The sequence below is a fragment of the Miniopterus natalensis genome, chromosome 4 (genome assembly GCF_054644295.1).
Source record: "Miniopterus natalensis isolate mMinNat1 chromosome 4, mMinNat1.hap1, whole genome shotgun sequence".
In the NCBI taxonomy this organism is placed as follows: Eukaryota; Metazoa; Chordata; class Mammalia; order Chiroptera; family Miniopteridae; genus Miniopterus; species Miniopterus natalensis.
In genome coordinates, this window is record NC_142084.1 from 22,627,641 (window position 1) to 22,762,878 (window position 135,238).

The 135,238-nt window shown below is 42.6% G+C and overlaps 3 protein-coding genes and 1 long non-coding RNA gene across 4 annotated transcripts; 3 read left to right on the forward strand and 1 right to left on the reverse strand.

The window, feature by feature from the left end:
• Positions 1-3,545: 3,545 nt before the first annotated feature.
• LOC107525026 (uncharacterized) lies at positions 3,546-7,888 on the forward strand. Its single transcript, XR_001602023.2, has 3 exons — positions 3,546-4,288; positions 4,923-5,107; positions 6,980-7,888. It is a non-coding gene; the product is annotated as an uncharacterized LOC107525026 (long non-coding RNA).
• Positions 6,737-73,058, reverse strand: RAD50 (RAD50 double strand break repair protein). Its single transcript, XM_016197114.2, has 25 exons — positions 72,672-73,058; positions 70,521-70,604; positions 68,511-68,662; positions 61,027-61,212; positions 60,490-60,694; positions 50,800-50,928; positions 50,401-50,566; positions 48,029-48,222; positions 47,414-47,620; positions 46,178-46,360; positions 45,547-45,704; positions 43,453-43,628; positions 42,662-42,899; positions 36,914-37,103; positions 36,465-36,591; positions 35,861-36,054; positions 34,110-34,220; positions 33,586-33,678; positions 33,401-33,514; positions 26,108-26,235; positions 23,685-23,909; positions 11,512-11,597; positions 10,842-10,984; positions 8,491-8,624; positions 6,737-7,084 (listed from the first exon to the last, which is right to left on the reverse strand). The coding sequence occupies exons 1-25, from the start codon at positions 72,798-72,800 to the stop codon at positions 6,898-6,900; spliced, it is 3,939 nt and encodes a 1,312-aa protein (XP_016052600.1). The 5' UTR covers positions 72,801-73,058; the 3' UTR covers positions 6,737-6,897.
• A 9,268-nt stretch (positions 73,059-82,326) lies between these two features.
• IL5 (interleukin 5) lies at positions 82,327-84,429 on the forward strand. The gene is made up of 4 exons (XM_016197115.2): positions 82,327-82,684; positions 82,876-82,908; positions 83,685-83,813; positions 83,921-84,429. The coding sequence occupies exons 1-4, from the start codon at positions 82,391-82,393 to the stop codon at positions 84,017-84,019; spliced, it is 555 nt and encodes a 184-aa protein (XP_016052601.2). The 5' UTR covers positions 82,327-82,390; the 3' UTR covers positions 84,020-84,429.
• Positions 84,430-118,317: 33,888 nt separating this feature from the next.
• Positions 118,318-124,799, forward strand: IRF1 (interferon regulatory factor 1). Its single transcript, XM_016197142.2, has 10 exons — positions 118,318-118,536; positions 119,568-119,659; positions 120,829-120,928; positions 121,688-121,864; positions 121,978-122,027; positions 122,131-122,263; positions 122,441-122,563; positions 122,982-123,031; positions 123,873-124,008; positions 124,307-124,799. Exons 2-10 carry the CDS (start codon positions 119,573-119,575, stop codon positions 124,429-124,431), a joined length of 981 nt encoding a protein of 326 aa, XP_016052628.2. The 5' UTR covers positions 118,318-118,536; positions 119,568-119,572; the 3' UTR covers positions 124,432-124,799.
• Positions 124,800-135,238: the final 10,439 nt, after the last annotated feature.

Consider the following 135,238-nt stretch of genomic DNA (forward strand, 5'->3'; position numbering starts at 1 on the left):
AAAGGGTGATGCCATGATTTTGTCTGAGCAATTGGAAGAAGGGAGTTGCCATTAATTGAGAGCCTATCAGAGGTGCAGGTTTTGAGGGAAAGATTGGTTTTGGTCATTTTAAGTTTCAAATGTCTATTATTCAAGTGCACTAGATGTCCAGTGGGCAGCTTAATGAGTTAGGAGCTTAGAAGAGATCTGGACTAGAGACTTATCTGAGGAGTAGCATCTACATGATTATTGAAGTTGCCATCAGGGTCATACTTCTAAGAGTTTCCAGTGTGCTCCATCCCACCTGTATCTTCTGCTATGTGTCTCTCTGTCAAAAGGCATTTTCTTTTTTCTTTTTTTTTTAACTGTAAAAGGCAGCTCTGCTGGTGTCCGTGGCAAGCCAACAGCTAGCTTGCCCGGAAAAGCCCTGTTAGTGCCTCTCGGGAGTGGGTATTTACATACACACCCAGCTCTCGTGCCCCTCGGGTGGGATAATTCTGAAACACATATTCTGCCAAATTTCCCAGTCTCCCTGTGGGATTAAGCCCCAGTTACCTGCTAGGGACGTTGGTTTAAAGACACAGTCTTCATTGGCTGTCTTCACTGTATAATTCCCACAGGCTCCTGCTGTTTACTTTTGCTGGAATCATTGTTTTAGGTTCTGCTTCTGGGAGAACCCAAACTAAGAAAATAACTTTAAGGCCATGAGACTGGATGAGATCAACAAACAAGGGGAGGCAGAGAGGAAGGGGGTGCAGATTCAGGCTGAGCACAGAAGCACCACAACCCCAAAGGGTGAGGGGAGTGGGGACCAGTGGAGGAAACTGCATGCGCAGGGAGAGGGCTGGGGCTGTCGGGAAAGTCTGAGGACAGAAGACGACAAGGCTGCTGAGGGTCTATGCAGACGGTGATGCTCTGATGGACCGTGGAATTTCCAGATGTACCCGGGAGAGAGGCACAGGAACGGGAACCCCCAGAGAAGCGGTGGAATGAATGGGCAGGTTCCTGTGGGCTCAAAGAATTGCTGGGGGGAGGCCGCAGGAGTGAACTGGAAAGTGTCAGGTGCAGGAGACGCTTCCAGTCGAGCCTGTGGAGGCTGCAGTTACTGTTATTACAAGGACTGGACTTGGGAGTAAGACTGTGGAGTGTCTCTCTCTGGGGGAAACAAGAAGCCGAGAGGCCGGGGGTTTGTATTGGAGGGTGACAGTGACCTGGGCGAGGACACCGGCAGGGAATAAGGGAGGGGGCATCCCAGGCTGGGGACTAAGGGTAACTGCATAAGAAAGAATAAGCTGGAGGTGGCAGCTTTTCTTGAACGCTCGGTGCTTGCTCTGCGCTGGGCATGCTAAGCAGCAGCGAAAAGCGAGAAGGGCGCCCAGCCCCTGCTCGCCCCCAGGTGCCAGGGGAGCGGGGAGAGCGAGCAGCCGCTGGCGGGGCTGCAGGGGAAGCGGAGCCGGGAACCCGGGCTCCAGCTTGGGAGGCCTGTTTCCCTTTGTTCCATGGCCCGTGTTGGTCCTGAGTTGCCACTTTTGGTCATTCCTGTTGCAATGGCTAGAGCTTTCAAAAACGTGTTGATAGGAGGCAAGTGGTTTTATTTAATGGGAATGCTTCATCTTTTGCTGAGTTTAATTTTGATTTGATGACAACATTAAGAAAATGTTCTCTCATTCTTTGCAATGTTACGAGTTTGCTAAAGCTAGGAGATCGTCAGTTTTATCCAATAATGTCCAGTGTTAGGTGTCTGTCAGAAATTTTCCCCTTGGGTTTTATGTTGATGATTTAGGAACAGGCTTCTCATTTTGTGAAGTAGTCTTGTACTCTTGGGATAAAAACACCTTGGTTGATTATGTGTATTTCAGTATGACCAGAATTGGTTTGCTCTTAATTTATGAATTCCTGGATCTGTGCTCAGAGCGAGAAGTGGTCTATTTTTTCTCATGGTACCTTTGTCAAGGTCATGCTAGTTTGGTAAATATGGGTAATTTTAGTGTTTCAAAGCTCACTGGGATGACTGAACATGGTCATGAGAAGGGGCCTTGGATGGGAGGCAGGTGGCTGGAGTGGTGGCTTTGCCACTTGGCCCTTTCATCCAGGGACTGGGTGAGGGTCTAGACCAGCCTTTTCAACCAGGGTTCATGGGAACCACAGAACACAGAAAGGAATTTGAGTACAGTGGTGCCCTGGTTTTCAAACATCTCCGTTGACGAACATTGCGGATGCCGTAAACCCCGAAGGAAATGCTTCGGTTTTCGAACACGCCTCGGAAGTTGAACATGCCACACGGCTTCTGCCGAGGGCAAGATCCTGAGGCCCAGCTGGCGGCTGCTGAGTCCTGAGCACCCGCACAACTCGGAGGTGATAGTTGGGCTTCTTTGGTGACTGTGTGCGATCAGTCTGTGCTCATATCAGCTCAGGGGTGCTCTTGCAACCGATTTGTTTTTGTGACTGTGTGCAATCAATCTGTGTTCATGCCATCTCAGGAGCCCTCTGCCAGTCACCCGTTGCTGTGAGAAATGGATAAAAGCTGCAAAGCCAAGGGAATCATCAACAGAACAACAACAGAGGTGAAGAAGGAAATTATTTCCAAACCTGAAAGTGGTGTCCGTGTATGTCACCTGGCAACGCAGTTTGGTATGGCCAACTCTACAATTTGTACCATCTTAAAAAATAAAAAGCCATTAAAGGAGCCAACGTTGCAAGAGGTGTTAAAACACAAGACAAAGAACACAGACGATTGAAGAAGTGGAGAAATTGCTTTTCATATGGATAAATGAAAAACGGCCAGTGACAGCATTTCTGGGAGCATGGTTTGTGAAAAAGCTGTACATTTGCATGCTGACCTCATCAAAAACACCCCTGGAACAAGTGCTGAGAGAGATTTTCAAGGCAAGTAGAGGGTGGTTTGAAAAGTTTAAGGGAAGTGGCACACGCAGTACGGTGAGACATGGTGAAGCTGCCAGTGCCAACAAAGACGCCGCCGACCCATTTGTCTTGGAATTTAAAGATTATGTAGAGGCAGAGAGTTTCCTTCCCCAACAAGTTTTCAACTGTGACGAGACAGGCCTCTTTTGGAAGAAAATGCCAAAGGGGACCTACATTAACAAAGGAGGAGAGATCATTGCCAGGACACAAGCCCATGAAAGACAGGCTAACTCTTTTAATATTTTTTTTGTGGGAATGCAAGTGGGGATTTTAAGTTGACGCCTTTGCTAGTCTACCATTCTGAGAACCCCAGGGTATTTAAGAAAAACAATGTCATAAAAAGCAAACTGCATGGGATGTGGAGGGCAAACAGCTTGGGTAACCAGGCAATTTTTTATTGAGTGGGTTCATGAAGTGTTCGGGCCAAGTGTAAAAAAATGCGTACCTCCAAGACAAAAATCTTCCAGCGAAGTGCCTGCTTGTTATGGATAAGGCTCCAGCTCACGCTCCAGGCTTGGAGGACGAGTTGATGGGACAGTTCAGTTTTACCGATGTAAAGTTTTTGCCCCGCAACATGACTCCACTCATCCAGCCCATGGACCAGCAGGTCATATCTAACTTTGAGAAGCTTTACACCAAAGCACTGTTCCAAAGGTGCTTTGAGGTGACCTCGGACACAGCTAACCCTCCGAGAGTCCTGGGAGAATCATTCCAATATCCTACATTGCTGGCGTCTCATAGACAAAGCACGGAGGGATGTGTCTCACAGAACAACGAAGTCAGCACGGGAGAAACGGCCAGAAGCTGTCCCTGCGCGTGTATTTGAGGGCGCTGAAGAGGATGCTCCTGTTGCTGAGGATACTGTGTCTCTGGGACAGTCCACGGGCTTGGAAGCGAGTAGCGATGACGGGGAGGGGCTCGAGGACCACAGGACTGAACCCGCCGCAGACCTTCCAGATGTTCTGACGGAGCAGCAACAGGCAACTGAGGAACTGTCTTCGGAGGAGGGAAGAGAAAGTGTTTCTATTGCACTTATCAAAGAAATGTGTGCGAAATGGGTTGAACTGCAAATTTTTGTGGAAAAACATCACCCTGATGAAGCTGCTGCAAGTCATGTCCCTGACACTGTCAGTGATAATGCTGTGTCTCACTTTAGACAAATTTCAAAACATCAGAAAAAGCAAATGTCAATTGAAAAGTTTTTAGTGAGGCAAAGATCCAGTGAGTCTGAACCAGGTGTCAGTGGCGTAAAGAAATCAAGGGCAGGAATGGCAGGAGAGGAGCCACCTACAGTGATTCTGGAAGAGGCCACAGACACCTGAGGAAAGGTCAGCTATTGTGACTATTGAAGGGACCACCATCCAAACCATGACTATCATCATTGCAGGTAAGAAAAAATTACATTTTCATTTTTATCATCTATAGTACTGTTTTTACATCCTGTTAATTTATTATTGTTTTTACAGTACAGTATATTGTGTTTATTGCTTTCACTGTGTATCATTTTATGGATCTGTGGTATCACTAGATAGTAAAATTCATGTTAAATTGCTGCTTTAGGGGTTGACTTTAAAGGTCTGGGACAGATTAATCCATTACTTTCTATGGGAAACTACGCCTCGGTTTTCGAACATTTCAGAACTTGAACGGTCTTCCAGAATGGATTACATTAAAAAACCGAGGTACCACTGTAATTCTTTTTTCAATTCTCCTAAGGATAGTACATAACTAGTATAATTTTATTTGCACAGAAATTGGTTACATACAGTGGAGACTATATTAATTTCCTATCGCTGCTGTAACAAATTACTGCAAACCCAGCAGCTTTAAACAATACAAATGTATTCTCTTACAGTTCTGGAAGTCAGGAGTCCCAAGTCAGTTTTACTGGGCTCAGAGTCAGGGTGCCACAAGGGCTGTTCCTTCAGGAGGCTGACGGGAAAATTGGTTTCTCTGACATCTTTAGCTTCTAGCGGTCAGTTGTATTCCCTGGCATGTCACCACTGCCTTCTCTTCTGCAGATCGGCCTCTGCCTCCTTCTCACGAGGATACTGGTGATTACACTTGGGGTTTGCCAGGGGAGTCCCCCCGCCTGAAGGTCCTTAGCTTTAAGCACATCTGCAAAGCCCCTTTTGCTATATAATATTTACAGGTTTCATGGACTAAGACCTGGGATTTTCGGAGGCCATTCCTCAGCCTACCACAGGTACGTTAGGACCTCCGAGCTTTTTTTTTATACTGAATTTGTTGGGGTGACATTGGTTAATAAAATTATATAGGCTTCAAGCGTACAGTTCTATAACACATCATCTGCATATATTTTGTGTTCACCACCCCAAGTCTAATCTCCTTCTGTCACCATTTATGCCCCTTTAAGGATCTTAGAGCTTAATTCTCTTCTAGACCCTGGCTGAGAACGGCTGTCTAGACCATATCCTCATTAGGAGTGCAGATGACACAAACCTGCCGCATGACTGCCAGGCTCTGAATGATCAACACCCAATAGTCTAACTCAAAAGTGTGTAGCACTCCGTATGCAATACTTGTGCGAGGCTTCAAGAAGCCAGCTGGCAATCCCAAGGAAATTTGTGATTGGGCTTTTATTAGAAATGACATCTGGAGTGAAATGAGACCGGCTCTTCCACGTCTGGCTGGAGCCCACTGGGAGCAGGTCCAGATGTTGTGAGCCTTGCTTGCCTTCCACCCTGCCATGCACCCCTGGAGAACCATCGGGGTTGATGTCGAGGCTGAGATGATACACAGTGTAGACCTACAAGAGTTAGATTTCGTGATGGCAGATGAGGCCCCAAGTGAAAGGAGGCCTTGCTCTTGGTCAGAGTCTTCCAAAGGTGGGTGTGCACAGGGGGGAACTTCCTCTCTACAGAGCCCTGAGTCTGGATAACAGCCTACAGGGATATGTGGGGAGGGAAGATGGTGGATATTGAACTAGAAGACTATTTAAGGTTCCCGTGAAACTCTGAAGCCCCATTCACTTCTTAAAATTTTAGTTGGGGAAACTGAGGCCCAGACAGGGAGGTCACTTGGCTGGATTTATAGTTAAGAGTGTAGCATACATTAAAATCTCATAATTTATGGTCATCCTCAGATATTAATACTGAGAACTCAGGTTTTTAAAAAGATTTTTTAAAATTGATTTTGAGTCCAGCTGGGCGTGGCTCAGTGGTTGAGCATCGACCTAGGATCTAGCAACAGGGGTTCGATTTCTGGTCAGGGCACATGCCCGGGTTGCGGGCTCGATCCCCAGTTGGGGGTGTGCAGGAGGCAGCCGATCAATGACTCTCTCATCACTGATGTTCCTATCTCTCTCTCCCCCTCTCCCTTCCTCTCTCTGAAATCAATAAAGATATATTTTTTTTAAAAATTGATTTTGAGGGGGGAGAGAGAGAAACATCGATGTGAGAGCAAGACATCGATCAGCTGCCTCCTGCATGCCTCCCACCAGGAGCCCACAACCCAGGCACGTGCCCCAGCTGGGAACTGAACAAGCAACACTTCAGTGCAGGGGACAACATCCCACCAACTTGGCCACACCAGCCAGAGGGATAACTCAGTTTTTTAAAACCACATCCAAGGAAATAAATTTAGTGGTAACATTTAACACTGATTTTTAAAAAATGCCAAAACCATAAATCTTGAAGGCAAGAACCTACTTCTCAACAGTGCTTTGAGAACTGAAGGGTTGTAGCTTCAGGCCCAGGGAATCACACACTAATGCTGGGAAGGGAGGAGAAGCTGAGCCGGACTGTGCTGCTGCGGAGCCCTGCAGGCCTGTCAGGCTGCCCAGAGGGGGGTGAAGTTCAGGAATCAGTCCAAATTTCATGTGAAACTATTTTAATCATTTTAGAACTTCTCATTCAAAATCCTAGACACAAAGCTCCTTTTAAAGAATATATTTGCTTACTGACTCCGCTGAGACCAGAAATCAGCAGTTGCCTGAGGATCTGTGTTTCTAAGGCAGTTACATCTTGAGTCTTTTTAATGAACATAAGATCCCAGGGAGCTAACGTTGCATTTCACAATCTCTGAGCACTGATCCATGTTCTTCTTAATCCTGTAGAACTTCTCCATGTACTCAGAACGCCCCAGGAGCTCCACAAAATCTTCATCATGAGTGATTATCAGAAGCTGGAAGTTACGTTGCTGTGAGCGACTTTTTATTATCCTGAAACAATATATTCAGAACATTTTGTTTAACATTAAAGGGCATAAATAACCCTTTCCTTTATTTGAAAAAGCTACTGAGAACTTTGTCTAACACATGATAACAGGGCTTTTCCTGTGCCTGAGTGGCAGAGCCTCTGACAGCCCTGCAGGAAGTGGGGGAGGGGTGGGGTGGACCGGGCCTCCAGCCCCCCATTAGGAGCCCATCTCCTCTTCAGGCGGTAGAGGTGCGGGGCTTGACTCTTCACGTAGGTCTGGCTTGCAGAACGGGAAGAATACGTGATCTAGTTTCTTCCAGAAAAGCAAAGTTCCACTAGAGCAGGCGGAAATGTTCTACCGGGTTTCCCTCAATATCTGCGCTGCTCAGCTTTAGGAGTTGGACTTACTCCTTTCCTGGGGTTTTCTTGACCTGTGACTAGTCTTCTCTGGAAGAAAATACTTTTCTTCTTTTTGAGAAGACTACAGGCAAGGGGAATAACACATGCAAGCCCACTGCCTTCTTATGAGCTGTGTCTACTCAGAATTCTGCCACCACCAGGCCCTAGATGCATCATGAGCATGACACACAGGCCTGAGTGGGTGGACCGAGATAACTTGTGCTCATGATCTATAGGCTGAGGTAACCAGCTCCGAGGCTGAGACCTGAGAGGCTTTTCTTTCAGTCAACCACATATACCCCTTGTCTGGAGCTGGATGCACTTAGGTTTCAAAAGCACTAGCTCTTACTTGCTGGTAACACAGGACTACTGGGAGGTGGCTGGAGAAAGGTGGCTCTGTGGCTGCTCAATGCTCCCTCTGGCCCAATCCCAGCCATCAGCCAGAACATTATGTCTGCCAGGAAGACACCTGGCGCCAGGAGTACCTGAAACAGCGCTCGCCTTGTGAAATGCCTTTCCCCTGCAGCACAGTCCTCGAGCAAGGGCGCCCATGCTGCAGCCTCCCCCACAGGTGGATGTGCTGCAAGGTGTGTGCAACTTTACCCTTTCTGGAGTCTATTCAACCATGAATACACCTTTCGAGTAAGAACTGTCATTCCTCATAGATGTCTGACGCATGTGGAAAGCTGAGGAGATAGTCCCAAACCACTGCGATCACCTAGAATGTTTTAGCAAGTCATGGTAACTTGTGTACATGACGCTGGGCCCCTGGTGGGTTTACAGGAAAGTCAAACCAAACCAGAAAACTCACCGCAGTTTCCCTATGAATACACTCAGGGAGGTGCAGGATGTGTCTGCTGCTGCTGGTCACCATCTAGTCCTTTTTAAAAAATCTGATAAATTACTATCAAAAAGTAAAGCCAACCAGCTTCTCCATGGAAGACACATCTAGAGAGGGGTTTCACCACCGAACTCTCTCAATCTTAGTTTAAAAACTATCATAACCTGTCCCCAAATTTGAGAAACTTACTCAACCAGAGCATGTGCAAGAGATTCAATGTTTTCTCGGTCAAGATTTGTTGTAGGCTCATCCAAGGCAAGGATGCCACAGTTCAAGCAGAATGTTTCAGCCAGGGCCAGGCGAATGATGAGTGAGGCTAAAACCTGGAAAAAAGCGCCAGAGCTGAGCTGTGCTGCACAGACCTTTTCTCATTCCCGGTAGGAAAGTGCGCAGACCTGGCTAGATCTCTTTGGTGGGAAAGGTCACAGGGCCAAAGACCTTAGGTAAATCACTGCTCTTTTGTTCCGGAGAGCCTGGCACTATGACCCAGACCCATGTTCTTCCAGAAGGTGAACCATCAAGTGCATTATCTCAGCTTATTATTTGCAATAAAATAAAATGCTAAAAGCAACGCTGATCCCCGCCCCCTTCTCTAGTAAAATCAGCTATAACAAAACTCAAAATCCCAGGTGTGAATCAGAAATGCATTGCCATTTACTTGTAACTAATAATTTTAATAATGGTATAAGATTAACTACCTTAAAAATTCACAACCTATTTTATTTTCCTGATAATGAGGTTTGTCAGGATCTTGGACACATTACATTTTCCAGGGTCTCAGAGACCTTTTATCTCTTAGAGTCTTTCTATGCTCTGTGGTCCAAAAGAGGCACCTAACCTACACCATGCTCTAAACCACACATATATGTTTGTGTATATAATTTTGAGATGGAAAGAGAGAATGAATTATTGGGCCAAAGTATCAGGAGTAGAGAAGTATGGTGTTATTTAAACTTACCAGCAGGAAACCTAAGCAACCAAAATGGAGGCACTTTCGTGGTTAATAGAAGCCTAATAGTAAACCCCTCAGGCCCAGCTGAAACCACCTGAGGGTACAAGGCACACAGAATTAAGAGTGAGGGATGTTCTAGGAAGTCTAAAGTACCTTTGTGTGAGCTATAAACTCCCTCTCCCCCTGAATTTGTGAGTGAAGGAGAATCAGTGAGTTAGTGATTTTAGAGCAGTGATGCCTAGGGCAGGCTGGCCAATTGTAGGAGCCAGGGCACAGCTTGGACCTTGGCACTTCTATATTGAATGCTACCGGTGCCACCTCCACCACCACCTACTCAAGGCGGAGTCTAACTGAGGTCCTGGCCCACCTCTACCAAACCATCTGTCTGTCTTCTCCCCCAACACCAAGCAAGCAATTACTGCTAATTAATTTTTATAATTTAGAGGAGCTATAGGAAATCTACTTATGTTCAGAAAATATTTTTTGAAAGTATTTTTAATACAAAGAGACATGTTTCAAACTATGTTTTCCCATTCATAATTACCACTAAAAATCACCAAAGCAAGTAGGGGATACTGATTATAGATCACAAATTTGTCATTTTTTGCAGACTATGATTACGATAATAATCTGCAGATGCCTCGAATTGGTATAGCTGTCTAGGCTGACAACAAAAGACATACATGCATCGAGTATCTTTAGGTCAAAATTGAAAACTATGAAAATAGCTTGGTTAACATGAGCATCATTTTCTAGAATTTTAAAAATTTGTTAAGAAAATCAAGGGTCCAGAGATGTTATCATCTTCCACTTCCAATCTGAAAGGAGGAAGCTCAAGAATCTGTGGCATCTTGGGCGCAAACCTGTGCACAGGGAAAGGACCCAGCCTTGCTCCCAGGATGCAGGTCCCACTTTTCTGTTAGATGTCTCTCCTCTTCCTGATTTGCTCTGTGCTCCACACCCAGAGCCTCATGTAGAGGTGCCCTGCAAGCAGCTGAGTCTGTGTGTGTGTGGTGGTCTGCAGGCCCCAAGGCTAGGCTGGGTGGTGTTGGGGAACTCAGTCATTTAATGGGGCTGCTTTCTCAATGAGATGCTCATATATTGTAACGGCTCATCTGGCTCAACCTAGGATATCTGGTTTGCTAATAATGCATGACCGACTCTAAAACACACCTCCTCCTACCCCCCGACTTCTCTGAAATCAGGATGCATCTTATAATTACAATTGACTTTCTTCTTTCTTAGCGCACATAAAATAGTGGTGTGTCTTACAGTAACCTTATTCTCATAAGGAATGCTATAGAACAATGAGTGGTCTTCAGCTCCTTATTTTATATTTAGCCTATCCTATGAGAAAGTCTTAGGCCCTTCTCCTAAAGGCCTAATTTAGGTAAAGCTGCAGGAAATGCCGGTTAGAGGTGGGGGAGTGTAATGAGGGGAGTGATCCCGACCTTGCACGTGGCAGCCAGGAGAGCTGTAAAGAGCCTCCCACCACTCCTGGGCGGCATGGCTGCTTCCACAGCACTGACATTGCTGCTCTCTGTCAATTCTTAGTAAAGGTGGCTCCCTAGGTCCTTAAGATACCTGCCTTCTGTCCAGCACTGCATCGTCCTCGCATATCCAAGGCCGTGTCTCCCTTCAGCATCACCACTCGGTAGTTGTAATTCCGCCGTTTATCAGAAGCTGATACGTTTTCATCAGCATCAGACCGAATTTCTATATATTCAATATCTGACACAGAAGGAAGAAGATTCAGTGGAACCTACACTCTGTAGCCTTTTGTCATTCGCCAACATTGTCAAATAAGCCCAGAAACATCTTGTGAGGCTGACATCATAGGGGAAAACCCTGGCTCATTTGGAAACTTCTCTGGCTGAGAGGATTCACGAGGATTCCTGGCTAGAATCCAGATACCCCAACCCTCAGTCTCAGCGCTGCCTTTCTTAGTTCTATTGAGTTTCCTCCTGATGGTTTTCTCATCACATTTTGGCTTATCCCTATTGACACTCAACAGAGCCTATTATGTCATCAGCTAAATATAATGTGCATTGTAGCCAAATATGTGAGGTCTGTCAGGCTCTGGAATAGAAACCTTTGCATATCTTCTTGCTACAGGATGTTGCCAAAATAAGAATTCTTAGAACACATCAGAGATGTTCAGTAAGGCGTCCAGGAAGTAATACGGCCCAATAAGAAGTTGCACGGGTGAGAGCTGGGACAGGGCTTTGGAAAGAGCACGCGTGACACATGTCGGTTACCTTGTCCACGATAGGTGCTCCGCCAGAGGTCACGGATGATTTTATTGATTTCTTCCATTTTCATACTGTGAAATTTCATTATTGCTCTACAAAAAAAGCCATTGGTAGGTACTTTAACAGAATAATACTACGATCATATATTATTATATGTAATAGTAATATATTAAAATGTGAACTATATAATAATGTATGTAATAATAATGTAAATAACATCGTAACATTATCATGAAGTAACTTCCCTGATATTATCAGTGATAAAAGTAGGATAAGAGCTAGAAAAAATAAACAGAGCCAAAATCTTGCTGCTTGGCTAATAATGAAAACTGCCTCATATTTCCAGAGCTCCAGGGTCCCTACCCATCTCCATTTTTATGCTATGATATGATAAACGCTCCCTTAAATACACATATAAATACTGTGAACATTTCATAAAACCGTTTTTTAGTAGACTTGTTCTTAGTCTTATTGGAAGGACTGATGCCCACCAGTTGCAGGAAGACCTGCTGAATGGAAGAGTAAGAGGGGAAGGGGTGTACAGGGTCCCCTTACTCTATGGGGAAATAGGCGAACCTTTGGAAATGCAGTCTTTTCCCTCTTTTATTACTATTAAGGTTAACCAAGAGTCAGCCTCTTAGGCTGCTTGTATTCCTCAGATCTCTCAGCTTTTTAATCTATTAGAAGCTTTGGTACAGAAAGGATAATTTAGAAGCTTAAGCTGAGCTGAACCTCAAAACTTTTATTTTCCCTTCCTAGTCAAAGATTCAAAAATCCTAACTCTAAATATGTACACCCCTCACAACACTCTTAAAATTAACTAGTGGTTTCTAAACCCTAAAAAGAAGGAAAGAAATGTTTGTGAAAACAAAAGAGCCTTCAGAGTCTAACATTCTTCTTACTACTGTCACCTTTCACCAGAAAGCCTAGGTTCCTCGGAAGGAGGCTATGAACTACTGAATGCTGCCCAGTGACAAACAGGCAAGCATCGGTGCCCCTGCCACACAAAGGATGTGAGGCAGCCTTACTTCCACTTGCAAGCCTCTTATCTGATACATACAAAAAAAGAAACTGAGTGTAATGCCTCTGCACAATCACTTCATGATCTTCTGGTTCACCAGCCAAAGAGAAAGAAATGACTCAACATAAATACATTTTAAATATCAGATGAAGAATTTTGAAGTAATAGACTAGAAAAACCACATTCTGCTTGTTGATGAGAATACAAGTCTCCATTTTCTACTTTATACATCTGTCTCAGCCTAACATTTTATACTGCTTTCAAAGGACGGAGACAGCCCTGGACGGTGTTGCTCAATGGTTAGAGCATTACCCTGTGCACCAAAGGGTTGCGAGTTCAATTCCCAGTCAAGGGCACCTACCTGGGGTTGCAGGTTCAGTCTCCAGACCCTGTCAGGTCTTGTACGGGAGGCAGCCAATCAATTTTCTGTCTCTTCCACCCACCCCTGCCCCTCCCTCCCTCCTACTCTCTAAAAATCAATGGAAAAAATATTCTCGGATGAGTATTAACAAAAAAACATAAATATTTGCTAAAACACACACACCCACACTCAGAAAATGTTCTTGGGACCAATCACGTAATCCATAGTGCTGTGTTTTTTTAAATTAATCTTCACCCAAGGATAGGTTTTTTAAATTGATTTTAGAGAGAGAGGAAGGCAAAGAGGGGGAGAAAGGGAGAGAAACATTGATGTGAGAAAGAGACATTGATTAGCCAATTCCCGTATGCACCTCAACTGGGGATCGAACCTGAAGCCTAGGTATGTGCGCTGACTGGGAATCAAACCTGCAACCTTTTGGTGTACTGGACAATGCCTAACCACTGAGCCACCTGGATGGGGCTGTAATCCATAAGTTTATATATTACAACCCTGATTTTTCAAATGACTTCTTAAAACAGTCATCTTTCCATTCAAGTTAAAAACCTTCCGTAAATAAGCATTCCCATTGTGGAGAACAAGCTCTGGGTGAGGCGGCGGGGTCCAAGGTTTGAACAGAGCCTCTGCCGTGACTCCCTGTACAACTGACATAGTACATCCTGGCCTGTGGGTAGGTGTACTTAGAGACAGCACTGCAGGAAAAAGCTCTGGTCCTGAGAAAGATCTAGATTCACCAAGGGGTGTGTCAGACAGACTTGATGCTACGTTGGCTATATCCTGTCTAGTCTGGAGTTTAGCCCCACTATGCAACAGCTGGGAATGGTTAAGGTAACTAACTACATTAACCCACTTGAGGGAATAGCAATGGTAATAGTGGTTACTATTGATGAGCATTACCTTATGGGAGCCACAGTTATGCTTAAACAACCTTATTACCTCATTTCATTTTATCCTTACAATACTAGGAGAGTTAGGTTTCATTATCCCCACTTTCCCATTAAGAAAACTGAGATTTGATAAAGTCAGTAACTTGCTCAAGATCAAAGTGGGCAGAATATTAACAGTCCTCAAATATGATAATTAAAAATTTAAAAGGCATGCCATCTTTAAAGCCACCACACTCAGTTTTATGAGTAAATGTTATCAAATCTTGAAGGTACAATGGCACACCTAACTCTCAAGTATTTAAAATATTACATAGCAAAAAGAAATATGAGTAGAAAGAGAATAAGAAGTATAGGCCTATTTTGCTTATGACTATAGATATGAACATTCTAAATAAGATCAAATTCAGTAGGGAGGTATTAAAAAGAATATATCAGGACCAAGTAGTATTAATCCCAAGAAAGCAAAAATAGTACAACAAAAAACCAAAATTAAGATGATGCATTGTATTAATGGATTAAAAGAAAAAAATTATCTCAATAAATGTCCAAAAAGTACTTGTTATAACACTGAGTTTTGATAAAAATCCTCAGTGAAAAATAGAAGAAAATTTTCTTAATTTGACAAAATGACTATCAGATATCCACAGCAGCATCAAACTTAATGTTAAAATATAGAGAAGCATTCCCCCTAAGGAACAAGAGAGATGCCTCTTATTATGGCTATCCTAAAATAATATCCTAGAGACCCCTAACAAAATAAATAATAAATAAGGGGAGGGGGAGCCCAAAACATGTCATTGTTTCTGCAAGTGATGTAACTGTGCACTCAGAAAATCTAAGAAATCAACTGAAAAACTATTAAAACCAATAAGATAGAAATACAATAAACATAGAAATTGATAGTTTTATTATCTAGTAGCAAAATCCAATAGAAAACAATAGAAAAAAGGATCCTAATCACAGTGGCAATAAAAACTATGAAATACCTAGGAAGAAATCTAACAGAAAGGTTCAGGATCTAAATGGAAAGCTATAAAACTTTACAATAGGACAAAAAGAACTGATTAAATAGGAGAGACGTATTATAGAGTCCAAAATGGAAGATTCAATACTGCAAAGATGTCTACTCTCCTCAGTAACCCATAAAGCAAATGCAACCCAAACAAAACTCCCAACAAGATTAAAAACACTTCTTAAATGAAATCCATAAAGAGACTCTAAAGTTCTTTTTCCAAAAGAATAAAATCAAAAGAACCATGCAAAAGAATAAAATCACAGTAGTGGGACAGGAATAGAAATGAAATAAAACTAAATACATACAGAACTTTAGTTTTATAAATGACATTTTAAATCAACAGAAAAGCTTTTAATAGTGTTGGAGAGAGGAAAAACTTGAAACTTTTATCACTATCCTTTAACAAACCTCAAATAAAATCCAAATGATTAAAATCCAAATGATTAATCCAAAGGATTAAAAGTTAAATAAAACTATCAGAAGAAAACATTTTTATAATTTTAAGATTGGGGAGGTTCTTCTAATCAAGAAGCCTACCTAGAAGTTAAAAGTCACAAACGACACTGTAAAGAAAGTTAAAGGGGAATGACAAACTAAGACTAACTACTTGCAATGTATGTGAAAAGGATTACTATCCAGAATATATATTTAAAAAGTGGTACAAATCACTGAGAAAAAGAAAACCTAATAGAAAAACTGGCAAAAAGATATGAATAGACAATTCGTGAAGAAATACAAATAGCCAACAGATGTAAAAATGTTTAACCTCAACATTGTTGTATAAAACAGGGAAATGTAAATTAAAGTGAATCTTTTTTTGGTGTGCAACAGATTGGCAAAAATTAAGAAGGGTGATAATATAAAATACAGACACAGAGAAATGAGTACTTTCATACACTACTGGTGAATACAAATTTTATAAGTGTGTTTGGAAGGCAATTTGGCAATAACACCTTAAAAATGTACATACCCAGACGCATTAACTATTTCTAAGAAGCTATCTTTCTCGTGTATCTCCACAAGTGTGCAAAGACATCATTGTAGCACTATCCGTAGTAACAATCATTTAAAATCTTCCTAATATGTCCATCTGTGTTTAAATAAAATAGGAAACATCCATTTTATAGATTATGCAGCCATTAAAAATGAGGTACTTACATATATGAACATAAAAGATCGTCATAACATGTTAAGTGAAAGAAAAAGCAAATAGAAAAATACCTACAGTGTGATACATAAAACCAAAAAAGATGTATCTGTGTATACATACTTGCAAAAGCACTGTGAGGGAAATGAAAACATGTCACCAATGTACTATTACTTAAGTGCTGAGTGTTAGTGTCATGGAAATAAACTAAGTCCAATGTGAACCATGTTCTGAGATTTGTATAGTAATGGAGTGAGTACAGGGAAGCATAAATATATTAACATAGGCTGAATGGGTTAACTGGTATAAGTTGTACAAAATACTATGGAGTACACAGGAAGGAAAAATTACATCTGCTTGGGAAGGGCTTCATCAAGGTAACATTCCAAGGAAGAGAAATAGCATGGGAAAATGTAAGGCGTCCTAAGGGAACAAAATGTTCACTTTACTTAGAACATGGTGAGTATTGAGAGATGAAATGGGGAAGGTCAGGTGTGGAAGTCTGTCCTAAAGTTAGCAGGGAAGAGACCACCACCTTTAGGAAAATGAATCTGGTGGAAGTATAACGGAGGGTAAGAGGGACAAAAAGGTGGGGGAAACTGCAATACAGGGAAGAGCAAGGAGTGCCTGATGTAGGAGGGGGCTGTGCAAGAACAGCAGCTCTGAGACAGTACTGTGCAGAAACCCTGTGGGTGGATTGCTGATGAACAAATATAGGCCCAAAGATGAACTTCACACACGTTTTAGCATCTGGACTTCATAATTAACATTTAAGATTGACCTTGTAAGCCCATGACCTCTAATAAACAATCATTCTGCTGAGGCAAAGATATGAATTTCATGGGCTGGAAACTTTTGGGTAAGTGGTCATCTGGTTAGCCGCACCAGCCCCATATGTGCCTGCAGTGTGCATGTCACTTGGTTAAATAATACTAACTCGCATGAAGTGGTACATTTTGTCCAAACTGGTTCCCACAAGAGAGATCTTAGGTCTAAGATCTAAGAATATAGAATATAAGATCTAAGAATATAGTGTTCTATAAATTGTTTGGTCCTATGCTTAATCTAAAGATTTCCTTTATAATTTCAGTAATAATCTATGGTGTATTATGAGGACAACAATGGCTTTAGTGGTGCTGATAATACTGGTGATCCATGAAAATCCTGTTTCTTAAATGAAATCCATAAGGAGAATACCAATTTCCTGTATGAAAGAGGGCAACATGAGGCCAGAAAGACAAAAAGAAATGTGCCAGTGGAACTATTCTATATGATACTCTAATGGTAGACACATGTCATTATACATTTGTGCAAACTCATAAGATGTACAACACCAAGAGTGAATCCTAATGTAAACTATGGACTTTGGGTAATTATGATATGTCATTGTAGGTTCATCAATTGTTTCACCTATGGTGAAGGATGTTGATGGTATATGGGAAATCTCTGAACTTTCTGTTCAATTTTGCTGGGAACCTAAAACTGCTCTATAAAATAGTCTATTAAAAAAAAAAAAAAAATGAAATGGAAAGAGATCTATGTGCCAATGTCACTTGTGCAGCTATTTCCACCCATGTCCCTTTTCCTTCTTTACAGATCCCTCCTATAAATGTTAGGCACCTCTCTGCACCAGGGCTTCTGCCCCAGCAATGAGATAATTTTCCTTTTTGTTCTAAGCTGTCCAGCTGCCTCCCACACTTGGACATCTAATGAAAAGCTTCTGAATCATCATCATAAGTATACATATGTTCTAGTTTGACGAGACAAATAAAGCATATTAGGTCTCCACAGGGCTGCAGTTCAGGGGTTTTGCTGTTGTTCTGAGGCCACTTTTTAAATCAGGACTTAGCCATTAGCAGAATGTCTGAGACGTAGGTATCTAAGGGGTTGAAAAAATGTCATCTAAATAGACCAAAACCTCACCTGCCAGGAAAAGACCTTTCCAGGTCCTGTTCCTTTCATTATTCAAACCATCTCCAGGACTCAAGGTACTAAGGAAGATTAGCTACCATTTGCAAAATTTGAACTAATGCACATAAAATGGCAAATCTTAAACTGGATTTCCTCATAGTCTCAAACTATTTTATTGAATATTGATTAAAAGGGAAAAATACAAACATTCCTTACTAATAAAAAATATTAGTTCAGAAGTATGAAAAAACTAAGTTAATAAAGTTGGAAAAAAGCAGAAAAGATTATACTTAACAAAAGAAATTTTTTCCAATAATATTATCCACATCTTTGTATTTAAAATTGTACCAAAATTTGAGATATATGGGTTGCTAAGAAACTGGCTATAACCACTATTATTCACTATTATATTGGCTACTCTTCCCTACTGCCCTGGCACCACCATGAGAACTTCCTGTCTCCCAACACTGAGGTCAGTGGAAGCCCTCTCGTATAGAGGAAATGGTATCAATGAGTATCATGTTCTACTGAGTTTCATGTTCCAAACGAAATGATTTTCACTACCTAGCCAAACTCAAAATCCCTAATCTGCCAAACTGAAGTTGCACATTTAAAAGAAAAATGACTTTTTTCTAGATAAAACCCTTAAGACTATTAAAGAGTTCTTAAAAATATTAAACTAATTTCCTTTAGTCAGAGTCCCCAAAAAACAGCTTTTAAAATTCAGGCAATGGTTCAACCACTATTGCAAGATAAACATTTGGTTAAAAAAAAACTGCAGTGAGTGTGAAAAGTCTCTGGCTATCTTTTGGTTTTGTAATCTACCTGCTTGATGCTGTGGGACCCAATGCTGTGAAACTGCTGTATCCATGGTGAAGACAAGAGTGGTGGCTGAGAAGTGAGCTCTGGCTAAGCCCTCCATTCGATCAGGGAGCCAGGCTCTGAAAAGATTCACAGACAGTTGGCTGCCTTAGGTGCAAAACTGTAAAAGTTACGTTTCCACAGTCTCAGCAGAAGTGTGGCTTAATATGCAACATTTCAAATTTAAGGAAAATGACTGTAAGACTGGCATAGGGTAGAACAGTGTACTTTGATATATTCTAAAATCATTTAACTTAAATAATGTATTCTACTAAGGGACAAGGAGTAATACATTCTAAATGTTTTCCCTCTTCTAAGCCAGTGTAAATGTCTCTGACCACTGGCAGTACTTAAAATCCGTGATGTTTTTAGATGATTAATAACAGATGGTAATCAGCCTTTCTTGAAAATGCATTGCTAATTTCCTGTGTTACCTTAAATAGACAGCTAAATGCAACAATTACACTGACTGCATGCTTCATTCTAAGAGGTGAAACAATGAGGGAAATTTTGGACCTCACTTTCTTCTAGGTGAGAAGGCAAACTTAAGGCTGAGTTTAAACCTTAAGAAGGCCTCTGTTTGCAAGCACAAGCCCACACAGACTCAATTTTGGGGAAATCTGTACCACTTCTATTCTTCTCATTTAAGTAGAATCCATCTGATCACCAGATAAAGACCTCAGTAAACAGCTTGGCTTTGTTCCTTCAGTAAGCCCAAATTGCTGGAAAGCACCTGCACCTCCCCAACCCCGGAAGCCCCTGACTGGCTACATCAAGCCCTCTCACCCCCATCGGTTGGCTGTGTGATGCCTCTGTGATTGAAGCATTTTTCCCTACTGAAATGTCTGTCCTTCCTTCATTGTTCAAGGCCCAGGTCAAACACAGATATGGGGCACCTACCATGTCTCCCTGTTAGACTGTTAGCAGTTTGCAGGAGGGACAGGGTATGATGTCTCTGTCTTCCCTGACAAGAGTGGCGAGAACAGGGATTTGGGAATGAATGTGTGCCTTGAGGAAATTCCTCTTCTGACTGTCACTGGCTCTCGGGGGCTGTAGGAACAGCTGGAGGGCTCCTAGCTGTAGTTTCCTATTCAGTCAATGCACATGAAATTAGGTCTGCAGGTCAGTGTACTAAGTGGAGGGACTACCTTATAGCAGAATATGTGCACGTAAAATTTAAAACAAAACCGAACTCACTATCTCCATTTCTTACCACCCATCCTTTCCTCACCCAACTTCAAGGCTTTAGTTCCAGCCAAGACACTGAGATGGCTCCTCAGAGTCATTAGCAACCTCCATTTTGTCAAATTCAAAGGTAGGGTCAAATTTTTGTTTTCGTAAATTTCAGTGAGTTTCTGATTTTTTAAAAATTCACTTAAAATTATAGTTGACAAATATTAGTTTCAGGTATACAGCACAGTAATTGGACATTCATATGCCGTATGATTTGTATACTCCACAATTACTTCTATAGCTGGCAGTTTGTTATCTTCATTTGTGGTCCCTGATTTCTAATGCTGCTGAACATCTTCTCATGTTTGATTATTTTGTTTCCTCTTTGAAACATTTGTCTTTTATCTGTTTTTATGTATTATTGGTCATTAATCCAATTGGTCATTACATTATTTTTTTATTGCTGTTGTTCATCCTCACCCAAGGATATTTTTTCCATTAATTTTTTTAAGAGAATGGGAGGGAGGGAGTGGAGAGAGGGGCAGGGGGAGGAGAGAGAGGAACATCGACGTGAGACACATTGATTGGTTGCCTTTTACATGGCCACAAATGGGGCCAGGGCAACCCAGGTACCTGCTCTTGACTGGGAATCAAAACTGTGACCCTTTGGTGTGCAGGCCAAGGCTCCAACCACTGAGCAACACTGGCCAGGGCTTGGTCATTACATTCTTAATCTCCATTCATCTTTTTCATCCATCTCTCCATCCCTTCCCATCTGACAACTATCAGTTCTCTATATTTATGAGTTTGTTCTTATTTTGTTTTGTGTTTTTTAGATTCCACACATAAGTGAAATCATGTGGTATTTGTCTTTCTCTGTCTGGCTTATTTCACTTAGCATAATACCCTCAAGGTCCATTCCTGTTGTTGCAAATAGCAAGTTTTCATTCTTTTTTATGTCAGGGTAATATTCCACTGTATATATGTACCACATCCTCTTTATCCATTCCTCTATTCACGGTCACTTAGGTGGCTTCCACATCTTGGCTATTGTAAATAATGCTGCAGTGCACATAGGGGTGCATATATTTTTTCTAATTAGTGTTTTGGATTTCATCAGATAAATACCCAGAAGTGGGATTGCTGGATCATAAGGCAGGTCCATTTTTCATTTGAAAAACCTCCATACTGTTTTCCACAGTGGTTGCACCAGTTTGCAATCCCACCAAAAGGGCATGAGGGTTCCTTTTTCTCTACATCTTCACATCCCACTCCTCAGGAAAGACCTCAAAAGCTAAGCTATACTTGCCAATCTCTACACTGTAGGTGTGGGACTGTCTCCATCCCTCCTACTCATCTAATAAGTTCCAAGATGATACTGATAATGTTGTTCCAGAACCACTTTGAGAATCAATGTATCTGATTTTAAAATATGCATGTTAAAATTTAAAGGTAAACACCTAAATAACTAAAGTGGAATATATCATTTACAACCCAAAGAAGGGAAAAAGGAGGAATAAAGAAAAATTCCACAGAAGGCAGGAAAGAAGGAAAAAAGACAGAAATAAATACAACTCTTTTAATTAATCAATCACCATAAACAGAAAGAACTAAATTCACTAGTGAAAAGAACAAGATGGTCAGACTGAATAAAAAGCAAAATTCTATTATATGCTAAATATATCACAAAGGTCTAGGAAATAAGGCAGCCTAGGCAATGGCACAGAGAAAAACAGAATGACAGTGGAACGGAATGGAAAATCAATACACATATGGAATTCTAATAGATAGTATAAGTGACACTGCAGATCATTAAGAAAAGGACAGGCTCCTCACTAAACAGAGACAGGACTGGTTAGCCATAAGGAAAAAAATAAAATTGGGTTCCTACCTCACACTGCACATAAAATCCTATTTATGATTAAATACTTAAATGTACTTAACTGTGAAAAGCAAAACTTTAAAACTTTTAGAAGAGCCTGGCCGGGCGTGGCTCAGCGGTTGAGCGTCGACCTAGGATCCAGGCGATCAGGGTTTGATTCCTGGTCAGGGCACATGCCCGGGTTGTGGGCTGCAGCCGATCAATGACTCTCTCATCATTGATGTTTCTATCTCTCTCTCCCTCTCCTTGAAGTCAATAAAGATATATTAAAAAAAAAAAAAAAAAAAGTTGTAAAACTTTTAGAAGAAAACACAGGAGTAGGGAAGGGTTTCTTTCTTAAACAAGACACAAAAAGAGCTAACCAAAAAAGAAAAGATTGGTAAATTCAATAACCTTAAAATCAAATCTGTCCACTAGAACACACTATAAGAAAGTGAAAAGATAACATAAAAAATTTGAAAACAATATTTGTAATATATATAACTTAAAAGGAATTAAAATGTAGAAGAGATAAAGAACACTTGCAAGTCCTAGCTGGTTTGGCTCAGTGGTCAGTCCTCAGACTGAAGGGTCTCGGGTTTGATTCTAGTCAAGGGCACATAACCTGAGTTGCAGGCTCGATCTCCAGCCCTGGTCAGGGCACGTGCAGGAGCAACCAATCCATATGTCTCTCTCACATCGATGCTTCTCTCTCCCCGCTTCCACTCTCTCTGAAAAGCAATGGAAAAAATATCCTGGGGCGGGGGGAGTAAAAAAATAAAAACAAATCAATTAGATGACTGTAAGCACTGGATAGGTGGCTTAGTTGGTTGGAGTTCCAGCCTATACACCAATCAGGGCACATACCTAGGCTGCAGGTTTGATCCCAGGTTGGGGTGTGTACAGGAGGCAACCAATCGATGTTTCTCTCTCTAAAATCAATAAACATATCCTTGGGTGAGGAGTAAAGGGAAAAAAAGACTGATAATATATTAAACATAGGTAAAAGACACAAACATTTCAAAGAGGAAACAAAGTGGTCAAACATGAAAAAAATGTTCAGCAATATTAGAAATCAGGGGACTGCAGATGAAGACCATGATTTATCATTTTAAACCCCTCACACTGGCAAAAACTAAGAAATTGACAAAATCAATGTCAAATGATGTGCCAAAAAAAATCCTTATATTCTACTAGTGGTGCAAATTAGTAAAAATGCTTTGGCAAAAACTTTAACGTTATTTTGTAAAATTGAGCATACCCTGCAACCTGGAAATCTTACCCCCACATATATTCTAGAGAATCTCTTATACCTCTGCTCCAGAAGACATGACAAGAATGTTCCTAGCAACAAGGGTTAGATTAGTAAAGACCTGGAAACGGAATGTCCATCTACAGGAGAATGGATACACAGTGGTATAGCACCACAATAGAATTCTATATCAGTGAAGATAAATGAATGAACTACAGCTATCAACAACATAAACAAAAATAAAACAAAATTTAAAAAGCAAATCCCAGAAGAGTGCACAGAATATATTTTTTAGCTCAAAAAAACCAAGCATGTGATAAAATTATTTTTTAAAGCATAGAAAACAAAAATCTGTGCCAGTGGTTACAGAGAGAGGGGACAGAGATTGAGATAAGGAGGAGCATTTAAGAGGATGCCAGCCAGTGATAATGGAAGAGTTCTTGGATTGGGTATGTGTGAGGAGGTGGTATCATGACTACTCCTTGGTATTAATATGTTTTATAACTTACCTTCATAACTTCAGCATGTGTGTGTATACACATACATATATATATTTTTCCACTTTGGTATGTATGAAATATAATTTAAAAGTGAAAAAGGAAGGAAATATGACTAAAATATGCTGGTTGATATTCACTGCAATGGGAACCAAATTCCCAGGCCAATACTTACTGGTCAAGGGTCTTATAATAAATGTCCAGATCCTTGTTCACAAGCTCTGTTGTTCTCATAACAATCATCATTTCTCTATACTTTTCCTCGGCATCTCGAAACTGAGGTTCTCGAAGTTCTTTCTTAAAGTGAATAATTTCTTCTTCATAACCCTTCTGTCGCCCTATTGCCAAACTGTGATTTCTTTTTATATTTTCTATTTTTTCTTCCAAATTCTGATGTTCACTATAAAGGGAATGACAAATGAGGACCCTTTTTAGCTTTTGGCAGCCTGAAGTGGAAAAGCCAGATCTCTTCAGAGAGATAAATATCATTTAGCTTTCTCCTTAGCAATCAGCATATAACGGTCTCTCCTTGCTTTTTATTTTGGCCAATTTTAAATAGCTTTATTTAAGACATTGCATTTTCCACTTTATAATACAGTGTTATAAAGTGCATTATTTCCTTTCCCTGTGTACACAGTCCATATTCAAGTATCAAGAATGACCAGTTATTTACCTATACAGCAGCTAACTTTCAAAACTCCCATGGAATTTGCTACAAATTTGGGTCCTTCAACATTTTTTGTGGAACAATGCTAAATCTATGCTCAAAGTTGGCTTAATCAACCTCTTCAATGGTGGGCCCAGAAGAGTCTCCTTGCTTTTAAGGCTTCAGTATGAAAGAAAACTTTCTTCCTTCCAGATCTCCAAAGCATCCAGGTTTCTAAACATGGTTGATTTTTGTATGCGAGAACTCTCACAACACATGAGTAGTGAGAAAGTGCCTGACTTTCAGACACTAAGTAAAGCACTCTTAGTGATTAGTATTAGAAATGCACAAACTTCTGACTGGGAACTGAGAATATACAATCTTCAACACTTTGGAGTTATTGAATAATAGGTGTTATAATTTTGTTCACAATATCCAAGACAAATTATAACTTTATTTCAAACTATTAATTTCTATAGCAATACCTACTAAAAGTCTGTATTCTTCTATGAAAAAAATTCTCACACAAGTATAAAAAAAGCATAACACTGACCAAAAAAAGTAAAATACCCAAACTTTTCTGATAACTTGGTAGATAATACAGATTTTAATGTATGCTTTAAAAATCTTCATGTCAACAATTACTTATTAAGCACCCTCTTATGTGCCAGGCACTGCTGTCAAATTTATGAACATCCTTATAGAACTGGCCTGACTGTCTGTTTTGTTGACATTTCTGTTGTGTTCTGGTTGAAGAAAGGTTTGAAAAAGAGCAATCATACTTAGTAGTCTGAATGGATATAAAAAGCATTGTTATGTACCGACCACAGAAGGAATTATAAAAATATCTGATTTTGGTCTTCGATAGCAAAGAATAAATCGTTTCATTTAAAAGTTTCTTCTAAAAAGCTTAATTTTTTCCAACTTGCCACCAGTAACACTAACATTATAGCATTAAAGAGCTGAGGCTTGGGAGCTAGGATATCTGGGTCACATTCCTGGCTTTCACCAAAATTTCCTGTGATTTTTTTTCTGGGTCTCTGTGTTCTAATGTATAAAAAAATGAGGAAGCTAAAGATGAAGAGCTCTTCCAGTTATAAAGTCTGATTTCCTCCTTATATGAAAGAGATTCTAAATAGCTAAACCCAGTAACAGGATTAATCACTTGTAATGTTTTATAAATTAAATTAAAATTTCAATTTACTATATCCTTTAGAAAAACTTAAAGCATTCTTTGATTCAGATTTCTGTGTAAAGTCAAGAAGACAAATGAAAAATCTACAAGGAATGACTGAATGAATGAGAGATCTATATTTAATCAACTGAGGTAGTTAAAAAATCTATTTGGTGAATAGTCTTTTATACCAGTCTAGTGCCTTAGCATCAACCAGGTTCTTACGGAATTCTTAAGGCAACTAACTTTGAGGCAGACAAGACAAGAACAAAATATTTTCTGCTGCACCAGGAAGGTAGAAACTATAGTAAGTACCAATAAAACCAGATGAAAGAAGAATCAGGGTAATCTTAAGAAAAACCCCCCACCTGGTTGTCATATAATTATAACTGGGACCATCTAAATTGGGTCTCCAATGTTAAATCACTTTGGCAATATTATAGACTGCACAAGCTCTGACCCAGGCAGGGTCCACAGGCCATATATTTTTTGCTCAGTATCATTAGCTTATAAAGCATGCTAGTAGAAATCTGGGGACTTGGCATTTTTAATCCTGTCCACCACTGCAATATAACTATAAATTCTGTGTCACTTCTTCAGTAATTTAATTCATAAGGCCATGAAATATATTTGTATAAAAATTCCACTCACTGTCCTGTAGTCTCAAGGGACACTTAGGCTAAAGGCTTAAGTCATTTTAAAAAAACATGTATTGAATATTCTTCACAGTTCAATAATAGACCTTTATTTAAACTAAAGACTATTTTTAAAAACATACTTTTTCAGTTGTAAGACCTGCATTTGACCCATTTCCTTCAAATGTCGTTTTCTTTCTTCTTCAACTTCTTTTAGTTCTTCATTTCTTTTTCTTAACGTAAGGTTATCCTGCAGCCATCTTTCTTGTATCTAAATGTAAATATTATATCAGTTAACAAAAATTAAACCAAGTTACCAGCATATGATTCACAACAGGCAACTGCTGACAGGTAGTGCTAATTCTGCCTTACTTAGAATCATGTTAAATTCAACTGGGAAAATAAGCCAGGGTGAAGGAATCTGCATACTGGACTAATCTGGATGGCACATATAGACACAGAACAAATTTACATGATGAAATAAAAACTGTAACTAAATATTTAAATATTTTGTACCTGTACCCCATTGAATCATCTTGCATAGGAACCACATAATAAAATCTAGTTAACAGAAAAAAATCACAAGATAGCAATACTATCAATGTCTCCCCTTAATTTTTTTTGTCTAGTTGTATTTGTCTCCTAATATATGCCAATACTGTTAAATACTATTAAGTACGTCAGATAACATCTTTACCTTCAAGCTAACAAATAATAATCATACAAGGCAGTAAGAAGTGCCACAAAAACAGTAAATATCTGTGTACTTGATGATACTTCCATGGACACTGAATTGAACTGAAAATTTGAAAAGTTGGCTATTCTTACTGAGTAGTTTTGTCCTTAAGGAGATCTAATCACTTAGCAGCAGCAATGCCAGCACATTTCAGTAGTTTCTCGGTGATTACAATGGACTGTTTGTCAAGAGACAAACATTAAGAAAAAATTGTAAGTTGATTTTTTGAAATTTAGAGAAAAAAATTATCTGCAGAAACAATGTTGGTTTGGACCATAAAAGCCTGAATATAGAAAACTAATCACAAGCTCAAAGTCAAGACTTCTCAAAGAGGAAGCTAGGACCCTCCTTCAGTGACCCTTGCAGCTGAGATAAACTCAAGAGTCATGTGGGAAGTGGAAGGGAGAGGCAGATCTTTGGCAATGTCTTGTTGTCAGCAGTAACGGCACAGCGTCACCAAGGAAAATGGATTTGGAGATGAGAGAGAAGCATGGAAACTTTTCTCACATGTTTAGTGTTCATATCCAACCCTACCCATCTATAAATCACTATTTAGGGGTCCCCCCCGCAACTGTCATCAGTTTTCCTGGTAATAATAATATAAATATATACTAATCTATTACAGATATCATTATAAGCAGTTTAAGGTGACTAAAATGATATGGTGGTAAATGACCTTTTGTTGCCAAGACAACTTAATGCACAACTGCAGCTGCTGTGACACTCTAAGATTCTTCCATGGAGACTATCCTTGTACTTTTTTCCTTATTAAGAACAAGAGAACACTGTACTGCTTTTTTTCATCTAATATTACATAACACTGGAATTTGCTCCCATAACTGCATGAAATAACTTCATTTTTAAAAAATTTATTTTTCAATTACAGTTGATGCACAATACTATATTAGTTTCAGGTGTACAACATAGTGATTACACATTTATATAACCTACAAAGTGATCCCCCTGATAAGTCTAGTAACCACCTGGCACCATACATAGTTATTAGAATATTATTGACTATATTCCCTATGCTGTACTATACATCCCCATGACTGTTTTTATAACTAGCAATTTGCACATTTTAATCCCTTCCCCCCTTTCACCCATACTATCCCCTACCCCATCTGGCAACCATCAAAATGTTCTCTGTATCTATGAGTTTTCCAGGTTTGTTTATTTTTTTTAGATTTCACATATAAGTGAAATCACATGGTACTTGTCTTTCTCTGACTTATTTCACTTAGTATAATACCCTCTAGGTCCATCCATTTTGTTGCAAATGGCAAAATTTCACTCTTTTTTATGGCTAATATTCCATTACACACACACACACACACACACACACACACACACACACACACACACACACTACATCTTTATCCACTCGTCTATTGATGGACACTTAGGTTGCTTCTATATCTTTATTATTGTAAATAAAGCTGCAATGAATACAGGGATGCATATATCTTTTCGAATTAATGTTTTGGGTTTCTTCAGATAAATATTTGGAAGTGAAATTGCTGGGTCCTTCATTGTCTCTTGTTATACAGCCTTTGTTTTAAAGTCTATTCTATCTAATATAGGTATGAGCACCCTAGCTTTTTTCCCCAATTCGTTTGTATAAAATATCTTTCTCCATCCCTTTACTTTTATTCTGCGTGGGTCTATTGATCTAAAGTGGGTCTCTTGTAGGCAGCATATGTATAGGTCTTTTTTTTTTTTTAATCCACTCAGCTATCCTATTTATGTCTTGATCAGGGCATTCAGTCCACTGTTTACATTTAAAATAATTATTGATAGGTATGTAAGAATTGACATTTTATTAATTATTTTCTGATTGTTTTTGTAGTTCTCTGTTCCTTTCTCATTCTCTTGCTCTCTTGTATGTTGATGAATTTCTATGTTCTGTGTTTGGATTCCTTTCTATTTCTTGTATCTCTCTTGTAGATTTTTGGTTTGTAGTTACCATGTGCTTCATATATACCAAGCTATATTTATAGTAGTCTATTTTAACTGACGGTCATTTATGTTCAAATACCTAAAATCACTACAATTTTTACTCACCCCCTCCATGTTTATTATTTTTTACTTCTTTTGTGTGTGCTTGTGTGTATGCCTTGACTTACTATTGTAATTATACAGAATTTTCCTACTTTTGCCTTTTAAACTTTGTACTAGCTTTTTAGCTGGTTGATCCACTGGTTTTACTGCTTGCCTTTGTCAGTGACAATTTTTTTTCCTTTCCTATATTTTCTTACTCATATTTTTGACCTTTTCTTCTAAAAGAAGTCTCTTTAACATTTCTTGTAATGCTGGTTTAGTGATGATGAACTCCTTTAGCTTTTTCTTGTCTAGGAAGCCCTTTATCCTCCAATTCTAAATGATAGCTTCACTGGGTAATCTTTGTTGTAGGTCCTTGCTTCTCATCACTTTGAATATTTCTTGCCACATCTTTATCTGTTCGCCCACTGATGGACACTTAGGTTGCTTCCTGGCCTGCAAAATTTCTATTGAGAAATGAGCTGACAGTCTTATGGGAGCTCCCTTGTAGGTAACTAATTGCTTTTCTCTTGCTACTTTTAAGATTCTCGCTTTGTTTTTAATCTCTGCCATTTAAATTATGTGTCTTGGTGTGGGCTTCTTGGGTTCATCTTGTTTGGGACTCTGTGCTTCCTGTACTTGTATGTCTATTTCCTTTGCCTTGTTAGGGAAGATGTGAGTCACTATTTGTATAAATAGGTTTTCAATCCTTTGCTCTCTTCCCTTCTGATAATCCAATGATGCAAATGTTGGGACACTTTATGTTGTCCCAGAACTCCCTTTAACCATCCTCATTTTTAAATTCTTTTTACTGTTCTGATTGGGTGTTTTATGCTACCTTGTCTTCCAGATTGCTGATTTGATTCTCTGCTTCATGTGATCTGCTGTTGATTCCCTATCGTGTATTTTTTGTTATTGCATTCTTCATTTCTACCCAGCTCTTTTTGTTTTCTGTCTCTTGAATTTCTCACTGAGCTCATCTATTCTTCCCCTAAGTTCATTGAGAATTTGTATACCCAGTGTTTGGAACTCTGTATCTGGTAGGTTGCTTGTCTCTATTTCTCTTAGTTTTCTATTGGGAATTTTGTTCTGTTCTTTCATTTGGGACATGTTTGTCTGTCTCATTTTGCCAGACTCCCTGTGTTTGGTTCTATAAATTAGGTAAGGTAGGTCTATCTCCCAATCTTGGCAGGGCAGTCTTACGTAGCTCTATGGGGTCCACTGATGCAGTCTCCCTGACCACCTGAGCCGGGTGCTCCAGGGGTGACCCTTGAGTGGGTTGTGTCCTCCTGTTGTAGTTGAGCCTTGATTGCTGTTGGCAAATGAGTTGGTGGAATTGATCCTTAGGCTGACTGGCCATGACCACACTGGACAAGATATGGTATAGGGGCTGACCTAACAGAGCAAGATTCATGTTACCAGGGCTCTGATGCCTGCCAAATCTGCCCTTTGGGTATACCATTTGTAGAGCTGGTTGGGTGGTGCTCGGGTGTGTGGTCTGAAGCTGGCCAACAGGCATGCTGGTTCTGGGGCCTCTTGTCTCTGGTGAAAGCCAAGGTCAGCCATTGCTTGTGCATGGTCTAGGGCCACCTGATAGGAGCCACACAGTGCTCTGCAGTTGGTTACCACCCGTGCTATGCTTGGAGGTGCCTGGGAATGGCGACACTGTGAACCGAGGCCAGCTGCCACTAGTGCTGAACTTGAGGCTGCTTAATAAGAGGTACAGGGCACACCAAGGCCAGCTGCTGCTTGGTTGGAGTTTGTAGATCTTTAAGACTTTAGGACCATTTGCAGCATGAGCCGAGGCACACTGCTTGGGTGGAAAAGCCACTGAAAGAGGTTCAGGCAGGCTATGCAAATTGAGTGGGGCAGGGTTTCAGAATCACCATGGTGGGGTAAAGAGGGTTAGCCAGATTAATGGAGAGCTTAGATTTGGTGCCTGTTTGCTGGTTGAGTGGGGGGAGGGCTCAACAGAGGAACAATGGTATCTGCCAGCATTTCAGTCCCTGGAGAGAACTGCCCTGACCCCTGCACCTCTAGCCCTCACCCTGAAGCTAGTCCAGTTAGTTCCTTCCCATGTCCCTGGAATTTTTTGAGCTGTTGCCCCTGTGCTAGAGCTCAGAGTAAGTGTAAGTCTGTGCTCGAGCCCTTTAAGACCTGCAGCACCTAGGTCTCTAGTAGCTCATTTTCCTTCTCAGACACAACACCAACTGGTTTTCACAGTCAGATGTTGTGGGGACTCCTCTTCCTGGCATTGGTGTCCTGGGCTGGGGAGCCTGGTGTGGGGCTGGGACCCCTTGTTCCTCAGCAGGGACGTCTGCAGCTGAGAAGATATCCCTCCCAATTTTTAATCGCAACTTCGTGGGTGCGAGATCTGCCCATTCCATGTCATTGCCCCTCCTACCATTCTCAACATGGCTTCTTTTTTATATCCTTAGTTTTAGGAATTCTGTTCAGCTAGTCTGCAGGTGGTTCTCAGTGATGGTTATTCTATAATTTAGTTGTAATTTCGATGTGGTCATGTGAAAAGGCGAAAACAATGTTTCCCTACTCTACCATCATGAGATAGATAGGCAGTCACCATAAAAGAACTCTTTAAAGGGCTATCACATTTTTAGTGGAGATAGGTGCAAAAATTGTTTCTGGTTTGTTTTCCTTCATGGTCACGAGAAAGCTAGGCATTTCTTTCTTTTAGGTCAGTTTCTGTTGGTCTTACTTTGATTTGGAGTATCTCATCAACATTAAAACAAAACAATGCTATTCAAGGACAGGCTGGACTTACTACTACCCTAATTTCAATAACTTCTTGTCCTTATTTCCACATTGTCTCATTTTTCCATGAATATAAAATGTTATTTGGCACTATTCTATGTATGTGACTTAATAAATAATTTCTAGAACAAGGTAGGTTACAGAAGTAAACTAATACAGTCAGATCCACTAAGTTTAGGCTATCAACTTGAAAAGGGTCACAGATTGATAAATCTTACTCATCTTAGTATATGGATATGGAGGGATATTACTGATTTGTAGATTGTGATTTTAAATAGGCAATACTCATAAGCTAGTGATAACTAATATTTTGTTATATATGCATCTTAAATTTATATAGCTATTCAGCATATAGATGATAGAGATCTGATTTACCTTTGACTGACATTCATATACTTGAAATTCCTGGCACTATAGTCAGAGACCCTGCAGAAAGCTGATACAGCTAATCTTCAAAGAGATTTTCAACCACTACTTATACCCAAGTGATTAAAGCATTCAAATAGCAAATTTTGTTTAAAACAGCAGGAACCGAGAAATGGTGTACAGCTGACTCTTGAACAATACAGACTTGAACTGTGAGGGTCCACTTATACGCAGATTTTTCCAAAAAATACCTGAATACTTGTACTGTTTTCGATCCTTGGTTGGGAGTCTGTGGGTGCAGAGGGTCACCCATATGCACTAATCTACACTATTTTATATAGAGGATTTCAGCATCCTCAGATTTTGGTATCCAAATTGGGTCCTGGAATCAATCCTCAGAAGATAACGTGGGACAACTAAGTTTTGGAGGAGTCAAAAGTTATACATGAATTTTCAACTGTGTGAGGTGGGGGGAGGGGTGTCATTCCTAACCCCTGCATTGTTTAAGCATCAACTCTAGTTTTTAAAGGTAAATTAACTATCATGCTTGCATAAGGCATGTTTAAAGATAGTTGTTCTATGTGATTTTAGTTATATTGTGGAAATCAATTTCTTGAATAGAGAAAATATATTATATAGGCATTAACGAAAAGATCATTTGATATACAGATATTTTACTTACAGACTTTTAAAAATATATCATTATACCTCTATCCCTGTTTTGTATAATTTATCCTACATAAAAAAATGTTACAATAAGAAAAAAATACAGATATATGTATGTTTACTGCCACAGTTTATAAGGAAAAAAGTAATCAAGCTATGGTACATATACAAAATGGAATATTTTATGATCATTAAAAAGGAAGTTATTGATCTGTGAAATGATGTTAGCTCGATCTGCATTAAGTGCCCAGCCAGCATGGCTCAGTGGTTGAGAGAAGACCCCTGAACCAGGAGGTCACAGTTCGATTCCCGGTCAGGGCACATGCCAGGTTGCAGGCTCAATCCCCAATAGGGGGCATGTAGGAGGCAGCCGATCAATGACTCTCTCTCATCATTTATGTTTCTCTCTCTCTTTCCTTCTCCCCTCCTCTCTCTGAAATCAACAAACATAAAAAAACGGCATTAAGTAAAAAAAAGGAAGGTGCAGAATATGATCTCATCTGTAAAAGTAAATGTGTGTACACACACACACACACTCTCTCTCTCCGTCCCCCCACCTGCTGGTAGATGAGTAATAATCTTCTTTAAGAACTAACAAAAAGCTATTAATGGTAATGACATCTAGGAGTGAGATTGAGAATTAGCAGAAAGGGAGGGAGATTTTAAATTTTAGGCTTTTATGTTTAAATTTTTACCAAGTGGATGTTTCATTGAAAATAATATGTTATTGGAATTGATAGTCTCTCTACTGTTTGCATTTCTACTTAATGGATCTACTGAACATAAAATTTAAAAATTTAAAAAAGGATGTTATTGGTATAAGTGATACCATAAGCCACAAGCAAAAAAGACCTACCTTCTGTGTATCAATATCTTGTCTCATGATTCCCATTTCCTTATTTATCTTTTCTTTGTGTTTCTCGCTTTCACTTAGTTGAGCTATTACTTGATTAAGTTCAGTTTCTTTTTGCTACAAAAAAGAAAATTCTTTAAGTACAAGAAATAAAAATAAAAATAAATAAGATTTAAGTTTTAAATTACCTTCTTATAGTCGTCTTTCCCATCTTGAATATAATTCTCAATGTTTTTCACATAACCATGAATATTTTTAACCTTCTCTTTGATATCATTCATCTGTAGAAAAATATTTAATATACATTGGTTGAGGATCAGGGCAATTAAGATGACTTATTTCTAAGGAAATATATTAACATAACGGAAACTTAATAGGAAAGCACAGAGAAACATTGGCTTGGAAGTTAGGAGCCTTGGGTTCTAGTTTTCATCACCAGCACACTGTATTATCTCAGATAACTCCCTTTATCACTTATGGAGCTGGATTAAATAGTCTCAATTCTCAACTTCTATTATAGATCAAGAAGCAAACTAATTTAAGTTTAATCCTTATTCTAACAAGAATTTTTAATGTCAACAGTTACATATCTGAAAATACTATTGATTCTTACCATGTTTTTAATTTCATGTGAAATAATAGTGTCCAACATGGTGCTCTGAACATGTTTAATATATATATTTGGTAAGTAAACATATAAATGAAATCTTACTTTATCCTGTGTTATTTTGTTGCTTGTATTTTTTTTGTAGACTAATTCTTCTTTCTCCTGTTGAAACTTTTCCAATGTTGTTTCCAAAGGGCTTATCTGCTCTTTAGCATCCTAAAAATATAAGAAACATTCCATTATCTTATTTCAGATGCCAGATTTTATAGTCATAAAAGCACTGTCCTATGTGCCATGCTTTAAAAATCAACTCATTTGCCTCTTCCAACAACCCTATGAAGAAGGTACCACTGTTTTCATCCCGTATTTCAGATGAGTAAACAGGCACAGAAATGACTTGTTCAGGGTCACAAGAGCCAGTAAATAAAGGAGCCAGGATTCAAATCCCATCCAGCTCCAGTCTCTCTCTGAACCACTCTGCTACACTGCCTCAGCCATTGTCTTGATTCTTAAACTACACCATGTGCTCCCAATTATATGAACAATTTGCTTCAGGTATACATTTTTAAGTTTGCAGGGGCCCATGTCAGCTCTGTGAGCAAAGGATAGGAAAGTTTGTTCACGCCAGGCCTCTCTTTTACAGATAGGAATATGACTGTAAAGGACACATTTGTGCTTAAGCTTACTTTGCTAAGACTAAGTATTTTATGGTAACAAAAGTGTACTGTACACATTAATATTACTGATGTATCCACACCTATTTTGGAAGGAAAAGGGCTTTCGAGTAACAAACTAGTTTACTAATCAGAAGTCTGCATTATTTGGCCTTGTAACATCTCTACAGCATAATTACAGGATAACCATTGTTCAAAACAATGATCCTTAAGCAGTTTAAGATCCTGAAGTATCTAATGAATCCAAAAAGGTAGAAATTATTATTTAGCATTACTTCAGTACAGGTGTATTTTATCATATTGGGAAGTGGTATGGTATAAGGGGAAGTCAAACGTCTTAGATGTGAGTAGACTTAACATCTGAAATTAACCCTGCCTCTTATTAGCTACATGAACTTGGGCAAGTCATGGGACATCTAAAAGTCTCAATTTCTTTTTCTGTAATAGGGGATTTAGTAATATTATCTCAACAAGGTTACTGAGACATTAAATGGCTTACTATCAAAGTGCTCTATAAAAACTAAAAAATTACATAAATGTCAGGTAGTACTATTTCATATCATACTCCCAGCCTCTGATAATCTGTAATCCAAATCCAATCATAGTATCTATAGATTCAGTAATATATTCAGTGCTTACTGAATGTGTATAATTGTGAAAACCTAGGTAAGACTGTTTCTAAAACTGTTCAAAAACTTAATTGGTTGGGTCTTAGATTTGATTAATCCAGATGAGGGATTCCAAATGGGTTCCATTTTATGTGGCAACTCAATGCCTATTCACTGTTTAGGGAAGGATTCCAAGACTACATCTCGAATCAAATAGAAAAAGTGCTATGACTAAGGCGGTGTTGGCTGTGGATATAGAATCTATAGATAAGACAAACCTCATATGTAGGAATCCTTATATGGAGTTAGCTAGCCACCACCTCACCACCTCCAATAACAGGACACTCACTACTAAATTAACCAGGTAGCCAATTCTTCCTTATTATGACCAAAATCCTTTTCCCAGACATCTTTACCTATTAGTACAAGTTCTGTCATCCGGGAGCCACACAAGGAATTATTATACCATTTTCATTTTATCCTCACAATATCCATAAGTCTACCATTACACCAATAAAGAGCATTCCATACATTTGAACTAATTAAAAAAACAAACATGTACAAATGTTCTTACCTTTATCTCTCTGTATAAGGACTGAACTTCAGTGGATAATTCCACAGTCTGCTCCTTCAGTTGCTGACGACGCTGTAAATTAGTGGATATCTGAAGTTTCTCTGATTTAAGTTCATTAGTTATACTTCTTAGGTGTTGCATCTGTTCCTGCTGGTCCTGTATAAGCTTACGATTCAATTCAATCTTACTGGAAACTGCACAAAAACATATGGACACAGTGATTAATGTAAGAGTACAGAAAATGCTGTGAGCAGCATCCTTCCAGTTTTATAGTCTATGGAATTCACAAAGGCAAGTTTCTATGGGTGCCACTGGAACCCCTCCAGCCCCGAAACCATCGTTTTGTCCTCTCCTGGCCACTCACAAGCAGGTATGATTGAGAAAGAATACAGCTCATTTGATAGTCATCATTCAAAATCTGTCGTGCAAAGCAAGGAAACAGAGGAGAAGTGATGCTACTGAGAAAAGAAAGTGAATATACTGTGGACTGGAAGGAGGAAAGGCAGATTCTTATTCACGTAACAGGTGTAAAATTTATGGTGAAAAGCAAAAGCTGGGAATGTTGACATCTTTAATGGGAACATGAGGAAACAGACCACATTACCTGTATCTAATTTGTGTTGTTTTTCTTGTTTTTCCTGGTTTACTTGTTGAAGAGTTCTCTCCAAGTCTAGTCCTTGTAGCTTAGCTGCTTGTTGTGCAATTTTTCTTTCAACATCTTTAAGTTCCATCTTAAGAATAAAACAAAGTTGTTTCCTTTAAGAAACTGACTGCAATTTACAACTGCTTTCAGATATAATTTGAACAAAGTTTGATAGGATGAAAATAAAGTTAATTTTTAATAATTTCAATGATGTAAGCAAAAGGAAGCAGACTAAAATGAAAACAAACAGGGCTGCTACCTATTTTTCATAATTTATAAATAATTCAGGATGGGGAACTCTAAACACGATCTGTATCTGAATACCAGCTATTGTTTTTAACACCCTCACACTTCACATTCAAATCACCATGAAACAAGTTTTATTCTGCCTCAAACTACAATAAACATACCTGAAATCTCTCCATAATTGTAACATCTGTCAGACACACTTTAGCACTTTCTTCTTCAGGCATTATTGTACCCAAGAGTGTTTCCTGTTCTTCTATGTCATTCTTTAGGCGTTGTATGTCTCTATTGACATTCTGAAGTTTGTTTCTTAATTCTGGTATTTCCTTCTCTTTCAAATCAATTATGCTTTGCCTTAACAGAAAACACAATTAAAAATAAGCTACCTAATATTTTCTCATAATGAGACTGAGGTTATGTATTTTTGGCAATACTATCATAGAAGTGATACTGGACCCTTCTCAGGGCATCATATCAATGGGTACATGTCAGTATGTCTTATTACTGGAGATGTTAAACTTATTCACTTGGTTAAGATGGTGTCAGCCAGATCCATCCATTGTAAAGTTACTATTTTCCTTTTTGTAGTTAATAAATATCTCAGGAGAGATACACTGATTGAGACTGTGTCAATATCCTGTTTCTCCTAAAACTTCTGCCCGATTTCAGTCTCTACTGGTACATGTTGCTTGCAACAATTATTACTATGTTTGTCAAAAAGAGATATTTTACAAATTAACTGATCACACTCATTAAAAGTGTCAAAATCGCGGGCGTGGCTCAGCAGTTGAGCATCAACCTAGGATCCAGGAGATCTCGGTTCGATTCCCAGTCAGGGGTGTGCAGGAGGCAGCTGATCAACGACTCTCTCATCATTGATGCTTCTATCTCTCTCTCCCTCTCCTTTCCTCTCTCTGAAATCAAAAAAGAAAAAAAAAGGGTCAAGATCATTAAAGACAAAGACTGAACAACTGTTATAGACTACAGGAAAAATAACAACTAGATGCAGTGTGGGATCCGGGTTTGGATCCTGAAACAGAAAAAGGACATTAATGGAAACACTGCTGAAATTCAAATATGGTTTATAATTTAGTTAACAGCATAATACCAATGTTAATTTCTTAACTGCATTATGGTTACATAAATTCTGATCATCACAAGAAGCTAGGTGAAGGTTATACGTAAATTCTCTGAACTATTTTTGTAACTTTTCTGTAAGTCTAAAATTTTTTCAAAATAAAAAATAAAAAAATGATGGAGCCCGGCTGGGCGTGGCTCAGTGGTTGAGCGTCAACCTGGGATCCAGGCGATCGGGGTTCGATTCCCAGTCAGGGCACATGCCCGGGTTGCGGGCTCGATCAATGACTCTCTCATCATTGATGTTTCTATCTCTCTCTCTCCCTTTCCTTTCCTCTCTCTGAAATCAATAAAGATATATTTAAAAAAAGAAAAAAAAGATGGAATGAAGGAAGGCAACAGACCACTCAGCCAAATACTACATGGGTTTTGGTACAAAAGCTGTTAAGTCAGCTTACTGTTGCTATCCTAGCTAATGTGGAAGGTATTAGCCCCACATGTATATTATTATCTTCACTCTCATTATTTTATTAAATCCTTTTATGGTAAAATAGAGAAATAATAAGCATAGGCACAATTCACACTGAAAACTATGGGTATGTTTGTTTTAAATCTTGGCAGCCCAGAGGGCTATCGAGAGAGAATGTTTTCCATTTTGCCTTCTAAATCCAAGATGTCTGTGATGATACTAGAACACTGTCCCAACCCGGAAGCTTATTAAATTTCACCCAATCTTCAAGGCAGTCTAGTCCCTCCTCCTAGGAGGTTTTCTCTCAGAACCAGCTTTTACTTGTCTCCCCCTTCTCTAAATGTTTCATCTACTACATTACCTAACCCAATTTAGCATCTAAGTATTGCCTTTCTCATATTATTTCTTCTTTTCCTGGTTTAGTGTCTTTTTAAAAAAAAAATGTTTTTCAATTACAGTTGACATATAATATTATATTCTGTGTGTACAACAAAATGATTAAACATTTATATAATTTACAAAGTTGCTGACAGCTCTAAAAGAATAAAACTTGTATTTTAGCTTTTAAAAAAGCTATCAAGTTTATTTTGGAAAAATTCCAAATTCTTGATTTAAATAAATTAGTGCAGTAAATTATATTGGTTTCTCATGGGAGTTTTATAATAAACTAAAGGAAAAACTAGAAACTCAAGGGTTAGCTCTTACATACTGCTATTACTTAATGATTTCTTAAAAGTCTACACTACGACTAAGAAATGCCAACCTGAACTGATTTGTGGCAATAGAAGACGTGTAATTTATTTTTTTTTACCACAGAAATGAATAAAATCCCCCGAGTAAATATGAAGGCAAGCAGATTATGAGTAAGTCCATGCTCACATTACTTCCTAAATGTTGTGATCATAGACCACAAGTTGGTCTTAAATTATGTGTCCAGTACCTAAAAAGTGACACAACTACGATAGCCAAAGGACAGTCAAGCACTTGTTTGACTGGGGATGTCTCTGTGGAGAACTATAGGCATCCATTCACAATCTTAATCCTACTTTTACATTTTCACCTGCACACAAAAAAACCCTTACCGATGAGGTCCAGATTTTAGTGCCTTTTTGATTACCCAAGATGTTTAAAATTAAGTATTCTAAGAAAAAGTAAAGCTATTTCCTGAGAGAATGGGCTACTGAGATCTGTTAAGTTCTGTTTTATTTTGTTTCTTAAATTTTTCAGAAAACTCAATTCACTTATTTTTGTGACAGCATTTCTTTTCCAAGGAGATTTTATGTAAAAGGGACCAACACAGATATGGTACTGAAAATACATTTTGAAGAAAAGGGAAAGTACTAGTTGAGTTTTTATTTAAGTTAGCTGCTATAATAAATGAACCTGAGTCAATACTAAGCAAAATGATAAACAGGTATATTTTTATCTGACATTTTACTCATGATGGTGGTCTTATATTGTTTTTAAGTTTGGGGCTTTAAATGAAAGTGTAATTTTCCTCAAAGAGAATAACAAAAATTTGGCTCCTTACTACTTTTCTAAGCTCATGTTCAACCACTTTCTCCTTTGGCGTTCAGGCCAAACATGCCTCAGGGATTTTGTACTGCCTGGAATGCTCTTCTCCTGAACAATTGCATGGCTGGGTCCCTCACTTCCCTAAGGTCTCCACTCAAATGCCACCTTCATCAGCTACTCCCCTCCTATACCCTCAGATACTCTCTATTCCCTGACCCCGCTATATTTTTCTTTGCAGCACCGATCATCACCTAAGACTACATATTTAATTTTTTAGCTTCAGATTATCTTATGTGCAGTGACCAGAACAGCACACAGATGCCACTCCAGATATTGGGGTACATGTGTATTAAGGTTAGCCACAAATACTTTGCCACGCCTCCCATTGAGAGGTGAAGTATGTGTCCACTTGCTGAATCTTGGCAGGCTCTGTGACTGCTCTGACCAACAAAAAATAGCAGAAGTAACAGTGCGCCATTTCTGGGCCCAGGCCTTAAAGGACTTACAGCTTCTCTTTCCAGTCTCTTGGAATACTTGCTCTTAGGGTACTTCCTTTGGTAACCCAGCCACTATACTACCAAAAACCATATGATATATGTCATACTGCCACATGACATATGTGGGAGCCATGTGAAGGCATTCTGTTTGACAGCCCCAGCTGGGCTCCCATGTGAGTGAGGAATCTTGAACGTCCAGCCCAGGAGAGCCTTGAGATGACTGCAGCCAACATCTAACTGCAATTGCATGAAAGACCTCAAAAGAAAACCACCCAGCTAAGCCCAATCATTCCACAGAACCATGAAAAACCATAATAAATCATTGCAAGGCACTAAGTTTTGAGGAGTTTTGTTACGCAGCAATAAATACGTGGGACAGATACTACAGTTCTCATTCATTCAGCAAATAGTTACCAGAGTTACAATACACGAATAATTATGAAACTACAGCACCGAGTAAGGTAGGCACCAGGCACCTTACTCGGAAGAGGGGAGCTGCGATGGCAAGGGTCCCAAAATACAATACAATGTTGATTTCTGTTAGTTATAATACATCAGTAGACACAGAACTAAGCTCAAATTTCCTTGACATGCACTTTCTACCAACTTTAATCTTTTGAGATTTTTCTTTTCAAGATACTGCCTTATTCCTCTTCCTTTTCATTCTCAAACTACTGCTTTTGTTTCCTCATCACGTTCTCATTGTAGTCTGCCATAATCTGGTTTCACCCATAATGATTATATTAGTTATCTACTGCATAACAGAATAGCCAAAGTTTAGCAGCTTAAAACAGCAGCATTTATTTATCACACATATGAGAATCAGGAGCAGCTATCTGGGTACTTCTGATTTGGGCTTCTTGTTGAAGTTGCAGTCAAGCTGACGGCCAGGGCCGCAGCCATCTCAAGGCCTGACTGCTGGATAATCTGCTTCCAAATGGTGCACTCACTCAAATGGCTGCTCAAAGGCCTCAGTCCTCACAAAGTGGGTCCCTCCACAGGGCAGCTCACATGACAGCTGGCTTCCCCAGATCCACGAGCGAAAAAGAGGAAGCTTGAGTGTCTTATATAATCTAATCCTGGAAGGGGCATGCTATCACTTCTGTTGTATTTTATCAGTCACACAGACCAATCCTGGAACAAGGCTGTGAATGCCGGAGGCAGGATCACTGGGGGCAACCTTGGAGGATGCCTACCACAAAGCACATCTTCTTAGAACTTTTCTGCTTTTCCTGAAACTCCTCTTTGGTTTTCCAAAACAGACCCTCTTGGTTTTTCTGCGTCCAGAGTTTTTTCCACTCTCATCCATTCAATACATTAACATTAGATTAAGTTTCCTAAAACACATTGTTGATCAAACCCCTTAGAATGGCTCATCACCTATCAGAGTTGTAACTAGACCTGAACATAATATAGTACTATCTCCCAATTTATGGGAATCAATCCCTAAAAATAACTCCCCAACTCCAGATAACGTTTCTATTGCAGCATAGGTCACACTCTCTGTTGCTTTACAGACACTGTTCTCCTCTCCCCTTTCCTTTTCTTAACTGAGTTTCCCAGTTTCCCTGTGGTTTACATTCCCCCTCCTACCTTGTTCTCAAAATCCTGTCCTCATTCTGTATTCCAGTGGCTTCTCTTTTCTTAAATAATGCATTTGTTTGAACTAATTAAGCACTTTATTAGACACAGCTTTCTAAATATCTAATTCTGAAAGCTTGTTTCCTTTCTTGGGACATCAGCTCCTTGAGGGTCATGTCACTGGTCTTTGACCAGCTCTGTGTTCTGTTGTGGGAGACACCAAGGCAATCATCACATACTTTCTGATTTGATTTATAAATAGACCATCATCTGAATTTCTTGTGCCAAGCATGGGGAAAATAAACAGAAAATCGTCTAGGATTCATTCTTTTTAAGAGTGGGAAAGACATAACATAGTTTATTTATTATTTTTAATTGCTTTTTAGAGAGAAACATCAATGTGACAGCAAAACATTGATCTGCTGCCTCTTGCATAACCCCTAACAGGGATTAAGCCAGCAACCTGGGCATGTTACTTGATTGGGAATTGAACCAGCAACCTATTGGTGCATGGTCCAACCCCAATCAAAAAAGCCACACTGCCAGGGCCATAATACAGTTTAAAAGAAAACAAAAAAAGAAACAAATTCATTGTTTCTTCTCATTATATAAGTAACATGAGATGGGGCTTACCTACTCAGGATCCTGACTTCAACTTTTATTCATTCAAGATGTGCTACTGAGTTGCTACCATATGCCAGGCATTGGGCTGGTGCCTCTTACAGTGCTGCTGCTGCTGCTACATGTACAGTAATGTAAATCCCTATTCTCACCTCATGGGCACAAGCCCCAGCATTTCATCACGCCGCTTTTCTTTTTTCTTTAGCTCTGATTCTGTTGACTTGAGTTTATCTGGGGCCAGCCGCAGCTTAGACTGCAAATCACTGATAACTTCTTGTAATTCAGCTTCTGTTTGAAAAACTCTCTGACAGACAGGGCAACAGGACTCGTTTTCATCTGTTAGCTGGGTGATGAATTGGGAGTAAACTGCCGTGGCTCCAGCCAGCATGGCTATTTTAAGAAAATAAATAGGTTTCCAGTGAGGAGAAAATAATATACAGTTTTGTCAATATGTTTACATCCTCCACTGTAAATTTATGATTATTCTTCTTGCTTTATAAACACATTAAATAATTTAAAGTTCTCTGATACTTAAATATTCTTCAAAAATTTTCAATTTCTTCCTAAGCCTGTCTAAACCACTTTCACAATCCTGGCTACAACAATACATTCAGATCTGTCTTTTGGATAACACACAAAAGTGTAACAAAATTTTAGAGCTTATTATGTGCCAGGAACTGTTCTAAGAGTTTTATAGCCATAATCTCATTTATTACTCCCTAACGGTCTAGGTAGTAGGTAATTATGTCCTCAGATGATGAATTTGAAGTACAGAAAGGTTTCAATATGCACGAAGTTGCACAGCAATAAGTTATAGAACCAGCACTAAAACTTAAGCCATGTGGCTCCAGAATCAAGTTTTTAAATCTCCCGTCCTTAGTTACCTGTCAATGAACATTCATAAATGTCACAGTGCCTTGATAATATAAAGCAGGTAACTTACCTCGTTGTTTTGAAGATTTTTCAATTTCTTCTTTAAGCCTGTCTAAATCACTTTCAAAATCCTGGCTACCACAAACATCAAATAACTTGTCTTCATAATTGGATAACTGCTCTTCCTTCCTTTTTAGCTCAATATTTATATGATTTTTATTTTGCTCAGCTGATGCTAGTTCCTTGCTATAAAATAAGAAAAAATACAGATTACAATTTTAAAACATGAGATGTAAGTTTCAAAAGTTTGAATAGGTAGATATAAGATAAATTCTGCCAAAAAAATTACAAAGTTTGCTGTGACCAAGTGCTTTTTTTAGAAGTCCAGGCAATAGTTACTTCTGCCTGAACTCTCCCCCTCAGACACTGACTCACTTGCCATCAGTGGTCATGGGCCTGGTCCCAGAAAAATGTGTAGTATAGGCGAAATTCTGCCTGGTTTCTGGGGATTCATGGTCTTAGATCTCAGGTTAAGAGCCTCAGCAAGGAGAATGTGCTTGCTGGGTCTATTGGAGGGAGAGAAGAGGGGAAGAATATTCTCCTAATTTCCTTTGGGCCCATTCACAATATTACTTCCTCCCCTTCCTGTGAACTTTGCCTTTGTCCCCTCCTTGTTGTCATCTACTTATGTCTTGATCATTTCTTCTCATTCATCAAAGACTTTGCTCACTAGTAAAATTTATCTCCACTCCAACTCTTAAATTTCACCCTAGCCAACCTGCATGCATATACACCAGGGTTTTTTATTTTGCAGTTTATGAGGCAAGTCATGTAATCAATTCAATGCATCACTTCAGCATATTTTATCAAACAGCATAGGATATATTGCAGTAAACTGCACATAGGTAGGACAGGTACTATTCTGAGAAATCTGTTTCAGATAAATGTGAATGCACATGTGCTTCCTCTTGACACTTCCCATTGTTTCCGATAGCAGCTGACCATTCCTGCTAACAGTGCCCAAGGGTTCCAATTTCTCAACATTCTCACCAACACTTGATATTTTCTGCATTTTTGATACTGGTCATCCTAACTGGTGTAAAGTAATGTTTTTAAATATATATATATATAGCCCGGCCAGGCATGGCTCAGCGGTTGAACATCGACCTAGGATCCAGGCGATCGGGGTTCGACTTCCGGTCAGGGCACATGCCCGGGTTGTGGGCTCAATCAATGACTCTCTCATCATTGATGTTTCTATCTCTGTCTCTCCCTCTCCTTTCCTCTCTCTGGAATCCATAAAGATATATTTAAAAATAAATAAATAAATATATTTTTATGGATTTCAGAGAGAGGAAGGGAAAGGGAGCGAGAGATAGAAACATCAATGATAAGAGAGTCATAGATCCACTGGCTCCTGTACACCCCCTGCTGGGGATCAAGCCCACAACCAGGGCATGTGCCCTGACTGGGAATTGAACCTTGATCTCCTGGATCATAGTTTGATGCTCAACTGCTGAGCCACACTGGCTGGGCATGATGTGGTTTTAATTTGCATTTCCTGGTGACTAGTGATGTTGAGCATCTTTTCACATGCTCATTCGTCATTTGTATATCTTCTTTGGAGAAATATCTATTCAAGTCCTTTGCCTATTTTTTAAATCCAGTTATTTGTGTTTTTTTTATTGTTGAGTAGTAGGAGTTTATATATTCTGAATATTAACCCCCTATCAGGTGCATGGTTTGCAAACATTTTCTCCAATTCTGTAGGCTGCCTCTTCCCTCTGTTTAATGTTTCTTTGCTGTGTAGAACTTTCTAAGTTTGATGTAGCCTCATTTGTCTACTTTGCATTTGTTGCCTGTGCTTTTGTTGTCATATCCAAGAAATGATTGCCAATTTCAATATAATAAAGCTTTCCCCATATGTTTCCTTCTAGGTATTTTATAGTTTCAGGTATCACTTTTTATAAATGAGAATTTTAATCCACTCACTTAATTCTACAAACTTTCAAGGAACAAGAGATCCCCAATCATTACCATTTTACTTAATTCGTAAAATATAGGAGAACTAAAGTCAATTAACAAGACATACCATTTCATGGCAATAAATGACTTTAGAACAATTAAAAATGAAAGCATAAAATAAGAGTTTTCTACTACTTACTTCAATTTGGCAAGCCTGTCCCTGGTCTGATTAATTTCTTTTGATTTACTATGAAGCCAGTCTTCAAGCTGTTTTTTATTGGGAAAATACCCTAACAATGAATTTAATTCATCACTGTGCCTAGATTTTATTTTTCTGATTTGTTCATCTTTGTCAGCCTATTAAAAAAAAAAAAAAAATCTTTTAAAAATAAAGCTCAATATCTCCACATTACGTCAAGAACAAAAATAAATTTTAGATTGATTAAAGTTCTAGGCTTAAAAAGAAAAACCATAAAAATGCAAGAAAACATATAATTTCCTCAAGTCTAAGAGTGGGCATAACCTTTCTAAGCATAAGAGAAAAGAGTAATGAGTCTGATGATATAAAAATTAAAACTTCTGTATGAGATATAAATTTAACAGCAATGTACATATGTATTTGTATGTATACAGTTCTATATGATTGATTTTTCCTAATTAGAAAATAGTTTTAAGCTTGAAATCCTATTTTATAGAGTATTAAACTCAACTTAGCCCCTAAAATATAAAGCCAACACCAACTAAATACTTCATAGCGTATCAATTATGAATGTAAAATAATCTACTTAAAATACCAGAAATTATAATTAGAACAAAAAGAAAGGTCATACCTTGTCTTTGCTCAGCATCTCCATCTGGGTGCGTGTTGCTGTATGATGGTTTAACTGCTCCATCTCCTGGTCCAATTTACGTAGGGTCCTGTCTAGGTCTCCTTTCTCATTTTGTAGACTTATTACTTCTGTTTTTAGAGTTTCTACATTGCTGTTTTTCTCTGCCTTGCTTAGCTCATGTTCCTTATCAATAATTTAAAAAAAAAAAAAGCACAGTTTTATATAGTTTGTGTTAAAATAACAACAAAGTGTTTTAGAAGTCAACTACTCACTCCAAAAGAGAAAAAAAACATAAGGAATAAGATTTTTAAGGAAAATCTTATAAAGTTACCTTACTATGTTATAATACTAGAGAATTAGTAAATAAATATGAAAGGGTCAAACAAGAGTGGGGGAATAAGAATTAATACAAAGTTAAGAGAAAGTCTCAGAAATAGTCTAAGACTATAGTTTCATAACTCTTCAGTCAATACTGAAGTATTTATCAAGTACCCATGTAACTCACTGCATTTCCTGTCACATAGAAACTATAAAAACAGTGTGACGCTGTCCCGGAACAATGCTACCCTGTTACAACAAAACAATAATGTGATAAAATGCTAAACTGACAAAAACGTACACCAGATGTTAAGTTAGGGAGCAAAAAGGAATGTTTACTTAAATTATCAAAGTGAGATCTGAGAAGGGGATTTGCTAAGCTTTAGGATGCTTACTTTGGCCGCAGAGATGTGAAGGAAGAGAACAGATTAGAAACAAGGAAGAAAATTTGGAAATCTGTGAGAAGAATAGATGGGCTAAGAAAGATTTCACCATAAAAAAAGTGATACCATGGCAAAAATCTTATAAAATCTACAGTATATGGAACCTAGAGAAAAATACTTTTCTTTTTAACTTAAGTGGTTCTTAACCAAGGTACTCATTAGAATAACCTAGTTTTATTTTGAATGCACATTTCCATGCTCTACTCTTAGAGGGTTTGGTTTGAGAGGTCTGAAGTAAGGTCTAAGCCTGAGCACTTTTTAAAAGCTTCCCAGGTAATTCTAATTTTTAATCCACTGGGTTCCAAAACTGAAGAGTTGAGTGTTAACATATTTAGATGAATTCATTTTACATGAGATTGTTAGACAAGGTAGATATTTTAACTAACATGCCATAATCTTAGGATTAACAACAGATAAAATACTTCAAAAAAACAAGATTCTAAATATCTCGTGCTTTAAAATTATTATGTCTTACAGCTTTTGTGAGCTCCTGGTCCAGTTCATGAATCCTGTCTGAAGATCCTTCCAACTGCTGTAATTCGTACTTCACATTTTTCAGCTCATTCTGCTTCTTACTTAGGATTTCTGATTTTAGCTCAATTATTCTTCCCAGTCCAATTTTCTTATCCCTTATCTCATCTATCTGTTTTTGTTTCAGAGTTTCTTTTTCTGCAAAGTCATTCTAAATACATACAAGAATGAGTATTAATTTTTTCACTAAACAATTCATTAAGCAAACATTTCTTCATTATAAAAGTGGTATATGCACACTAAGGAAAATATATTAAAAAGTATAAAAATATGAAATGGCTATCCTCCACAGATAATAATTATTAACTCTGAGCACACTTTTTCTTTACCATTAGCTTTAAAAAGAAATTTTACTTAAAATCGAATAAAAAATGTAGGTCTGCATTTCTTCATATTTTTAGCCTCATACACATTAAAAAATTTGCTTCCATAAAGGCTTCTTCTACCTTGTAGCAGACTATCCTAACCTTAAGCCAAAAATATAAGAATATAAGGTCCATCCAAAAATTAAAACAATTTAACTAGAGATGCTGACATAAAAAAAAAAAAAAAAAATTACCATCAGTTGATTGGCAGTTTCTTCTTCCTTTTCTTGTCTCTCTCTTACAAGTTTGTAAAAATTTTTAATCTGTCTTTCACTGAATGGCCCATGCTCAAAGCCATCCAATTCTAACTGTGATGCCAAAGACTGAATTAATGAATCTCTAGCTTGGATACTTTCTTGATGGCGATCTGCTTGCAGCTGTAGACGACCTTTACAAAAAACACCACCATAATTATTTTTTCAGCTGATTTTTTAAAAATTGAGATAATTATATATTCATATGTAGTTGTAAAAAAATAACACAGCAAGATCTCTTACACCCTTTGCCCAGTTTCCCCAAATGGTAACTGTGATATTATAATACATATATATTTGTTTTTTGTCCCTGATTCCTGGCACAGAGCTCCTAAAACTCTTAGAACTTCTCATAGAGGTGAGAGGAGTGTCTTTTTTGTTTTGTTAATCCTTACCCGAGAATATTTTTTCCACTGACTCGGGGGGGGGGGGGGGAGAGGGGGAGAGAGAGAGAGAGAGAGAGAAACATCGATGTGAGAGAGACACATCGATTGGTTGCCTCCTGCACGTGCTCCAACCAGGGCCCAGGGTCAAACCTGCAACCCTTCAGTGAGTGAGCCAATGCTCTAACCACTGAACAATACTGGCCAGGGAAAGAGAAGAGTGTCTTGTTATTCATTGTAAGTCCCTTTCTACCACACCTGAGTTTATTCTTTTTATTTAAATATATCTTTATTGATTTCAGAGAGAGGGAGAGAGAGGAAGAAAGAGAGAGTTGAAACATCAATAATGAGAGAGTCATCATTGATCTGCTGCCTCCTGCAGGCCCCCAACTAGGGATCAAGCCTGCAACCAGGGCATGTGCCCTGATTGGGAATCAAACTGTGATCTCCTGGATTCCAGGTCAATGCTCAACTGCTGAACCACGCCTAGGCAGGATGAGTTTATTCTTTTTTTTTTTGGTTTAAATCCTCACCTGAGGATATTTTTTCCATTGCTTTTCAGAAAGAGTGGAAGGGAGAAAGAGGAGAGAGACAGAAACACTGATGTGAGAGAGAGACATTGATTGGTTGCCTCCTGCTCATGCCAGGTGGGAAAGAGCCTGCAACTGAAGGACATACCCTTGGCTGGAATGGAATCTGGGACCCTTCAGTCCTCGGGCCTACACTCTAACCACTCACCCAAACTGGCCAGGGCCCGCGTTTATTCTAATGAAGTGACTCTTGGAGGATGGGAGCTGGTTATCAGAGGAATCAACTATGTGATTAGAGAGTAGGAATTTTCCCCAACTCTGGGGAGAAGCTGAAGATTCAGTTCAAACACCAATGGTCAGAGCAATTCCAGGTTGGTGAACACATGGAGGTGCTGACACAGTGCCACGCCTCTTCCCCATACCTTGCCCTATGCATCTCTTCCATTTGGCTATTTTTGAGTTGTATTCTTTATAATAAACTGGTAATAGTGTTTCCCTGAGTTCTATGAGCTACTATAGCAAGTTACTGAACCTGAGGAAGGGGTTGTGGGAATGTCTGATTTATAGTCAGTGGACAGAAGTATAGGTACAGACAATCTGGACCTAGCAAATGGGACTGGAAGTGGAAGGCAGTCACACAGGACTGAGCTCTTAATCCGTGGGTATGTGCTAATTCCAGACAGTTAGTGTCAGAACTGAATTAAATTACAGAACACCCAGTTGCTAAGAATTGGAGAACTGTTTGGTGTGGGAAAATGCACAAATCCAGTGTCATAATTATCGTAAGCAGAAAACTGTTTTAGTAACATTTTACAAAACTATAAAGTCATGGATAGATCCTGTAACTTTAAATAAAATGACATATAATGAAACCAAATTTACCATGGACTACTTGATATAGACAAGAATTAAGTTCCTATGCATCTCAAAAACATAATAAAACAGTTATTCGAGGACCTGCTGTAGTATAATATCAACCATGATATAGGCACTGAACAATCCATCAATCTTATTCAGATTTCCCCAGTTTTCCTTGTACCCATTTGGATGTGTGTATTAAATTCTATATAATTGTATCACCTGCGCTGGCTCATATATCTACCACAAGTCAAGATACCGAACAGTTCCAATACCACAAGAATCCCTCTTGTTGCTTTTATAACCATAACCACACTAACCTTTTTCCTGTCCCTCCTCCTACTTAGTAGCCCTAGTAACCACTAGTCTGTCCTCCACTTCTAAAATCTTGGCATTGCAAAACTGTTACATAAATGGAAACACACTGTATATAATATTTTGATACTGGCTTTTTTTACCCAGCATAATTCCCTGGAGATTCATCATTCGTGTTGAAAATGCATAACAATTACAATAAGACCAAATAAACACTTTGTCTTACCCTGTTCAACAAGTAGTTCTGATTTTTCTTGATTGAGAAGCCTAGATTCTTTATTTAATTTTTCCAGTTCACGCTGACAGTCTACCAATCTCCTTTCTTTTTCCCTTACTGTCCTCTGGTGATTATGATATAAATCATTTAGTTGCTCATCAGTCCCTTGAAAAACCTATGCATAACCAAAATAAAGAGCTTTAATGAATAAGTATAAGGAGATATCACTCTGAGGTACAAAGTATGAACCAAAGTTTATTCAATATCCTTCTTTTTAACATGTACACGGAAGCAACACAAACATCATGTATAGTTTTCTTTCAAAATGAGTGGCAAAATGGATTCAAATGAGGTGCACTACAATAACCCCAGAATTTTGAAGTAGAACAAAATTCTACCACTACAAACCTTTTCCATTTTCTGTTCCAGTTCACTATTATCTTTCTCCATTTGCTTCTTTCGGCTTTCCAAGGCTTTAATTTCATTGTCAAGTTTCATTATTTTAGAGAGATTTTGTTCAATTTCTTTTAGGCGATTCTGGAAAAACACACACACTCTACATAAATAAAGTTTTCTATAGTTTATACTACAGATGGATAAAGAGAAATAAGATGTGCCGGGGCCAGGCACTTGGTAAACGTGACCTCATTTAATGCTAACAATGCAGCAAACGGAGTACAGAGAAACTGAGGATTAGAGACATTAAGTAACTTGCTCAACTCCTCATTGCTAGTAAAAAAAAAAAGCAGTAGTTAAACTCCAAATCTAACTCCAAAGCCCATGCTCTGCCTTCAACACCTCCCAGAAGTCATTCATTGAGTACTTAGAGCCACATTATATAAAGTACCTTTTAAGAACTTAATCCTCAAAAGACTATTTTTAAAAATTAGCAAAACTAGTGGGCTACAGACTCATGGTCAGTCACTAGTGCATTCTGAGCCTGTAGGCAAATTTACATGGAAGACTACACTTTAATTCAAAGTTTGCTCAGAGGACTTTCAACAACTGAAATGTGACAAATGACCTCAGTGGTCTGCTTCCTCAGTGGATGCCTCATATCCTAGGAATATGTGTGACCAGGAGTATTTTCTCCTGGGATGATGCTGGGGACAGCCTTCCACTATTTGCCACTACATTTCCAAGGCTGACCAATTCCTCTTACATTTGTAGAACCTAATTTTTAAACTAACACATTACTAGAGTGCTTAGATAGTAATTTTAAGTTCTCAAAGCTGCACCAAAATGCATCCCCAACTTTAATGTCATTTAATACCATCTCCTGTGATTTGTATATTAATGAGTAGCATGTAATCACCATAAAAATAGAAACTTTGTTTACTAATATGTCACCAACACATATAATAGGTGTTCAGTATGTTAACCGAAAAAAGAATGAGATTTTTTAAAAGTAATTTTACACTTACAGTTATAGCTATCACCGACTAAATGCCTACCAAATTGCAGACTTTATACTAAGTGCTGCTATACATTCTCTTTAATCCTTATAAGACTATATGTGCTAGGTAGAGGAGACTTTGAAGATTTAACTTGTATAAAACTACACAGATACTTAACAATAAAAGATAAGGCTGGGATACACGGCTGTATAACGGTTATGACTGTAGGCTGTGTGTGCTGGAAAAACTGAATGTCTGTATGCAAAAAAGTAAACCTCAACCTTACCTCATACCATACTTAAAAATTAACCTGAAATGGAGCATATACTTAAGTGTAGAACTCAAACTACAAAATGTCAGAAGAAAACACAGAAGAAAAGTCACCTTGAGTCAGGCAAAGATTTCTTAGATAGAAAACAAAAACCACAAACCATAAAAGAAAAAAATGATAAACTAAAAACTCTTGCCCTTTGAAAAGCAGTTAATAAAATATTTGCAAAATACATATTTGATAAGGGCTTGTATTCAGAATATATGAAGAACTCTGAATATTCAGCTCATAAGACAAAAAAAATAAAAATAGGCAGAAAAATTGAAGACACTTTACCAACAATATTCAGGTGGCAAATAAACACAAAGGATGCTCAACAGCCATAGATATTAGTAAAATGCAAATTAAAACCACAATGAAAAAAAATATTCAGAGATACAACCTATCTAATATAATAGTTACAATAAAAAAGACTAACAATACTAAGTGCTGAAAAGAATGCAGAGCAACTGCAATCTTAAATGTTGTTGGTAGGACTATGAAATGGTACAGCCACTTTGAAAAAGCGGCAGTTTATAATGGTAAACAACTTCCATATACTTGCAACTCCATTCTTAAGGAGTTACCCAAGAAACAAACACACTACAAACAAAGACCTGTACATGAAAGTTGATAGCAATTTAATTGTAATAGGTAAAAGCTAGAAACAACCTAATGTCCATCAATCAGGAAACAGATGGACATACTGTAATATAGCCACACAGTGGGATATCCTCAGCAATAAAAGGAATAACTACCCATATGTACAACAGAGATTACTTAAAAAGCAACATGCTAAGAAGCCAGGTACAAAAGACTACACAAGATATGATTCTATTTATGTGACATTCTGGAAAAGACAAAGCTATGACAGAAAACAAATTAGTGGTTACCAAGGGCTAGGAGTGGAGGGAGGAGACTGACTACAAAAAGACTTGAAAGAACTTTTTGAGGTGATGGAAATGCTCTGTATCTTGACTAGAGTGGTGGCTATGCTACTATATGCATTTGCCCAAACTCACTGAGCTACACACTTTTAAAAGGGTTGATTTTACTACATGTAAATTATACTTCAATAAATCTGACTTCTTAAAGTATGGGCTTAGGAATCAGAGAGGCCTGGACTCAAATCCTGGCTTTTACCCCTTACTTCCAATGTGAACATCTGTGCCTCAGTTTTCTTGCCTAAAAACCTCATAGGGTTATCTGCCGAGGTGGTGCTCAGTGGTTGAGCATCGACCTAGGATCCAGGAGATTGCGGTTCAATTCCTGGTCAGGGCACATGCCCAGGTTGCAGGCTTGATCCCCAGTCAGGGGCATGCAGGAGGCAGCTGATCAATGACTCTCTCATCACTAATGTTTCTATCTCTCTCTCCCTCTCCCACAAATCAATAAAAATATATATTAAAAAAAACACCTCATAGGGTTAATGTGTAGTTTACATAATACATTTTAAAGCACTTTGATCAGTGACTGACATACAGCTGACCCTCAATGAACAGGATAATTCACATCACTTGTGAAAAAAATTCTGTGTTCAGAAAATACTTTTCGAACAGTAACAAAGAGAAATGGATTGAACACTCAAAATACTGACTACAGGTATACCTTGTTTTATTGCCTTTGCAGAAGTTGCATTTTTTACAAATTGAAGGAAAGTCTCTCCACCAGCGAATAAATTACAACTCACTTTGGTGGTCTGGAACCAAACCTGCACTATCTCCAAGGTATGCCTGTATTAACACCTCAGCTGTGGTACTTCTCAAAAACTTCTTGGCTTCTCTCTACCAGTGTTTTCACAGCTTCTTGGTGGCATTAACATTATCTGGGCCTGAATCTTTTGTGACATCCCTAGCTACTTCATTTTTTTAGATGTAGGCCGTCACCAGATCCTGTGGATTCCTTTTTTGACTTGTATTTTGGCTCTATCCCCAGAGCACACAATCTAATAAAAGGAGCTAAGACAAATTTGTAAACAACCAAAAAAATGCAGCTGAGTGTTTAACGCTTAGGCATTAGTGTGAAATGAGATAAATGAATGGGGCAGTTGGGTTATTAGGTCTATAATGACTATGAACTTGTGTGTGGAAAAAGAAGAGGGCCAGAAGGTGTTTTTGAACCTGAAAACACATTTCTCAAGCAGTTTCCACTGATGGCAAGAAAGGAAAACAGGGCTAAATGGGTCGAGGTCAGGATAAGATGGGGTGGGACAGGAATAAAGTAGTTCATGAGAGAGTTCCTAAAGATGGAGGGAATCTGTAAAAATGGCAAAGCATGAATTATAGTGCAGTAGTGAAATAAAGCTATCCCTGGATGGCTGCTGGGAAGATGATTTGACCAAAGTTTATGTTGAGTTCTATGATGGGAAGAATTCTCATATATCAGAGCTAAAAAAAGAGACTTTGGAAATTATCCACTTAATAAATATCTACTGACCCACCTGCTATGTGCCCACAGGCACTAGACTAGGCTCTGAGGATACAGAGAATAAGATTAAACCCTTGGAGAACTAATCAAATTAAACAAAGAAATTTACAAACACCTCCATGTTTACTACAGCCTTAGAATCCTGGCACCACTCAATAAATATCAGGTGTCATCACAGTCCTATCTTGACATATTTCCTATACAAATGCTATACTTCAGCTATATGAATTTCCTTGATAGTGTTGAAAGGCAGCTTGCATTTTACTGTCCCTATGTCTCTAGTTACCTACTCATTTATGGTTTAAAAAATCATACCCCAAATTCAGTCCCATAAAATCCTTTCTGGTTACCTCAGAGCTTACAGCTCTTATCTTTTTCTGACTTATGTGTGCTTGTCATCTTTCCAACCAGGATGCTCCTAAAGAAAATAAAATGGGTTCCAATATGTTGGTAATTACTGCAGTACCTACACACAGTTATCAGGACAATTCATCCAGACCAGCCGGCATGGCTCAGCGGTTGAGCATTGACCTATGATCCAGGAGGTCATGGTTCGATTCCCAGTCAGGGCACATGCCTGGGTTTCCGGCTTGATCCCCAGCAGGGGGCATGCAGGAGGCAGCTGATCAATGACTCTCATCACTGATGTTTCCCTCTCTCTCCCCCTCTCCTTTCCTCTTTCTGAAGTCAATAAAAACATATTTAAAAACAAACAACTCATCCTAAAATATAGCATACTGTCATTCTTTTGTCATTCTAAACCCATTAGCGCTTCATAATCTGACTGCAATTCTTCTCTCACTCCTTTTACTGATTTACTTAACCCAGGCTCTTCCTCACACAATCCTGTTTTGATAAGCTTGTATGTGTGAATATATACATATATACATGTGACTATATGTACCTACGTATTATATATATATGGGGAAAAAAAAGCTGTTGGTTGGATGCATCTGGGAGGTCAAAGACAAGGAGTAGGAAAAACATCTCTTACTTTAAATTAATATTCTCTGTAATTTTTTTCATTGTGAGCATATATTACTTTTAAAGAAAAAATGAAGATTTTTGAGTGCTATGAACATTCTTATACAAGTTTTTGTGCAGATGTATGTTTTAATTTCTTTTGGGTTTAGGATACTTCAGAGTAAAATGGCTGGGTCATATGGTAACTCTGTTCAACATTTTGAGGAACTTGAACTATTTTCCAAAGTGGCTATACCATTTTACATTCCCACCAGCATGTATGAAGGTTCCAATTTCTCCACATCCTCACCAACATTTGTTTTTCTGATTTATACTCATTTCAGTGGGTGTGAAGTGGCATCTCATTGTGATTTTGATTTGCATTTCCTGATGAATATTGTTGTCAAGCATCTTTTCATATGTTCATTGGACACACATATATCTACTTTGGAGAACTACCCAGATTCCTTACCCGTTTTCAAATTGTTATTCATTTTTTATTACTGAGTTATAAGTGTTATTTTTATGTTCCAGATACAAGTCCCTTATCAGATATATGGCTTGCCAATATTTTCTCCCATTTTGTGGGTTGTCTTTTTGCTTTCTTGATGGTATATTTTGCAGAACAGAAGTTTTTTATTTTGATGAAGAACAATTTACCTGTTTTTTCTCACTTATGCTGCAGGCACTGTCTTTTAGCTCCTAGAGAATGTGTGTTCCAAACTATATCATTCATATAGCTCTTTACTTCTTTGTAATCAATCTTTTAAAAGAGTTTCCTTGTTTCTCCAACTAGGTTTTAAGTTCTTTAAAAAGCAAGGTCCAAGTCTTTACCTTCCTCATCACCAAGAGCACCTGGCATAGTGCTATGCACAAAACAACAAATATTTACTAAAGAATGCATTAATATTCATGGGTATTGAGAGAGAAACAAAACCAAAGTTTTCTAGTTTACAATTCAAAGATTTATAACAGTATTCATAGGTGAGTTTTTAAAAACCAAATCAGTAATTTTTAAATGGCTTTTCAAAAACTACTATCTGAAACTTAGAAAATGGCTATTTTCAAGAATGTTCTTACCTATTTAGACTAGGAATACCTCAAGGGAAAGTCCTCATTATACCTGTAGCCCCAAGCATAGTATGCCCTTGCACACAGGAAACAGCTAAATGCTTATGAAATGAATAAATGGGATTTTCTTAAGGTGTTTTTATAAGCCAAAGAGTTTAGAAAGCTATACTCACTGAAAATACAATTATGCATCACTTAACAAGGGGGATATGTTCTGAGAAATGCATTAAGTGATTTTTGTCACTATGCAAGTATCAGAGTGGCATACCCTGCTACATACCTAGGCTCTAAGGTATAGCCTATTGCTCCTAGGCTACAAATCTGTGCAGCATGTTACTATACTGAATATTGAAGGCAATAGTAACACAATGGTATCTGTGTATCTAAACACAGAAAAGGTACAGTATAGTTGAGTCTTAAACAACACAGGTTTGAATTGCATAGGTCTACATATACCCACCTCCATGAATGGAGCTTGCTGGACTGGAAGTTGCTCTGGGTGAATGAATGAGTGGTGAGTAAATGTGAAGGCCTTCAACATTACTATACACTTCATAAATTAATGTAAACTTCATAAACAATGTACACTTAGGCTATATTAAATTAATAAAAAGCATTTTTCTTTCTTCAAGTTAACCTTAATTTACTGTAACTTTTTTACTTTGTAAATTTTTTAAAACTCTTCTGTAATAACACTTAGCTTAGAATACATATTGCACAATTGTACAAAATTTTTCTTTCTTTATACCCTTATTCCATATATTTTTCTACTTTTAACATTTTTAACTTTTTAAACCTTTTTTGGTTAAAACCTAAGACACAAACACACACATCAGCCTCGGTTAGTATCACTGTCTTCCACCTCCACATCTCATCCTACTGGAAGGTCTTTAGGGGCAATAACATGTGTGGAGCTGTCATCACCTATGGTAGCAATGCCTTCTTCTGGAAAACCTCCTAAAGGACCTGCCTGAGGATCTTAAGTAGGTGTAAATCTTTTCAGAAATATGTCCCTGGTGGTTTGCTTGGTTCCTTTCTTTTTCTCATCATAGATTTGCTTGTAAACAGATAATGCACCATGAACATTTATTTCTCTCTACTAATGAAAACCTTTCAGTGTTAGGATCCATGTTATTACACTTTTTAAGGAACCAGCTGAGAGCTGCAAAAGCTTCTGCTAAAGCCTTCACTATGAATTTTCTTGGGGTTTCTTTTTCTTCTCCTGCAGTTTTCTTTTCTAGTGCTTCTTCTGCTATGTGTTCCTGTTACAGTTCTAACAACTCATTAGTCAATTCCTCAGGAACCACTTCTAAGAGCTCCTCTATATTGTCCTTATCTGCACCCAGGTTAAAATTGTGAGCTATCTCAACCATGGCCTTGTTGATTTTGTAACCTTCTTATCCTGGCAACTTCTTAGAAGTCATGGATGAATCCTTTAAATGTCTTCTTCCAGATCCGATTCATACACGCCTCCTTGGTGACATCACCCCAAGCTCAAGCCTTGATGCAGTCAACAAATGTAATTCTTTCAGAATTTCATCAGTGTCCTCCTTAGTTGCAGCAGTAGCCTGGGCAAAGGTCCTCCTCAGGGAGAAAGGCCTTAAAGCTGCTATAACTCCTTGATCCATTGGTTAGATCATACAGGTGGTGTTTGGAGGGAAAACCACCACTTTGATATTGTGATGAAGATCACCAAGAGGAGGATGTCTGAGAGCACTATCAGCAATAAGTAAAATCGTGATAGGTCTATGTTATTCTCCAAACACTACTTCTCAATTTTGTGGGCTCAGCAATTCAGGAGGGCATTTTGGGTCCTCTAGGACTTCTTCGAACTCCTGTAATATACTGGCAGTTTGTGCTTACTGATATGCTTGTAGGCCCTGGGGTTCTCACTGTGTCAGATCACAAAGGGTTTCAATCTGCTGCCTGAAACACTGGACCCAAATAAGACTATTATTATGTCCTTAAAAGCCTTGAGACCTGGCATTGACTTGGTCTCCTTATGGATAAAAGTCCTTTCAGGCATCGATTTCCAGAATAGGAAGGTTTCATCCATACTGAATATTTGCACTGGCAAGTAATTTTCCTCCACAATCAACATCTCTAAAATTTCCAAAAATTCTTCAACTGCTTTCACATCAGCACCTGCAGACTCACCACTCACTTTCACATTATGGAGTGAATAACTATTTTTGAATACAGTGGCACCTCAGTTTTCGAATCTCTGCTGACAAACATTTCTGTTTACGAAGGTTGTAAACCCGGAAGGAAATGCTTCGGTTTTCGAACATGCCTCAGAAGTTGAACATGCCACATGGCTTCTGCTGAGTGCAAGATCCTGAGGCCTAGCTGTCGGCTGTTATCCCTTGGTTTTCAAACGTTTCAGAACTCAAATGGTCTTCCTGAATGGATTACATTTGAAAACTGAGGTACCCCTATAGTTTAAACTACCCACAGCTAGCAGTAAATTCAACATCAGAGTAGGGTCCAGCCTTTTCTTTCAACATCACAATCTTTTTGCTTTGGCTGTGATCATCTTGGTTCTGAGAGGGATACACTTCTGTGTCTGCGCTTCAATTCAGGTCATGTCTGAGGTAGGCCCCTTTTTATGAGACTGACGCACTACCTACTGCACTAACGAGGCACCTATCCCCTTTTTAAATTTTTGTTAGTCTCGTTGCCTTCAATGAAGCAGATCCTTTAATAGTTTTCATCACTTTGCTCTTGTTCTTTACGATTGTAGCTATGGTCGCCCGGCTAACGTGGCTCAGCAGTTGAGCATCAACCTATGATTCAGGAGATTGTGGTTCGATTCCCGGTCAGGGCACATGCCCTGGTTGTGAACTTGACCCCCAGTGGGGGCCATGCAGGAGGCAGCCAATCAGTGACTCTCATCATTGATGTTTCTCTCTCTCTTTCCCCCTCTCCCTTCCTGTCTCTGAAATCAATATATATATATAGTAGCTATGGTGGAATGAGGCATGTCTGACTGAAGAGCAATGACTATCACTGATTTTCCACCTTTGTAGTTCTTAACCACTTTTAATTTCATTTCTAGGTCAATCCCTCAATGTGGCCTCTTAATGGCAACATTAGCAGTGAATTATGTACATGTAGAGGCCACGTTGAACAAAATAACATGATATTAAATCAAGCACGAGAGACACAGTAAAAAACAGATGTATGAAACTACTGACAGTGTAACGAGACATACTGTTTTACAGGAAAAAATTTTTATAAGTAAAAAGAGTACACTCTAAAATAATGATAAAAAGTACAGTGTAGTAAATACATAAAACAGTAAAATAGTTATTACCATTATCAAGTATTATGTGTTGTACATAACTGTATGTGTTATACTTTTAGTATCACCACAAACCCATGAGTACTGCACTGTGTTGTGACATTAGGATGGCTACAAAGTAACTAGTCAATAGGAATTTTTCAGCTCCATTATAATCTTATGGGACCACCGTCATATACATGGTCTGTTGTTGACCAAAAAATCATTATGTGACTTATGACAGCATATCAACATGCTATGTATCAATTCCAAAATGTGTGCAATGTCAAGAACATCCCACAAATTATAAAAATTCCCTCGAAAGATTGGTCAATTAAAAAAAATTACCCTGAAGAATACAGAACTATACAGTTGGGCCATTACACTGATAATTAACAACTAGGGATCTACATTACTAACTTAGTATGATGATATAAATTTCCTTACTCTCAAAACCAAGGTGTTTGGGCAATTTTAAAACTAACCATCTAACACAGACCCAAGACATTATACCATACATTATATAGTCTGATGATGTTTTCATGAAATCTATGTATCATTCAAATTAATAAAAAAATAAAGTGCTTTAGGGGTGAGTGCTACCATGGTAAAAGGTGACTTTCTCAGCATGCAAGAAATCAAATTACCTTCAGTGGATCAAGTTCATTATCATAGGATTTGACAATTTCCTTTGAAGCTGTTAACTGGGCTTCCTTACTAGTAATCTGATTGCGGATCTCACAAGCTTTTTCCTTATTTTGCTTCAGATATTTTAGTTCTGTTTGACATTCTTTTACTTTCTGACCTTGTGTTTGGCGTACCTGCCGAAGTGTTTCCAAGGCTTTAATGTACCTTTGAAGATATTAAATAAAAATAAAATTTCTGGCTAAGTAAATGATAGTATATTCATACAATGAAATATTATGCAGTCATTAATAACTTAGAAAATGCTTATGACATAATGGTAAGTGAAAAAGTTACATATACACTGTCAACTAGGTAGTAAATAAACATGCCCAGAAAGAAAATTGAAAGAAGTATGACCATTGGTTGCTACCGAGTGAGAAGTAATAATTAATGACATTTTTGCTTTTAAAACTTTATCTTTAAAAAAAGAAACATCCATATTACAACCATGGCTCAATAATTTAATGGGCTACAGAGTCTAATTAAATGTTACAAACCTTGTTGCCGAAAAAATCTCATCAAATTTTTGCTTCAAAGCCTTTCCTTCACTTAAAGGCCAATTAGAATCTTCTTGATGACAGAAAATGACATTATTTAGGACAGACTTGGAAACCCCAAGAGAACTTATCATCTCTCGGTCAATTTCTGCACATTTAGAGCTGAGACTGACTTTTTCACCATGCCTATAGAAAATGAAAATTAAGAATTTATGTAAAATTACATCCAGTTGTACCTATTCTATTGCTTAATCAATCCTTTATTCTGTACTTGTAAAAAAAAAAAAAAAGTCCACTCATTCATCCCCCTACAATAGCTTCCTCATACTAAAATGTATTCTGAAATAATCAGTAGTTCACTGAGAAAAAAAGTACATAAAACTGTGTGGTACAGAAAAAGATGCAAGAATTTTGTTTTCACATATTTGGGCTTTTAAATATAATCATTTAAAATATTTATAGACAATACATAGAAAAAAATAAACTATCTCCCATCCTTATAATTTAAAACTAAGGAAAATAAAGAGACTTAAAAGAATAAAACAAAACATGATAATAATCCACAGACCAGCAAAGGTGCCTTAAACAAAAACATCTAAAGACTATGTAATTTAGATGAGGGGTTGGTCAGTAACAGGTAAAAGGAGAGTAAAAGCAAACAAACCTTAGTAGTACCCATCTAAGCAAATCCAGGGAGGATTCTTAATCAGAAGGCTTCAAGCTCTAGGGTCACACTGACAAAGCAATCCAATAGAGAGAACTGCCTCGAGGTTTTTAAAATGAGTTCCCTACATCAGTATACCCAGAACCAGGAGTATCCTTGCTCCTGGATTCCAAGAGATCTCTCAGTAGCTTTCAGCAGAAGGACAAATCTACCATTTTCTTTCACATCTTCTGTTCAATTAGAGCTAGTGTTAACAACTAGATTAGGTAGGCAAAGGCAGTGTCTGTCTTTCCTGTCAGTTATATATTCCAATATATATGTTTAAAATGTTACACTGAATGAACTGAGAATGTTTTGCAGGAGGATGGAATGGACACAGAGAGACCAGGAGGTTGTCACATTAGACCAGGAAAAGATGATGGTAGCTCAAACTGGAATGGTCATCACAGATATGGAAAGACTCAAAAGACATTTAGGTTAAATCCACAAGACTTGGTAATGGACTGAATATGAAGGGCAAGGAAGATGTCAAGACAGACTTAGGTTCTTGGCTTATATAACTAGATGGGTAGTGGTGTCATTCACTTAGAGAAGGAGAATTGCAAGAGGACTAGGTTGTGGGAGGTTTTTTAAGGGAAGTCAGGGGAAAGGATCATGAATTTGATATAGTTGAATCTGAGGTGTTTTTGAAACAACTGGTAGAAAATGAGAGAGGTGGTTAAGTCTATAAACAAGAGGTCTGGCCTGGAGACATAAATCTGTGAGTCACCTATGAATACACAGTAATTTGAACAATAGATATGAAGGAGATTATCTAAGAAGAGAATATAGAGAACAAAGAGGACCTAAGACTGAGTCTGTAGAGCTCCCACCTTTATTGGCTGGGTAGGGTGTGGCTGTAAGGGAAAGAAAGAGGGAACAGTGTTGTGACATGTCATGGAAGTCTAAAAATATGTTCAAATAAGAAGTGATTAACATCTACTAACATCTAGTCTTTACTGTGTAGTACACGGAACAATGGCCGTCCAAAAGTATCTATATTCTAATCCCTGGAGTTTGTGAATGTGTTAGGTTACATGGCAAAGGGAATTAAGATTACACGTGAAATTAAGGTTGCCCATCATCTGACGTTAGAATAGATTATTCTGGATTATCTGGGTGGGGCCAGGGTAATGAAAAGAGTCCTTAAATTTGGGAGAGGGAGGCAGAAGAGGAAGTTAGAGTGATGGGATAAGAATTCTGTCCACTGTTGCTGGCTTTGAATATGGAGGAAGAGGGCCATGAGCTAAAGAATGTGGGTAGCCTCTAAAAGGTGGAAAGAGCAAGGAATAGATTGTTTCTTAGAGCCTCCAAAAAGAAACATAGCCCTACCAACACCTTGATTTTAGGTCAGTGAGACCCAATTCAAACTTCTAAATTACAGAACTGTAAGATAGTGTGTTGCTTTAAGATACTAAGTTTGTGGTTACAGCATGTTCATAGAAAACTAATACATGAACTCTTAATACATATTAAGCATTTTATATGCATTAACTCAACCCTTACATCTTTCTTAACATGTATACATTGATAATGAATCCCTATTTTACAAATGAAAAAAAAAAAGGCTCACTCCATATGAGGTCTATTTTGGTATAACAATAGCATTTAACACAGAAGTTATTAGTGACCTTAGCTGGAGCTGTTTGAGTAGAGGGAGGAACCAGAGAAGGCATGAGGAGAAAGTGAAGAAATGGAAACAGTGAATGTGAATAATTTTTCTGAGACAATTGGCTGTAAAAGGGGAGAAGGAAACAGTAACTGGAGTGGAATGAAATCGAAGGTATGTCAGAGACCTGAGCTGCTTAAAAGCCAATGAAAAGAACCTGCCTGGGAAGCTAGTGGCTAGTACAGTGCCTCTAGCACATAAAAGATGCTACCCGTTACTGGTTAAATAAAGGGATTATTTAATTAGTTTAACAAATAAATAAAAAAATAAATGAAAGGAAGGGTAAGACAATATACAGTTAAGTAATTTGCTCAACAAAGATAAAGCCTTAAATCCAGTGTGGCCTAATTCCAAAATCTATACTCACTACAAGATGACAACTGTTCTAACAGAATGTTAACAGTTGAAATGGACAAACTATTCCTCTTTCCTACCTGTCTACTTCTCATTTCACCCATCCTTACACAATACTAGCATTTTTTCATTCAATCTCTATTTGACCGATTATTCATCTTTAATTCAGCAACTGTTCATAAATTACTCAAAAGAATGGAGCATCATCACAAAACCTTTAATGGGATCATTCTGTTTAACTGGTAAATTGTAATCAAATAAAAAATGAAATGGTGACAATGGGTGAGGCTGTGCATGTGTAGGGACAGAGAATATACAGGCACTCTATTTTCTGCGCAACTTTGCTGAGAAGCTAAAATTGCTCTAAAAAATAGTCTGGAGAGAAACAAGATGACAGCATAGGTAACGGATGCACCCGCCAACTCCCACAACCACATCAAAATTACAACTAAAACACAGAACTACCATCACTCAGAGCCTCCTGAAACCTGGATGAACAGAAGCCCTACAACCAGGGAACTGAAAAAGCACTGAGACCGGTAGAAGGGGCAGAGACACGGGTGGATCGAGGCTGAATTGGACACCCGCCGAGGGCCCACACCCGGTGCTTCGGTTTAAACCCAGGAGGGAATCTCGGCGGTGGCGATTTCCAGAGGAGCGAGGGGTCCCAGCCCCACAGCAGGCCCCCAGCCCAGGGCTCCAGGCCTGGGAAGAGACATCCCCACAACTCCGGGCTGTGAAACCAGCGGGGACTGTCGCTGAGGGTCGCGGAGACTGAGGGAGGCCCAGCAGCTCCTCTTAAAGGGCCCGCGCACGGACTCACTCAGACGCTCCCTCTGAGCCCAGCGCCGGGCAGCAGCTTGAAAGGAACCTGGGACAGTTAGGGAGGAACTAGCCTGACTGAAAATGGGGAGAGACGTGGAGGGGCAGCTTTCTCCCAGGCAGAAGGGCTGGCAGAGGCCGTTGCATCTTTGGTGAATCCTCCCTGCACAGAGCCTGCAGGCAGGCGCCATATTTGAATCGCCAGCACCTGACTCACACCTTTGGCACCACCCCCGGGTGATTCCCGGAGGCCCCGCCCCTCCCCACCTGCAGCTCATCCGGGCCATTTCCAGGGGCTTTTCTGTGCAAGTGGCATCTCAAGCCTCATGCTTAGGACTTTCCTAAAATCTCTCAAACAAGCAGCAGTGGGCCCCAGCGTGCCCCATACAGCTTGATAAGTGGCCCCAGGCCTGACACTAGTGGCAGCCTGCATTGGTTCATAGCTTGGCATCTCCTGGACAACGCCAAGCCCAGCACAGGTAGCAGCCAACTACAGGTTGCTGTGTAGCTCATGCTGGGTGGCCCTGGGCAAGGCCCTGGCAGAGGCTGACTCTGCACCTCCCCAGAGGCCCCAGAGACAGTGCACCTGGTGGTCAGACTCAACCACGCTGGATGACAACCCTACCACATCCATAAGTGGCACACTCAAGGGGCACACTTGGTGAACACCAAAGCTCCACTGAAGTAAATCCTGCTCCATAGGGGTGTCTCCAGCACAGCAGCTCTTTGGCTGTAGTTGCAGCTGGTCCTCACAGCTGACTGGCAGGGGGTTAATTCCTCCCAGTGACGCCAACAGCAACCAAGGGTCAACTACAACAGGACAGTGCACACAGCCCACACGGGGGAGCACCTAGAAGGCCCAGCTCAGGTGACTGGGGAGGCTGAGCCACTGGACCCTACAGGACACCTACTACACAAAGCCACTCTACATATTCCATAGCAGCTCTACCTAATACATAGAAACAAACACCTGGAAGCAGCCAAAATGTGGAGGCAAAGAAACATGTCACAGGAGGAGAAACAAGATGGTGGCGAGGTAACAGCTGCACCCGCCGCTTCCGCAACCACATCAAAATTACAACTAAAATACAGAACCACCATCACTCAGAGCCTCCTGAAATCTGGCTGAACAGAAGCCCTACAACCAGGGAACTGAAGCAGCACCGAGACCGGTAGAAGGGGCGAAGATGCGGCGGATCGGGGCACAAACAAAGACGCGACCACAGGCCCACACCCGGTGCCGCTAGTTAAGCCCGGGAGGGAATCTTGGTGGCGGCCGGCGGTTTCCTGTAGGAGGGAGGGGGTCCCAGCCCCACAGCAGGCCCCCAGCCAAGGGCACCAGGGCCGGGAAGAGACATCCCCACAACTCCGGGCTGTGAAACCAGTGGGGACTATCGCTGAGGGTCTCAGAGGCTGCGGGAGCCCCAGCAGCTCCTCTTAAAGGGCCCCGCACATGGACTCACTCAGACGCGCTCCCTCTGAGCCAAGCACCGGGCAGCAGCTTGAAAGGACCTGGGAGACTTGGGGAGGAACTAACCTGCCTGAAATCCGAGCGAGAGGTGCAGGGGCAGCTTTCTCCCAGGCAGCAGGGCTCACCGAACACAGCCAGCAGGCAAGCAGGCGCCATATCTAAATCGCCAGCACCTGACTCACACCTTTGGTCCCGCCCTGGTGATTCCCGTAGGCCCCACCCCTCCCCACCTGCAGCTCATCCGGGCCATTTCCGGTGGCTTTACTGTGCAAGTGGCCTCTCGAGCCTCACGCTTAGGACTTTCCTAAAATCTCTCAAACAAGCAGCAGCGGGCCCCATACAGCTTGATAAGTGGCCCCAGGCCTGGCACTAGTGGCAGCCTGTATTGGTTCATGGCTTGGCCTCTCCTGGACACCTCCAAGTCCAGCACAAATAGCAGCCAACTTCGGTTTGCTGTGTAACTCATGCTGGGTGGCCCTGGGCAAGGCACTGGCACAGGCTGACTTTGCACCTCCCAGGAGGCCCCACAGACAGTGCACCTGGTGGTCAGACTCAACCACACTGGATTACAACCCTACCACATCCACGAGTGACACGCTCAAGGAGAACACTTGGTGAATACCAAAGCTCCACTGAAGGAAATCCTGCTTCACAGGGGTGTCTCCAGCACACCAGCTCTCTGGCCATAGTTGCAGCTGGTCCTCACAGCTGATTGGTGTGGGGGTTAGTTCCTCCCAGTGACACCAACAGCAACCAAGGCTCTACTACAACAGGACAGTGCAGACGGCCCACACAAGGGAGCACCCAGAAGGCCCAGCTCAGGTCGCTGGGGAGGTTGAGCCACTGGACCCTATAGGACACCTACTACACAAAGCCACTCTACATATTCCAGGAGACATAGCAGCTCTACCTAATACATAGAAACAAACACCTGGAAGCAGCCAAAATGCAGAGGCAAAGAAACATGTCACAAAGGAAAGAACAGAAGAAATCTCTAGAGAAGGAACTAAATGAAATAGATCCACGCAAGCTAACCAAGTTCAGAATAATGGTTATAAGGATGCTCAAGGATATTAGAGTATGACGAAAATAATTGAGAAAATCGATGACATAATAAAGGACCAATTTGAAATGAAGGCTATATGAACTGAAATGAAGAATAATTTACAGGGAATCAACAGTAGAGTAGAGGACGCTGAGAATAAAGTCAGCCATTTGGAACATGAGGAAACAAAAAACACCCAACCAGAAGAGCAAAAAGAAAAAAGATTCCAGAAATAGGAAAATAGCATAAGGAGCCTCTAGGACAACTTCAAGAGGCCCAACATTCGTATTATTGGGGTGCCAGAAAGGGAGGAAAGAGACCAAGAAATTGAAAACCTATTTGAAAAAATAATTCCAGAAAACTTCCCCTACTTGGGAAGGAAACAGACTTACAAGTCCAGGAAGCACAGAGGGTCCCAAACAAGAGGAACCCAATGAGGCCGACAGCAAGACACATTATAATTAAAATGCCAAAGGTTAAAGACAGAGAATCTTAAAAGCAGTAAGAGAAAAGCAATTAGTTACCTACAAGGGAGCACCCATATGACTGTCAGCTGATTCCTCAACAGAAACTTTGCAGGCCAGAAGGGAATGGCAAGAAACATTCAAAGTGGTGCAAAACATGGAACTACAACCAACATTGCTCTACCCAGCAAAACTATCATTTAGAATTGAAGGTCAAATATAGAGCTTCACTGATAAGAAAAAGCTAAAGGAGTTCATCACCACCAGACCAGCACTACAGGAAAAGTTGAAGGGTCTTCTTTAAGAAGAAGCTAATGAACAAAAGAATCTGACAAACTAAATAGATCCAGAGACACTGACGCATGCAACAGACGATCATATTTCAGAGAGAAGAGGGAAGGGGGTGGACGCTGGGAAGAGATTAACCAAACAAGTTATATGCATATATGCATAACCCATGGACACAGTTAATAACAGGGTGAAGGCCCAGCCGGGTGTGGCTCAGCGGTTGAACGCTGACCTAGGATCCAGGCGATCGGGGTTCAATCCCGGTCAGGGCACATGCCCAGGTCGTGGGCTCAGTCAATGACTCTCTCATCATTGATGTTTCTGTCTCTCTCTCTCCCTCTCCTTTCCTCTCTCTGAAATCAATAAAGATATATTTAATAAATAAATAAATAAATAAATATAACAGGGTGAAGGCCTGGGGAGGGGGTGGGAGAGAAGTGGAGGGGGTCAATTGGGGGGAAAAAATGGGACACCTGTAATACTCTCAACAATGAAGATATATTAAAAAAATAATAATAATAAAAAAATAAAAACTTGTACCAAATTAAATAAATAAAGTCTGTTAAAAATATTAAACGCTCCCCTAAAATAAGCTTAAATAGGAAAAACCACAAAAAAACAAAAGGACAGAAAATGAACAGATAATCAAATATAAAATAAACACCTACTTTGTTCTAGTAATGACTCCTTCCAGGGTTTTAAATTCTGTCTTTTTGCTTTTCTGAGTACACACCATAGATCTCTGCACAGCTATAAGTTCTCCATTCACATCACGGAACTGCAGACGAATCTGGGCTCTAACATCTGTTTCTTGAGCAACCTTTCAAGGTTAAATAGAAAAAAAAAAAGCTACCTTAATAAGCATTAGAACATTAGTTCTGAAAGAAAAGATATAAACAATCTTACTGAAAATGAGAGTTCAAAAAGAATTTAATTTTACTGTTAAATTGATTTATTAAAATTACATATCCCCCTTCATTATTCAGCATCATTAAGACATCATTAAGGTATGTGATTTTTCAAATAAATAAATTTTAGTTTTTTTAAGCACCAAAAGCATTTAAAAAAATATTTTCAAAACAATTACAAGGCAATAGAAAAGCAGAAACACAGTATACATAATTTTCCCCTGGAACCACTTGAGAGTTAGTTGCTGATCTCTGTCCCATCACCAGTATTTCCTAGAAAACAAGGTCATTTTCAATCATAAAAATCAGGAAATTGATATTGATATATAACTACCATATAGTCCTCAGATTCCATTCAAGTTTTGGCAATTGTTCCAATATATCTTTTACAACAAAAAATCAGGTTTAGAAATATACATTGTTACTACACACTGTTCAGAATTACACATCATAGTCATGTCTCTTTCATTTCTTTCAGTTTGGAACAGTTCCTCAGATTTTCCTTGACTTTCATGCCTGATAATTTTGAAAATTATAGAATGTCTCCCCACATTTGACTTTAATATTTTTTTATGACTATAATCAGATTATGCATCTTTGGAAGGAATATTACAGAAGTGACGATTGTTCCTTTCATTGCATCTTATCTGATGCAGCATGATTTCAATTTATCTCATTACTAGGGGATGTTAACATCAATCTCTTGATAAAAATGGTATCTGCCAGGCTTCTGTACCATAAAGTTATTTTTTTCTACTTTGCTATTAATAACTATTGGGGGAGAAATATATTAAGATCATATAAATATCTCACACTTATCAAGCTTTCCTCCACAAATTTTAGCATCTAGTAATGTTTCTTACTTGAATGATTACTACGCTAGCTTTCGAATAGTAATTTTCTAGTTCGACTACTTCTCCTACATTTATTAGTTAAGATTCTACAAATTTCCAGTCAAGATGATGGAGTAGCTAAACACTGTGCCCACCTACTCCCATGAGCACATTAAAATTAGTAGTAAGTTTTAGAACAACCATCATTGAGAAACACATGAAGACCAGCTGAACAAAATTCCTATAACTAAGGATATAAAGAAGCCAAATTGAGACTGGTACGAGTGAGCAGGCTCGGAAGCAGCAGATCTCACACGCAAAGTCTACACTTAAGAATCAGGAGGGCCTGGCCGGCGTGGCTGAGCAGTTGAGCATCGACCTATTATCCAGGAGACTGCGGTTCGATTCCTGGTCAGGGCACATGTCCAGGTTTCAGGCTCGATCCCCAGCAGGGAGCGTGCAGGAGGCAGCAGATCAAAGACTCTCTCTCATCACTAATGTTTCTTTCTCTTTCTCTCTCTTTCTCTCTCTTTCTCCCTCCCTCCCTCCCTCCGTCCCTCCCTCCCTCTCTCCCCCTTCCTCTTTCTGAAATCAATAAAAACATTAAAAAAGAAAAAAAAAAAAGAATCAAAAGGGATATCTGGGCTGCAGATTAAGAACTCAATATAATTTTTTTAGTGACATGGGACTTTATAATATTAGTGGAAATAAACCTCAGAATACAAAATTCGAGTATAACTCAGCTGTGTAAAACAGTATGTAAAGGAGAAAATACATGAAAACGTAAACAAGGGTTTTCAATGGGTGCTAAGATTGTGTGGGTGACACTCATATCTCTTTATACTTTTCCATTACTAGGTTTCTACAATAAGCTGTTATCACTTTTATAATTACAAAAAATTATTTTAAAGGTACAAAGTTTTACTAGCACCTTTACCTTGGGATCATGAACAAATGTATTTCCTTTGGTTCCAGGAGGGAAATCTCCAGTACAAATATATTTTAGGCATTCAATGATGGTCTGAAAGAGAAAATTCTATTATTTAGTCATAAGAGAACTACAGAAGTTAATCATAAAATATTCATTATAAAAATATTACTTAGCCTGGCTGGGCATGGTGCAGCGATTGAGCATCGACCTAGGATCCAGGCGATCGGGGTTCGATTCCCGGTCGGGGCACATGCCCGGGTTGCGGGCTTGATCCCCGGTTGGGGGCGTGCAGGAGGCAGCCAATCAATGACTCTCTCATCATTGATGTTTCTCTCTCTCTCTCCCTCTCCTTTCCTCTCTCTGAAATCAATAAAGATATATTTAAAAAAAAAAAAAAATTATTTACCATAGAGACAATAAAGGATACAATCAGGTGAAATCTGACATAAAACCTGCATTATAGATATGATTAAGTATTAGAGAATAATTGCTGTAAGTTCACAGAAAAACTATATAATTAAGAAAGTATAATAAAATATTTGGGAAAAATTCTCTATTTCCAACTGAAACCATTTAAGCTAATTTAATAACAATGGCTAATGTAAAACATGGTCACCATAGTTAATAACACTATTGTATTGACTGAAATTTGCTGAACTTAAATGTTTTCACTAAAAAAGATAAATATGTGAGGTGATGGACTTGTTAATTAACTAGGTAGGGGGAATCCTTTCACCATTAGGTATCAAATCACCAGGATGTATACTTTAAGTATCTTATAATTTTCTGTGTGAATTATACCTTGATAAAAATGAAATTTTTAAAAAAGTATAAAACACCACCATCAAAAATAATGGTTAACAGTTGCATAGACCTTACTATGTACCAGATATTGTACTAACCACTTTTACATACAGTAACCGTTTAATTCTCACATTAATCCTAGGCTGTAGAAACTGTTTTTTATCTCCATTTTATAAATGAGGAAACTAAGGCACAGAACATTTAGGTCACTCTTGCACAGTCACACAGCTAATAAATGGTGAAGCAAAAAATTTGTATTCAGGTAGCCAGTGCTCATAAACACTATACTAGTCTCCTTTACAGTAGATCACTTAATACAAAGTTAGGTACATAATAGGCATTCAACAAGTATAACATTTTTACATAAAAGCAGACAAGAGTCAGGCATTCAGCTCTCAACACTAAACCTTCTCTTTCTCTATGCTCTTAACAAACCTTCATCTACTCTTCTCCCTGCTACACTGATACCTGCTTGCTTTTTCTGGATAGTCCAGATTTTTGGCTATAGTTTTTCCATAACTGCTTGCTATTTCAAGGCCCAACCTAAATTTCTAACTATTCCCAGAAGAAGTTTAAAAACACTACACTAAATAAGTTTTGCTCAAACTTTTTGACTAGGTAAGAGCATCCTACAAAACAGGCACACGTCGGAGATATTGCGGGCTTAGTTCCAGACCACCGCAATAACGCGAGTCATAAAAATTTTTTTTTTTTTTGATGGAGGGGTTTGCCTTAAGCTTGTTTAAAAAAAAACAACACACCACCACCCAAAAACAAACCACGCAGCGCCTGTTAAGAGCACTAAAGCCACGCGCAATAAAACGAGGTATGCCTGCAATCTTTCCATTTAACTAAGCTCTACCGCATCAGTTTCCTTCTAAAATTAAGCAATTTATTTCCCATTTATTATGCTTAGACAGTCGACATACTTGTAAACTCACGTATATTTTACAACTTTTTATGAAGTTCCTGTACTGAGAAAATTACCAGGGACTGCTATGCGTGGGAGCAAGGAGTTAAAAGCAGCAATACAGACAAAAGGGATTCTTGTAGGATTGAGCTCTCTGAGCGCCCGAGGCTGTAGCTCTGGGTCTCGTGGGATCCCCAAGTAAAGCTTGTCCGCCAGACAGGCCTGGACACCCTTAAGACGCTGGATCTGGTCGACTCCTAAAATCGCTGGCCACGCCCCGGGGCCGGGAAGTCACCCGGAGTAACAGGCACTTCCTGGGGCCCCAATAACGGAGCCCTAGGGACGCCTCTCGTCCTAGTCAGAGTTCTGAACTCTCCAGGTATTTTCTTCAGTTTCCTAAGATGCAGCGACCGGTAAACGGAAGGCGACTACTCTGGACTTACCGTCTTCCCCGCCCCATTGGGTCCAACCAAAATTGTGAGGGGACTGAAGAAAGTGATAATTTGCTTATCTTTGTCCTCTATTCCAAAGCTCCGCACGCCCATAATGCTCATCTTTTCGATCCGGGACATGTTTGTAAATGTTTCTTATCTCAACACCAGGGGCCTATAGCTCAGCAAGGTTTAGCGGTGAGGCCAGAGCGCGGCGAGCGCGGGCCGTGAGGCTCCAGGTGGGAGCGAAGGCTCTGGCTGCAACCCTTCCTCCCACACCGGCTTTCTTCTCAGCTGGAGGGCTAGAGCGGGTGAGGGTCGCCAGGGGATGCCCGCGGGAAATACAAAACACAGGCCGAAGGTGCCCAGGACTACGCCAACTCACGGATTCCCGCCCCGGCCGCTCCGCGGGTCACGTGAGCCGCTACGGCCTGCGTCATCCTGCACGTATTTATGCCGCAGGCCCGGGGCACGCTGGGAACTCGGAGGCCAGCGGTGCGCGCGCACCTCCGGCTTCCTGGACTAGTACCGACGTAGAGGGTTGGACGCTCTGCGGGTGGCCGCGGATTCCGGCTCCCTGCCCGGGTCGGGGCCGCACCGAGAGGCACTAACGCTAAGGTGAGACGAAGTCTTGTGACGGACAACGGTTCTCAAAGTGTGACCCCGGGAATGGAGGGAAGCGTGGTGTCCGCTAACATCAAAACGATTAAAAAAACAACTGAGACGTTATATGCCTTGTCTCCTCATTCGTTCCCAACGCAGTGGTTTCCAGTGATCACGTGACGTGTGGTGACGCCATCGCAATGGTGACTAACGGAATGTGTACTTGTATATTCTTGTGCTTTAAACAGAGTCTCAACTTTAATTTCTAATTGAGTAAGTACTTATAACTCTAGTTATAAATCACATAAAAGATCTTTGGAGATGTAGTGCAAAACACAGGGGATGCAGTCAGTGGTACTGGACAGGATCGCAGGATGACGGGGTGACTGGACTTAGTGTGGCGGTCGCGTCCTAAGGCATATAAATGTCGAATCACTATGTTGTACACCAGAAACTAATGTAATATTGTATGCCAACCATATTTCATAAAAATAAAAATTTAAAGCCCTTTGGGGTCCTCAGTAATTTTTTTAAGAGTAGAAAGGTGTTGACTAAAAGTCAAATGCTATAATAAAACCGTAAAATATGCAAATATAATACGAAGGAAATCCACTCCTATAAGTACAGACACAAGATAGAAACAGACACTTTCCAAAAAAGAAAGTTTCTGTTATGCAGGATGAGTAATGAGAGATCTACCGTACACCACAGTGCTTACTGTTAACAATACTATACTGTATACTTAAAATTTTGCTAACAGGGTAGATCTTGTTAAGTGTTCTTACAAAAAAATTAAAGAAGGTGGGGGAGGAACCTTTTGGAGGTGATGAATATGTTAATGTCACTGAGTGGAGCAGACTTACCTCCAGAGTCGTCATGCTGTATACACATTAACTATATACAACTTTTTATATGCCAAAAAAATTAAAGTAAAATAAGGGAAAGAGAAATTACCTTTCTCAAAAATGAGAATATTGTGGCCCTGGCCAGGTCACTTGGTTGGTTCGAGCGTCATCCGGATATGCCAGGGTTGCAGGTTCCATCTCCGGTCGGGGCACACGCAAGAAGCAACCAATGAATGCATAAAGAAGTGGAACAACAAACCGATGTTTCTCTCTCCCCCTCTCCCCCTTCCTCTCTCTAAAAGTCAATTTTAGAAAACGAGAATATTGCTTTTTGCAAACCAACTTAACGGAGGGATATCACAGGCAAGGCTGTATAGACAAAATTACGGAAACAGTAGTGGAAGACTTTAAAACTGAAACAAAAACTTTGGACTACTGAGATTAAAAAAATGTAGGAAACACTCTCCCATCACACACTCCTAAAATGATCATTTATAGAACTTAGTACATAAACTAAAAAAAAATTCAGGTCAAAGATGGAAGTGGGGAAGACCCGTGAATAGTGTCTTGATGTACCAAGTACAAAAATATGAAAGTGTCAGTTATTAGAGTACATACCTTAATTACCAATGGAACACAACATTGAAATTATACAGTAATGCCTTACGTAATCAACCAAATGGAATAAAACGACCCTAGATTAAAGCCCATTTTTTAATTAATTTTTTTTTTCTTTTTACGCAATACCAAAAAATTACTAAGAGAAGCTAAAGTAATGAATGTTTAGCATCTCTATTTGGCTGTACTTCTCACACACCGTTTTTCTCAGTGGGGCTTTCACAAAGTTTCTATAGAAGACTATTCAAAGTGGACTTTACTGGTGAGTTCATTATTTTCATACCTATTTTCTGTGGCTGATTGAAAGGAGATTCTCATCGTAGGATGCCAAACATTTAGTGAGGAAACTAGAACGTCTGATTTATGCTCTTTTGGTATTAACATAACAAAAGCTCATTTTAAAAAAATTAGGTTTACTGAAGCATAATTTACCTAGAGTAAAATTCACCCTTTCCAGGGTACAGTTCTATAAATTCTGACAAATGTAAACAGATGTGTAACCATCAAGACCACTTTTCCCCCATAACCACCATTTAAATAAATACTTGGATACATACTTGGGTGCCAGTAAGAAGAAAAAGCAAATCTATATTTTAACTTACCACTCCGGGTTGATGAAGATCTAGATATTTCTGAAAGCAATAAAAGAAAAACCCAGAAATGTAATTACCCTCACTTTTAAAAGAGAATTTTATGACTCAAAGTAACAAGAAATCAGCGATGACTGGGACAACCAGACATTACGCCTGCTCCTGTAATCTTAACATGAAGTACCTAACGTCACTTCTTACGCAGCTGTTTTTTTTTAAGGTTAAACTTTAATCACACCTTTAAATTTAACTTCTAGTTCACAAGAATTAAGGATTAAGCTAACAACACCATAAGGATGTTAAAGGCAAATCTGGAAGGTGGGATGTGCTGCAAAACACTAGCCAGGTTCTCTTTGTCATTAAAATGGAGATTTTAAAAGGCTTTTTCTTTTTTTTTTTTTTTAAGGACTGTTGCAAATTAAGGGATTTGAGTTACATGTCACCCAGATGCAACACATGGTCCTGGATTTGATCCTGGTTTGGACATAGAGATGTGAAGGGAATTAGGGGTACATGGGGAAACGTTTTCTGAATGTAGACTGCAAATTAAATGCTAAAAAGAATTATTGTTAATTTCAGTATATTAGATGTGATAACATTTTGCTATGTAAGAAAATGATAATTTTTTGAGGTACATATGGAAGTGTTAATGATAGTGTCATGCTTTCAATGAAGCTATGAATTTGAAGGGAAAAAATGGACCTGACAAGGTAAATTCCATTACGAAAATTTTCAACTTTGTAACAATAGGAAACAATAAAGCTAAGATAACTCTGGGAGGAAGGTGGAAAATATTTGCAATAAAAATGATTGATCCTTAAAATAAAAACTAAAAAGGCCAATCAGTCAAGTTCCCAGTTCTCAGCAAACTACTACTGAAAAATGTTTGGTTTCGCTTATATCATACTCAATGAAATGGAAAATAAAACTGCCATGAGATATTATCTTATACCTATTAGTGAACCTCTTTATCCTTATAATACTTAATATAAATTCTTTTTCTGGTATTGGTATTGCTTCATCAGCTTTATTTTGATTAGTATTTGTCCAATCTGTCTTTTTATCCCTTGATTTTCAACCTTTTAATGTCATTTTTCATCAAGTGTATCTCTTGAAAATAGCCGAGATGATTTTAATATAATTTTACAGTATCTTCCTTTTAATTGGTGAGTTTAATCTGTTCTCAGTTACCGTGATTCCTGATAAATTTGGGTGTATTTCTCATCTTCTTCTGTGCTTTTCTTTACTTCGTTTTCTCCTTTCCTGGTTTCTGGATTGATTAAGCTTCCTTTATTCCCATGTTTTATTCTACTGTCTTGGGACTTATACATTCAATTTCTGTTATTTTCGTGGTTACTTTTAAAAATTGTACATGCCTGTTTTGAAGTCTAAAGTTAGTATCTTTAGCATCCTCTCAAACAGTACAGTATCATAAAACGCACCAACTCTGATTACTCCTTCTGTCTCCTGCATTATCAGTTTAGTATGTTTTCTCATCATTGTCTTGAAACCCCCAAATGAATTCTTTTTTAATCCTCACCCGAGAATATGTTTTCACTGCTTTTCAGAGGGGGGGGGGCAGAGATTTGATTGGTTGCCTCCGGTTACTGGCCCTGACTAGGGCCAGGGACAGAACCTGCAACCGAGGTACATGCCCTTGACCGGGATCGAACCGGAGACCCTTTAGTCCACAGACTGATGCTCTAACCACTGAGCCAAACTGGCCAGGGCTAAAGAATTTGTTTTTAACCGACATTACTTATTTAGGTTTACCAAAAAGATTTGTCAGTCTTTTTTATTATCTCCACTTCTGGCATCATACCTTCCTTCTGGGGTCATTTCACTCATTCCATTAGCAAAACTATTAAGCCCTGTTGCTAAAGAGCCTTCAGGGAAAGAAGTCTACCCCACAGTGCTGATGTCAGGATTAAATAAAGTTATTTTTTGAAAGTGCTTTATAAATTGCAAAACACTGTAAAAATATAAGATATTTCTTTTTTGTACATTGAATATTTTCAGAGGGGTGATCTGGTAAAATGTAACAAAGCTAAAAAATTATCACGCAAGTAATTATCACGCAAGTTCCTTAGCATAAGGAAATGTTTTAGAAATGATACAATGAGTTTTCTAGTGGCATTGTTTATAATTGCAGAATACTGGAAACAACCCAAATGGTGGAATAAATTGTGGTACATCACTTTCACCTAATAGCAGGTAACCTTTAAAATAACCAATAGATACATGAAGTACTAATAAGCAAAAAAGATAAACACAAATGCATATATTCATTGATTACAACTCTGTAAAACTATATGTGTTAGTAAAGATTGGAAGAAGTCATAAAAAAACCTGATAGTTGCTAGGCCAAGGGGAAGACGTTCTGTGTTTATTTTCCTATAATGTTATTTATTCAATAAAAAATTATTTCAAACATATGTTTGAGGATTGAAAGGATGGAAGTTAGACTAAGGTCAAAAATGAGATACTATCATTTTACATTTAGTAACCTAGAGAATTCTGTGGCACGATGCCCAGGTGATTGATAAAAATCAGTTCATGGAAAAGTCATTTGACCTTAAATGACTATGCAGTTAGTAAAAACCACGGGTATCAGTTTTTAAAAACAAGTTGCCAATTTAGAAGCCAGTAATAGAGATAAAGGTTTTAGGGCAAAAGGATGGATGTTACCCACTAATACACCTTTTCAACACTATTCAAAGTCCTTTTTCTAAATTACATAATTACTAATAATTCTTAATTCTGCATACTGGTTACTAATTTCTTTCTGTTCTCCTAGAGTAATGTGGATTTAAAAAAAAAATACCATGGTAGTTCACGTTGGCTTGGTCTCTAGCTTAACCTTAAAGTTTTGTTCTATTTTTTTATTGGGAGACCTGTCACAGTTGCTTCTGTTCCTTCAGACTCCTTGAGTTTCATATTAATTTGTTCAACTAATACAACCAAGTGCCTGCTTATTTCTTTGGTTATTTATTCTACAAACATTAATTGAGTGCCTGTAATAGGCTGGTCCTTGAGAATCAAGAGATCGATTAAGTAAAATCCTTATTCTCAAGGGGTTCATAGTCTAGTGGTGAAGTCAATGACATTTATGGGATACAAAGTCTTCAACAATAATAGGAAAAACAATTACTAACTTTTTTCAACATGCAATGTTATTTTTTATCCTCATTTGAGGATATGTTTATTGATTTTAGAGAGAGAGGGAAACATTGATGTGAGAGAGAAACATTGATGGGCTGCCTCCCATTCGTGCCCCAATTGGGGATCAAACCCGAAACCCAGGTATGTGCCCTGACTGCGAATCGAACCTGTAACCTTACAGGGTGATACTCCAACCAACTGAGCCGTCCGGCCAGAGCTGCGGGATGTTATTTTTAATAAACTTTTTATTTTAAATAATTTTAGATTTGCATTAAAGTTGCAAGAATGTTATAGAGAGTTCCTGTGTACCCTGCACCCAGTTTCCTCTGTTCACGTTAGCACGGCCCGTTTGTTACAGCTGAGGAACCCACACTAGCACATTTCTAGACTCCATAGTGTTGTCTTTGGGGGGGGGTCTTTAGTTTTACCTACTGTTCTTTTTCTGTTCCTGGATCTCATCCAGGATATCATACTACATTTAGTCATCCTGTCTCCTTAGGCTCCTGTGGGGGTGACAGTTCCTCAGACTTTGCTAGTTTTCGACAACCTTAATAGTTTTAGGAGTATTGCTCAGGTATTTTGTCTTTTAATTTGGCTTTTGTGAGGTTTTCCTCACGGTTAAACAGAGCACAGGGGTTTGGGGGAGGAAGACCACGGAGGTAAAATGCCATTCTTATCACATCATGTTAAGGGTATGTGCTATTAACATGACTTATCACTATTGATATCGCTCTTGATCACCTGACTGAGGCTTGACAGTTTTCTCCATTGGAAAGTTACTCCTCTCATCCCCTCTCCATACCGTACTCTTTTAAATAAAATTACCATGTATCGCACACTTAAGGCGGGCTATACTCCACTTCCTTGAGGCTGGAATGTCTACATAAATTACTTGGGATTCTTCTGCACAGGAGATTAAAACCATTAACTTTTGTTTGGAGTTTTACATTAGTAAAGTTCTTTCAAATACATTATTTTATGGACACTGCTCTGAAAGAGTTTCCAATCAGGTCAAGGAGATCAGACTCGTAGAAGAAAAGTTAATGACAAAACAATTTAATAAGAAATCTAATTTTGTGCACCCATGTTCATAGCAGTGTTATTTGCAAGAGCCACAACATGAAAGAAACCTAAATATGTATTGAGGGTGAACAGATAAACAAAATGTGATATATTCATACAATCGAATATTACTCTGCCTTAAAATGAAGGAAATTCTGTCACATGCTACAACATCGATGAACCTTTAGAACGTTTTGGTAAGTCAAATAAACCAATAACAAAAAGACAAATACTGTATGATTCCACTTATATGAGTTACCTAGAAGAGTCAGATTCATAGGGACAGAAAGTAGAAGTGTCGTAGCCAAGCGTGGGGTAGGGGCAATGGAGAGTTCTTGTTTAACGGGTATAGAGTTTCAGTTTGCAAGATGAAAAGCATTCTGGAGATGAATTGCACAACTTTGTAAATTTACTTACCACCCCTGAACTGTACAAATCAAAATGGTTGAGATGTTAAATCTTGTTATATGTATTTTACCACAATTTAAAAAGAAATATTTTGACTAGGTTTTTAAAAAAGTAGTCTTCCAATAGGGATCCACAGCTATACTGTAAATTGGAGGCCGCAAAATGGCACCCTGTATGGTTTTTGAAAATACGAATTGCCAACATTTAAAAACCAAGAGATTATACATAATAATCAGGATTTCTGGCTGCTTTGAAAAATAACGGATGATCTGGCAACGTAAGCCCAAAGGTGTCACACGGCAACAATCAGCTGGGGCCGAGTGGCACCTGCCACCCGCAGACGGCAGGCATGCTGCAGTTTCCCATAGCCCCACCACCTTTGTCACACTGCACTTTGCTCATCTTACTTTCAGAGTGAGTATGACTCTCCTAAAAGTGGTGAGTGGTGGGTGAATTTTCTCCTGCTGAGTGAAGGCTAGTACAGTGGTATCTCAGTCCTCCATCAACCAGATTGCCCATGCAGCCCTGTAAAGAAGTTAGATACTCAGAACTCGGCGTATTCAAGGTATTAAAATAATAACTCACTTGGTGATGCCTCTGAAACCTTGATGTAAGGCCGCACTTCCTCAGTGTAGCCCAAAGGAGTCCAAGGAGAACCAGAAGGAACGCTCTCACAGGAAAGCCGCTGGGGAGAGAAGGCTCCTGCCAGAACTCAGCTTCGGTTCTGATCGTGTATTTTAAGAATACCTTGCCTGGCTGGCGTGGCTCAGCGGCTGAGCACTGACCTATGATGCAGGAGATCATGGTTCGAATCCCTGGTCAGGGCACATGCCCAGATTTTGGATTTGATCCCCAGTGGGGGGCATGCAGGAGGCAGCCGATCAATGACTCATCATTGATGTTTCTGTCTCTCCCTCTTCCTTCCTCTCTCTGAAATCAATAAAGACATATTTCAAAAAAACAACAACCCTGGATCCAAGTCTGTGATTCCTACCTGACTTCTGAAGTGAGCCAGTACCTCTCCTGCAGTCTCAAGGAAAAGGCCTTTCAAGTGTTCAAATCAGACGTGTCTAACCAAGAGTCCCAAACTTCAGCACAAACAAAACCAGACACGGTACAGGAAGGCTGCCACCAAGGTCCTACGCTACTTTTATCCTACCTGTGCAGAGCTCTCATTACATGCATGTAAAAGGCATGTCTACCTCCCAGGTGCTTCTTTCTCAGGCTTTGGAAAAGGGTTCTGCACAGCCATTTGTGTTTGGTACCATCTGCCCTAGATGTTCAAGACAGTCCTAAAGTCAGGCTTCCAGGCCCCAACACAGACCCACTTTGGGATACCCACTGAAATCCTCCATTGAAAGCAGATGGCTTACGGCTCCATTATGTGTGCTCAGGCCAGGGAGGAAGGAAGTGTGTGTTTTAGAAGGGGCCTCATTTGCTCCCTTCTGGGATTACAGGTCTGAGCCTAAGAAACACAAAGGCTGAGTCCTCTGATCATACCTGGCCCACCCAGGGTGTGAAAGGACACCCCCCCCCCTTGTTGGACATGAAAGAGAGGCCATGCCCGTATGTTATGTGGTTGTGATGGATATTTACTGGTCACCTTTCCAGCATCCATATCCCTCTTACTACTATCTAGGACCCCATATTTCTTAAGTATGCCATTTGGGTGGGATGAAGCCCACCTCCAGCTCCAGGGAGAGTCAATCAGCATGTCCCATACCCCTGGCCACCGTTCAAGGGTGAACATGCGATCTCTTGTCACAAGGAGGCTGAATTCTAGGACTTTGGATTGAGCCATTAGAAAAGCACAATTTGCCTTCTCCCGCTGCTCAAGCACAGGATACATATAGATCCAGGAGTTTTGACATCATCTTGGGACCACAGTGGGAGAGCTGCCTGAGAAAGGAGTTAAGAAGAGTCACCAAGGCAAACAAAATATAAAGGTGTCTCTGCACTGGACTGTCTGGTTATATGAGCTAATAAATTCCCTGTTTAGCTTCAACCAGTTTGGGTCACTGACAACACAAAGGATCGTAATCAAGACCCCAGTGAACACAATTTGACCCCCTTCAGTTTTGATGGTCTCTGCTCTAATCACCATCTTCCCATCCCACCAGTATTTTCAATTCCTTCTAAGGCAAATCGACCTAGTAACAACCGTGATAGAATTTAGTAGACCTGAAAAAAAATTCCCAATATTTGTGTATTTTAGCCTAAAATTTTACTTAGTGGTTTGTGTCATACTTCCCTTTTATGTATATCTTTTAAGAGGAAATTAATCTTCAGAGTTTAAAAAATGCAAATGTGGGAAAATGCTGTATCAGCCCAAAGACTTTCTTTTTGACTAGAAAATGTTTTTGAAGGGGGGAAAAACAGGGATTTTACTATTAAAAGATAAAGGTAAAATTATTTTTTTTAAGATACAAGGCATTGGAAACACATGGTTTCACAAAACGCCATTAATAGACACCCTTTATCTGATTGTTGGAAATTATTCATTTCCTCAAAGAGAGACAATAAATTGGTTGGGTATATAATCTTGTACAATGCACTTTCTTTGCCCAAGTCAATTGCTGAACATTTCAGAGCCATGAGAATGCTTCTGCTTCTGACTTTCCTTGCGCTTGGAGCTGCCAACATTTGTGCCATTGCCTTAGAAAGTCCCTTGAAAAGACTGGTGGCAGAGACCTTGACCCTGCTCTCTACTCACCGGACTCTGCTGACAGGCGATGGGGTAACTTTCTGAGTTCTATAGTCTTTAAAAGGCATTGGTAATCATTCAGGTGGTTAATTTTTAAAGATCTGTTATTAATAATGAAGTTATGAGTGTTAGCAATAGATAATTGATGACCATTTCACAATCATTTTATTAAGTTATGAATGCTAGAGTGCTTTAAAAATGAATGCATTTCTTTTTCTTCTCAGAACCTGATGATTCCTACTCCTGAACATAAAAATGTAAGTTAAACTATGATTGCATGAATAGATAAATTGCATATTTTAGGCTATAGAGCAATAGTTATCATTGGGACTATTTATGTTCTATATTTTGTTCTTATGTGTGTGATGTGGATGTGTGTGCTTATTAGGAATGACTTTACAACAAGTAGAATCCATTAAACCAGATCCTTTGGGGATGTTGTCAGGTGAGAGGTGCCTCTTCACCTCCATTCAACTCTGACTATCTACGGCTTTTCTCGCTTTAATGTCTTTTTGAAAGTATTAGCAACTTAGGGTAATATTTTTAGAATCATGGTCAATACACATTAAAATATGCAGTGAATGCTTTTTATTAACAGTCATTTCCACATTTTAAAGTGATCCTGACATATAGTGGAATTGTATACATTTGGAGTATGTCATGGTCATTCTAAAATGTAAAATATATGATTTCATTAATCTAAATAGAATAAAATCACCAGCTAGAACTATGAAAGGAAACTCTGATGTGAGGTCAATCAGTAAGGTAGTTGCATTTTTCTTCCAAAACATTGTATTTTTGGTAGAGTACTTAATTGATATCAGTTGTAAAATTCCTCGGGAATTATATAAACCTCATCTACTTTTAGAAATTATATTCAATATGAGTTGGTTGCCACCTAGAAAAGGAACAGGTAAAAAACTCTTCGGAGAAGAGAACTCATGTAAACACCCCAAAACAAAGTCTAGCTTTTTGGACCTATTTTTTATTCCTGGATTTGATTACTTATATTTTTCAAATCTTCCTCATTTAGCACCAACTGTGCATTAAAGAAGTCTTTCAGGGGATAGACATATTGAGGAATCAAACTGCACAAGGGGATGCCGTGGAGAAGCTCTTCCAAAACTTGTCTTCAATAAAAGAATACATAGATAACGAAAAAGTAAGTGAAAAAATTCAGTGGAAACTTAAATAGATTTGTCTGGCTGCGCCTATTTTTACAGGAATTGACAGATTCTTACAATGCCTCTTGTCTGTTCTTTTTCACAGAAAAAATGTGAAGGGGAACGATTGAAAGCAAAAAAATTCCTAGACTACCTGCAAGTGTTTCTTGGTGTGATAAACACTGAGTGGACAACGGAAAGCTGAGACTGAACTGGCTTATTATAGCGAAGGACTCTGGAGAAGAAGGCTGTTTTATTACCGTGAGAATGAGGGCCAGCCAAGGGTAGGGCCTTCATCTTCAGTGTAATTAAACTTCCGAGGCAAAGTAACAGTCTTTTTGGGCATACTGCTGCTTCACTACCTCACATAGGCAGAAAGCATAAAAACAAAATATTCTAGGTATATTCCAGATATAGGAATCATGGATTCTATATCCTAACTTTCCTCTAGTTAGCTCTAGGCAAAGTAGAAGTATACTTTGATCTTATTTAATGCAACATTCTGTAAAATGTCTGTTAACTTAATGTTATTTATGAAATGGTTAAGAACTTGGAAAATTAATATTTATTTCATGTCAGTCTGTGTTCCAATAAAACAAAAATAGACAACTCTGATTCAACTTGTTGCTGGTCTTTGTCTTACTCTTGAAGTGAGCGCAGCCTGTGTGCAAACAGGCTGAGGGGGGCGGGGGGGGGGCTGTGTGTGTGCCAGCCGAGCACTCCGTCGCCCTGCTGGCAGAAGTCACAGAGCTGCTAGGCGTACGGGGAGTGAAAGTGATGCAGCAGGACTTGGGGAGGATGTGGGCAGCAGGGACAGGGCAGGGGCTGAGCCTGGTTTCTTCTCCACGGTACACCCAGACCCTAGGATGATGCAGGTTCAATGGTAGGTGATGAATGAATGAATGAATGAATGAATGGGCCTTCCAGGACTGGCCATAGAATTAAAATGTGTTTCAAGGTTTCTCTTGGGAGGAGGACAGTGTATGAATCTGTAACTAGGTCTCATCTCAGCCTATGGAAAGAATTTGGCAGAACAATCCTGCTGGTTCAGGGAAGGAACCAGAAACCCTCTTTGCGGTGGAGCCCAGAGTCTTGTGGCCTGGTGGAGTGGGGAGTTCTCCTTCACCTCTCCTGACATTGTGGCATAACAAAAGGGGCAGAGAAGTGCTGGTAGGCAGTTATATCAAGAAGGCTGGGTTCTAAAGGTCCTTACCATCTTGCATTCTCAGGGGAAGAGGGAAATCAGGCAGAATAACACTCTATCTGCTTGTTTATGACTATCAGTACCATAATTAGAGGTCCCTGAGAAAACTTCTCAAGGATCAAGAAAATACATTATATATAGATACATTTAAAAAATATGTATATATATCTTTATTGATTTCAGAGAAAGAAAGGGAGAGAGAGAGAGAAACATCAATGATGAGAGTCATTGATCGGCTGCCTCCTGCACGCCCCCTACTGGGGATGGAGCCCGCAACCCGGGGCATGTGCCCTGACCAGGAATCGAACCACCATCTCCTGGTTCAGGATCGACGCTCAATCACTGAGCTATGCCGGCTGGCCTCATTCCCATTATTTTAAACTGAAAGTCCTTAGCCACTTTCTCAAAACATAAAACATAGTAAAATGCCTGTATACAAGCAATAAGCTTACATGTTAGGTCATGAAATTTTTTTTTTGGTATTTATTTATTTACTTAGTAAACTATGGTAAAATAAGGGTGTAAAATATTTAAAGCAGTACTCTCTGATCACCAAGTCATTAACATGGCTACTCTGTCTGTGTAACATGCTACATGTCCCCTTAGCTGACCTTCACAGCCTTTCCAATGGTTTTCTATGAACTTTGCTATGCTACCAATTATATCTGGAGTGAACCTACAAACTTTCTCTGTTGAGCTCCCTCCTATCACTTTGTTAAAAATGCATCAAGTTTGGGGGACGTAAATATAATATTTTCCCACATAAATGCTGGTAGACAGGCATTGCATAGAAAGGCACGTATGTTACATGAAGAAATGTTCTATGTGGAAAACGTTCATTGGAGAGATCTTCTATGGGGAGCGCTAGGTCTTATTCTTCCCGGAACACCCCAAGAATTTTCACACCTGTGTGCCTTTGCCCACACTGACTCAGCTCATCTGCTTTTCCCCACACAGGGAACATGGAATTGTCCCCTAGATGTTTTCATTCATTCCTCTCCCTTGGCTCTCACAGTCCAGCTCAAATGCTTCCTCCTTGATTTCTTCCCTGCCTAGCCAAGCAGTATTAGTTGCTCCGTTCTCAGGGTCCTGCATTACTTTGAACATTTCTCTATCAGAGCTCTTGTTTTTATATGGCAGTGCTTCCAGATACATCTTGTACATCCCTGTACATGTGTCAGTCTGAATAGTCCAGGGGATGCTGCAGTAACAGATCATCCCTGAATCCCAATGGTGGGGGAAACAACAAAAGTTTGTTTCTTAGTCACACAGAGTCTACTGTGGTGTGGTCTTGGGCAACCTTCAGAGCAGCTGTCCTCCACGTACTGGCTCTGCATTCCAGGATGCTTCGCCTTATGGTGCCTCCGTATCCACGGCTGCTTTTGCAATTTCCTTGGAAAAGCAAGAGTCACACATCCATTCTTAAATACTTCCACTCACATCACATTAGACAGAGCAAGTCACGCTGCCATGAATAACTTCAAGGGGCAGGGGAAATATCATTCTCCCTTGTGCCCAGAAGGAGAGGACAATCAGAAACACTGAAGAGCAGCACTAATATCTAACACAGTAATCCTTCCACAAATGTTCTCAGTGTTTCAGTGCTTTGCCGAGCAAGAGGAGCAAACTACCACTTACTGACCACCTTTTCTGGATTGGGACTTTCCTAAACACTGTACATCAGTATCTCAATTAATTCTCATCACAACACAATGTGAGATAATATTATTCCTTTTTTATGCTATGGAATCAAAGGCTCAAAGAGTTTAAATTATTGGCCAAGGTCACACAGTTAATACAGAGGGATTCAAACCCTGGTATGTCTCATTCCAAACCTCCCGTAATTTCTGAGGAAGTCTTATTCTCTTGGCCTTAAGAAATCAGTGAAGTAGCCCAGCTGGGCGTGGCTCAGCGGTTGAGCATTGACCTAGGATCCAGGATATTGAGGTTCGATTCCCGGTCAGGGCACATGCCCGGGTTGCGGGCACTATCCCCAGTCAGGGGCGTGCAGGAGGCAGCCGATCAATGACGACGCTCTCATCATTGATGTTTCTCTCTCTCTTTCCCTTCCTCTCTGAAATCAATAAAAGATATATATTTTTAAAAAAATCTTTAAAAAGAAATCAGTGAAGTAGATAAGATGGCTGATCAGCATATCCAAGCCGGCTCCTTGTGGGGCTCTCAGCACAGTTAGTGGCACCTGTTAAGTGTCTATAAGAGGAACAAAGGAGGGACAGCAAGGGTAGAGGGAGAGAGGGGAACTTCTTTATCGAATTCTAGCTTTGCCACTTGGTTTTGCATCCCACTGTGGGTCGGAGGAGGCACAAGCATGCTTCTTTGGTCTTGACCTCATCTCTCAGTTCACTAGGTCATGAGATCTGTTTTCTTCTAAACTGTCCACCTGACCCAGTGAGTAAGGAGAGGAGGTAACACCTAAAACTAATATAATATTGAATGTCAACTGTAATTGAAAAATAAATAAAATAAAATAAAAAGGAGGCTAATCCAGGTCCTCAAGATGACTTGCAGAAACAGGAAACTCCTTCAATTCACCCCTAGTCACTGCCCCCATACTTTACTTAGCTCTGTAGCCAGTGCGGTGGCAGTTACCAGGAACAAGAAAGCTTGCTTTCCATGAGAACAGACCCTGCACCTTTCTGAAACGAGCCAATGAGAGACAACGTAATAATACCTTCAACGTGAAATGCTCAGGACTGTGGCCAGGACTGCCTGCTGACAACTGGTTCCCAATAAATTGGGCCATTCTCACGTCACTGGACCAAATCTCCGTCACACTAAACCAACAATCAAGTGATGCACCACAGGTACTCAGGCAACCTGAGCAGGTGCTTGTGAAGCAATCTTCCTCCAAACGACTCTTCCCAGAGTCAAGTACAGAAGCCAAACAATCCCATGTGATTAGCTACCTCTGAGCAGAGGAACCAATGCTGAGAGCCTGGAAATGGCCCCACTCCCTTCCTTCCTCTCCATACAATGCAAGACTTGCTCCTAAACAAGATCAGCCCAGCAACTGGCACACAAGCACCAGGAGGAAATGGCCTCTGAAATCTGAACAAACACTGAGATGGAGCCATCTGACTTGGCCACTTTCACGCGGGAAGACCCTATCCCTCACCACTGTTGTCTAACCTCGAAACTTTCCACAAGGCCTTCAGAGAGCAAATTTTCCCCAGCCCAGTCCAGTCCCACTTTGCTGACAAACTAGTGGGGTGATGTAAGGGTTGAATTCAGTTCACACTGCATTCACTTGCTAATCCGCCATGGGAAAATACCACAGACTGGGTGGCTTTAACAACAGAACTTCATTTTCTCACAGTTCTGGAGGCTGAAATTCCAAGACTGAGGTGCTGGCAGGGTTGGTTTTCTCTGTAGGGTTGGTTCTCTCCTTGGCTTGCAGATGTCTGCCTCCCCATTGTGTCCTCACATGGTATGTGCGCATCCCAGGAATCTCTCTATATAGATTAATTTCCCCTGATAAGGACTCTAGTCAGATTGGATTAGGACCCACCTTAGACACCACATTGTCATTTACCTCTTTAAAAGTCCTATTTCCAAATACAGCCAACATCCTGAGGTACTGAGGGCTAGGGCTTCAACATATGAATTTTGGGAGAATACTATTCAATCCGTAATATACACTAGAAGGAAATATTTTCCTCTGGCACCTGGGATGATAGAGGGGTCCACCTCCATGTGGAGCAGACAGATCTCGTCTCCTTCTTCTCTATTTTAGGAACACACAGAGGTTAGAAACAGCAGGCTGTACATCTGAAAACAAAGTGCTGACTCATGTGTGGAAAACCAACTCAGGAGGCCAGGGTTTTTCTGACCTAGTGCAGCACCGACATTTGCTCAAAGTAGCCTCTACCAGGACCTCTGAGGCAGGACAGGTGAACCCCACGGCACCCTGGGAAGTGCCCAACCCTAGAGGCAGCAGCTTCACTCCTCTGTGGACCACAGAAAATAATCTTAAGAGCAGCCAGAAAAAGACAGATTGCCTACCAAGGAAATAAACAAGATTGGGAGCTGAGGTCTCAACAGCAACACACAGAAGTCTGGTGACAGCAGATTGTTATTTTCAAAAGGCTGAGGGAAAAAATGGTTAACCTAGCATTCTGTGAACAGTGAACATTGCTTTTCAAAAATAAAGATGAATTAAAAACATTTTTAAAAAAATACACGTATTTTTTAGAGCAGTTTTTGGTTCACAGCAAAACTGAGCCGGGAGTACAGAGATTTCCCAGATACCCGTTGCCCCTACACACACAGCCCCCCACTATCGACACCCTGCAGCAGAGTGGGGCGTGTTACAATCCACGGACCTACACTGGCCCATCGCTGTCACCCAAGGCCCATAGTTCACACTAGGGTTCACTCTTGGTGGTGTACATTCTATGGGTTTTGGAAAATGTATAATGCCATGTATCTGCTATTATAGTATCACACAGAATAGCTTCACTGTGTTAAAAACCCTCTGTGCTCCAGCTTTTCATCCCCCTCAACCCTTGGAAACCACTAATGTTTGTACTGTCTTCATAGTTTTGCCTTTTCCAAATGTCACATCATTGGAACTATGCAGTATGTGGGCTTTTCAGCTTGGCTTCTTCACTTAGTCATATGCATTTAAGATTCCTCCATTTTCATGGCTTGATAGCATATTTCTTTCTAACACTGAATAATATTCCATTGTGGATGTATCACAACTATTTGTCCTCACCTGCTGAAGGACATCGTGTTTTGGCAATTATAAACAGAGGGGCCATAAACACCCATGTGCAGGCTTTTGTGTGGATATAAGTTATCAGCTTATTTGCATAAATACCAAAAAGCATGATTGTTGGATATGTTAAGGGTATGTTTATTTTTTCTAAGAAACTGATGAACTAAACTGTCTGTCTTCCACAGTGGCTGTATCACTTTGAATTCCCACCAGCAACAAGTGAGAGTTCCTGTTGCTCTACATCCTTGCCAGCATTGGCGTTGTCCGTGTTTTGGATTTTGGCCATGCTAATAGGTGTGTAGGGGGTGATATCTCATTTTTAAATTTGCAGTTCTATAATGACATATGATGTGGAGCAGTTTTTCATATGCTTATCTGCCATCTGTATATCTTCTTTGGGGAGGTGTCTGTTCATATTTTTTGCCCATTTGTTCAATTAGCTAAAAACATTTTAAAATGAATAAAACAGAGCTTTTATAAAAGAGTTTATCAATAAACTCTCACTGAAAGGACTCTGAGAGATTGTACTCCTGGAAGGAGAAAAATCATCTCAGGAAGAATGCAAGGAGGAATTATAGAGTTACTGTTTATACAGGATGATGTTATCTTCCTCCAGAAATTATTTACTTTACTTCTGGCACGCAATTAGGGTAAGAAAAGATCATCTTAATTTAGTCTGAGACATGGCTGATGGGAAGCTGGGTTTGGTTTAAAAAAACTGGTCTCTTTTAAGTTGGTTCTTAAGCTTAGAGTATAACTCTTCAGGGGTCCTAACGGAAAGCCTAGAAGTATTTACAGAAACCCCTCCTAGTTGGGATCCCTGAGTTCCAATTTTTGTTCCTCTACTCCGTACCTGTGAGACTGCCCCAAACTCACTTCATTCACAGCCCCTCAACCACAGCTTTTCTCTCGGCTTCTCAGTTGTTCAGCTTCTCAATCTCCGGACCACAGCTTCCCAATCTGTAAATGTCTCAAGGCAAAAAGCTATGCCAACTGTCAGGCTCACTTCTATGCTTTCCTTCTAAGAACTTAGTCTCTTAAGTCTTCATTGCCATGTTAGTTCTCTGGTTCTTTCAAGCAGATTTTTGAAACTATTTGACAAGCTTTCCTAATTGTTCTTAACTAGAAGGCTAGACTGTACAAGCTAGTCTGCCACAGCCTGAATTGAACTGCCCTGGTTTTTGCAGAAGCCAGGGAGGTAAGTTGAATGGGAGTGTGAGAGGGACCAGCACTCCTGCATGTTCAGGATGTCATGGTGGCAACCATCGAGGAACACAGTACTGTATTGTATATTGCCTTTGATGTACTATCTTGACGGGGGGTGGGGGTGGGGGGTGGGATAGCTTCAGGGCCTTCCACTTGACCCTTACTTCATAGATCCGAGAACCCATGTAGAAGTTCTCCCAGGTGCTGGGCATATTTACCCTATTTATACAGTAAAGAACTAAGAAAGTAATCACAGGGTGTAAGGAAGATTTCTGCCACAGCTCCACTGATTACTTATTTGATATGAGTTCTACTCTAGCAGAAACTCATGGTGGCATTTTGGTTTTCCAGGTGTCAGTGTCAGCTCAGACCTCGTATGTATCAACCTTTGAAAGTCTGAGAATTCCCTTTACCAGTGCACGGATATTCTGATGGTGGCTCTAGGTCTCTTTAGTAAAGAATTGAAGAAAGCTTGTTGCATGTACATGCAGAGGCATTGTAGGGTTCTCCTGTTTAATGAATGGAGACTGGATTTATGAACTGCATTAGAGCTGGGAAATGGGGGAAGGGCCTGATTTTCCATTGTAGTGGCTGATGTCAGGCCTCTCTACCCACAAGCTCTTGATTCTGACGACACAGATATTAGATAGGATGTTGACTGATGACCCACTTCTCTGCCTCTAGGAACACTAATGTATTAACCACCACTTCAGGTCCCTGAGAGTCAAAGATCAAGGTTCTCTAATTCCTACTAGAATCTTGCTGCACAGGTGTTAATATTTTTAATTGAATTTATTGGGGTGACATTGGTTAATAAAATTATATAGGTTTCAGGTGTACAATTCTATAATACATCACCTGTATATTGTATTGTGTTCACCACCCAAGTCAAGTCTCCTTCTATCACCCTTTATGCCCCTATACCCTCTTCTCAGGTTTTTGCACTCAAATGCTCCTATCCCAGGTCTTGTGGTCCCATCCTTTCCAGACTTTGACATAAAAGACTGTTAAAGGTGAACAACTATTCTCCTTTGAAGCCCTACAAAGACCTGCACATGATCACACTCTGCTCAGTTTTCAGCTCGGTCTGCCCTGTGGCTGTAGGAAGCAAGGTCTCCTTTAAAGTTACCACAGAAGTCTCCTAGCATTCACAGCACGTCTTAACTTGGAATTAGACTGCCCTGAGCCTCTCGTTGTCTTTGGTAAGCTGGAGCGCCCCTGTACCCTGCAATCCTTGTAATTAACATGGTTCTCACACATTCCAGCCACTTTGTCTCCCATTGTGTTTCTCTTCACCTGCCCTTCATCCAAAATAACCAGAGTTAAAAGCTTAAGAAATGGAAAAGCCACTGAATGCCAGAAGTTATTGCCAACTTACTTATCCTCAGCAATAGGTTTCTGTTATTTTAGAGAGGTGAGCTATACAATTATAAAATTCATTCCAAAGGCTTGTTATATTGGACACCGATTGTCATAGCCCAGGTCTCCTCAGGAAGCAGAGCCTGAGCAAGGCTTAAAGTGTGGGCAATATATTTTGGAATTAGAAGCCTAGGTTGGTGAGGTTGAGGGGAAAAGGGAGGGGAGACAAGACAGGTGTGCAGCCAGTGATGTGATACGTCAATGTGAAGGGATACATGACCGCACTGGCCACAGCGCCACACTGAGGCATGAGGACAAATAGCAAGTCTCTCAGCAGGTGCAGGTATGTTGGTTTGTTACCTGGAATTTCTCCAGAAGTGATGAAAAGAAAAAGTGCACCTTACAAGAGCAGAGAAAAGGCAAAGGAGAGGGGAATTCATATGCCAGTCTCTCTTTTCTCTCCCATATCCCACTGATCAAGGTTTACTCTGCAGGAGCGTGCTTCCCTGAACTTACGAGCTGCACCATCTGGTCATGGGCAGCCACGTTAGAAGCCAGGCCCCATCCCACACAGTGTGGATCTCATCTATGTCCAGGAGTGAAGGGGCGATGAGGTGCAGGTGGGGTGCTGGCCAGGGGACAGAAAGCAGGGAGTGGAGGAAACCTGAGAAAGCACACAAATCTGTGACCGATACAAATAAAAATTGCAAAAACTGATGTAAGAAAGTCTGAAGGGTTTAGAACCATTACAGAAATGGAGTTAATTGTTAAAAAAAATCTTCCCACAAAGAATATAGAAAGGCCAGTTTTATAGGTGAGTCTTCCCAAAATTTCAAGTCCCAGTAATTCCAAACATATATAAACTCTTCCAGAAAACCACAAAATGAAGTATTTCCCAGCTGCTCTAGTGAAGCTCACATATACTATAGTAAAATCAGAGGGAGGCAATATTAGAAAATTATGATCCTATATTCACTCAGGAACACAGGCACAAACATTGTAAACAAAATGTTTTCAATCCAAAACTAGCACATGTAAAAGGATATTACAAAGTAAAGAAGTTGAGTTTATTCTAGGAATTCAAGATCCAACACTAGAAAATTTCTTAATGTAATTTACCGCAATAACCGATTGAAGAAATAAATCACATTATATCAATGCACAAAAAGCATTACTGAAATTTAATATCCATTTATTAAAACTACTTTTAGCAAAGTTGAAACAGAAGGGAAATTCTTTAATCTGTTAAGCTTACAGCAAATACTGTGCTCAATGATGTGATATGTTAAAAGTATCCCTTTAAAATCAGGACAGTACAGAACACCTGCAGCACAACCTGCAGCACAACCGTGCGTGCACTGCATAAGCCCAGGGGACACCAGAAGTATCAGAGACACTGTAAATTTCAATATGTATTATGACAATTTCCCACCAGATGGAAGTAAAGTGTCTTGAGGAAGAGGCTTCTTTTTCCTATTTGTACACAGGCTTTACATGGGCTAGTGGTGGCCCTGAATACTATTAACTCCATTTCTATTAAAAACTATGACTTATGGTCTTGGCTTTGCAATAAGATATAAGTAGAACTGATTAATATGAAGATTGTAATGGAAGAAACGAAATTCATATATATGCATACATATAATGTATATATATGCAGATAATACAATATGACAAAAATAAAACCCAAAGAATGTAGTGCCAGTCAAATGATTAAAAGGTGCTGGATCATATATAAAATCAATTACATACATCACCAACAAATAGCATGTAATTTTAAAGATACTTATAATACAAAAAATAAAGTGCCAAAAATAAATCTAAGGAACTAATGGGAAAAATATTAAACTTTATTGAAAGACATTACAAAGAACTTGAATGAATGCAGAGACCTACTATATACTATGTCCATGGATAGGAAAACCAGTAAGTACAGTACTTTGGAAACTGATCTATAAATTCAATGTAACTTATGTCAAAACCCCAATCATCATGGGGCTTACTAACATGTACATGGAAGAATGAGGGTCCAAGGATGGCCAATACAATCCTAAAGAAGATCAAACTGGGAGAATGTGTGCCACTAGATATCAGGCTTTAGCAATTACGTGGGGGGTAGAGCAGTGGTTCTCAACAGAGGATGACTCCTCTTACCCTGGGGAACACTGGCAATTTTTGGTTGTCACAACTGAAGAGGAGGGAGGGGGTGGCATCTTCATCAGTGGGTAGAGGCCAGAGATGCTACTAAACAATACAGAGCCCCACAACAACAACAAATTATCCCATTTAAAATGTCAATAGCGCCAAGGTTGAGACATTGGGGGTAGAGATAGACCAATTAAGAAAGAAAGAAAAAATGACCTTGGGGGGAGCATATCCAGCTGGAAACAGCTGGAATATTCATACTGGGTAACTTGAAGAGAGTTTATTTAATAAAGGGACAATTATAAAAGTGAGAATAGGGTGTAGAGAAACCACGAGGAAAAATGCAGTCCCCTGAGGCTAACAGGAGCTGTAACAGGACAGGGACTAGCTACTAAGACTCAGAGAAAGGGCCACTGGTAGGAGGTGGAAACTTCAGTAAGGGACACGGCCAGCCTGCAGTAACTCTGCAAGGAGAGAGCTGGGAGGAAAAATACCCTGACTTCATTTAGCTTTGACTGCCTGTCAGCACTCCTCGTGGTCAAACCCAATGGGGAGCCCATGACCAAAGAAGTCACTAATGTAGTCCAGACAGGTCTGCCTCCCCTCCCAGGACACAGGGAAGGCTAAATAAGGATCGAGAGTGGGTCTGAAGAAGCAAATAAGAACTCTCCAGCCAAATGGAAGGATTTCATAAATAAATCACCCAAAGCACAGATCACTGAGGAAACTGAACATTCATCAAATTTATTATAAGGAGAACGAAGAGACAAGCCACAAATGAGGACAAACATATGTCAGTATAAATGACAAAGGAGCAGTTTCCAGAATGTGTAACAAAGTCCTCTTAATCAATAGGAAAAAGATAAATAACCCACTAGAAAAAAAAAAAATTAAATGTAAATGACATGAATAAGCATTTCTTAGAACAGGAAACACAGATGGCCAATAAACACATATGAAGAGATGTTCAACCTTGTTAGTAGTCAGGGAAATGCAAAATTAAACCGCAGTGAGATAACATTTTACACCCACCAGACAGGCAGAAGTTAAAAAGTCAGATATTACAAGTCTTGCCCAGGAAGTGAAGTAAAAGGAGTTCTTACACGTTGTGCACGGGACAGTAAATTGGTATTTTTGACATGTAGTATCTAGTAAAATTGAAGATGCATGTACTCTGTGACCCAGAATTTCAATCTGGAGTACATTTAAATTCTTGCCCGTGGGCATCAGGAGATAGAAGCAAGTATGTTCCTAACAGCATTGAGTTTTTAAAAAAATAAGATCTTATAATATTGAATGTAAACTGTAATTGAAAAACATTTTTAAAAATAACCTTTTATTTTAGAATAATTTTAGATCTATGGAAAAACTGTGGCGAAAGTACAGAGTCCCACGTACTCCACACCCAATTTCCCCTACTAATCTGTCTTACATTAACGTGGCATATCTGTCACATCAATGGACCAATACTGATACATTATTATTAACTACAGTCTATTTTCTTATTTATATTTCCTCAGTATTTACCTCATGTCCTTTTTGCAGTATTGTTTTTAATAACTAAAACTGAAAAAATACCCTCAATATCCATCAGTATAAAATAGATACATAACTGGTGGTTAATTCAGTCACCAGATTACAGTAAGGTAGGTACAGTAGAGTAAATGAACGTACAGCTGTAGGGGTCAACATGCATGAGTCCGAAAACATTTTGTTGAGCAGTAAAAGTGAGTCTTAAACACATCCAACATGATTCCACTTACAAAAAGGTCAAAAATATTAACCAAAGAATTTATATGTGTATATATACATAGCCCATGGACACAGACAATAGTGTGGTGAAGGCCTGGAGTGGGACAGGGGCTGGGGGGGGGGGGGGGCAGAGGGGAGAAAGTGGGGGACCTCTGTAATACTGTCAACAACAAAAATAAAAAATAAAATAAAAAATAATTAAATAAACTGACAAAATAGAAAAAAAAAGTAAAAAATAGGCAAAATAAAATCATATATAATTTGAGGATATTTACAGATGTGATAAAACTTCAAAGAATAGCAAAGAAATGATTAACCACAAAAATCAAGGTAGTGGTTACCTATGGTAGGGAGGAAGTGTGGTGCTAACCCTTTACGGGGATGGGATGTCAAACACATGGAGTTTATTTTGTTATGTTTTAAGCTGTACACGTAAGGTATATTTTCTTTTGTATGTATTTGTTTCATCATAATCATTTTTAAAACTCTTGTCCCCCCCTCCCTTTTCCTTTGCCCCTAAAGCATATTTCCCACACAGTCCTCTCCCTCCGGAATTCTGGCATAAGGAAAAAAGTGAAGAGTTAGAGGAGAGCAAGCAGCAACCCCAGCCCCCCATGTCCAAACCAAAGAAACACGATCGTGCCCCTTATCATCCTGTCAAACTCCCCCACATATCATGGTTTTTCCTGTTTCTCAGAAGCTGAAAAAGGTGCTGACATAACGTAATGATCCACCCAGAACCCTGGGGGTTACCCCAGTGGGCAGGCTGCACCCTCAGCTGTGGTCACCCAGGCCCTTCGCCGGGGGATGACCCCAAGTTTGAAGATTCATGGAGCAGGTGACTCCGGCTGTAAGAGGAAGCGAGGCCACTGTCATCTGCCCCAAAAGGTGCCTTTCGCAACAGTAAGAGGCAACTTCTCAGCAGATCCAGGGACTGTTGGGCTCGGGGCACTGGACTCAGCTGGGGCCTGGGAAAGTCTGCCACGGCTGGTGCACTCACACGCCTTCATTTTTAACCCTCCCTTGTCTGTTCACTCAGTTTCCGTTCACCCAGCCAACACTCACTGAGCACCTACAATGTGCTAGGCATGTTCCTAAGCACTGGCGACACGTCAGGGAGCAGGACACAGCCCTGCTCTAGGAACATCACACCCAGTAGAGGGACCAGACAACAAACAAAACCACTATAAAGTGTGCTAAGTGCTATCCAGGAAAGAACAAAGGTAGAGGTAAAATAACCCACCATCAAGGTGTAAGCACGAAAGTCAGGCAGCCTGAGTTCAAGTTCTGCCTCTAGCAAAACTTTGGGGAAGTTCATAAACCTTCTTAGGCCTCAGTTTCCCTTTCTATAAATTGGCAGTGATGATCGAATCTACTGAGTAGAGTTGACTGAACATTTATTCTTTCAAAAAATATTTATTGGGCACCTCTATATGCCAGGCACTAAGGATTAGTAGTGATGACAGGCAAGGTCTTGACCTCAAGTGGAGGAAGAGTCACTGGATCAGCAAAGGCCATTTCAGATAGCAGTAAGGATAGGGACTGATGTGATAGAGCAAGATTAGGGAGGGAGGTGCTGGGGAGCAAGGGCCTCCTTATATGTCAGGGAAGCCTCTCTAAGAAGGTGACATTTTAGAGCTATTTGATAAAAAGGGAAAGTCTGCCACCGCTGGTGTGCTTTTCATACTTCCTAATTGAAAGTCTGGGGGAAGAGAGATCTAAATAGAAGGAATCGGCAAGTTCATCAGAGATGAACTTGGCATGGTTGATGAATAGCAGGAAGACATTGATGGCTGGAACACATGGCAGGCAGAAGATGGGCTAGGGGGAAAAGGGAGGGTCCATGCAGGCCACAGAGAGGGTTTTGCATTTCTCCTAGTAATAGGAAGTCACTGAAGCTTTAAAGCAAAAAAAGCACATTATCTGACTTACGTTCTTTAAAAATCTCTTGCATCTCTGCGGAAACAGATAAGGGTGTTCGTGTTTAATCAGGGAAATAAGTTAGAAAGCTATTGCTCTAGGGTTGGTGGCTTGAATTGGGTCTCTGTGTGATATGGGGTGAATGGTGTGGGATGGTCTGGAGGAGGCAGGGTCCATCATGCATACAGAGCTTGTCATGGATGCCTGGTCTGTCTTCTCCCACTCCCTGCATCTTCGTCTTTCCCTTCTGGATCCATCCAAATTTCACTTTCTGCAGGAAAAGCCTTCCCTCACTTTGAATTCCATTCTCTCTGAAGGTGGTGGGGCTCCCTGGACCTGAGGTCCTTGCCTTCTTTTGCCCATCTGCTGTCTCATGACCCTGGAGCCCTCTCCTGTAACTCAGATGTATACAGGTATCCCCCCAGGCTCCCAAGACCTGGAGATGAGAAGACTCAAGCTCCCATTTGCCCATGGGCAAGTCCAAAGCCTTTGCCAAGGCGTCTGTAAGATCCCAGGGGCCTGTGTTCGCATGACCACCACTGGGTCCCTGATCCTGCTCTGTGGAGTTAATTCACCCAGAACATTCTACAGGAGTGCTGCTCCTGTTCTGCACCCGACAGAATGCAACCCTTCCCACTGAATCCTGTTCACATAGCAAGGCTGACCAGCCACCCAGATTGCAGAAGCAACCTCAAGCTGAGCACTGGGATTCCTGTTCTTTGAAGTCCTATGGCCACCCCACTTTGGTGGATTTTCCAATTCTCCCCCCCTCCTTTTTTTAATTGAATTTATTGGGGTGGCATTGGTTAATCTCCACTTCGTTTTTCATTCCCCTTGTCTCCAACCTTTTGCCATCTTGCCAACTCCCTCTCCCCCATCACCCAATTACAGTTCATTTCTAATACAGAGCAATTTCTGTAGCCCTTTGTGACCTCAGTTCATTGCTTACCCGTGGACTCAAGATTTCAGTTCCCCACCTCCCTCTACCGGCTGGTCCAGGTATTTCCCCAAGAATTCCTGCTAAAGCAGGATTCCGTGGCTCCCTGCAAGGTTGCCATTGGAAGTCCCTGCACACACAGTGGTTCTAAAGTTTAAGGTGCTTAAGACATATAAGAAAAACAAATAAAGTCGGTCTGACATGGAAGCCTGGGTTGAAGGAAGCCAAGCCCTGTTTACCATCCTCTGGCTGAGGTAGTTTTCCGGAGTGTTGACATACCGCCCTCTGGTGGCTGACAGACATTAATTCTAGAACCTACTAATCCCATTTTAGAGACAAATCACTAGCCTTCCCAGCATCAAGTGTGGAGAGTTAAATCCTTGGACCAACTTCTGTATTTTGCACAGGAGCCATTGCATTTCCGGGGGTGACCCTCAGCAGTGGCCTGAGTCCAGTCAAGGAGAGAGGTCAGGCAGGCCCCTGAGCTTGGAAGACCTAGAGCATCAAGAGATTAACCATCCTTGGTCTCAGTCCTTCTCTTAACCATTCCATCCCTTAGAGCTTCTTGCTCACCTTAAACCTAGACCAGTGGGCAGCAAGAACAAACCCAGGGGACAAGGGTGACTGGCCAATGGGCACTGACAATTAGAATTGTGATAAAACATCGCTTTTTAATTTTTTTAATCCTCACCTGAGGGTATGTTTACCAATGAGAGAGAGAGGGAGAGGAAGCGAGACATCGATGTAAGAGAGAAACATCGATCAGCTGACTCTTATATGCACCCTGACTTGGCGATGGGACCTAGGTACGTGCCGTGACTGGGAATTGAACCCACAACCTTTTGGTGCATGCCCGGGGCGATGTTCCAATCAACTGAGCCGCCCGACAAGAGCCCAAACATCCCGCTTTAAGCCCTCATCTCTCAGGCCGTAACCGTGTTAGCTCTGGGGGGAAAAGGGGCCTCTCTCACTCATCCCTCGGGTCCCCCGCAGCACCGGCACAAAATGAACATCAGATGGCACAGCGAAGGGGTGGAGGAATGACTGAGTGCCACGAGTGTGCCTCATTCACTCCCTCCTGCCCCCTCACCCTGCCCGTAGAGTGCAGCATGCTACATGGCTCCTGAGACAGTTTCCCACTCAACTACCTCCCCTGCTCTCCAACTCCCAGCCCCCAAATGATAACTTCTCTGATTGTCCTCTGACCTTGGTCCCCAAACTCTGCCCTTGTTGTCAGAGCACTGGGCCAGGAGTCAGGAGTCCCTGCACTGCCGTCAGTGAGCTCTTTTGTCTCTTGTGGCCCCATCTGTAAACTGAAATGGGGCTCTCTTGGCCGTAGGAAGTAAGTGGGATGGAAAGGTACCCAACCTTACTTAGGACTGTGGTATCCTGACCCAGAGTTTCTCTCTCTCCAACATCATAAGTGTTATGCGCATAATATAAAAATATATATACATTTATAAGGAAAATATATATACATTCATAAGGATAAAAAATAAAATCCTCCCAGAAGTACCCTCTGTGAAATGGGGATATGTTGTTGCTTTAGAGTCTTGATGTCATTCGATCCTCACACCAACCCTACCATGTGGGCACTTTGATTACCCGTATTTCACAGATGAGGAAAGTGAGGATTAGAGAGGCCAAGTACCTTGCTCAAGGTCACACAGCTTGTGAATGGTAAGTTGGGATACAGCATGAGGATAAAAGATTAAGTGCTGGGAGGGCATTCTGGAAAGAGTGAGACACTTCCTCAAAGGCTCAGCTTTATCATGAGTTTTCTGTTGCTCACGCTGTGGATGCAAAAGTTAAATAGTGCAAGTTGTGACCAACCACAGAGGACTTCTCAGCTGGGCAAGGGGCTCCCACAGCTTCTGTTCCTGGAACTCTGGGTTACACTACTGTCAACTGCCTTGTCACTGCATCCTGTGCTCCTTGAGGACAGCCACGCTATTTTATTTCACAGCTTTACTGAGGCATAATAAACATAGGAGAAACTGGGCTAACCACATACAATTCAGTAAGTTTGGAACATGTATGCCCCTAAGAAACCCTTACCATAGTCAAGATAGTGAACAGATCAATCGCTCCAAAGGCTTCCTCCTGTCGCTTAACAATTCTTTCCTCCACTTGTTCTCACCTACTCACTCCCAGGCAATCACAGGATGGATCAGTTTTATGTCCCTATAGATTAGTCTGCATTTTCTAGAATTTTATAAAAATGGGATCATCCTCAGCCTGGTGTCTTGAACTCAGCAGAATTATTTTGAGATTTACCCATATTGTTGCACGTATCAATAGTGTATTCCTTATTTGATATTTTATTTTTAAAATTACAATAAAAAACTTTTTTGATGAACAGTTCTACAAATTTTAACAGAGGTATAGATTTGTGTAACCACCACCACAATCAGAATACAGAACAAAAAACTCCCTGTTGCTATCATAGTGAAACTAATTTGTTAATTAGTTTATTAAACTAATAAACTACTGAAACTCCAGTGACGTGAATGCTAAATCTTCTGGTTTTCTTTTTGAGGCTCTATTTATTTATTTGTTTGTTTGTTTTGGTTAACCCTCACCCTTTGGATATTTTTTCCATTGGTTTTTAGAGAGAGTGGGAGGAGGGATGGGGAAAGAGAGAAACACTGATGTGAGAAACATTGATTGTTTGCCTCCCGAAGGAGCCCTTACCAGAGCCAGGGATTGAACCTGCAACCCAGGTATGTGCCCTTGACCAGAAATCGAACCTATGACCCTTTGGTGCACGGGCTGATGCTCTAACCACTGTGCCACACTGGGGCAAAGCTCTATTCATTTATGAAAATCATTTTCTCACTGCTATTCAGTTTGGATCATTCATATTAACCTACTTTCATGTTTATTTTCTCTTTCCCATGTCCTATTTCCTATTTTGCTCTTGAGCTTATCTAGTGAGTATCTAAATTTTGGATCCTGTACTTTTAAGTTCTAAAATTTCTATTTCTTTATTTCTGTATCTTCTTTTTCTTTGTTGAGACTTTCTCTTTCCGTTCATTTCAAGAGTGTTTGTCCTTATTTCTTGGAACATTTTCATTGTTGTGTCTTAAAGTCTGTTACTTAATTCCAACATCTCACTGTTGGCCTCTTTTGATAATCTTTTGCCATGTAAATGGATATTTTCCTGGATCTTTGTATGGTAAGTAATTTTGTTTTTGAGTCCCAGACACTGCGAATTTTATGAGAATGGGTCTTGTTCTAATACTATGAAGAATACTGATATTTATATTTTAGCAGGGAATTGACTATTGGGTTCAGGCCACAAGTCCTGACCAGCTTCTGTGGATTGTGGTCTCAATGTTAATTCCATTTTAGAAGCCTTTGCAGGGCTGTTTAGATTTGTCCCATATGTGCACCACCCAGTGATCAGTCTGAGAACAGGGTGGTGGCTTATCCTGCAGTTCGGGTCTAAGTACTTGGTATGCTGCTTAGGATACACATGTCTGCTCAGCTTGGAAGTGAGCTCAGGAGTTCACAAATGACTTTATGGAGTCATCTGTGACTCCCTGGGGCTCCTCTTTTTGGTCTTTTGGTTAAAAAGCTGGAGTTTTAGTTTCTTTGCTCTGCAGCGTCTTCCTGCAACTGTGCCCTCTTTCAGGGCCAAGTGGCAAAAGAATGGAGAGAAAGAGAGCGAGAGCGAGAGCAAGAGCAAGAGCAAGAGCGAGCAACAGGGTTTGTCCCAATCCCTGGGGATGCCGCCAATGTTTCTCTCCCTTAGAGTTTTAGGTGCCTGCAAGCCTCAGATGTCACTGTAGCAGGAATGTTGGGGGGCTGGAGCATGAGAGAATGAAGGAAATTTATGAGAGGGAGGTGTTTCCTCACTCTCTGAGCATTAGGAGCTCATTTCCCATTCTTCAAACCAGAACTAAAGGGCTTCTCCTAGAGTTTTCACTGTCTGTGCCCTGTTGCCCACGTTTAGATTTCAGACTGCTTTAAGTCCAGCCCGGAGTCTGCTGGAGGGAAAATGGGAAACTCATCCCCAGTTCAATGGTACTCCAAATTCTGATTTTCTTCCTCAATTCACCAGCTACTATTTACTCTGTCAGAGTCCTCCATGCATCCTGCCCAGGTTTTATCACTGTGTTTAGTGGAGTATGTTCACTCCATGTTACCTAGTTCATTCCTCTTTAGTGCCAAGTGGTATTCCATTGTATGAATTATGTTACAATCTATTCATTCACTTGTCTGTGGTTATTTTTGTTGTTTCTAGTTTTTGCTTATTATGAATGAAGCTGCTATGAACATATGAACATTCAAATACAAGTCTTTGTGTAGACACATACAACACTTTCTCATTTGTTTTGGATAAATATAGGAAACTGCCAAAATGTTTTCCAAAGTAGTTGTATCACTTTATATTCCTGCCAACAATTTAGGAGCATTCCAGTGGCTCCACGCCATTGCCAACACTTGGCATAACCTTTACATTTAGCCTTCCAAGTGGATGTGTCGTAGGACTTCATTGCAGTTTTAATTCTCATGTCCTTAATGACTAATGACGTTGAGCATCTTTTCTGCTTATTTGCCTGTATATCTGTATATTTTCTTTGGTGAAATATCCATATGAATCTTCTAGCCATTTAAAAAATGTGTTGTTTTATTATTGAGTTGTAAGCATTCTTTATATATTCTACATACAAGTCCTTTATGGCATATGTAATTTGCAAACATTTTCTCCCAATCTATAGCCACCACATTTTATTCACCTCCGTTTGGCTTCCCTTCCATATTCTGCCTGGATTCATTCCCCGTTCTTCCCATTACACCACCACCACCCTGGTTTGTCTCTCCTGGGTCATTCCCCCCCTCTGGCCTCCACCGTGGTCTTCTTGCTTCCCCACCTGCAGAAAGACTTGGTGTATAGATGTAGATGTGAGCAAAACTCACTCTATTTCTGTGCCCCGGATTTCATTCCATTTTTTTGTGATCTTTGACCAGCCTCACTGTCCTTAGCAAACATATCAAAGCTTTTCAGTTGATGATTACCCATGTTCCTTAAAATACAGCCATAAATTTGCTTTTAGTAATAGCTGAATGGCATGGCAACCAAGATAAATATCAAACTGGTAATAGTATCGATTATAAACAACCATCTATCATAAGACCACCAGGAGGGATGGTCCCTGGCACTACTGCATTCTTTGTGCCTTTGTCTTGTCAATCATTAGCACTCAAGATATACTATTTAAAAGGTACCATAACAGGGGTCTGTCATCGGAGGATAATCTGTGCAGACTGCTGTTCCGAAGCAATCTTCCTGTAGGTAAATTACCCTATAACAAATTGCTATAATCTGTGGAATTGTCTGCTTCATTTGTCAGTCTTAAGATATCTTCTCTCTATGGTGCCCATTACACCTTTACCCCACTGTCAGACACTTGGACTGGCCTACGCTTCAGTTTACAAACAGCAGCCAGCGAGCATTTAAAAATGCACACTGCGTAGCCCAGCCACCCTGGCCTCCTCGCCGCGCCTTGAACAAGCCAGAGATGGAAATCAAAAAGCCCAGAAAGGTGAAGGCATTTGCCTCGGTTGACACAGCTGGTAAACAGCAGCGCCAGAATTGGTTTGGTTCATTCAAAAGACTTGACTGAGCAGCTCCCAGACATGGCTTGAGAGAGGCTGATCCGAAGGGAGATGACAAGTGAGGACTGAGATCTTTGGGAAGGGACCCAGAAGCAATAACAGAGAAGGGATGTTTAAAGGTGGACCCAGAAGATGCATTAAGCAAGAGAAGGTTAAGGGATGACACCGAGATGCTCACCGCCAGCACCTCGATGCTGCGATGCACATCTCCACACCCCTCCTGGGCCTGTGACAGAACATGGAAAACAGATGACTCAGAAGGGAAAAATGGAGTTAGCCGGAAAGAAAAGCTAAGTTCAACCTGTCAAAACATATTTCCTGGAAACTAAAATAAATTGGATTCCACTAAAAGGAAGAATTTCTGTTCTTCAAAAGACACAAGGGACTGGAGAGGCAATTCACTGTGTGGGAAAAGATATTTACAGCATATATATGTGGCAAAGGACTCGGATCCAGAATATATAAAGAACTTCAAATCGATAAGAAAAAGACAAACTACTCAGTAGAAATACAGTATAGGCAAAAGACTTGAAAAAGCACTTTACAGAAGAGGCCAATAACCATATGAAAACATGCTCAACTTCTTCAGTAACCAGAAATACAAATGGAAACATCAGAGAGATAAACTACACTCCCACCAGAAAAGCTAAAAGAAAAAGATACTTAACACCAAATGTTGGGTGGAATGTAAATTGACACATCCTCTTTGGAAAACTATTCAGCAACAGCTTCTAAAGCTACCCTTTGGGTAAGTAAACATGTCCTTTGACCCAACAATTCCATCCTAGGCACATGTCCAACAGAAATACATTCACTAAAATCCGTGTACAAGAGTGTTCATAGCATCACTACTCATAACATACAAAAACGGGAAACTACCCCAAAACCCATCAACAATAGACTAGATAAATAATTGTGGTATATTCACATAATGAAATACTACACAGCAGTGAAAAGGAAAGAACTGCCACTTCACGCAACAATATCCAGTAGGTGAATTTCACAAACATGATGCTGAGCAGAAAGCCAGATACAAAAGAGTACAGATATTTACTTATATACATTTGTATAAAGTACAAGAACAGGTGGAACTAATCTATGGTGAAGTCAAGACAATGATTAGCCTTGAGCTGATATCAGCTGGGAAGGGAATGGGGGAACGGGGCTTCTGGGGTGGGGGGATGTTCTGTTTCTTGATCAGGGAGCTGGTCACATGGATGTGTTCACTCAGAAATTTCACCAAGCTATATGCTGTGCTTTATATTCTTTTATGTATATATGTCATGCCTCAATAAAAAGTTAAAAAAAAAAAAAAAAGCACATTGCTTCATTTCATATCCACGTATAACATCCTTCAAAGGCTCTCCATTCCCTTGGCATAAAACCCAAGCCCTTGACAGTGGGTCCCAAGTGCCCATGATCTGATCCTTGCCCGTCTTCCTGGTCCCTTCGTCTATCATTCCCCCGCTTGCCCACCATGCTGCAGCCACAATGATCTTTTTCCTCAAACACACCATCTGCTCTTCCTAAGACCTTTGCACAAGCTCTTCCCTCTGCCTGGAGTACTCTTTGCTCTGTTCTGCACATCACTGACTCTTCTGCTATTTAGAAAGTTGAAATGTCACCACTTCAGACAGACATTCCTTGCACACCAAATCTAGAGTGCCTACCTCCATACTCTCTATGACACCATGCTATAGTAATTTATTTTTTTGCAGAATAGTTATCACAAAATGACTTTCCCTGTTGTTTATTGCCTGCCTCCACTAGAATATTAGTTTCATGAAAGCAGGGACTTTGTCTTCTTTATTTCTATATCCCTAGTGTATAGAGCTATTCCTGGCACATAGTACAGGCTCAATAAATTCTTGTTGAAAGTCTGTGCCCACAGCACCTACCTCTGTGTATGGCACCTGGCCACAGAGTAAATGTTTGCTGTCCGAATTTGTCAAGTAATCCATCCCCATGGCACCAACGGTCAAAAACATCCCTAGGCTAGAAGAGGGAGAGTAAAGGCACATACAGGAAAATGACAAGAGAAAATTTGCAGAGGGGCCTAAAAGAGAAGATGGATTCCTCTAGAAGTGTTCTGGGACCATGTGACAGAGTTGCCATGTCCCTGGCTCTGGCGTGGGTTCCCACCCAAGGGACAGCCTTCCCCTGGTTGCTAGGGCTGTTAGGCCCTCAGAGAATGCACACGAGGCAATAGAACAGCTGGCAGGCACAGCCCAAAGGCCTTCACAAGGCCTGCTTGTCAGGAAATGAGACCCTTTGGACCTCATCTGCTGTTCGCTGTGCTCCTGGTGTCTGAAAGTTGATTTTTCTCATCCCACAATCCTCAGCACGGTGGCATCTCTTCCAGAAACTGGTGACACCTTATTGCTCCCATGGCTCCCACCCTCTCTCAGGCCATGTGGCACCAGGTCTCCTGGCTGAGAATGGCTCCTAGGGTGCATGGACAGTTTTAACACACAGCACCAGTTTCTTCTCTTCAGGGACTCTCCCGTAGGCCTCACTTCTCCCTGAGAGCCTGGCAGCGGAGCAGTCTGAGGAGTCTCTTTGAGGAGCTTACGTTGCCCTGGTGAATCAAGGTGGCTGCTAGGGCCACACCTAGGGCATGGTGAGAAGTTGCTTTCCTGAGCACTCAGCCCTCTCTGAGTCCTAAAGAGAATAGTGGCCACCGACACCGCTTTAGCCTGGGAGAGAAGTTTCCCTGAGGTCAAGACCCCTGCCGGGCTCCCAGGAGCCAAGTGAGGTCTCAGCCTTCACTGTAGCTAAAAGTCATGATGTAAACTCCTAGAGCCTCTAATGTGAGGTGGGGACTCCAGATGGCAGGGCCAAGTTTGGGCAGGGCTTATCAAGGAAAGCCACTATTTTCGTGGTAGAAATTTCTGCGAAGGGGGTTCCCAAGATGTGGCCCTGTTTGTGGACTTCTTGGCTTGGAAGGGACCGGAGCGGCACACATAGAGTCCTCTCACTCCTCTGTCCATCTCATCCAGCACTCCAAACTGGTCCCTGTGTCCCAAGGCACTGGCCTGGGGCTCAGGAGGGGAGTGAGTTCCGATTTTGATCTGCTAACGTGCTCTTGCCTCCATTCCCAGCCTGGGTTGGATAGTTGGGGCAGGAATTGTGTCTGGAGATGACTCTCTGCCTTTTCAGAGTGCCTAGGGCACTGAGCCTTCAAAGGTCTATCCCTTGACTTTCAGTCCCAGGCCAAATCCTCTGTGGGTTCAGGAGGCTTGCTCTGCGGGAACCCAGGGGGCGCCTGAGCCCACCTGAGGAGATGTGTGCTCAGCCTAGGGTGCAAGTCTTCTTGGTCACACAGGCAGGGGAGAGAACAGGGTCCTCATCTGGCTTCCCTCAGTAGTCACTTTAGAAAACCCATCTCTGTCTGCCTTTGCTTGGGTCATACTCTCTATCACCTGTTCAAAGGCTACTGACCAGGAAACAGGTGCTCTGTTTACTAAGTGGCACCTGCCTATCTGCCTTAACCAAAGTCCAGTCTCAATTCCTGGCCCTGCCCTTGGAGCCCTTCTCCCTCCCCTAGACTCCTATACCCTCGCCCCCAGGGGGAGCTGCTGCCACAGGGTCAGAGCTTCCAGGAGTCTGAAGCTCCAGGGGCCAAACTGCTAATGCCCTGGGAACACAGGTGGACCTGGGATGGACTCTGGTCCTGTTGGACAGCAGAGGGATGATGAATTGATAGACATGCTCCATCCAGAAGTGGAGGCACTCTTATCCAGCCTTCCCTGCTGCTGTGCCCACACACCTAGTGTCCAAAGGGCATGGCAGAACAGTCTTGGTGTATTGTTTCATGTTCTAGCTGGAGTCACCAGTGACCTGGGCATTCCTGGGGCCGGCTGTGTGACTTTTCTACCTCCTGCCCTATTCTCTTTAGCTCAATGCCCTTGATTCCCCAGACTCATAACCTTGGACAGAAGCCAAGGCTCAGAGTCTTGCTTTGGCCCTGGCTGTAGGCATACAGGCCCCTTTGGTGGAGTGGTGGGTCCGTCTCCCTACACAGCTCCCAGAATGGGGAACCTAGAGAAGGACCTCAGAATGGTCCTGCTCCAACCCATCCCACATCCTGTCCATCCCCGAATTCTGTCTTCCAATCCTGCTCTCAAGTAGGCCCACTTCTCCCCATTTCCTATGGCCACAGCCTAACCCACTTGGATCACTTTAGCTGCCTCCTGCCCATCACCCTTCTTCCAGAATGCAGCAGGGTCCCAGACTAGGGTAAGGCAAGTAGGTGCCTAGGGAGCACAATTTAAGGAGGTGCTCACTCTTGGGGTCATGCAAGTGCAGAGCTGGCCCCTGAGAGCGTTCTGCAGCCTAGGACACTATTTGCTTCACCCTCGTTCCTCTCTGGTTTGCCACACATCTCATCTTCCTGACAGCCCAGAAAGTTCTAAAGAACAGATCAGACTCCCAGTTACCCTCACAGGATCTGCCCTAGAATTTACTTCAACAAACATCTGATGACAGACCCTGGCTCTCCAGAAAGGGAGGAACCATGGGTATGCCCAGAGGAGCGCCCTATCTTGCAGGATAAAGTCCAGACTCCTGAGTACAGCATTCAAATTTCTTCCGAGTGTGTCCGCCATTGGCTGCTCCAGCCTCAGCTCCCGAAGCAGCCACACCACAAGCAGGATCTGTGTGCACTTTTGAGCCTTCAGGCTTTTCCTTGGTCTGTTTCCACATCCTGGAATGCCCTGTTCCACTGCTAGCCCATTAAACTTTGACTCCCTCATGACCCTGCTGAATGCTTTGTCCTCAGAGTAGCCATCTGTGAACAATGGCTGAGATAAACCGCTCCTGTCCTCACACCCAGTATCTCTTGCCTTTTGCCTTGTGCTCCAGGTATGACACACATCTGTCAGAGCGCACTAAGTGCCTACTGTTTTTGAGGAGCATGCTAGATGCCAGGGAGCTGGCTTTGTAAGTGTAGCACTCACATTCTCTGCTCTCAGAGAGCTCATATCCACAGTAGTGGTGGGGACTGTGGCTGCGCACTTTGAAGTGCCTCACACAGGCACTATGGCCACAGGGCTGAGCAACGTTCCATGATCATCAGATGCCCCCAAGTCTTCAGCCTTCTGGAGTGACTATTCTACTAAAAGCAAATTAATACATGTGTGCTCCAGCCCATGAGGCTGTGGGGAACCCTCTCCAACATTCACAAAGGTTCTCGAAGACGGGAGAATGGCTTTTGATTCCTGGGGGTGACCAGTCACCAGAAGTCCACCAGTTCAGAACTCCTCCCAACCGACCCAGACACATTTTGCTCCCCAATATGGATTCAGTCTTCTGAAATACTCCCAGAGCAGCATTTCAGATTGGCTATCTGACATGGTGACACAGTCACTGTGGCCTGCAAAGCTGGAGGACAGACAGTCATGCTTTCTCCCAGACTATCCAGGCAGGGGGTTTTCTGTTGACCCTAAACCCTCCTATCAGTCAGTCAGTAAACAGATTTTCCTGAAGACTTATCCATGCAGAGAAAGGACTGAAAACTCTCACATCTGGCTGAGGTCCTATTTAAATTGAGCCCCTGTGTGGACCTACCTTCAGGAGAGGAAGAGAGCACCCACTTGATATTAACAGCCCCTTCCCCTTGTTCTGTAGCTGGCTGGCCCGTTTGCACTGGATTCCCAGTCTCTCTGCAGGACTTAGAGGGGCCACATATGTGAACAAGGCAATGGGAAAGGAAGCAGAGATCCCCTTGGAGGGACAGAACTAGACAGAAATGATCAGAGTGCTGCTCAGGGAAGCCATGCTCCTCCTTCCCTCTCTCCTTTTGGTGAATCAATGTGTTTCTGTGGAAACTGTCTTGTTGCCAAGACCATCTCAGGGAAAATGTGCACACTGCTGAGACAATCTGAATCCATCATCCATCAATTCATCCATCCATCCATGCATCATCCATGTCACACTGGTTTACAGGGTACCTGATGTGCTCAGCCAGAGTACAGTACTCAGGACACAGAACCCACCAGGCCATGCTATTCCTCGCCTGCCTCTTGCTCTGCTTTCCTTCCATGAATGCACCTATAAACTCAGCTCTTGCTGAGTCCAAGCTACAAAGACATATTCCTGTTGATATTTTCTAGCTTAAGCTACCTCTATTGTTTCTGAAATGTGACTTTAAATGGAGCCCAACACAGACTGGGAAGACAGGTCCTCTCCCAAGTCAAATATATGGGTTTGGATCACGGTTAGGTTCCACCTCAAAGACATTAGTTGGACTAGGCAGAGAACCAGCATCAGTGGGTCCTGCCTTGGGCAACAGAAAGAGTGGACAATAATCTATTTGGTTTGGGGCCTCACTAAACTGCTGTCATGATCACTATGCCCCTCAAGGGTACCCTTTCATCGTCCTGAGCCTGATTCCAGCGCAGCCTCTGGAATTGGGATTCCCAGGCTGAGTCACCAGGGTCACCAGGGGCTGTGCTCACAGCACAAGCTCCACTATTGCAGAATTTGGAGTTTCCCTGGCCCTCTCCCAGGCCAGCCACCTGCTTCTGAGCCTGGGCCAGAGGAGGTCGATGCTGGCCTGGATAAGGGATGCTTGAGGGTCTGTCTGCCTATCCTTCCACTGGCTAGCTGGGTGCTTCCAGAGTGGTACTACTGCTACTTGCCCCACTCCCAGCTCTTCTGGATTGGAGAAGTTGTACTTGTCTTTTTTTTTTTTTTTTAAATATATCTTTACTGATTTCAGAGAGACGGAGGGAGAGGGAGAGAGAGAGAGAAACATCAATGATGAGAGAGCCATTGATGAGCTGCCTCCTGCACTCCCCCAACTAGTAATCCAGCCCACAACCCCAGCATATGCCCTGACAGCGATCTCCTGGATTCAACGCCCACAACCGCTGAGCCACGCCCAGCTGGGCTTGTTTGTCTTTCTAAGAGCCATGGTCTCAGGGCTATCAGGAAGGAGACCCCCATCACAGACTTGGTATCCTGAAAGTAAGAATTTAGGAGACATGGGTTTGCAGGTGACACTGCCCACCTTGACCCCAGTTATTGCTTTGTTCTGAAGAAGTCAGGGAGAGTCCTGGACTCTGCCTGCACCATTCCAAACTCCCAGCCTCTCTGGCTCCCATCCAAGCTCAACCCACAAACATCTCTGGCTTGAGCTGCAAGCTCTGGGGAGGGCAGGAAGTTGCCGACCCTCACAGGCAGCATTCCTTTGTGATGACTATAGTCTGCTCACTGTCCAACCTACTCCATCTGGAGGGCAGTTCTCAAGGAGCCACAGAGGACTCCCCCAACAGGGGCTAAGGCCTCCTTCAACTGCGCGTGTCCGTAGGAACTGGCTGGTCTAGAGGGCCAGGAAAGAGGGGCCCAGAGGTCCCCGGGGAGCAGGTCAGAAGGCCACAAGGCCCACTCTAGATGCCTCTAATTCACTCCATTTCTTTACTCATTCAAAAAGCCCTCGCTGAGTCTCTCCTTGTGAGCTGGGTTCTAGGCCCTGGGGACCCAGCAGGCTGGACTGGCAGGCAGGGCTGTGCTCTAAGGGACTCCAAGTCACATAGGGGAAATCCCCCAACAAATAAAGTACACAAATGGGATAATTTCCGCAATGATAAGAGCTATAAAGACAATAAAACTGGATGTGACAATGTGTGGTAAAACTGGGGACTTCAGAGAGAGGGGGACTCCCCCCCATTCCTCAGATTCCACCTGCCTGCGCTGTTCCCTCGGCCCTGCCTATACAGGCCCCTCACCTACCCCCCACGCCCCTTTCTGTGGGGACACCACCCGGGGTGCGGGGCTGGGGGCAGACGCATGTGCGTGGGGCTTTTCCGGGGCCGGTTTTCCCCAGCTCCCGCTGGAACTTCCAGAGGATCACTGGCCCGCGGCGCCGGGCGCCCTGCCGTCCCTGCCCCCGCCGCCGCGCGAACCTCAGCACTCCCGGCTCGGTTCCCGGAAACTCCTCGATTTCCCTGTCGCGGCGGCGTTTGCAAGAAACCGAAACCCAGGCTCCTCCCCTACGGACCCTCCCCGGGGAACCGGCTCGCGGGCCAAGCAGAACTGGGTGGCCTGTCCAGCCCTGCCCGCTGCTCCCCCGCCCGCAGGGCCGAGCAGAGGCGGGAGGCACCCTGAGTGTCGCGGCTCCGCGCCGACCCCCGGCCGGCGCAGCTGCGAGTCTAACCTGAGTCTCTCTGGCTGCAGCGGACGGCGGAGTGCCCCAGCGGCGGGACGTCGCGGCCTTCCCCTGCAGCAGCAGAGGTGGGCGCCATTTCTGTGCGCCTACTGTGTGTGTCCAACGGCCCCGGGAGGCAAAGGGAGGGGCGGGGGGGGCATACGAAGGGAGGGCAGGGGCGTTGACAAAGGGCTCTGCACCCAAAGTGTTACTGGTTTCATCTTGAGGTGGGGGGGGTACATAACGTGCACAGAGAAGGCGAGTAACTTGCCCGAAGTCACACAGCCTGTAGCTGCGGAGCTGGTTGCAAATACAAGGCCCCCGGCGGGAGGCTGGGCGGGGAAGGAGGAGGAAGTGGCCGGGGCTGGGAGCAGGTGAGCCGCCCGGAGTGGGCGGGGCCGCCTCCCGGGGGGGGAGGGGCGCTCCCAGGCAGCCACCCCAGCGGCGTGGCTGGGAGGCTTTCCTTTTCTCCCGGCCTCCCTCCCTTTCCGGGAAGCCAGCCAGCCCGGAGCCGGCCGCTCACCCTAACTCACCCCCAGTCTGGGCTGAGCAGGAATGTGGAAGTTGGCCCGGAGAGCTTGTGCCCCCCTCCCCTCCAAATATACACACCCAGTGGGTGGGGGGGGGGCGGGGGGAGGCGAGCGGCTCTACACCAGGCCTCGGATTCCCCAGGGCGAAGTAGGGGTACAGTTGCCCCCGTAAAGTCCAAGAAGCCTGCCAGGAGCACTCTGGACGAACGATAGCACTGGCCGTGCTGCAGGACATTTTGGCGCGGGGGAGGAGGGTGTTGCTCCGGTCCAGCTCCACTCCGAGTCCTCCCCCACCCCGCCTCGCGGGGGCCCCCTCGGGCCGGATGGGGAGCTGAGGCCTCTTTCCTTCCAATGCTGTGTTTATAAGAAATGAAAGTGCACAGGGCATCAGCGGCAGCCCACATCGACACCGTATTCCCCCTCCGGGGTTCCGGAACAGCCCGGGGCGCTGGCAGGACCCCTAGCGCTTTCCCAGCCAGCTGCAACCACCCACTCCGCATCTAGGATTTTTATAACTGCACAACGTTTATTCTGCTGTGTCATACTGCGTTTCTTCCAGAGATATGAGAGAGGAGGGGCTAGACTCGTGCCCCAGCATATCCCCAGGGCCAAACCTGGAGTTGACCCAGAGCAGGAGTGCAATTTGTGTTTGTTGAATGAATTAAGAAACTTCTTCCTTTCTCTCTAACTAGGCCCCTTTCGGGAAGAGTGAAGCCGCCTGGATTCTATCATTAAGCTTTTGGATGCACAGATGATTTTATGTCTGACTTGTGGTCTGCACTTCACAGTTTAGGACTGACTTCCTCCCAGGTTGCTGTGAAAATAAAGATGGCTGGGAGGAATGTTGAGCATCTAAGAGAGCCCTCCCTCTGGACCTGGAAGCTGGAATGCCTGCTGTGGGTTTCTTTGCTTTGGGGACTGTGGCCTCTTTTCTGGGTAGCAGGCCCAGCAGGGGCCCAGGGCTGCCCTAATCTCAAAAACCTAGTTAAAGCCTCAATGGTCCTGCACCTCAGGACTAACTGGACCCACCGAGGAGGTAACAGTGTGTTCTGAGAGGCTGAGGATAGAATTTGGTCCATCAGGAAAAAGGCTCCCACAAGGGTGAGCTTGTCTCCAGCATCTTGATTGCCAGCCAGTCAGCCCCTCCTGCCAGCCTAGAAAGCCCCAGGGCCTTATACAGAGAAACTGCCCCCTAAATTTACCCGCAGTAAATGACAGTATAGATGGGAGGCATCCTGCGGGCCCCTGCTCCAGAGCTAAGCCCCAGCTAACTTCAGCTGTAGGTGTGAACAACTCAGGTCTCATGGAAAAATGCAGAGTTCTCCAGAAGGCCACCACCCGGAATGTGATAACTGGAGAAAAGGCAACATGAAAGTTAAGGGTGAGGGGGTCCTGAGGAGGCTCCCGAATGACTTCTAGCTGGCTGCTCTGGGGGTATTTCATAGACCAGGCATTTGCTCTGGGCCCTAAAATGGAGACTGAAATTGAAGTGGGGGGAGGGGTAGTGAGCCAGCGAAGAACTGAAATTAGGGGGTGGGGGTGAATGTTTCAAAGTATCCCAGGAAGTCAGGGTTGTGGGGCAAATGGAAGGTGCAAAGACATGAAGGGGAAAATACAACAGAATGGAAGTGCAGTGAAAGGTTCATGCATTTCTGTTATTACTACATGTCATTTGACTAATGTTCTTTTAAAAATATAATTTTAATTGATTTCAGAGAGAGAGAGAAACATCAATGAGCTGCCTCCTGCACACCCCCTACTGGGAATCTATCCTGAGACCCAGGTATGTGCCCTGACCAGAACTGAACCAGCAACCTTTGGGTGTATTGGGACGACACTGAACCAACAGAGCCACTCTTGCCGGGCTGACTAATGTTCTATAGTTTAGAAAGGAGTTTGACAGTCTATCAAATTTTGTATTCACATCAGGAGATGGACTAAAGTATCTCTGTTTTACAGATGTAAACACTGAGGCCCAGTGAGGGATAGTAACTTGCCTAAGGTCACACAGAAAATAGCAAAGGCACCAGAACCCAGGCTCTTGGACTGAAATTCTATGTTCTTTTCCACCACCCTCTAGTTACTGCCAAGAATAGGGAAGCTGTGGGAGAGAAGGTTGGAATGAGATCCTTGGGACCAGAGTGAGCATCAGTTTGAATGTAGGGCTGAGGAGTCTGGGAGAACTCAGAAAGCTCTAGGGTGGACCTGAATGTTAGGGAGATCATCAAAGTTAGGGAGATGACCCTAGTGCAGAGGCATCTGGAGGGGCAGGCCACAGAGGGGGCTGTGGCAAAACAGTCTGGTCCTGGAATGTGAAAACATGACTTGGTTCGAGGAAGGAAGACCCAGAGGACCAGGTGAGGCAAAGGGGTGTGGAGGATGGGAAAGACTTCACCAGGAGGGAGCTGGAAATAGGACAAGAGAAAGCTGCTGGGGGCAGTATGGGAGGGGAGGCCAGGACTTCTGCTTGTATGTGTGTGAATCTATGGATAGGATTGTAGGGGAGTGTCCAGAAGTCAGCCAGAGCTTGGGTTTGGACATCACCTGTACAGAGGGAACACCTGGAATCACAGAGGATGAGTATTTTCATTCAGAGAGGGGAAAGCGTCAGCCCTGAATTACTAAGAAAAAACTAAGGAAGACTTTGTGTTCTGATTAGCATTACAGGGAAAATGTGATACATCTTGGAATGGGATTCATCAAGAGGAGCTACAATAAAAATTTAAGATACTCCAACAGAGTGTAGCTTTATTTCACCTACTTGGAGTATAGCTGTCCCAATCCTGCTTTAGGCTTCAAGATACAATAGAATCCCTAAAGTTAATGTTAAAAGTGAAAAAAAAAAAAAGTCAAAGAATACTTCAGACAATTTCATTGGTGAATCGCAACATTGGGGAATTTCTCCTGAGCAAAAAATCATTGATGTGTGCAAAGGTTTAGCTACACAGTGTTGTTTGCATTATGAAAAAATGGAAATAACCTAAATGTCCTACAAAAGGGGATTAATTGGGTAAAATCTTATTTATCCTTATGATAGGATAATATGTATCCATTGAAAATGATATTGCAGAAGTACATTTCATGGCATGGAAAGATGCTCATTATATATACATGTACACATATGGATGATTATCTGTGAATTAATATAAAGTTCTTGTTTTAAAGCACTTTTTACAGTCTCCAATTGCCTTCATAGGGTCATTTTGGTCAATTTCTCAGACCACATGAGATGCAAACTTCCTCTCCCTAATCTCGTTCTGAATTTTCCAGTGGTTATGTCAGGGACAGGACAAGCATGCATTTGCTGCACAGAGGACAGACTTCACAACTCAGGAGCCAGTTGTTTCTGCTCTTCTTGCTCAGAAAGTCTTGGTCTCTGTAGTGGGTTCCATTCTCATCTGTCATTTAAAGCACTGCAACCCTTCCAGGCCCTCAGCACCTCCCATTTTGCTTAACACCCACCTAGGCTCATTCCTCACAGTTCCTCCTGCTTCTTTGCCTCTTCCAGCTCCTGCACCCACCACCAGAATTGGCCTAACCCATCCATTTCCTCTGTGGGAGGGAGGTAGTAGAGTGACTGACAGGTGGAATGCTGCATCAATGTGTCTATTCATATAGCCTGCATCATTGCAACTTTGTGCTACTATGGAGGGAGAGCTGGGATGAAGGGCCTGACACAACCAGCCCTGCCAGGAAGAGTGATTTACTTGAGTCAGCAGCTTTGGGGAGGTGAAGGATGGAAAATGAACGCTCAGCCCAGCCTTTACGAGTACACAGGTAAGGCAAGGTCTAGTTGTAAGCACAAAAGTTAACTAGCTGCCCTTCCCGAATGGCCTGGAACCTGGGCTCCCCAACACTTTGGCTAGACCCATGGTCTTGGCCAGCCCTAAGAAACTGCCCCATGCAGTCCAGAACGTCTCTGGACCAAGCTCTAAGGACCCAGAGACACACCAACGCTGCTACTACGGAGGAGCTCCCACGCAAGGGCCACCTGAGGCTGTGGAGTTGGCCTAAGGCAGGAGTACTGTAAGGGACCAAGGCTACCCCACCCCCTCCCCAACTCAGCAGTCCTGGCTTCTCTGAAACTCTTGTTTTCCCGTTAGGTAAGGCCAGCTGGAGGGCAGTCCCAAGGATATAGACTGAGAAGGAGGCGAGGTGTCTCCCTGGTCACTATTGCTCTGGTCAGGGATTTCGCACAGCACCTGCTGTCCAAGTGGGGCATGATGCTTTACAGACATTATCTCTCTGTCACTGTAAACCAGCGAGGTAGCGCTATTATTTTGTAGTTGAGAAAACTGCGGTCTCGGGTCCCTTGGCAGACTGCACCAGCAGTGGCCGGAGTGGGATTTCCCTCTGGCCCGCCGGGCAGCCCCAGGCAGCACCCCAGGCACAGCAGGCTTTCCTTTACTTTCCCAGGGCAGGTGAGTGACCTGGAGGTGGGTCACTCCTCAAGAAGGGGGCAATGTGAGGACTGAAATCCTCCCTTTTTGACATCCCATTAGCGGGCCTGAGGAACCAGGCTGGTTTTCAGGAATTCAATCCCGGTGTCCACTCTGAAGAAGGCGGCAGGTGCCCGGGTGGAACCCCTCACCTGCGCTCGGGAGACAGACGTCATCACCCCCCGGAGAGGAGGGTGAGGAGATGGCCTCTGGAGGAGCAGGCTGGGAGAATGCGGACTGGGGAGTAATTGCAGGCTGGGAGGATTCGGCTTTCCAGGACAGCCTTTCTCCGGGACGAGCCGGGGTGGGGGTGGAGAGGAGCTGGCTGGGGGGTGGGGAAGGAGCAGCCGCCCTGTACTTCCCCTTTCCTCGCTTAGCTCTACAACAGCCTGATTTCCCCGAAATCATGGGGCGGCGCCGGCCAATCGGCGTCCTCGCGGCCCTCCGGGAGGCGGGGCCGGGCCTGGGCTGGGGGAATCCCGCTAAGTGTTTAGATCTCTGGCCCGGGGCAGAACGCGCCAGTGCTTCGTCGAGGTAGGACGTGCGTCCGAGCTCTGCGGAGCAGAGGCCAGCGGGAGCCGTGCCCAGCCAAGGCCAGCCGTGCCCAGTGGCCCCGCGACCCGGGCATCCTCTGCCTTCTCCCTGCTCCCATTGGACTCGCGCTCGCCGCGTCGGGACCCTCGGGCACAGCAGCTCAATCGCGCCCGCTGCAGAGGTGAGCCCGCCTTCGCCACGGGGGTGGGGGTGGGGGTGGGGGCGGTGGCATCGAACAAAGGCGCGCGGGGCACCAGGAAATGGGGGTTGAAAACCCCCGGCGGGAGAGTCGCCGGCGGGCGGCGTTGCCTGGGTCCCCGCGCGGGCTCGGGAGGGCGCTGGAGGTACGGCGGGCTGCTGCGCGGGGAGGGCGGGCCGCGTCGTGGACAGCCCACCGGCCGAGGTTGCGGGCTCCCTGCCGCTTTCGCAGATCTGTGTGCGCGGAGCCACCGCGGGGCCTCTGGTTAGCGGGTGTGTTCGTTGCGCACATCCACAAGCCGTGCCGGGACTCGAGTGCGCGTCCGTGCATGGGTGCCCTGTGCCCCGCGCCCAGGCCCCAGGTTCCAGGCTATCTGTGCAGGTGGCAGGGTTGGGGCTGGCTGCACTGGGTGGCTGGAGGACCTGCGGAAGCAGCGGGAGGAGGCGCCACAGGTGTTCGGTTTACTTGGCCGGGTGCGGGAGCCAGGCTGGAAGGGGTAGCGTCTCGGCCTCTGCACCTTTGTGGCTGTCAGAAAAGCGTAGAAAAGACGGGCGAGGGATGTCTCCGGTGTAGGGTGACTGCTTGCCCATTAGGGGAAGTGCAAAGCTAAGGGCAACATCTCCAGCTGGGAAATTTCTTGGCATGGAGCAAGAGAAGCCCCTCCCTTCCTAAAGGATCTGAATTGGGGGAGAAAAGTTCTGGTATTAAGATACCCGTGTATTTTCTCTTTTTCCTGCACATAAATCTTGCAACTATCACTTTAACACGCCTGTTTCCTCCCAGGACTGTGCAGGAGGGGTGAGGGAAGGGGCAAGAAGTGGTTTTGCCCAACATGCTAAAAATATTTGGAGGGCAGTTTTATTTCACTATAAGCCTCCACCTCCCATGATTGTAGTTCCTGCTGCCTGGTTGAGGGCAGGGGAGGGTAACTGAATGACCTGGGGTGGGGCAGAGTAGTGCCCAGGGGCTGCTCAAACACACTCAAACAGGAGCCTTCTGTCTTTTATTTACAGCCAACATGCCCATCACTCGGATGCGCATGAGACCCTGGCTAGAGATGCAGATTAATTCCAACCAAATCCCAGGGCTCACCTGGATTAATAAAGTGAGTGTAACTCTGTTTTTTTTCTGCCACATTTTAACCCATGTTCTTTGGGGGACCAAAGCTTCAGATGCAGCTCAAAAAGGGAAGTTATAGGGAGGAGGCAGATGTGTTTCCCAGTGGGTCCTGCATGCAGGGAGTGTACAGGCATGCCCTGGGCCTCACTTGCCGGACTTCTGCCTTTCCTCTTTCTCGAGGTAAGGACAGGGCGCCCACCTGAGGTCACTGACAGTTTCCAGCAGCTAGACTCTCCAAGCATCTAAAGAGCTGGAGTTCTGATCTCCTGAGGGAAACCCATACAGACACACACAGCAGGGCTCCAGTCTGACAGATGGCACTGCCTGGTTCACCAGGCGACCCAAGAATTAACCTTGCACCAGTTGTCCCGGCCCAAGAAACCTCTTGCTGGTGCATAAAAGGACAACACAGACCCTACACACCTAATAACAGTATTCATAATCATAGCTACTGCTTACTGTTCACTCACTACAAAGGAGTGTGGCACCATGCTATGTTACTTACGTTGTGTCATTTAATCCTCAAAATAGCCCTGTGAGGTCGATCCTTTAATATCTCCATTTTCAGATAAGGAAATTGAGACACGGAGAGGTAGATAATGACTTTGATGCCAAGACTTGAAGCTGAGCAGTCTGACTCAGAAATCCATACTGCTAAACTACTAGTAACGAGAACAGTGAGACCTTAGTCTTTATATTTGTCACTGTGTTTTCTCATTTCATAGAAAACAGTGAGGGATAGAGAGGTACAGTGCCAGGGTCACACAGGTAGTCAGCATCCAAGTCTGGCCCAGGGCTTCCTCAGCTGTATGGCCAGAGCCCTCAGTGTAGGAGCCAGTGGCCCCAGGTGTCCTGAGCAGCCCCATCTAATGGACAGAGTTCTCATTTCCATGTTGGTGCTGACAAGCCAGAGAAGCACATCTGTAACAGGCAGAGGGAGGTCTTTGTTGAGCTCATGGTGCCACAGCTTATCAGAACCCATAGCCCCTTCTGAGAGATCCAGAGTGATGCAGCAACCTGTTTATGCCAATCTCAGGATGGGTCAACCCAAGCCAGCTGTTAGGGTGAAAAGGGGAAGTCAGCCTTTTCTCAGACCTGGGAGGCTGTAATCTCTGAACTGACACAACCTTGTGTACATATGTGTGTGCTGTTCAGGAGGAGATGACCTTCCAGATCCCATGGAAGCACGCTGCCAAGCATGGCTGGGACATCAACAAGGATGCCTGTCTGTTCCGCAGCTGGGCCATTCACACAGGTGTGTGACTCTTGTCCAGGAGGAGCCAGGGAGGGGACAAGGGGAGGTACTTCTGTTAACACAGAGGCTCTTCACTGGGCTCTCTCAGTTCCCTGTGATGGCATACAAGATTGGGGCAGGGGGGCAGAGGGCAGATCTGCATTTCTTTGAAGAGGGGCCATCGTTTCAGGGAGTTTGTGGCTGGATTAAAGTTCTCCCTGGCAAAAGCAGCTGTGAGCCAGGATATTAAAAGAGACCTAGGCCTTCCTTTTTCCTGATGTTGATTGAGGTCCTTGGCCAAAGGTCCATCTTGTTGGTGGTCTCCTTTTATCCTTGAGGGGATGGGGCTCTTGGCCCATCTCAGACTAGTCAGCCCACCTATCAGTAATTTTTCTTTGATGCCTACTCTGTGCCCACTCCCATGTTTGGAAATATCAGATAAGCCCCAGTCCCTACCCTCTGGCTGCTGACAGCTCAAGTAGGGAGTCTGGGCATGGTCCAGGACAAAGAGCACTTTTAGGTATGTGGGCCCTCTAGTGCTTCCGGCTGGGCCCTTCAGTGAGGCTTGCTGGGTGTGTTTATACAAGCCTGGGCATTTGAGAAACCCCAGGGACCAGAGCCTGCAGAGTGTCACGCAGGATTACCTGCTGGTTTGACCAGTGAGGATCTCTGGCAGCACGAGAGCTTAGGAAACGCTTGCCTTCCTCTTCCCAGGCCAGGGGGCAGCTGAGGATCGCCACCTATGGCCCTAACGGTCCTCTTCAATTTCCTGCCCACTAGGCCGATACAAAGCAGGGGAAAAGGAGCCAGATCCCAAGACATGGAAGGCCAACTTTCGCTGTGCGATGAACTCCCTGCCAGACATCGAGGAGGTAAAGGACCAGAGCAGGAACAAAGGCAGCTCAGCTGTGCGGGTGTACCGGATGCTCCCACCGCTCACCAAGAACCAGAGGAAAGGTATCCAAGGGCTCTGGGTTCTCAGGAAGCACTCAGGCAGGGAGGAAGGGAGGGAGGCAGGCAGCTGGGGCTGGTGTGCCTGTACCAAGGCTGACAGCCTATCTTCTCCACAGAGAGAAAGTCCAAGTCCAGCCGAGATCCTAAGAGCAAGGCCAAGAGGAAGGTGAGTGTGGTCCTAAGCAGCCAGTCTTTGGCCACCTGTGAGTCAGTCTGGGCAGTGGAAGAAGCGCCACAGCAGCCTTGCCTAAGCTTTTCTCCCTCTGCAGTCATACGGGGACTCCAGCCCTGATACCCTCTCCGATGGCCTCAGCAGCTCCACCCTGCCTGATGACCACAGCAGCTACACAGCTCAGGGCTACATGGGTCAGGACTTGGAGGTTGACCGGGCCCTTACTCCAGGTGAGATGATGGGGCCTGGCAGGGACCATACAGGGCGGGGGTGGGATGGGCTCTTTCTTTTGGGGGCATCATGCTTTTGGGTGGCCTAGTGGAGCAGGCTGTGGGGTAGGGGATGCTGGGTGTCTTGCAACCTAAGAAAACACTCAGCTCTGACCTGCTGTTTCTGTTGTCCTGAAGCACTGTCGCCATGTGCCGTCAGTAGCACTCTCCCTGACTGGCACATCCCAGTGGAAATTGTGCCGGACAGCACCAGTGACCTGTACAACTTCCAGGTGTCACCCATGCCCTCCACCTCTGAAGGTTTGTGCTTCTGGGGCCTGGCTTGCCTGCCTGCCTGCCTGCCTGGGTCTTGGGAGGGGTTTCCTGGGGGAGAAAAGATGCTCAGAATTCCATTTGGCACAGAGCTAACTGTGGCGGGCTAGAGAAAAGAGGAAGGGGGCCAGGGGCTGCATTTTGATCTAAGGTTGCTGCTTCTCCTGGCTGCTCTGCAGCCCAGTCTCTGAGGCTGAGGAAGGAAGCGAGGGGGTGGGAGGAGGCGTGGCTTCAGGCTTTGGGAGGCTGAGTCACTAGGACTGTCCTGTTCTGCAGTCTCCATGGCAGGCAGATGTCCGCTTGGAGGCCTGTGTGTGTGTAGGGGCAGGGGAATCTGATGGGGCTGGAAGTGCAGGGCAAGCGTGGCTGACTGCCAGCCAACCTCTCTGCTCTTCCCCATCCACAGCCACAACAGATGAAGACGAGGAAGGGAAATTACCTGAGGACATCATGAAGGTAAAGCCCCTTCCTCCCTGGACACACTTTTGAAGTAGCTGCTGGCTCAGTGAGGAGAGAGAGAACCAATGAGAGCTTCCAAATTGGAGGGTAGGCAGCTACTGCTACGACCTGGCTGCTTGCATAGTGCCACATCCATGTGGCTGGCGACCTCTGCCCTCCTTAGCTGGTGGGAAAGACACTGCAGAAGTGAGAACAGGAGGGGTGCCTGGTTTCCGACAGACTGTCCTGAAGCAAGCCTCAGGGCCTCAGATGGCTCTGAGTCAGCCACCATCAGGACCAGGTCCCTGGCCTGCGTCCTCCGCCCAAACATGCCCCAGCCGAAATGCACATCAGGTTTCAATAATCAGCCTTTGGGATCTGTAATATGATGGCTTATTTATTTATTTATTTAAGCTAATTATCCTCTAGGGTTTTCTTTCCCCTTCAGTTTTAAAAGTGAATATAAAAAAGTTTTTGCAGTTGTACGCAGGCTCTGTTCCATCAGTACAGAAAATTCAGACATGGGCATAGTTCCTTATCTCTATCTTTTCTAGTCACCTTTTTTGATTTACTACCCTAGTCGGTGCTTTAAGCCACACTCCCAGTTGTCATGTCCTTACCCAGTTGAGAGGAAAGTCTTGGAGATTCGGTGCCAGGGGTTGATGTGGGAATGTGAGTCCAAGGCAGAGTCTCACCTCCCAGGCCTCTGTCCTAAGTGAACTCTTCTACATCCGTCTGAGAATGTGAAAATGGGCAAGGGTGTGATCCTGGCTGGGAAGCTTTGGCTCATTGAGGGCAGGGCCACAGGCTGAGTCTGCACTGGAAGTGAGCTGATGGCCTCTTGTTCCTCTGTCCCCAGCTCTTGGAGCAGGAGCAGTCGGAGTGGCAGCCGACAAATGTGGATGGGAAGGGGTACCTGCTCAATGAACCTGGGGCCCAGTCCGCCTCTGTCTACGGAGACTTCAGCTGCAAGGAGGAGCCAGACAGCCTTGGGGGTAAGAAGCCCCTTAGGGAGAAGGGAGAACCATGTGGGGTGGGGGAGGGTGGGGGGAGGGGAAGGCTTGCAGTAGGGTCAGGGAGCAGCAAAGGTAAAGCATCCTTCTTCAGCTCATCAGGGTGTAGACAGCTTGCAAATTGGCTGCTGCAGCCATGCCTCTAAGTTTGACTAAAGATAAGGGATGTTGCAGCCATGGGATGGACATCAGAGGCTGCCTGTGTCTGTGGCCTTCGGGGACGGGGGTGGGGGGAGAACACATCTCCTCCCATTCACACAACCAACTTCATATCTTCTAGGGGATATCGGACTGAGCCTACACCGTGTCTTCACAGACATGAAGAATATGGACAGCATCTGGCTGGATAGCATTCTACCCCCAGTCCGGCTGCCCTCCATCCAGGCCATTCCTTGTGCGCCATAGCTGGGTCCCCGGCTATCTTTTGCTCTCCTAGGCGAGCAGGACCTGGCATTATAGTGGCTGTGGTGCAGAGAAGCAAGACTCCTGTGGACCCCTTGACATGCATAGTGTGACCCCACTGCCAAGTGGGGATGGGGCCTCCCTCCTTGGGACGGTGGCTTCTCAGGGCCTGGCAGGACAGAGCCTGGGCTCATCTTGTGGGGTAAAACTGGCCCTGCCTCCTGGGGAGATGAGGTTCTGAGACTGGTATCAGGTGGAGGTCTCAGACAGAAGTCAGCCCTCCAGGTTTTCCCTCTGAACCCAGCTGCCTGGAGAGGGTCTCACTGTCACTGAGCTGGCCTGAGGGAACAGACCAGTGAGTGACCTCAGAAAAGCACAGCATCAACCCCAGGGCTGGCTGGCTCTGCACTAAAAGACAATTGCACTAAGTGAATCCTGTTTCCAAAGAATGCTTCCCTTCCCAGCTGAGCCCTGGGCACTGTTCCTAAGCCAGTGAAATGTGAAGGAAAAACAAGGCCCTGCAGGACAGTGTTCCCTCAGCCTCGGAGGAGCCCCGCCCTGCTCCCTGCTCAGGCCGAGGGCTGGGGGGAAAAGCATGGCACTTTTTCTTGTGGATCTTGCCACGTTTCTGATCAGAGGTGTACACTAACGTTTCCCACAGGTTCACAACCTTTACATTTATTTATACAGTGCCTTGCCCTGTGCCCACCTGTCCCTCAGGCAGGCCCCAGCAGTCCTCAGCAGGCCCAGGGAGGGAATTGTGAGCACCTTGGTATGACTTAAAATTGGAAAAGCTTTCTAACCACTAAGTCATGTATGACCGTATGTGTACATGAGTGTAAATATGTACATTGTATTTTTATAAAAAGTTAATTGTTCTATGAGGTGTGGCCTTTTATTTGAAGAAAAATTGTAGATGAGTTTACTTTCTTTAGAGACATTCTGATAGCCTCATTCTTGGTATCCTGCCTGAGCCTGACTGTGAGATGAGGCGACATGCACCTATTGCAGAATCCTTTCAGTTCTGGAAGATGGCAGGAGGAGGGGGCAGCCACGGCACAGGGACATGCTCATGTAAATATAGTCACATGCCCTTGGCTTTAGAGCCAGGGCTGTGAGTGGAATTTGGGCTTCTGGGGACTGGGGAGTATTAGGTTTTGAGTTCTACTGAGGAATGTGCCGTAGACTCTTATGTCTCACTGAACTTAAATGCAAGGGCACTCAGATACTACTCCCAAAAGTTAACAACTGGTACAGTGCAGTCCTGGGCAATCAGAACAGACGCCAGCTCAGAAAAAGTTCCCGAGGCCTGCTGTGCGGGCATTGCTGCCGGTTTCTGCGGTGATGGGCATGTGCTCTCTGCCGCCCAATACAGTAGGCCGTGACAGAGCCACATTGCCAGCTGAGTACTTGAAATATGGCCAGTGCAATGGAGGGACCAAATTTTAAATTTTATTAGTTAAAATTTAGGCACATGTGACTAGTGTCTACCATATTGGACAGTACAGGTAGATACTAGATTGAGGACAGATCTGAGGGGGTGGGGTGGGGTGGTGAGAGAACACTGGGGGCAGGAGCTTGGGGCTATTTACCTGCCAATTCAAGAGTATTTTACTACTTTGCCAGCCAACAATAACTATTGGTGCTGAATGCCAGCCCCACATTGTACTGTGAAACAGGTTCATACACAAATGTGTTAGGAAAACCTTGGATGACCTTATATGAAGCAGATTTCCCTCCTCCACATCTTTTGAGGATCTGGCGAGGCTCATGCACACAGAATCTCTCTGAAGGGGTATATATTGATCAGAACAGTGTTTCTGAAAAGCACTGACACATGGCAAAGGCCCCTTCAGATAAGGCCCAAGTCACAGGAATGTCTGAGGGTGAGAGGTCTGAATATGGACTTTTCTTATCTCCCTCCCCAGTCTCTGGCCCTGGAGCATAAATAGTACCCAGCTGTAGGCAGGGCTGGCCAAGAGAAGACAGCTGGCATTGTTAGCATCATCTAGGGAATGAAGGCCATGGCAGGGAGTTTGCTCAGGGAAACCAAGCCCTGTGGACACACCTTCCATACACTTAGTCCTAGAAATCACTTGCACTGTGATCCCCTCTTTAGACCCAGCCTTTTGGAAGGAGTGTCGGCCCTTGGTGGGGAAGGGAAGGCTGAGTGAGAAAATGATGAGAAAACTGGAAAATGGACAAAGGTCAGTTTGGCATTCTCTGCCAAGCTCAAGAAGTATTGTTCTCTGGGTCTTGAACATGCAGTGTGAGTGGCAGATGGCTTCCTGCTGGGGGAGGGTATTCTGCATGTGGATGCCTGGATAGACCCCAATCTCAGGCCCTGCCCATCAGAAGATCCACCTGTTTTTTTTCAAGAGTAGCCTCACCTTTGGACAAAAGAATGAATAAGATGACCTTTCCCAGCTCTTCCAGAGCCCAGCCCTTACTGAGGAGAATTGGATTGGGGTGACTAGACTCCTATGGCTTCTAAAGGGGGGCTTGGCAAGGTCTTCTAGTGGGTGGCTTTTCCAGATGAGGATGGCTGAGGGTGATGTGAAGCCAGGTAGAATGGACTGAGGAGGGATGGAAGGGAAGGGGTGCAACCCAGAGTAAATAGAGACTGCTTCTGACTTCTCTACTGTCCTCTGTCCTTCAGCCTCACCCCTGACAGTGTTGAAGTAGGTATGTTGAAGTCCCAGGTAGCTGTGGAAATCTCAAGTTTTAATATGCAAAGTTCATCACCAAAAAGTTACCAAAAAGGGAGAGGAATTCCATCCATCACCCAATCTCCAGGGCCAAGCTGGAGTCCCGAGTTCCTCCACCTCTTCTTATCCCAGGAGTCCTAAACAATTGGGACCAAGTCCTTGGAATGTCCTGTACCCCCTCCCCATCATAATGGAGCTGGGTCCTAGGGATCAGGCCTAGAGGAGTAGTGTGGGATAGAGCCAGACCTTCCAGGATGGTGAGCTCCCCACCACAACCCACTAAGGACTTCAGCCTATGCCTAAGAGGAGAAACAGTAGTAAAGTCTGAGTTCTCACCTAAGGGTGACGGCAGCTCACACTAACTCATTAGTTAAAAGGTGCCACATCGGTGGAACAACATCAGTATAATCTGAGCCAAATTTGGGCATGGTAATTTAAGGTCATTCTAAGGACATGCCAATGCTCTTGTGAGTCATTCCAACAGTTTTAGTCTAAGGTCATTGAAAAATCTGTTTTGTTGGGGTTGTGATATCATTGTCATCAAGGACCACCTTCCAATGGGGTGAACTGGCAAAGTGAGGCTCAGTCACACCAGCTAGAACTCCTGCCAAGTCTACAGACGTTCAAAGGCATTTCTGGTTAGTTACAGGGTTTATTTGCTCTACTCCCAAGATGTCACTCTAATTGGGCTGGTTTTATTTATTCAACTCACTTGGCAATAGGAAGAAAGCTATAGGCTAATATGCTGGCTGCCCATATAGAAGCTCATGGTGGCAGAAGATCTTTAGGGGAGACAGATGCAAACTATCCCTTCTTGGTACATTGGGTTTCAACATCTCTCAGTGCACCGCATTCGGGAGAAGAACTTTCTCAGATCGCTCTCAAAGTCTCAGGTGGGGGCTGTCAAAGAGAACTGAAGTCCTAGGAAAAGTCCAGGGCCTCGTTGAGGTGGAGTCCTTTCCTCTGGGTGTGATGCCCCCTGGCTGGTGGAGCTGGTCATGCCCAGGCTGTCATTCTCTGGAACCATTTGGTCTTCTTTCACACTGTTTGTACAAATCCCCAAATCCCTGTATCACTGGGGAACAAGGAGCCCTGCTGAAGCATCCAGGAAGCTTTGTCTCTGTCAGATGTAACGCCCTTTTTGAACTTAGGCATGACTAATCCTCCATTGTGAGGATGCCTGAAATTCATCAGAACACTGTACTAGCCTTTCCCCACTTGTACCAGTGGTCACAGGGGCAGGAACCTGGGGAGGAAGAGTGGGGAGCTGGTGTACTCTCTTTTCTAGGAGTGAAAGTTCTGGGAAGAGTGAGTCTTGTCTTTGTCAGCCAGGACTCCCTGGTGAGGCCAAGTCTAAGGCAGCACAAGGGAGTAGCTGGTTGGCCACACGGTTTTCTTAACTCTAGCAGCTCCCCAGAGACCCCTTCCTGATGATTTTCTAGGGGTGGGGAGTTGGAGAAGCCCCCACTTCTGCAGGCTCTGTGGTGAGGCAGGCTTAGAGAGTCTATGCAAAGAGTTTCATTTCAACTGGGGAGCTACTGGAGGCAATAAAGCAAGGACATGGAAACCGAGCAAGAGGAGAGGTAGAAGTCCAGTCCACTACCCCTTACCCAGCTCTATGAGCTCAGAAATGGGTAGAACTGGACGGAACCTCAAAGTCTGCAGGGTAATGGTAACATAGCCCTCTAGTGCTCATGTTTCACCAGGCAAGGTGCCAAGCACCCCATACACACCATGACACTGGTACCCACCACAGCCCGTTGTTCACAGACGAACTAAAGCTCAGCTGGCATAGGGCATTTGCCTATGATGACTCAGACAATCAGTATGGGGCCTGGTTTCCAACCCACATCTGTCTGTGCCCAGAACCCAGACTGTTTCCACAATATCAGGCTGCTTGCTGAGGAGGAAACTGAGGCCTGAGGAGGAAGTTTGGGAGAGCTTGCCCAGGAGCAGGGCACTAGCACCACATGCCAAGAAAGCCTCTGCAGACATCAAGAGAAGGCGGCAGCAAAAGCTGCAGCTGTTCTGGACCCTGCCCAGGACCCTGCCACTGCCTTCAGCTCTGGTGACCTACCCCCACTCCGGGGGACATGGCTCTGCTGCGACAGGCCCCAGGGCCCCAATGGGGTAGGGTTCGGCTTGGTTCTCAAGGAAGGCAGTGCCCCACCTATGCCCTGGAGGTCACCTGCAGTTTGGAGGGGTGGGGGCCCCAGGAGGGTGGGACACAGGCTGCCTGTAACTTGGCCTCAGTGCAGGGGGCAGCTCTGCCACACAAGTCTGTGAACTGGCTACCTGCTCTAGGGGACTCTGGCCTGTTAGACCTTATCTTAGCTCTAGGGATCAAAGAGGACTTTTCAGCATGCCTGTCTGAGCAATGTGACCAGAGTTCCCCTGTTCCACTCAAAACCAGACCCTTTTTGGGGTCCTGGGATCCTCAGAGGTCTGGACTCTGGTGACTGTACCAGCCAGAACCACTTGGGGGTCCATCCTAACTCCCAGTCACGTGGCTGGGGCCACCCTGTGGCTGTCATGAGTCTAATCCCAGCTTCCTGGTCCCTGAGAAAACCTAGCACTTCTGACAGCTGGCTGGTTGCTGCCCTACATCAGGAGGGCGCTCAGACTCATTGGCAGGCTTTCTTCAGAAGACTTGCCACAGGCTGCCCTCCAGATCCAGCCGAGAGGCAGTGGGCCGGGGTCCTCACTTCTATTTCTGGACAAATGCCTTGCATTGGCCTGGCTTCCTTCTTGGTTTCTGCCCTCTGCTTTTCCTTAGAAGCCAGGTGACTGAGGGGTGTCCAGTTCTGTCATCACTTCTCATCAGGCTCTCAATTGGAATCTGCCCAGAATTAGGGCAGGAGCAGTGAGTTCTTCTACAGCATTAAACTACTCAGCCATACCTTTGCTCAGAGAGGTGAAAGGATATGCTTGGGATCTTAGTTCAGGAGTGAAGTCAGTGGTCCAGGCCACCTGAGACCTGGGGGGGTGGGGCGGTATGCTAGGCTTCTCTGAGAAAGCTGACGTCATGGAATGAGGGAGCCGTGTGCACACAGTGCTGGTGTTTGGGGATCTGGGGTGGATAGGAAGGAAGTCATTATGCCAGAAGAGCTATTACTTTTCTAAAATAAAGAACAAGCCAAGGGGTCCTGTCACATCGACCACACTGGTGCAGTGGAGGACTGGGTGGGAGAGGCTGACCTTGCTGTGGGAGGTGAAGGGTGGCTGCCACTGCTTGGATGAAGGACTCCCCTCCCAGTGCTCCTTGGCTTGCCAGGGTGGAGAGTGGAGCTGGATGTCAGGGTGCTGAGAGCCATGGTGAGGGCTGGGCAGGTCAGTGTGGGAGTCTAGCATTCCCTTATAGGGGGTGGGGTGGAGGTAAGGCTGGACAGGGAGGAGGGCCTGAAGGGGTGTGCAACTTTCCAAGACTCGGAACAGCCTGGTGACTGTTCACCACCCCCCATGTCATGAACTGGCAACAGCCATAGTTCTCAGCCCAGGAGACCATCTGCCCTCTTTTGGGAGACCTGCCTCAGGTCACTTGGGAGGGCTCCTGTTTTGGTCTCTGGCCATACTAAGAAACGTGCAATGTGTTTGGGGCTTTCCCTTTTCTGACAACCCACACAGCAAAGCCTCACCATCCAGTGTCCTGTCTGCTACTCCTCACGTGGAGGTGCCCAATCTCTCCAACCAGGGGCAAGCTCATCTCCTCCATTCATCTTCTCATAGTGCTTGGGGAGGCCCGGTGCTTGAGGGCATCTCCTGCTAAATCCTGGCTCAGCAAAACCCTGGCTCAGCATCTGCCCACCTGCTCCGCCCACTGCCCACCTGGCTTCTCTGAGTCCTTCCCTGGGGCACAATCTAGGTTGGACTCAGGGGTGCAGGGAGCAGACTGAGAGGCAGGGAGGGCACAGAGTGGTAACTAGTGCTGCTCCCACAGTAGAGGCTCGGGCAGAACAGGTTATAGCCAACCAGCCGCCAGGGCCAAAGACCCCAGAACAAGGGCCATTGTGTCCCATGACATACAGCACAACCTGTTTGTGTCCCTCAGCAGGACTGCTGCAGATGGAAGACTGAGACATTAATTACTTTATTTTATTAAAAATGTACACAAGTAAAAGGAACATGGTTCAATTGTACAGAGTAAGAAATACAGATGAGTAAATAGAGACGTTAATTAAAGCCACCTGTAGTACATCACCCAGGAGTAATCAGGCTGTTAAATTTTTAGAGACGGGTAAAAATACAATTTTTCACTTCCCTGTGCACATCTTAGGGCCTCTGTACTGTGCAGACACAGGCATGGTCTTCACAAGTGATGCCTCTGCTGAGAACACCACAAGCAGGAGTCTATACTTCCCTGGCCCTGGCTTGGGGCCCGTCCTCAGTCCCTGGTTTCTCTGTGCCCAGATACTGTGCAGAGGTTGGCATCCCAGAGTCCAAAGGGCCAGCTATCCAGGCTGCAGAGGTAATCTGGAGTAGATTAGGAGGTGCAAAGGTCCTTGCTCAAGACTGAGGTGTCTCCTGGGATGTGGAACCTGAGAGTGCTAAAACTGAGAAAGTCCTAGACAAACTGAGGGAAGCTGGTTACCCTACTTGGAGGGCCGAAGGCCTTGTCCAGCCTCTCCCTCCTTGCTGCCCACAAGTCCTGCTGCTGGGCCTTAGATCCCCCAGACCCTCACCAAGCAGCCCAGGGAAAGAGAGGAGGAAGGCAGACAGGCAGTTATCGCCTAAAGAGAGGGGCCGGCTGAAATCTGGCCATCAAGGGCAACCAGGCCTGCAGAGGTAGAGAGGCTCCAATGCTTGGCTGCCTTCCCCTTTAGTCTTGGAACGACCCTTAGACTCTGTGTGAAGTCCTCGGAGGCTAGGCTCTAGCCCCAGTCCTTGGAAAGTGCGGGGTCTCGGGGTAGGAAGTGCTCAGCCCTCCAGGGCCTCCTACAGCCCTGGTGCATCCAGCATGACTCTTCCTTCCTCCATGTCCATATCCCTGGTGCTTCCTGCCTAGCTCCTCTCTACCTCCAACTGGGAGCAGAAGATGAGAGAAAAGGCCAGGACAGGTTGAGCTGAGTTAGCAGCGGGCAGGTGGGAGGGGACCTGGGCAGAAAGGAACTTTCTGACAGTGGCTGGCACGTCCTGATTGTGGTCTGGTTCGCACCCTGTCTATGCCTCAGGATGAGTCCCTTGCACAACCCAGAGAAGTAGTCAGAATAATGGTCCATGGTGGGATAAATGTCCACAACCAATCTAAGGAACAAAATAAGCTGATGAACAAAATAGAACAGAGGTATGGATACATGATACAGACTGACAGCTGTCAAGGGGGAAGGGGAAGGGGAGGACTGGATGAAAGAAGGTGAAGGGATGAGCCAAAGAACATATATGTATAACCCATAGACAGACACAACAGTGTGGTGATGGCCAGAGGGAAGGGAGGCAGGGGCTGGGTGGAGGCGGGGGGTGTGTGTGGAGATATCTGTAATAGTGTCAACAACAACAATAAAAAGATGTCCACATCCTAATGCATAGAATCTGTGAATATGTTGTGTTACTTGGCAACAAGGAATTAATCAGGTGATCTTAAAATAAAGAGACTATTCTGGATTATCTGGATGGGTCCATGTAATCTTAAAGGTCCTTAAATGGAGAAGGAGGCAGATGAATCAGAACCTGAGAGATGGAATTGTGTGAAAGACCTGACTAGCCTTGACTTGCTGGCTTTGCACATGGAGGAAGGGGCCACAAGCCAAGGCATGCAGGCGACCTTTATGGCTGGAAAGGACACAGAAGCAGATTCTCTACTGGAGCCTCCAAAAGGAATGCAGCCCTACTGACACCTTGACTTTAGTCCATTAAGACTTATTTTGGACTTCTGACCTACAGAACTGTAAGGTAATAAGTCTTTGTTGTTTTAAGCCACTTAGTTTATGGTAATTTGTTATAGCAGCAATACTGAAAAACCATCTGGGGGAGACAGGTGCCCCAAATCTCTTGCTTAGAGTGTTCTCCTGCACTCTCGGATTGTTTCAAGTCAGTCAGTCCAATATGGGTTGGTATGGGGTGCTGTGCTTCTGGCACTGGGCTAAAGACCGTGGGGAAACTAGAAAAGCTGCTGAGCATGGATTAGAGGGGTCCCCAGACACTGATCTGTTCGGGCTTTGGGCTCCCAGCAGAGCCACACTGGGAAGATCATGAAAGGCCCACCATCCCTCTCTGAGAGGCCCTATTTTGTTTGGGGAGGAACTGAGACTCTGGAGCCCTGTGCAGCAATGGGCCTTCACAGCTGTGTGGTCAAGAAGAACAGTGCTCTGCTGGACATGTCTACAGGAAACGGCTGCCTCCTAGAACCCACTCTCCAAACCTCCAAAGGTGCTGGCTCTGAGTCATGCTGGAGGAGCTGCCCTGAGGTCAGGCCACTCACATCCAGCCAGAGCCTGCAGGGCTTGGCTTAAGACTCCCAGAGCAGGGTTCTCTGTCCTTTCCACAGCCACACCACACTTGCAGCACTCTCAATCCTTGGCCTCACTCACTAAGGGGCTCCAGTTGACCTCAGGAAAAACTAGGACTAGAGGGGAACAAGGTTAAAGGACAAATCACTACCTTGGATATCATCCAAATCTGTATAAAGTCCTTGCTCTGTCACTTATTAGCTATGTAGCTTCAAATAAGCCTCTAGACTTCTTGTAGCCTCAGTTTCTCCATCTGTACAATGAGTGTCTCGCCTGCCTCACAGGATGTGTGTCCTGGGTGAGACAATACCCGAGAAAACATAGTGCTGCACAGATTGAGATGCTGTTGTTAATAAACAGTAACGGTCACAACCCCACATGCCTTTGGATGGAGTTGGTGATCACATATCCCATGTAGGCAAGTGAAGGGTGAGTGCAGATTTACCAGCTCTGTCCTGCTTGCAAGCAAGAGGCTGCAGCCTGGCCAGGAGAGAAGAGAAAGACCTGTCTTTCTAAGCTGCTGCCTCGGAGCTCACACCGGACGTGAGCTGGAACCACCCTGCAGCCTGCAGGATGTCCTCTCAACCACCATAGATTGTGGCTTTGCGCTTTTTTTTTTTTTTTTTTGCTAAGGAAAAAGATTTCTAGAGTTTCTTTTGCATTAAAATAGTCCTTTTGTTCACAGAACACTCTCAATTTTACAGGGAAAAGGTGGAGAATGAAACTATGCACAATACAACTCCAATCTGATAAATATATAATGTTTAATCATGTGTGGAATACCTTTGGAAGAAATGCCCCAGAATACTAATGGGGATTGCCTTGGGTGGTGGGATTAGGTGATTATATTTTCTTCTTTATTTCCATAATTAAAAAATGCTCTATAATGAGCTATAATTACTTTTACAGTCAGAAAAAAAATTGTGTATATGAAAATTACCAGGGACTTCCTTTTGTGGGGCCACAAACTGGGCTCGAGGAGTCATTTGAGCTGGTTCTGCACAGGCAGAGGTCCTGGCCCTGGTCTTTGCTGTGAGACCTTGGAGACTCACTATTCTCTCTCCCTGGCCTCTGTTGGCCTGTGAGACAAGATGCTGGGCAAGACACTCTCTAGGATCCTTGGCAGCTCGATAAAGTAGTCACCTTAGTCTCATCCATCCCTGCCCCATGCTCAGCTTCCAGTGGCTTCTCTGTTCCTAGAGAACGCCTTACTTAGGCCTTGAGGTAAAGACCACCTCCCTTATCAGCCTGGCATTTGCCTGCATCAGCCTGAACTTCTCAGAGCCCTGCCCTTCCTTAAAGAACAAAGCCTGGCCAAATCCTGTGCAGCCTGCTTGCTGGCCTGTAGTGATAACCCCCCCTCTACCCGCTCCTCCCCCTCCCCCCGCCCTGCCGCTTCCCTCTAACTTTGAATAGCTACCATTTATTGTTAACTTCGGGTCACACAGCTTAAGTGCTCTCATTTAATTTCAGGTAACCTGCACCTGCATAGACTAAAATGTGAACAGTACCTCCTGGAGGTGTGCAGTGTGGTGTCCTATTTGGTACTCTCTTGCCTCTCAGGGATGTATTGTTATCTCCATTTCACTGACAACTGAGGCTCAGAGAGGTCGCGTTAACTTGGTCATACAGTGAGTTTGTGGCAGAGCTAGGACTGAT

Excerpts from the sequence above, each read along its gene's own strand:
- RAD50 (XM_016197114.2), bottom strand. The coding sequence starts at position 72,800 with ATGTCCCGGATCGAAAAGATGAGCATTATGGGCGTGCGGAGCTTTGGA. Across the intron at positions 60,695-61,026 it reads GAGATTTTTTCGGCAACAAG|GTACATTAAAGCCTTGGAAA; the intron begins GTTTGTAACATT and ends ATATCTTCAAAG. Across the intron at positions 34,221-35,860 it reads CCTTATACAGAGAGATAAAG|GATGCTAAAGAGCAGATAAG; the intron begins GTAAGAACATTT and ends TTATATTTTTAG.
- IL5 (XM_016197115.2), top strand. The coding sequence starts at position 82,391 with ATGGTTTCACAAAACGCCATTAATAGACACCCTTTATCTGATTGTTGG. Across the intron at positions 82,685-82,875 it reads CTCTGCTGACAGGCGATGGG|AACCTGATGATTCCTACTCC; the intron begins GTAACTTTCTGA and ends TTTTCTTCTCAG. Across the intron at positions 82,909-83,684 it reads CTACTCCTGAACATAAAAAT|CACCAACTGTGCATTAAAGA; the intron begins GTAAGTTAAACT and ends TTCCTCATTTAG.
- IRF1 (XM_016197142.2), top strand. The coding sequence starts at position 119,573 with ATGCCCATCACTCGGATGCGCATGAGACCCTGGCTAGAGATGCAGATT. Across the intron at positions 122,028-122,130 it reads AGAGCAAGGCCAAGAGGAAG|TCATACGGGGACTCCAGCCC; the intron begins GTGAGTGTGGTC and ends CTCCCTCTGCAG. Across the intron at positions 122,564-122,981 it reads CATGCCCTCCACCTCTGAAG|CCACAACAGATGAAGACGAG; the intron begins GTTTGTGCTTCT and ends CCCCATCCACAG.